General features: G+C 34.7%; 2 protein-coding genes and 1 non-coding gene across 10 annotated transcripts in view; 2 read left to right on the top strand and 1 right to left on the bottom strand.

Annotated features, from left to right (window-relative positions):
- Window positions 1–62,937, top strand: part of Smarcad1 (SWI/SNF-related, matrix-associated actin-dependent regulator of chromatin, subfamily a, containing DEAD/H box 1) — a 75,669-nt gene extending 12,732 nt beyond the window's left edge. For 3 of the 4 annotated variants that reach the window (XM_046458891.2, XM_046458890.2, XM_046458889.2), the window contains exons 3-24: window positions 2,598–2,775; window positions 11,617–11,785; window positions 15,320–15,386; window positions 20,271–20,371; window positions 25,954–26,055; window positions 27,745–27,826; window positions 29,972–30,366; window positions 37,601–37,800; window positions 43,220–43,310; window positions 46,994–47,093; window positions 47,675–47,734; window positions 47,834–47,909; window positions 49,329–49,464; window positions 50,008–50,145; window positions 51,456–51,551; window positions 51,646–51,763; window positions 51,975–52,096; window positions 53,571–53,759; window positions 54,836–54,954; window positions 56,009–56,191; window positions 57,064–57,173; window positions 61,106–62,937. In XM_046458891.2, the coding sequence (XP_046314847.1) occupies window positions 2,598–2,775; window positions 11,617–11,785; window positions 15,320–15,386; window positions 20,271–20,371; window positions 25,954–26,055; window positions 27,745–27,826; window positions 29,972–30,366; window positions 37,601–37,800; window positions 43,220–43,310; window positions 46,994–47,093; window positions 47,675–47,734; window positions 47,834–47,909; window positions 49,329–49,464; window positions 50,008–50,145; window positions 51,456–51,551; window positions 51,646–51,763; window positions 51,975–52,096; window positions 53,571–53,759; window positions 54,836–54,954; window positions 56,009–56,191; window positions 57,064–57,173; window positions 61,106–61,167 (2,894 nt within the window). In that variant the 3' untranslated portion in view covers window positions 61,168–62,937. The other variant, XM_058583849.1, reaches the window with a different exon arrangement.
- Window positions 62,938–65,572: 2,635 nt separating this feature from the next.
- Hpgds (hematopoietic prostaglandin D synthase) lies at window positions 65,573–142,295 on the bottom strand. Of its 5 annotated transcripts, none has more exons than XM_046458888.2 (7): window positions 142,157–142,281; window positions 93,650–93,781; window positions 84,179–84,320; window positions 76,789–76,881; window positions 75,606–75,715; window positions 70,292–70,390; window positions 65,573–66,958 (listed from the first exon to the last, which is right to left on the bottom strand). In XM_046458888.2, the coding sequence occupies exons 3-7, from the start codon at window positions 84,309–84,311 to the stop codon at window positions 66,794–66,796; spliced, it is 600 nt and encodes a 199-aa protein (XP_046314844.1). In that variant the 5' UTR covers window positions 84,312–84,320; window positions 93,650–93,781; window positions 142,157–142,281; the 3' UTR covers window positions 65,573–66,793. The 5 variants fall into 5 exon arrangements, with proteins under 5 accessions (XP_046314844.1, XP_058439833.1, XP_046314843.1 ...); XM_058583850.1 differs by having other exon boundaries at window positions 93,656–93,781; XM_046458887.2 differs by lacking the exon at window positions 93,650–93,781 and having other exon boundaries at window positions 142,157–142,295.
- On the top strand, window positions 83,451–83,523 carry Trnag-ccc (transfer RNA glycine (anticodon CCC)). Its single transcript has one exon. It is a non-coding gene; the product is annotated as a tRNA-Gly (tRNA).
- Window positions 142,296–144,179: the final 1,884 nt, after the last annotated feature.

Raw genomic sequence — 144,179 nt, 5'->3', positions numbered from 1 at the left:
AACTGTCTCTGTGAATTCATAATCTCCCAATGGTGATTTGTTTTTTGTTTTGAGTCTTTATCTCCCTCAAAAAATAAATCAGTAGTAGACTTGAATGCTTATTTTGTTTCATTGTGTGCTTTTGAGAATGAGTGACAAGGATTTTGGAAAAGATTGTCTTCTCAAGCATACTACTAATGGGACATTTGCATATACTAATGAAAATATCTATTTTTTTAAAACAAAATAGCCATTTTAATTATTTTTATGTGGAAGAACAGGCTGTTTTCCCTCTTTACCATTTAACATTTTGCTTATTCCTCTTTCTTGGCACAAATTATGTTTCATTGTTATTTGTATACCTGGTTTGGGTTTAGTATCAATGAATATCTACAGTAAATTTACAAAGGTTGTGAAAATACTCCTCTATTTCCTGTCAGTATAACTGCGTGAGGCATGATTTGTTTCATAAACTAAATGAAGTACTTAATGTTATTTGCAAATATGATTCAGCCTCAAATTGACTGCTACAGTTTTGTGGCGATCATGGGTTGGAGGCTGTGTTTTTAAGTGTAACAATTTAGACTTCCCAAACTTGAAATTCACATTTATTACTTTCTCCAATATGTCTTTGGGCAAGTTGCTTTTTCACTCATTGTTAGTTTTAACTGCAAAATGGGATACATTGTGGGGCTGGGATTGTGGTTCAGTAGCAGAGCGCTTACCCTGCATGTTTGAGGCACTGGGTTTGATCCTCAGCACCACATAAAAATAAATAAATAAAATAAAGGTATTGGTTCCATCTACAACTAAAAAATATATTTTTTTAAAAAATGGGATACATTGTATGTCCCTCAGTGTTATTTCAGGATTAAATGTTTGTTAAAAGTGAGGATTTGGGCTGGAGTTGGAGCTCAGTGGTAAAGCACTTGCCTCGTACATGTGAGGTACTGGGTTCAATCCTCAGTACAACATAAAAATAAATATGTAAAAAGATATTGTGTCCATTTACAATTAAAAAAAAAAAGTGAGGATTTAATGATGACCTAGAAAGTAGTCAATGGCAACTATTTAGTTTTTACCTTTGAGCTAAAGATCATCTGGCCATTATTTTTTATAATTAATTCATTGGACCAAGGCAATAGTTTTACTTTATTATGAATTCGTTTTTAAGTCTGATCTCTTTCTACTATAAGATATAGGGGAAAATAGTGGTTTCATTGGGAGAAGGGTGATTAATTTTGTAACTTTCCCCTTGGAGAGAGAACTTGGTATAATTATTTACATATCTAAGACAGTAATAACAACCACAGATAGGTAACTTAAATAACAGAAATTTATTTTCTCACAGTTCCAGAGACAAAGACTTCCAATATCAACTTTTTGGCAGGTTTGATTTCTTCTGGGGCTTTTCTCCTTCATTTGTAAGGTGGTTGCTTTCTATGCAGTTCTCACATGGCCTTTCCTTCTTTGGCATCCTTGGTGTATCTCTCTTTTTTATTATTATTATTATTAGTTGTTCAAAACATTACAAAGCTCTTGACATATCATATTTCATACATTTGATTCAAGCAGATTATGAACTCCCATTTTTACCCCGTATACACATTGCAGATTCACATCGGTTACACATCCACTTTTTTACATACTGCCATACTAGTGTCTGTTATATTCTGCTGCCCTTCCTATCCTCTACTATCCCCCCTCCCCTCCCCTCCCCTCTCCTCCCATCTTCTCTCTCTACCCCATCTACTGTAATTCATTTCTCTCTCTTGTTTTTTTTCCCCCTTTCCCCTCACTTCCTCTTATATGTAATTTTGTATAACAATGAGGGTCTCCTTCCTTTACCATGCAATTTCCCTTCTCTCTTTCCCTCCCCCCCTCTCCTTGGTGTATCTCACTAGGCACACTGGACTAAGGGCCCACCCTAACTAACTCATTTTAATCCAATCATTTCTTTGAAGGCCTGTCACCAGATACAGTGAAATGGAGTAGGGTCCACCCTCATGGCCTTATTCAACTTTATTACCTCTTTAAAGGCTTTGTTTCAAAAATAGACTTTGAAGGTACTGGTGACTGGGACTCTATGTATGCGGGGGTGGAGAGAGTGCATATTTTAACCCTTAACACCAATGTATGCATAAGAGCTAATGTTTTGGGGATGTTGGTTAGTAGCAAGACTAAACTAAATGCTTTATATACATCATTTAATATGCAAAATTTTTCTGATTGTTTGCACATGTATTTTACAGATGAGGAAACTAAGGCATAGAGAGATTAGGGATTGGAATTCAGATCTTTCCAACTCTGCTCTCCATTCTCTATCAGTTGTGAACTGAGTACTAAGAAATAAAAGCAGAAAGAAAAAAGGTTTAGAATATAAAACAAACCTGTGACTGTTTTACAGTTTGCATTAAGGTCTTTCTAGCAAACTATCTGTGAAACAAAATCATTTAGTACCAGCCTTAGTTGACTAATTTTTTTTTTAATAAATGTAGGAATTTTTGGTTTTATAAAGGAAATAATGCATAGAATTAGAGATTTCTAGCACATGATCATAGTTATCAAAAGCAAATTTGAGTTATTCAAAATGTCTTTCTCCTCTTTTTCTTTTGCAGAAGATTCTAGTGTTCCAGAAACTCCAGATAATGAAAGGAAAGCAAGTATATCGTATTTCAAGAATCAAAAAGGAATACAGTACATTGATTTGTCTTCTGATAGTGAAGATGTTGTTTCCCCAAATTGCTCCAGTACCATTCAAGAGAAAAAATTCAACAAAGACACAGTGATTATAGTGTAAGCTGCCTGATAGGTCCATTGTATGTGCATATGTAAGAGATGTAGGAGATTTTTTAAGGAAAAGATAATTAATTTGAAATATTTTGGTGGATTCTTGCCTCCCCCTCCCTTTTTTTTTGACTTTTCTCCACTATATCTTTGTTATTTTCCCCAAACTTATAGATACTGAGTGGTATAGTATATGTTTTTGTTTTCTGGGAATGATCCTTTCAGTAAAAGATTTAGCAAGACCTAACTTGATACTTTTAACTCTGGATAGGGAAATTATTTTAATGAGTACTATTGCTTTACGAATTTTTCTTTTGTTTTGTGGTGCTGGGGGTGGAACCCAGGTCCTTGCTCACTGTACCACTAAAGTACATTTCCAGCCTTATGGTTTGTTCTTCAGTCTGTGGATTGAATTTTAACATATTTATTGTGTGCATTCTATGAGCTAGGTACTATTTTGTGGTTAAGAATACAGTAATGAACAAACCAGCCCCAAATCCCTTCCCTCTTAAAGTTTATATTATACTCAGAAAGATAAATAAAACATAGTATGTCAAAAAATAAGTATGAATAACAAAAGGGAAATGTGAAGTTCATGGTTTTTAAAGAGCATGGTTGGAAGGCTTAATTGATAAGCCAGTGCTGGGATAAAGATGTGAAGGAGTTACAAAAGTAAGTTATACAGATGGGGGAAAAGAATATTCCAGGTAATTAGGGTGTTCACAGTGATCCTGAGGTGGAATTTTGCTTGATGTTTTTGAGGATAGTTGAAGGCAAATCATGTGGTGAAGGGCCTACGTCCACAAGGGATGTGGTAGAAAGGGTTTTTAATCATGTTAGGCCCATAAGTTCTTTGGGTTTTATTCTGAATGATATGGGAAGTCCACAGAGTATCAATCAAAAGGAGTAAAACATTCTGACTTAGATATTTTAAAGGTCTTTTTGGCTATATGGGGAGAAATAGTAAAAGCGAGTGTAAATATGTCTGTAGTGCCCAGTTTAAAAAAAAAAAAATTGAGACCAAGATGAGTCTCATTCCTGTGGAAGCGAAAAGAAGTGATTTGATTCTGGACATACTTTGAAGATAGAACAAAGGATTTGTTCATGAATTTCACTTGGATTTTGGGAGAAGGGAGTAGAGTATGACTAACATTTTTGGCCTGGTCTGCTACTAGTGTAGAGTTATAATTTACTGAGATAAGGAAGGTTGTGTCTCTTGTGGGTGGAGGAACATGCTGTGAATGAGAAGACTTTTAGACATCTAAGTGGAAATGTAACTGGGTAGCTGAGTTTGTGACATTTGAGATCTGGGGAGAAGTATAGGTTACAGATTGAAATTTAGGAATCCACAATATTGATTTGATTTTTAAAACTCTGTGGTTATAGAGATCATTACTGGACACTAGTAGAGGTAAGAATAGATTTCTTGGTTGAAATATTTAGGCCAGAGAAACTCTGGATTTTAGAGTCAGAGATGAGAAGAAACTTGTTGGAGATTCTAAGATGTAGCCAGCTATTGACATAGAAGTTTTATGATCTTCTAGAAACTTAAGCGAAAAAAATGTGCTGTAAGAAAGAGCAAGAGATCAGGTCTGTCTGCTGCAGACAGTAAGATGGGAACTTCCTCTTAAATTGAACTTTTTACATAAATGTATGGCAAGCATGCCTCATTCTGAAATAGAAAATAGTGAAGGTCTTGCATGGTTAATTCTGAGGAAAATGGATATATTTGCCCCTCCCCACCAACACTCTTTTTCCTTTCTATTTTGAAAAAGTTACAAATATATAGACAAATTGCAAAAATAATATCAGCTCTCACAGTCCTTTCAAGAAGAGTCATCCATTATAACATTTCTCCACATTTGCGTTATCATTCATTTACTTACATAATTTCAGTATTTCAAATTCAGAATACCAATTACATTGATATAATACCGTTTATTCTAATAATGTCTTTGTAGCATTTCTACTCAAAGTACTGGTTTGTGAATAGTAGTATGCCCTAAATTGTAAATCAAGGTTATTCTTAAGTCTTGGCAATGGAAAAAATTCAGCTGAACTAAGCAATGTTTTTAATGTAGTTGTTTTACTTTCTAGTACAGATTACTTATTTTGTCATGGACAGACAAGCAATTGGAATTGGAGGACTAGCAATTAATCCTTGGACCATATGTGTGTGTGTGTGTGTGTGTGTGTGTATAGTTGTAGATGAACACAATATCTTTATTTATTTTTATGTGGTGCTGAGGATCAAACCAAGTGCCTCACGCATTCGAGGCAAGTACTCTACCACTGAGCTACAGCCCCAGCCCGCTTGTACCATATTTTGAGGAATATCTTATAGTAATTTTTCCCCAGGATCATTTGGATTTAGTTTGTTGTATCTCTTTTATTTTGTCTAATCTCAAAATTTTCTCTGTTTTTATTTGTTTGTTTCTCATGATATTCACTGTTGAAGTAACAAGTCAGATTTTCATAGGATGACTTCATACTTGGGTTTACTTGGTGTTTTTTCATAATTAAATTTTAAGTTAGACGGAAGGAATAAACCATAAGTGATTTCATGTTCTTCTCAGTGTGTCTTATTAGGAGGCACATGATATCCGTTTGTCCTTTATTGATTAAATGAACTTTGATCACCCTGTTTTCTTTATCCTAGCTAGGTTTCTTCTATAAAGTTGCCATTTTGTAATACTTAAGTAATGTGGAGAGATACTTGGGATTGGGTAATGGTTCTATTTTCTTTTAAACTCAGTTTTGGCATCTTGAGTCTTGCTCAGTTTTGACAGAGGTAGTTGTAAAATGGTGATGTTCTGACTGTCACTCTAAAACTTACACTTTTATTATTCAGTATTCTGTAAAGAAATTTATTCATTTATTTATGTAGTACAATATTATCCATCATTATAGTCTCATAGATGCTGATTCATTAGTTTCTAATCTATCACTATGTGGTTTTTTGTTTTGTTTTGTTTTACCAGTACTGAATATTAAACCCAAGGCCTCACACATTTTTAAGCAAGACTCTCTGACTCAGCTATACATCCCTGTTCTTTTTCTTTTGAGACAGGATCTTACTAAATTACCCAGGCTGGCCTAGAACATCTGATCTTCCTGCCAAAGCCTCCAAAGTTCCTGAGATTAGAGTTGAATGCTACCACTCCTTGCTTATTCATTTTGATGCACAAAGTACTGTTTTGGCAGATGAGGGCCCCTTCAAGCAGGCCATTGTGTCTGTCTGAGAAATTCCTCTCATTTTTTTGAGCCTCCCTTTCTTGGTACAAGATGTTCCAGACTTGCACTTTCCCTGCCCCAGGACTGAAATGGGAATTGGCCATTTCTCAAGTAGCTCTGGATTGCTTTTAGTAGGGAATGGTATTTTTAAATTTGTGAACAAGAAGAGTTCTTTCTTTGTTACTGGGTGAAGTTAGAGGTTATGGCATTGCCCTTTTAATGGAATGATCTAGGGTCTCGGAGGGAAGATGGAAGAGAAAAAGAAAATGTGAAAATTTGTGTTTGTTTGTAATGATACCTTCATTCTAATTGTCACTACAAGGCTATTTCTTATCTCTGGTTCTGTATTTATTTGACAGAAATTGATCAATATCAGTATACTTACTAATTTTTGTAGGCATCAAGTATGCTTAAAATAGTTTCAGAATTGCTGTATCTGTATCATTTGACCATTAGGCTCAACAAATTGAGCTCAAGATTTATTTATAAGTTTTGTTTTGTCTTTAGAGTTAAGGTATATACTTAAATTTTTCTAAGAGTTACTCATTTGAAATATACCCAGATTCATTAACTTCTCTTTGTATTTTTTTTTAAGATATGTATGTTGTCCCTGTTTAGATTTTTTGGTGGGGTCCAAGGGTACTAGGGATTGAACTCAAGGGTACTCAACCACTGAGCCACATCCCCAACCCTATTTTCTGTTTTTTATTTAGAGACAGGTTCTCACTGAGTTGCTTAACACCTCACTTTTGTCCAGGAGGCTGGCTTTGAACTAGCAATTCTCCTGACTCAGCCTCCCGAGCCACTGGGATTACAGGTGTAATTATAGGCCACCACACCTGGCCCCTGTTTTAAAATTTGAAAACATTTAAAATATTAACAAGATCTCAGAAATCAAAACTCTATATAAAGGATATACTCAGAAGAGTCACACTCCCTTACTCCCTTTGCTTTTTCTTCTCCATTCCAACCCTGCCCCCATACCACCTCAGAAATAACCAGTTTGTTTAGTTACTTGGTTATACTGGTTTTGTTTCATCTGTTTTTGCGGGGGAGAAGGGGTACTGGGGATTAAACCCATGACATTTAACCACTGAGCAACATCTCTAGCCTCTTTTTACATTTTTTTTTTTTTTTTGAGACAGGGTCTTGCGGAGTTGCTTAAGGCCTTACTGAGTTGTTGAGGCTGACTATGAATTTGAGGTTGTCCTGCTTCAGCCTCCCAATTGCACTACCACACCCAGCTCATCTGTCATTTTTTTCTTCTTTCGTACATAAAAGATGGTATACTACATATGTATAGTAACTCCCCCTTATCTGTGGGTATACGTTTCATGGACAATAGTAGAAGCCTGAAACTGGTTAGTATTGAATGCTATATATACCATCTTGTTTCTATACATACATACCTGTAATAAAATTTAATTTATAAATTAGGCATAATGGCAAATAGCAATAACTAATAAAAATTAGAATAATTAGGGCTGGGGTTGTAGTTTAGCAGTAGAACGCTCGCCTAGCATTTGCAAGGCCTTAAGTTCAGTCCTCAGCACCACATAAAAATACTTAAAGGTATTGTGTCCAACTACAACTAAAAAATATTAAAAAATTAGAACAATTATATTCTATAATTAAAAGTTATTTAAAACATGAATAGTTAGTTTTTAGAATTTTCCATTTAATATTTTCAGGCCACTATTGAATCATTAATTTGCAATAATCTTTCATCTTTTTTCAGCTCCATAGTTGAGTGTTCTATAGTTTAATTGAGTCAGTCCCCATATATGAGCATTTTGGTTGTCAGGGTTTATCTCATTTTCAGTGCTGGTGATAGAATCCAGTGCCTTATTTATGCTAGGCTAGCACTCTATCACTGAGCTTACATTCTTAGCACAATCAGAATTTCTTAACCTTGACATCCTTGACATTTGGGTGCAGATAAATCTTTTTTGTGAGGACTCTACTTTATATTTACATTGTAGTACGATTAATTTTGCATCATCTCTGACCTTTACCCATTAAATGCCAGTAGTACATATCAAATCAAAATAATCAAAAATCTGTCTAGGGCTGGGGATGTGGCTCAAATGGTAGTGCTTTCACCTGGCATGTGCGGGCGCTGGGTTCGAGCCTCAGCACCACATAAAAATAAAATAAAGATGTTGTGTCCACCGAAAACTAAAAAATAAATATTAAAAAAATTTTCTCTCTCTCTCTTTAAAAAAAAAATCTGTCTAGACATCACTGCTGTTCTTTTGTAGCAAAATCAACGCCTCCCCTGCCCAAACCCATTGATGTAGGTATTAAAAACTTGGCAGTTGATTCAAGGAAGCACACATAGACAAGAAGGAACGGAAGACAGAATCCCAAGTAACATCAGTAATTCAAGAAAGTAAAAGGAAAAAAAGAAGAGCCAGTTTTAGAGATTAAGGACAGAGAAGTAAAGAAAAGTCAGAAGTAACCTTGGAGAACCCATGAGTGAGGGTGGGGCCAAGTTTTCAAGGATAGGCTTGTCAATTGTCATTAATAGTGCTTGTCAGTGTCAACCACCACTGAGGGAAACTTAGATAAGCAAGTTTTTATCCCTGTTACCTAAGTAGAGGACATTTTTGTCCTTAATGAGAGCAGTTTCTCTGAAGTGTTGGGACAAAATAAATAAAAACAGTAGATTTGGAACCACGCAGAAATAAGGAAGCAGGAAAAATGAGTCTAATAAAATTTGTGACCGAGAATTTATTTTTTTTATTTTTATTTCATACCTTCATTTTATTTACTTATTTTTATGTGGTGTTGGGGATCGAACCCAGGGCCTCACACGTGCTAGGTGAGCGCTCTACCACTGAGCCATAACCCCAGCACCCGAGAATTTATTTTTTAAAAAATATTTTTAGTTATAAATGGACACAATGCCTTTATTTATTTGTTTGTTTGTTTTTATGTACTGAAGATTGAACCCAGTGCCTCACACTTGCTGGGCAAGCACACAACCACTGCACTAAAATCCCAGCCCAGAATTTACTTTTTTGCTGCTGTGTCCCCAGTGCCTAAAATTTCTGGTACATTGAATTAATTGAATTATGAATGTAATCTTGAGAACAAGATTACTATCCTAATCTTGTAGGATTAGGAGGAAGAGCTTAGACAGAAAAAAGATTGAGTAGAAAGATAGATAAAGCAGAAGTCCTGTAAAAAGAACAAAGGATAGGAATCTCTGGCATTGAGAAAGGAGACCTTGCTTTCAACAGGAGATCACATATAAAGAACAAGTGGTTGTCTCATTTATTTTATAGATTTTCCTTTTTTTAAAAAAAGTATTTTTTTTAAGTTCTTGATAGTCCTTTTTTTGTATTTATATGTGGTGTTGAAAATCGAACCCAGTGCCTCATACGTGCTAGACAAACTCTACCACTGAGCCACAACCACAGCCCCTCCTTTTATTTTTTTTAAAGCATACAAGAAAATAAAATTAGGGGCTAGGGATGTGGCTCAAGCGGTAGCGTGCTCGCGTGGCATGTGTGTAGCCCGGGTTTGATCCTCAGCACCACATACAAAGATGTTGTGTCCACCGAAACTGAAAAATAAATATTAAAAAATTCTCTCTCTCTCTCTTTAAAAAAATAAAAAATAAAATTAGTACATAACGAACATCTGTAAACCTACTTCATAGATTTAATGATTATTTTCCCTATTTCCCTTTTATTTTCAGCTGAAATATTTAAAGTCAGTAACAGACATCCCAACATATCCCCCTTAGTACTTGATTATTCATCTGCCTCCCCACCAAAAAAATCAATATGATTATCAATCAATAATTCTCTGTCATCTTATATTTCCTGTTTATATTCAGCTTTCATGTATTTTATATCTGGTTTTTCAAAGTAGGATCCAAACAAAGGAACATCTACTAAATTATTATGATTCAACTCTTATAACTAAAATAGTCTACTTTGACTCCTGCTTTTTTGTGTGATACTGTGGAACCTAGGACCTAGCATATTCTAAGCAAAGTGCTTGACCATTGAGCCCTTTTTATTTTCAGAGAGGATCTGGCCAAGATACCTAGCCTGGCCTCAAACTTGGAATCTTTCTGCCTCACCTTTCCAAGTAGCTGGGATTATAGGTGTGTGCCACCATACTTGACCACCCCCCTCCTCTGTTTTAGAGACTTTAACTTATTGAAGAGATCTAGTCTTTTCCTGAAGAAAACATTTTTATTCTTACAATGTTGTTGAATTTAATTCCTCGTGTCACTTGAATTTCTTGTAAGCTGGAAGTTAAATCCAAAGCATAATAATTATTAATGCTTAGTATATCAAGAGGTTCCTGAGTTTGTCCCACTATAAGTGGTGTGAGTCTCTTCACTATGTAGAAATTACATGACAGCCTGAAGAGTAAAGATCTTTGAAAGTGGTTATATAGGGGAGAAATTGTAAAAGAATTCCAACTTGAATGATTTTTTTAGGAGACAAAAGAAGGGAAGGAAGAAAGTAATGAAGCAGAATGCAAATTCAGAGTTGAGCGTGTCAAGATTGATAAGTTCAGGTATAATAATGGAAAAAAGAGACATGTGCAATTGTCTTTCTATACTTGAAAGTATAATGATAAAGGAAGAGATTTATTTACTTTATGTGATCAGTTTCTTAGAACAAAGTTCAAGAAGTCAACCTAGAATCTTTGTAGTATACATATTCTTAGTCCTTGGGAGTTTGCTTTTAAATGTTCTCATGCATCACCAGTGCCCTGAAAGACACAAGAGAGCTATTGTAAATATGTATAGAAATATGTGTTTAGAAAGCAGTCTAAAAGTAGAATTAGCTACATAGTAAAATTGCATTCACTGACATTAGGAATATACTTTAGTATTTCCTACCTTGCTGTCTTTTCTCTGGTTTTATAATTTACCCATTTGTTACTATTTTAGTTCTGATTTCTAGAATACATATACCATATATATATATATATATATATATATCAAACCAGATTTCAAAGTGAGATTTTTTTTTTAACTGAGGATATATGAAGTGAATTAACACTGAATGTCAAACATGAAATGAAATGGAACAGGATTAAAATTAGTTGTCGAAGAATAAGCCCTCATGTTAAACAAATGCTTTTTGCTGAGGAATTGTTTTGTTCCTGGCAAAGAGACTTCTATTGAATGAGATCATTCCAATTTTAACACTTAGGTCCTGATTACTGAGCCCTGAAAATTCTTTTATTTTTGTATCAGTGTAAGTTTCCCGATTTCTTAGGAGCAGGATTTCAGTATCTGAGATGTACAGTAATGGTAAAAAATAGGAAAGAGTAGGCACGCATTTAGTAAATGTATTTAAATCTTAACAAAATAAATGCCAGGTAGTTCCCGTTGTTCTTTTCCATGCCAGCCCAGATAATTTGAGATTTTCTTCAAAGTATGCTGACTTGGTAATTAGACTTACACACCTAACAATACTGAAATGAAAAATAGTTCTTTTACTGTTTGACAAACATAGATTGCAGTTAATATTGAAAAAATGCACAAATGTTCTATATTGTGTATAAACATATAGACAATATAATGAAAAAGCATTAGCAATACATTAAAAATGTTTTTCTTCTTCTGAAAAATGTGTTTAGGTCTGAGCCATCTGAAGATGAAGAGTCCCAAGGCCTTCCTACCGTGGCACAAAGAAATGATGATATTTCAGAATTGGAAGACCTTTCAGAATTGGAAGACCTTAAAGATGCTAAACTTCAGACCTTGAAGGAACTTTTTCCACAAAGAAGTGACAATGATTTACTTAAGGTTATATCTTTTATAGTAATTAGCTATTATAGCTGTAGTAGTGATGAAATCTCTCCTGAGTCCAACGTTATAGTTAGTGGTTGGTGGTTAGTTTGCTAAAGATACTTTATCTTTGAAGAAATGATTAGTTATCATTTTATTTAATAAAGGTGAATACCAGAAATGAGTCTTAACTCGTTAATAGGTGTGATTATTCACCTATAACTATTAAGATAATGTAAACCTTTCTAGCCCAGGTAGGTTGTAAGTTGTTAGTTGTGCTTGAATAGAACCTCCCACTAGAAACACTTGTAAAGATCAGAACCCACCCCCACCCCCACCCCCATAACAATAAATGGTTGGTATTGCCATTTAGTGCCCTGAAGCCAATAATGTTAAATACCCTACAGTACTGAAGAGTCTTCTATAAGAAAGGATTATCCTGGTATTCACACCTTTGCTGAGAAATACTGATTTAACTGTAGAAACAAGTGGCTATAGTTGACTGCATAAAGTTTGATCTGTAGTAGGTATCTCTTGTTATAAGAGAAAATAAAAATTGACCAATTGATTATGTATCAGATAGGGAATAAATGTCTAAATATTAGTAAATAATTTATTAGTAAACAAGTAGCTCTGCCAATTATTAGTTGAAGGGGAGTATCATATAATTGCAAATTCTCGATTTTTTTAATCTTTTCATCTATTGCACCAATTCCCTTCTTGTAATCTGAGGCTAAAAGTTACTGTATCTGTATAGGCTAGGCAGGTATCTTTGAAATGGTAGGCATTAGCATACTGTGGAATATGTGCTTTTTCTAAAAGGGGTAATTACTTCTTATCTGTAGCAGGATATGGCCATGTGAGCTATGAGTGATAGCTATTGTTACTAGATAGTCATGTTTTTCAACTAAAGTTAAAAGGTTTGATTTTTAATTAGTGCTGTCACCATTTTAACAGTTTTATTGAGATATACTTTGTATTCTCTAAAGATCATTTTGTATAATTTGGTGTGGGTTTTTGTGTGTGTTTACCAAGTTGTGTAGTGAATCACTACAATTTTAGAACATTTTAATCATTTCAAACAGAAGCTTCCTACCCATAAGCAGTCACTCCTTCCTCTCTCCCCCAGCCCTGGGAAATCACTTTTATATGTGTGTGTGTGTGTATGTGGTGCTGGGGATTGAACCCAGGGCCTTGTATATGTTCAAACGCAGAGTCCATGCACTCAACTGCTGAACTACATCCTCAACCCTACTCCACTTTGGTTTTTTTTTTTTTTGGTCTGATGTTTATTGATTTGCCCCCTCTGGACATTTCATATAAAGTGATCATATATTATGTGATAGTTTTTACTGGCTCCTTTTACTTAGCAGATTTAGAGGTTCTCTCTCTTATGGCATGCATTTTATTCCTTTTAGTACTAACCAGTTTAAAGAAAGAAACTAAAATGCTGTTTAGTCCAAACAAAACATGTCTGTGAAAAAGCTTGGCTTGTGCCTACCAGTTTGAAGAACACTAAAGTAAATTCAATTACTACCATCTTTTCTGTCATTTTTAATATGAACCTACTGGATTCCCTTCCCCAAATCATTTTGGTACTTTATTGTTAGCTAAATGAAACTTCTGTGACATCTGTAGTCTACATTTTTCCTTGCCAAAACAGTATTACTTGCCTGCTCATGTAATTTTTTCTAAAATCAAAACTGATGTAGTTGCTAGTAGTTACAGAGGCTACTTGTAAGTGTTGGAAAGAAGTAATAAGGAAAGAGCTTCCAGCAAATAAACTTGATGGAATATTTAAAATATTGAGCATAAAAGAATAAATCTGAGTTGAAAAATATCTAGCTTGATTGTCTATCTTCAAAGAGATTTCATTCCTACAGAAATATTTTCCTCTAATTTTATAATTTTGGTGGGAAAATAACATTGGTATACATGTCTCTGACTTCATTAATCAATATCTGAAGTTGCAGAAATTTAGCATATCACTCACTGCAAAGCAGAGCACTCTCTTGAAGTAATGTGTTTCTTCAAGAAACTAATAAAGTGATCCTTATTAGTTCAAATATCATTAAAGGTGATATTTATAAACTAGTATGCAAGTTTTTAGACCCATATAAAGGAATTTAAGAAGTTGTGAAATATAAATTTAGTCCTAGGCTTGATAAGGATATGCTTTGGCTATTTTGAAAACGAAGAGCGGGGCTAGGACTATAGGTTAGTGGTAAAGCGCTTGCCTTGCATGTGTGAGGCACTGGGTTCGATCCTCAGCACCACATAAAAATAAAGATATTGTATGTCCATCTACAACTTAAAAAATATTAAAAAATAATAAGAAGAGGGACTTACAGGATATCTATGCATGTAAGATTAGGGAAAACTTGTATGGAGGGAAACATTCTTATATTTGATTAGAGACTTTCATTTAGTACAAAAATAGCTTATTTAAAGAAGTAAGATCTTTGGTAATTTATTGAAAATAAGGGAAATAATGAGAAAAAATATGGGATGGTTTATTTTTTTCTAAAATTTAATATTACTGAATGATATAAATACATTACCTTGAAATTGCTAATGTAGGGCTGGGGATGTGGCTCAAGCCGTAGCGTGCTTGCCTGGCATGCATGCGGCCTGGGTTCGATCCCCCGGCACCACATATAAAAACAAAGATGTTGTGTCCGCTGAAAACTAAAAAATAAATAAATATTTAAAAAAAAAAAGAAATTGCTAATGTAAGTAATATATACAAATGTTCTTGAAAAACTTCAAGCAATTCAGAAACAGGAAAAATCAAGAGCCCTTTCATTCATGTAAGAAGTATCCAGTTTTAGCTGGCTGCTGTAGCACATGCCTGTAATCCCAGTGACTCCGGAGATCAGCCTCAGCAATTTCATGAGACCCTGCTGCAAAATAAAAAAGGGTTAGGGATGTGGTTCACTGGTTAAGTGCTCCAGGGGTTCAATACCTGGTACCAAATAAATAAATAGAAATATCCAGGTTTTTAAAAATATTTATTTTTTAGTTATAGGTGGACACAATGTCTTGATTTTTACTTTATGTGGTGCTGAGGATAGAACCCAGTGCCTCACGCTTGCTAGGTAAGCGCTCTCTACCTCTGAGCCACAACCCCAGTCCAAGTATCCAGTTTTTAAAGGAACCAAATTGTAATTTTTACCCCCAGAAGTGAAAAAAGGAATTACATAAGTATCTCTGTTTGCCCCTCTCCTTTCTTTCTCCCCATTTCTGTCCCTCTCCCTGTATCCTACATACGCTCAGTGCCTAAATACACAGATAGGAAGTTTTCAAGGCTTTTGACAGAAACCTAGAATATGCTGTGTATATTTGATTGTTTTGATTTTTCTTTATAGTGATAATGAATAAATCAAATTTTAAGTTATGCTTAGGTAAGTTTAGACTTTTTAAATAACCTAAGTGTTGTGAAAATTGATCATACGACTTAATGAACTTAAATGATAATACCTTGTATAATATGTTTGTTTTAAATATTTCTTAAGTGTTCTTTTAAAAACATTTTTCTTTTCTCTTTGTTAGTTGATTGAATCAACAAGCACTATGGATGGGGCAATTGCTGCTGCCTTGCTGATGTTTGGTGACGCAAGTATGCTTGACTTAGTTTTAAATCATGCTGATTTATTAGTTATTTAATAATATATTCTCATTAATATTGCTCTACAATTTACCCAGCACCTTCATGAATTCTTTCAAGAATGTGTGAAGTGTTAATAGCTTCCGTTTTTTTTAGATGAAGAAACTGAAGGTTAAGAAGGTTAAGTAACTTAACTGAGGTCATATAGCTGTTTGGAAACCAGATTTCTAGGTTGATGGTTTCTTTTTTTTTCCTTTCCCCCCAAGAAAGAGGGGTCAGTTTCTCACTGGTAGATTTTCTTGTTTTTACAGATCAAATCCCATAAGAGTTAAGTTGTGGAAGGTATATTTTCTTTCTTAATTATCCTTTCTAATTGCATTGTGGTCTTATTTATGGGTCTGCAAATCTGAGTCAATAGGAACATAATGTCTTATGGAAAGTCCTTAGCTGGTAATCAGCATTCCTTCATTGAGTAAATATTTATGTTATGTTTCAGGCTTCTGATACAAAAATAAATGCATTTGAAGGAGCTTACAATATTTTAAAAAATCTCCAATTTTTTAGCAAGTGCTGTCTCAATTTTTCTTTAAATGTACATATCAAAAAAAAAATTCACCTGTAATGCTACTACTCAAAAAACATTTAAAGTAAGTAATGAAAGTAAACTTATACTTCATTAATAACTCTTAAATCTGCTTAATATCATCCTCAGCTTTTTCCTGTGTTTGTTTATACCAGTCACACACATACATTAGATTATAAAATGTAAAAAATAGTGGTTTTAATTTTTATAAAGTCATTTATCATGAATAGTTTGGTCAGTTCAATCAGATTTTTAAACAATTTTTAAAATAACTTCATGGTACTACTCACAGGATTAGTTTATTAACCAACTTCCCATTAGCAATTATGTTTCCATTGATATAAAACATTACAGTACTATAGAATTATAGTACTAAATACCATTATATATACACCTTTATGTTATTTCTGTAGGCTAAATTTCAAATTAGGTTCCTCAAATGATATGCACAATTTTAATTCTTTTTTATTTTTTTTTTTATTTTTTGGTACCAGCGATTGAACTCAGGTGCACTTGACCACTGAGTCACATCCCCAGCCCCATTTTGTATTTTATTTAGAGACAGGGTCTCACTGAGTTGCTTAGTGCCTCACTGTTGCTGAGGCTGGCTTTGAACTTGTAATCCTCCTGTCTCAACATCCCTGAGCCTCTGGGATTACAGGCGTGCACCACTATGCCGGGTCAATTTTAATTCTTTTTTGTTGTTGTTGTTTTATTTTGTTTTAGTTGTAGCTGGATGCAATACCTTTATTTTTATGTGGTGCTGAGTATCAAACCCAGCACCCCACATGTGCTAGGTGAGCGCTGTAACTGTAAGCCACAACCCCAACCCCCAATTTTAATTCTTTGTATATACTTCCATGTTATTTTTGCTAAAGATTGGCTAGTTAATGCTTGTGTGATGAATGTTCATTTCCCTAAGTGGATTTCTCTACTTTTAAAAAATTTTTGATACTTAAAATGTGTATAGAAATAGAAAATAATATGTTTACTTGGGCCCATCATCCCTCTTTAGTTATCTACCTCATTTCTTCCTGTTAAGTGGATGAGTTAAAATGGATCATAAATGTGATATGATTTCATCTGTAGGAAATATTTTAAACCTTTTGTTTCTTCCACTTTGAGCAAGGAAACAGTATTTTGTGGTTACTACCTACACGGAACGTCAAGATTCTTTTTTTGTCTTTTACTTACCAGCTGTGTGACCTTAGGTAGTGTTGTCTAATTCTTCTCTTTGTTTCCTTGGCAGTAAAATAGTATAAAAATAGTGCTGAACTCATAGGTTGTTGTAAAGAACTGATAAAAGTTAATGTTAATTTTCTTACTGTGGTGCCTGGCATATATTAAGAATGTAGTGAAAGTCAAAAATTATTTGTTATAGGCCATCTGTTATTCAAAATGGTACCGGAGACAGTTAAATGTGTCTTCCTCAATAACACCCTTAGTGCTTTTTTGTTGTTATTGTGTTCTTACTGGGGATTAAGCCCAGGGGTGCTTAACCACTGACCCACATCCCTTTTTTACTTTTTGTTTAGCAGGGGCTCCCTGAGTTGCTAAGTGCCTCTGTAAGTTTCTGAGGCTACCTTTGAACTTGTAATCCTCCTCCTGAGTCACTGGGATTATAGGCATGCACCACCGCTCCCAACTCTAGTGCTTATTTTAAAGCTAAAAAATGACAGGCTTAGATAACATTTATTGAATTGCCTGTGGCTTGGGAAACTTGTACATATTCTTTTTTGCTTTCACACTAAGGACATGTAACAAAGCAAAGTTAATATAAACCCAGCTGTTACAGAGTTTATAATCCTCATCAAATTTAAACTCTAGCTAAATTTTTCTTCTTACCCTTATACTGCATTTTCATTATATATATATATATATATATATATTAGTTGTAGTTGGACACAATACCTTTATTTCATTCATTTATTTTTATTGGTGCTGAGGATTGAACCCAGGGCCCTGCACATTCTAGGTTAGCTTTCTACCACTGAGCCACAAGCCCAGTTCCTATGCTGCATTTTCACATGTTGTTGTTTAAAGTATTAAGTGGTAAATTACAAGGAAATAAGAATTAGGTTTTGGTTTTTTAAGAAAACTTTCTTGCTGCATCTTGGAATGGACAGGATAGTCATATCAGACATCCTCAGTTTTAGTGGAGTAAACGCGGAGGTAATGTATAGGTGATCAAATTTGTCTAACCTTGGAGATAAGACAGCTTTGGGGGGTGGAGGTTTTTTGTTTGGTTGGTTTTTAGTGTATTATGGGTTGAACCAGAGTCTGTCACATAAAGGGAAGTACTCTACCACTGAGCTATATCTCCTCTTCTTTTTTTAAATTTTTTATTTTTCTATTTTTTTAGTTGTAGATGGACACAATACCTTTATTTTACTTATTAATTTTTATGTGGTCTGAAGTTTGAACCTATTGCCTCACATGTGCTAGGCAAGAGCTCTACCACTAAGCCACAATCCAGGCCCTACATCCACCATTCTTTTATTTTATTTTTGAGACAGGGCATCACTAAGTTGCCCAGATGGCCTTGAACTTACAAATCCTCTTGCCTTCTGAGTAACTGAGATTACAGGTGTATGCTGTTGCTCTGGACAAGATAATCTTTAATGTACTATGTCATAAAGACATGAAACTGTTTGGGGTATATTAGCACAATTTTCAACAAAAGGTTCCCCCTTTTATCTGATTGAACCCAGAGTCTTGCAAATAGTAGGCAACAACAGCTCTCTACTGAGCAACCCAACAAAAGGCTTTTTAACATGAGCAGTCTTGGACAGGTCCGAAATCATGACAGTAAACATTGGTTTTACCATAAATTTTAATCTTTTTATAAACAGTATCATCCTGTATATTAAACAGTAAAGGGAGCCAGATGTGATGGTACATGTCTATAATCCCAGCTGCTTGGGGGAGGGGAAGGCTGAGGCTGAGGATTACAAGTTCGAGGCCAGCCTCAGCAATTTGGCAAGACTCGGTCTCAAAATTAAAAAAAAATTAAAAGGGTAGGGGTGTGACTCAGTGGCTAAGTGCCCCTGGGTTTGGTCCTTAGCACCAAACAAACAAAAAACAATAAGGGTATTTTTATGTAGTATTTTTTGAAATATATGTACCTATAAAGTTTTTATTTCAGAAGATAAAATAAAAATTTATTTATTGGTTTCAAGGAGGAGTCTCTTTTTAGTAAATGACTAAGTACCTAGATAATTATTTTTAAAAATGGATGCCACAAATATGCAGAATGCATATTTATATTATGAAATGAATCAGTAGGAAACACTCAAATATTCATGCTTTAAAGGTTTATAACATTCAGTTTTATTTTGTAATGGCTGCTATGAGATTTTTAATCTTACAACTCAAAAGTTGTCAGGTATGTACATATATTTTATGCACAGTTAGGCTTCTGATAAAATTAATGCTAAAATGGTGAAACTTTTGTGGGCTTTTAGCAGTGTTTCAAAGGTAACAGCAATCTGTCTAAGGAATTGGCACTCTTGAGATTCCAAGTGTTTCAGAAATAGATACATGGTATAAAAAGTATGAATACGTAACACTTCTTAAGATTATGTAGCTTATTTGTTTTTGTTTCAGTCTTGGCAGAATGTGCTGATTTCCTGTTACTCATACTGTTACACTTGCTTGTTTTATGTTGAAAACATTCCTCGCTTAATTTCTGTATATATGAGTTCCTTCTCATTTGTAAAATAAAATGTTACCTACTTTGTAAGTTTATTGTGAAAAGCAAATAAAATTGTAGTTTATAAAAGGCCTTGTGCAAAATCTGGTACATGGTAGACAATTAATGGCATCTGTGATGCTTTTGATAACTTAGCCTTGATAGTTCACTTTTTTAAATAATTATTTTTTAGAAGTAGTTGGACACAATACCTTTATTTCGTTTATTTATTTTTATGTGGTGCACATGCTAGAAGAGTGCTCTACTGCTGAGCCACAATCCCAGCCCCAGTAGTTCACTTTTTTTCATTGCTGAATACTCAGTCACTGGAATCCCATTATCACTTTGTAGAATTAATTGTAAATTTGGAGAGAGTACTTTTAACATTAATAAAGTGATAGTTTACAAGTACAGTATTAAAATGATTTCTACTTTGGGTAGACAAACAAAGACCAACAAAGAGTATCTATTCACTCTTCCTTCAGTCTAGTCATATGTAGAAGAAAGAACATCAGGCCCAATTTCAAGGGAACTGACTCAAGTTTATTACACATTTTTGTTTTGAATTAAATTGATTCCTGTTATTTCTGTGCAAACTTTGAGCATGTTTCTGTTTTAAAAGGTGGTGGGCCCAGGAAAAGAAAATTATCATCTTCTTCAGAGCCATATGAGGAGGATGAATTTAACGATGATCAATCTTTAAAAAAGACAAGACTGGATCATGTAAGTTTTTTGTGAATTGCAGTGTCACAGTTAGGATATGTTGAGTCTTACAGATATCAGAACTGAAAACTCACCTGAATTAATTAAGTAGTCTTTTCTCTTTGAAAACTAAATCAGGGAACTTACATTTGGATTCAGTTTGTGGCTGGTTTTGCTTTTTTAAAAAATTTTTGCAGTATGAATTGCTAATCTCTTTGAATCATAAAATAGATTTTTTAAAAAACTGTAATGTGGTTGATTAACTTTTTGAGAGAATAAAATGCTTCTAAGTTTTATTTCATAAAGTTACATATATGTATTGTATAACACATGAAGAACAGCTCTCATCACCACTATTTGATCTTCTTCAATAGCAACTACTTAATGCTATTCTAGATGATTCTGTTAATATTTAACTACATGTTTTAGTCTGTATTGCTATAACAAAATACCATAGAATGGTTAATTTATATAGAATAGCAGTTTCTTTCTCACAATTTTTGATGCTGTGAAATCCAAGATCAAGGTGTTAATAAGTTGTGTTTGGCTCCTCTCTGTTTCCCAGATAGCATCTTGCTGTTGTATCATAGGGAGAGGAACACTAGATCCTCACTTGGCACAAGGAATGGAAGGGGCAAAAACGTGGAGCTCCCTCCTCAGACCCTTTTATAAGGGCATCTAATCCCTAATCACTTCATAAATGGCCCCACCTCCTTCTGGCCTCCTGATATCACCACAATGGGGATTAAGGGTTTTTTTTTTCAATTTTGTTACAGATGTTGATGGACTTTTAATTTATTCATTTATTTATATGCGGCACTCACAATCAAACCCAGTGCCTCACACATGCTAGGCAAGCACTCTACCACTGAGCCACAACGCAGCTTTTTTTTTTTTTTTTGGTACCAGGGATTGAACTCAAGGGTGCTTAATCACTGAGCCACATCCCCAGCCATTTTTATTATTTCATTTAGAGACAGAGTCTGGCTGAGTTGCTAAGTTGCTGAGGAAGGCTCTGAACTCAGTCTTCCTACCTCAGCCTCTGGAGCAAGTTTCAGCATTTCAGTTTTGAAAGGACACACTCAAGCTATAGCACTGTGTACCTGCAAATAAGAGAGTTTTTTCTCTTATTGGGTCACTAAAGATTTCCATTAACTTTTACTTTGCAAACAGAACCACTAAGAGATATCCCAGTGAATGCAAACATACTCCTCCCTGTCTGCATACTCAGTGACACAATTTCTTATTAGTCACCAAAATCAAAGTCAAGTTACCCCAACTAGCATGGCAACTTTTTTTCTTTTTGGTCTGTGACTTAATGGTATAAGAAGTCCTAGGTAACTAGGTGGCAAGCTCTACCATAATTTATTGACACAGTTACTGTGTCCTACATGGAATTATTCTTCCTCTGGAAACTAATATTGACAGAAGTAATTTTGTGTTTAGGTGTAAGGGGTCTGTAGGTGTATTGCAAATTTCCTTTCATATATATATATATATACACACACACACACACACCCTTTGTGGCATGTTCACATAGAACACTGTCATTCCAGCATTCTCTTCTGAGTATAACTTCTAATTTTAGAACTACAACTCCTCCCCAGACTTCCTGGTCATTGATCTTCCAGTCTTATTCTTTTTCCTCAGTCACTGTCCATGATATTTTGTTGAACTATACTTAAAGACATTTCTTTCCACACAAAATGTACTGCCCAAAGGTATGCACAGAGCTACTTTCTTAAACGGGATTGTGTTATAGTAGTTGTTCACTTTTGGCTGGCTTTAATTATTATGCAGATTCTTCATAAACCAAGTTTAAAGTTTTCTGCTTGCTTTATCTGGCATCAGCTGTAGAAGTTACTGTGAAGCTCTGAAACACCCATACATGGCAATTTATTTATTTCTCTTGAACTGTTCAAGTCCTTCACAAATATACCATTTCTATTTCATGGATTAGTGCTGCCAGCACTTATTTTTAGGCTTGGTGGGCCAGATACCCAGATTGTGTCTGATGATCACTCGATGTCCTAAGGAACAGCCATAGGATATGCTTCTATCAGAAACTATCATCAAGCGAAAAATAGATCAGTCTGATCTTTTTTTAAAATGTGAATTTGTTTCAGTGCAGTTTAGAGAACAGTTCACATGTAACGCAAAATTTGCATTTGTTAATGTGTAATTTTATCCATTAAAAAATACTAGATACACACAGAAATCTGCACCCAGTTGAACCAAGCCAGATAGTAATATAATATATAAAACACAACTCAAACATCTATTGGCCACCTTATTTTACCATGTGCATTATGTTACAAAGATAAGTTTTGCTATTTCATATTTGTGAACTTTTCCTATTCAGGGGGGGCGTAAAAAAGAACAAAAATGCTCTTTTCAACATCCCAGACATCCCATTCTGGTTAAAAAATGCCATGCAGTGAATGCAAAACAAATGTTTTCAAGTATTGATGAGAAGTTGGAAACAAGAAAATGGAAAGAAATTAGACCATCTGATAGATCTCAAGCAATAGACACAAAGGAATCTGATTTTGGACCATCAGAGTTAATGCCACAGAAATGAAAGTGTTTGGCTGGGCTGGACTCAAGTGTTCAGAAGTCAATAAGAACACAACATAGCAAGGCACGGTTGCACACACCTGTAATCCCAGGGGCTCTGGAGGCTGAGGCAAGAGGATCGTGAGTTCAAAGCAAGCCTCAGCGAAAGCGAGACTCTAAGCAACTCAGTGAGACCTTGTCTCTAAATAAAAATACAGAATAGGTGAGTAATAAATTACTACTGGGGATGTGGCTCAGTGGTTGAGTGCACTTGAGTTCAATCCCCAGTAACCCACATCCTGCTGCCCAAATAAATAAGAATACATCATAAAGAAATAGAACAAAAGGAAATATCATTGAACATTTGGATTCAAGGCTAATAAGTGAAAAAATGAGTTAACAACCTTTTCCACATAGATCTTTGTATTTATACACAATGACTGAAATGGAAATCGCTGTAACCTGCAGAAAGTGACTCCTTTTAGTGCCAGTAATGTTTGCTTTAGTGATTTCTAAACAGTGCTATAATTTTCTAAGCCTTTAGCAGTGTGACATAGTCATTTGTGCAGATGAGAAAGCTGCAGAAAAGTTTTCAATCAGTGATGTAGGATTAACCTGAAGAAGGTGGCTCTGCATTGAGTTAAATTCTTGGTTTGATAAAACAAGTTTTATCAAAGTTATGAATGCATATCTCAAAGAATCCAAATCTGAAAGACAACATGCTGTATGATTAAAGGTTCCAAAAAGTCAAGTAACTATGATGTTCAGCACCATAGCCAAAAGGAGACTGGAAACTGAAGCCAGTAGTAATTTATTACTCACCAAATTGTGAGCCTTATGAAAGGAATTGTTAAAGTCAGCCTTGGGGTTTGCTTCCGGGATACAAAAATTACTCCCTTGTTCATTAATGTTTTCACTTAATTCTTTTATGTTGTAGACAATTATTGCAACAACACAAAGTCTCCAAAACAAAAGCCTTAACCCTTAAAAATTCTTACAGTGCATGAAACTGTCTCTACAAAAGCAGAACTCAATCCTAGTGTCAGATTCTTCCTTTTGCCTTAAAAACCCACCTCTTATACAGCTCCTTGATAAAGGTGTGATGGCACCGTTTATAACTTACTCTATAAAATCAATGTGATATTAATTTCCATTAAGAAGGTGGTAAGAATCCAAACATGATGAAAAGCTTGGAAGAATTAACATCAGAATAGTCATTTCTATCAGTGTTGAAGCCTGGAGTAATAATTAGAGTGTTTATGTAATATATGGTGGCATGGTAATAAATGCCAATCACAGCTACTTGGGGACCTGAGGTGGGAATATCCTGTGTTCAAGGTCATTTGGGCTACAGTGAGACATTGCCACCTCAAGTAAACAAAGCAGCTGCATTTCCTCATTGACTTTCCTCAGTAAAATTGACACATATAGTAGAACAGCTGAAACGTGTCAGCACCTGATTATTTGATACACTGAAATAATTTTTCAAGACTCATTCAATTTTTGTATGCTTCAAGGAACTATATTATGTTGGAATGGGTCAGTAGCATCAGTCTCTTCTGTCTCCACAGGAATGTGGTCTTGCTGCTTGTTAATGAGAGTGACAATTCTAGGATCCTAGATTTGGTATTTCCTATAATAGTGGCCCATACTCTGTGACTCAGGGAGCTAAGGAGTGTTTTTTGACATTCCCAGATATGACTGTTCTGGAGCTAGAAAAATAATCACAAGATTGAATCATAACTCCAGACTCCACTAAGACAGATTTGGGTTCAAACTCCATGTATAATCTAACTTCTGTAAAGCTCTAGAGTAACTACCAGATGTGTTCCATATTCTCCCTCACCAGGGATCAGCAAAGCTGGCACAAAGGTAGATCTGAGCACAGACAGTAAATGATAAGGCACACCATCTACTGAATGCTGAATGTTTTACTTGTGCTATATTGTTTCCCAAGCTGTTTTTCAAATATTGTGTATCTTTTTTGGTGCTGTGGATCAATCCCAGAGCCTTGTAGAGCCTATGCACTCTACATACATAGCTGTATCCCTAGCCCATATCTTTTTGTTGTTGTTTGTTTGTTTTGTTTTTCTTAATTATACATGAAAATAGAATCCATTTTGGTAAAATTATACAAGCATGGATTATATCTTATTCCAATTAGGACCCCATTCTTGTGAGTGGGCATGATGGTGGAATTCACTTTAGGTATTTTCATGTGTATATAAGAAAATTATTAGATTTATTCTACTGTCTTTTCTATTTTATCCCTCCTCCCTTCCATTTGTTCCCCTTTGTCTAATCTACTGAACTTTTCCCCTTGCCCCCTTTAATTGTGGTTTAGCTTCCACATATCAACAAAATCATTCAACCTTTGGTTTTTTGGAATTGGTTTATTTCACTTAGCATGATAGTCTTCAGATCCATCCATTTACTGGCAAATGTCATTATGCCATTATGGCTGAGTAATATTCCATTGAAATATATATATATACACCACAATTTCAAGCTTCACAAGCTTCCTCTCAAAGAAGGTGCACCACAACTTGCTCACAATAAAGAGGTCCTCCTGCTTCACCACCTTCTCTTGGATCTTCTCTTGGATGGCTTCTCCCACCTCATTCTCATTCTCATTCTGATAGACATAGGCACAGTCTAAGTGGCAATATACTGCATCAATGGCCACCTTCACGACTTTTTTGACTTTTTTGGGGGGAGACTTCCAGGTGCCCAAACCCAACATGGGCATCTTGGCTTTGATGCTGAGCTCTACGAAGGTGGCCATGGTTGATGCAGAAATGGCTTTGAGAGAGCAAATAGATGTCTGGTGTCCTCTTTTAGTAATCTGAAATCAGCAATCTTTTTCATCCTTGAAGGCGTAAATTTGTCAGTGTTTACATTAACATAAGTAAACATTGTGGAGAAATAAGCATTCTTATCAAATGTGATGATTTTTTTTTAAAGTCAACAGAAATATAATTACCTTAATACTGTTTTTACTGGTGATCTCTTAAATTGATTCTTTTTTTTTTTTTTTTTTCCTACAGGGGGAAGAATCAAATGAGTCTGCAGAATCTAGCAGTAATTGGGAAAAGCAAGAAAGTATTGTATTGAAATTGCAAAAAGAATTTCCAAATTTTGATAAACAAGTGAGTAGTATAACATTGATAAGAGAGACCAGTTAATTGAACAAATACAAACTTACCCTTAATTCTTACAGGGTTCAATTTAAACAATATTTTATACTACAGTTTGGAAACTGGGCATTGAACCCAGGGATGCTCTACTACTGAGCTGTATCCCCATTTCTTTTTCCTTTTTAAATTTGTGTTGGGGACTGTTAAGTTGCAGAAGCTGACCTCAAACTTTTGATCTTCTTGACTTAGCTCCCCCAGTCACAGGGATTACAGGTGTATGCTACCACATACTCCTTTTTAACTCTTGACATTGTTTATTCACCTTGTTTACTAATTATAGTATCAGCGTTACAACCCAAACCATAAAAAAAAAAATAATAAAAACTGAGTTCATTTATACTATGTAAACCATTTAGAAAGCCATCTATACAATCGTTGCCCCCGTGAAATAATTGCTTAGTTGTTTTGATTTTTTAAATTTCTTTTTTTTTTTTTTTTTTAATGTTTTCCAATTGAAACCATTTATTTACAGACATACAAGGAAAATAAACTTTGCTCTCCTGCAGACTTCTCAGGAGGCCCCTCTCTCTGACCTGGAATAGGGCACAGTTGGTGGAGTGGCTGCCCCTACAGCCCTGGGGAAGCAGGGTGGGTGGAAGGTGTCCATGAGGACAGAGGAGAATTTTAAAGTACAGTATTGCATTTCAGTGTTTTTGTTCTCCTTTCCAGATAGTAAGAATACTTCCAGAGTCATTAACAATACAAGCTAACTAAACATTCCATTGCTGAAAGGGTCTGTTTTATCAGACGATCATGTATTGAAGCACATGTTTTCTTAGCATTTGAAATACATGTAAACTTTCATTGGTATATTCCATTATATACTCAGGTAGTACATTTGTTGAATTCTGATGAGCTGAATGAATATCTTACTGCTATACTTGTTCTTTACAAATATTAAAACTTAGGGCTGGGGTTGTGGCTCAGTGGTAGAGCACTTGCCTAGATAGCATGTATGAGGCACTGGTTTGATTCTAGCACTACATATAAATAAATGAATAAAGTAAAGGTCCATCAACATCTTAAAAATTTTTTTAAAAAATTAATGTTTTGTCTAACTGCATATTGAAGTTCTATTTATTCATTTTTTTGGGCACTGGGGATTGAACTCAGGGACACTCGACCACTGAGCCACATTCCCAGACCTATTTTATATTTTATTTAGAGACAGGGTCTCGCTGAGTTGCTTAGTGTCTCGCTTTTGCTGAGGCTGGCTTTGAACTTGCAATCCTCCTGTCTCAGCCTCGAAGTTTTATTTTTAATCGGGCAAACATTTCTTGATCCTTCAGTGTTCAAAGGGAGAACTAGAAATAAAAAAAAGTTCTTGCCTATCTGCAGGTGTGAAATCACATGGAAAACATTTATAAAGCAACATAAAAACAAGTGTGAAATAATTAGCTATGAATTCTCAATTTTAATGTGATTAATTTAGTTTTAAAAGCACATAAACGGCTGGGGTTGTGGCTCAGCAGTAGAGTGCTCGCCTAGCACATGTCTATCCTCAGCACCACATAAAAATAAATAAAATAAAGGTATTGTGTCCAACTACAACTAAAAAAATGATTTTTTTTAAAGTAAACATTTTCATTTCTACAATGGTAATTTGAAATTTTTAACAAATACAAATAACTTTATTTCTAGGAACTAAGAGAAGTACTCAAGGAACATGAATGGATGTACACAGAAGCTCTGGAATCTTTAAAAGTGTTTGCAGAAGATCAAGGTAATTATTCTATGTCATTGATTATACATACTTCCTGCTGGGTAAGTTGGCCCAAGCCTTTCATCTCCCATTGATTTGGGAGGCTGAGGCAGGAGGATTGTAAATTCAAGCCAACACGGTCAACTTAGCTAGACCCTGTCTCAAAATTTAAAATTTGAAAAAGAACTGGGGTTGGAGCTCAGTGGTAGAGTTCCTCTGAATTAAAAGAAGAAAATACATACTCTCTGTTATATTCTGTATTTTAGTTATAAGAAAATAGTGAACCAGTTAGCTATCAACTAAAGAATGGAGTTAAAAATGATGTTGAAAGTGATGATATAAAAATTTTTTAAATGACCAAGTCCTAAATATTGACCTGTTGTTTATAAACAAAACAATAAATGTCTTTCTATGTGGCAAATCTTTCTTGGTAGTAAGGGCTACTTATTTTTTAAAAAATAATTTTGATTGTGTGGACATAATAACTTTATTTATTTATTTATTTTTTATGTGATGCTAAGGATTGAACCTAGTGCCTCACAGGTGGTAGGCAACTGCTGTATCCCTGAGCTATACAACCCCAACCCAGTGAAGGCTACTTTTAAACAGCATGTCTAATGGAGTGTAAAGGAAACATTTTGTACATATTAACTGCTGTTAGTCAGGATGGATCTTGTATTTGGTGGTATCTTATAATCACTGTAATGCAGATATTTGAGCTTGAACTGGCATGACTTTGAAAAGCACTGGCATCTAAAACATGGGAATCATCAGCATTTGAAGAAAGTCTAAACCCATAGTAGAACACTTTTAACTTTAGAAAATGGTATAGGAGACTGGTGGATGGGCTCAGTTGAATTATATATGTTTAGTAACATCCCTAAGCCAGACTTCATGTAGACTTTATAATTGCAAAACCAGCTTTTAAAGCCCAGCACAGGTGGCTTTAGGTTTATTTTAAATGAGTTCTTTTAAGAAAAGCTGTACTACCAGTATTATTGCATAGTGAATGATATGTGTGGAAATTAGAAAGCCACCACTGTCACCTATTTTTGAATCTGAAAATGATTCTCAAAAGATCCAGATTATCAAAGGGAAGAAATTTGGGGAATACTGTATTCAGTTTATTTTGCTCATATTTTTTTATATGTGCAGAAAATGAGTGTATGATAATCTGTAAGTCTGAAAGCCTCTTGTGTAATTAGACAATAAACAATCTCAATAAAGTATGTTCGTCCTTCAGTATCTGTAAGGGAAGGTTCAGATACCAAAATATGTTGGTTCAAACTCCTTTTTGTAAAATGGCATATATTTACATATAATCTATGTGTATTTCCCACATACTTTAAATCATTTTAAGATTACTTATAATATCTAGTAAAATGTAAATACTATGAAAATAGTTGTTCTATTATATCAGTTAGGGAATAATGGTAAGAAAAAAGTCTATACATCTATTACAAATGCAGGGTTGTTTTTTTTTTCCTTCTCTTTGATCCATGATTGAATAAATGCATGTATTTGGAACCTGGCAGCTAGAGAACCAACTGTATTTTATAGAGTAATTGGTACATATTTTCTTACTGGTATATAAGATAACAGTATACCTCTATTCACAGGCATCCTAGAATTCAGTGAAATATGATAGAGAGTAGTAGTGGTTTTGATAATAATATATTGGAATAGTTTTTTAAATAATGATGAATTTAGAGTAGTGGACATAGTGATGGAAAGCTTATGGATAGTTGAAACAGACACTTTGTTAGTAAACTTCATGGTATGATCAGCATTGTTTTTCTGTACCCATCAGTGTTGGCATTAAGGATTTGGGCTGCTTAAGTAACATCTGGGACATTATGGATATGCAGCTACAATTTATGTTGTAAGGACCTTTGTTAGAAAATGGAAATTTATATTTAATTCTTTTGTTTTAAAGAAGTTATTACCTGCTTTTGAAAGTATTTTCACTTTATAATTTTAAATTCTGCTTCTGCATTTCTATTAAAAGGGTGTCAAGATTTAACAGTAAATTGCAGCTGAATTCTTCTGGATTCAAAAGGAATATGAATGTTTAAATATTTTTCTCATCTCATTTGAAGTCTTATATTTTTATTGAATATATATATTTCTAATTTATTTATTGTTTTTGTCTGTCTTTGTACACAGATACGTCACAATTTTCATCACAAAGTGAGGTTCCAAATGGAAAAGAAGTTTCTTCAAGAAGTCAAAATTGTCCTAAAAATGTAGCTAAAACAAAACTAAAACAGAAATTTTCAATGAAACAACAAAATGGTTTTAACAAAAAACGTAAAAAAAATGTATTTAATCCTAAGAAAGTCATTGAAGACTCTGAATATGATTCAGGTTCTGATGTCGGTAGTTCACTAGATGAGGACTACAGTAGTGGTGAAGAAATGATGGAGGATGGCTATAAAGGTAAAATTCTTCACTTCCTTCAGGATGCTTCAATTGGTGAACTTACTTTGATTCCTCAGTGTTCTCAGAAGAAAGCTCAGAAGATAACAGAACTCCGGCCCTTTAATAGTTGGGAAGCTCTGGTAAGGCTACATTCTTTTTTTCCCCTCACTGTGTGTGTGTGTTTAATTTACAGTACCGTTTATAGTCAAGTTGTCTTCAGCCCAGGGAAGCATAGAAGGGAGGCCTTATCCTGTGTAGAGTCAAACATTGCTTTCATTGTAAGCCAATAGTATTTCAAATAGTGTCATATGACCTAATTTTGAATGAATTAAGGGGTGATTTTCCTGAAAAAACCCAAGCTGATTGGCTGGGAATACTGTCACTCATTCTTTTGCATAGAAACTTGGTTCATTTCACTGCAGAAGAAGAAATTAGAGCTTACATTTAGGAAGGAGTTGTTTGCTAGCCTGCTCTGATCTGTTACTGCTGAGACACCATGCAGAAAGCAAGAATGTGGCAGAAATTTTACTACAACTGCTTGAGAGCAGTAGCAACGTCCAGGGGAGATCCATGATTGAAAATCCCAGCCTAACTGTTTTAATGCTTCACCACAAAAGAAGCAATTGTTTATTTTCTTTTTCTTCTAAAAGTGACAGCTCAACCTCTAATCATGTTTTTCTTGATTAAACAACACAGCCATTTTATGGAGTGTAGCAGGCTTCAGCGTTTTTAATTGGAAAGTTAGAAAAGTTTGTGGAAACCTAGAATTCAAGCATTAGGTGAAGGGAAAGCATGAGCACTGGTAAGTACACTTTGCATGATAATTTTGTAGAATTTAATTTCCTATAATAAGTTTTACTGAAAATACCTGCTTTTTGAGTTTTCTAAATGTCAACTATCATTGACTCTTATTTCTACAGAAAAATATAAGAACTTTTTTGAAATTTTGCTTTAACACTTTTGGGAATGTGGGCTTTTATAGCATGCATTGTGTATAGGCCCTGCAATAAAAGCAATAGGGATGATTTTTTACAGCTTTAGAAGATAAAGTGGTCTTTCCTTTATAAAGGTTTTTAAGATGTTTTATTTTCTGAGTTATAGAGCAAAGTTGCATTTGTGATTAATTCTATAACTATGTCAAATCTAAATGAGCGTAAGTGTACTTGTTTTAGTGTCTTAAAGTGGTAGGGGGGCCTACACATGGTTGTAAAAAGCATTTTTTAAAAATTGAAATATTTGAAAAATATAGAAATGTTGCTAACGCTTCATAGCTTTAAAAAAAAATAAAATAAAAACACTCGTTTTGCCTGAAGCTTTTGCTTTTCCAGAGACCATCTGTCAAAGCAGGCCCTTTCAAAACTTGTTTGGCTTTGCCTGAGTGATTTATTTCTTAAGGTATTTGCTGAAGGGCTTTCTTGTTCTTCTTTTCTTTCTTTTCTTCTTTCTTTTAATCTTTAATGGTCTCATGTTATTATGGAGTTGGGTTGCTCAGGCTTGTTGGATTCTAATTTATTTCATAAAGAATGCAATTATCTACACTGGTTTGTTTAGTCACTGTAACTACTTGCCCAGGTATCTTATAGTAAATTATACAGTTTTATCAGGGTTATATGTGCCAGATGTTTTTAAAAATATTCAGCAACTTATCATGTAGAAAGCATATTTCCCCTACTAATTAATTGGCATAGTTTAAATTAGTCTTGACATGAATTTGGAGATTATGCATTACTTACTTAAACCTCCTAACTTCTTGCCCCTTTCTCAAAGTTGAACATAAAGACTTTTATTGTTTGTTTTAGCCAGCCATCCAAATGTTGAGTGTTTTATCTAACAGTTAAAAAGTATCTTAAAAGTAAACTTTCTATTTGAGTTCAGTGAATACAGTGCTTTGCTATCCTGTGCAATGTAGTATGTAAATAAGTTTTTGCAAATTTATAGTTTGATTTAACAAATATAACTTTACATTTTAGTTTGCTTAGAACTTTGAGCTTTCAGCTTTCAATAACTTAAGAATTTTGAATGACTGGATTGTAGAGCCATTCAATATCTTAAAAATTTCAAAAGTCAGTATTTTGTACATTTTGGTAAAAAGCTATATAATTTACTCTTATTCATGAATAAGTTTGACAATGATTCTCTAAGTAACTTTGAGAGGAAACTATAGGGGCAAAAAACACAGTTTTCGTTTTAATAGCTGTTGTATTTAGAAGATCCTATAAAATCAGTTGAGGTTTTAATGATGTCACTCAGACTTTAATGAAAATTACAGGATATTGTATATTCATAATGGCCTACTAATAGCTAGTTTATTCTTTCTTAAAATTATTGTTTAATATTAAGGAATACAGGAATTCTTAACAGAATTTTACAGAACTATGAGATTCACAAATATTTCATGGAAAAAATGCATACTCGTCTCATGAATCAAGCGAACACATAAGTTTTGTGACTTTTGTTCAAAATCAAGTTTTTTTAACATTGGTTATCTTTAAATGATTAAATATCATTGGTATTTTATTGTCTTATAATAACTTGAATCTGAAAATTGTTAGCAGTATAAAACAACTTTCTTGAAAAGTTGTAGATTATTGGTTCTTTTAGTCTTCAATGCATAGTATAATTCTGATGTATATAATATGTAAAAATGTATAATATACTTGTGTCATATGAGGTACTTAGTTATCAAATCACAGAGATTTTAAATCCAGAGACCATATGTTTTCTGTATCATTATGATTTTCATGTCAGAGATTATACTTTTTCTTTTTAAGCTAAAATATTTTTAGGTAGTTTAATCACATTAATTTTACATGAGAAAAAGCTGGTTATTAAAAAAAAAAAACTAGTCCTTTAACTAAGAGGGTGTTTATATTTGTAGCTTTATTTAATTCTATTGGGTTTTTTAAATTTGCATTAAAATTTAAAGACTGTTTAATTTTTCTTCATAATTTTCCTACTCGTAGCTTTTTTACATAATAGTAGTAATTTAGGTGCTCATTCTAAGAAAATCACATCCTTAAATCATGTAGACTTTGGAAGTGTACCAAGCCAAAAGTGTTATTAAAAACTAGTTATTGTTAATTGGTGAAATTGAAGTTTTTATGGCCAGACTTCACACATTTGATTGATATCTGTTCCCCACCCATTTACTGAATTTTTGTCTAGCCTTATGCAAGGTTAGAGTGGGGGATTATTGTGTCCATGATAAGTCTTATTCCATTGTCTCCTTATGTGTTAACCAGAATACCAAAGTATTTATACTGATGAATACAATTTTTATGAATAGATCAGTTCATGAATATAGTTTAACCCCCCAAAATTCATATATATATATATATATATATATATATATATATATATATATCTACTTCGTTAACATTTAGATCAGCATAGATGCATTTTTCCCTTACTGTTAGCCAAGCAAAGTCAAATTTAGTTCATGTATGATAATTCTTTTCTGTGCTCCTTGTGTTTTTTCATCTACTTTTAACTTGTAGACAAAGATTTTTTTTTTGCTTTTTTTTCACTCAGAAATTTTTATAAAACATCTGTATAAATTTGTCACTTGAAGCGTCGTAATGCCTATTCCCTCCTTCCAGAGAGGGAAGCTTTGTTAAGTTTTGATTATAAGGTTATTATACTCTGGCTTTGTTTTAATTTGTATAAGGATAAACTTTTATTTTAAAAAAATGAATTCTGAGTACTTTGGAGGCTGCTGCCAACTTATTCATATTAATGAGTAAGATTAGAAGTCTGTCCTTAGGCTGTTATTTGTTAAGTAGGGATTAAATAATTTAACAGTTAAACGTGCTTTTAAACAATTTCTTCCATCCTGGAAAAATAAAAAAATATATATATTTGTTCAGTAACAGTGACACACTGTGGCAAGAGAGGGGTACTTCAGTTGCACACTGCTTTTGATAAAGTCCTTGAGTTTTTGTTAATCAAAGAGATAGTAATCAGGGTCAGATTGAGATCCTTTTTACATGTAATTATCCAACTAATAGCAATCACTTAGTTTTTCTTTTCTTCCCCTTGAGAAAGTAATTGTTTTGAAAATGATTTTTTTCTATGTAAAACTGGAATAGTAGTTAAGAAGAAGAAAGTAAAGTAGATCCAAAATTGTACCAGAGATACCCATCATTTAAGATATTTAGAGCATCATCTGTTTGTATTTCAGACCATATAAATAGGATCATCTTTTCTGGGCTTATCATTAATTTTTTTATTTTTTTGTACCGGGGATTGAACTCAGCTGTTCTAAAATCACTGAGCCACATCCCCAGCACTTTTCTGTATTTTATTTAGAGACAAGGTCTCGATAAGTTGCTCAGGCTGGCTTTGAACTCAGGATCCTCCTGTCTCAGCCTTTCAAGCTGTGGGGATTATAGGCATGTACCACTACACCCAGCTAAATTCATATTTATTAACATTCTGTATTTTCAGGGTACTTTGTTTTTCTTAAGTCCCCCTGCCCCCCACTTTTTTTGGTAAAGCTAAGTAACTTATCAGATTGTTAATGCTTTTTAAAGTGTTCAGAAAACAGGTGGCAACCGAATGTTCTTAATACCTTTCCTTAAATGATACCCCCTCTAATGTTAATGAAGATACTGTGTAAGAAAATAGAACTGGGTTTCTATTCTTTTGTTAACTTTGGTTTTTATTACTTATAACACACTTAGGATTAACAAGTTAAATATTTTTATAGGTTTATTCTTCCCCAAAATTTATATCCATCACTTTTCCCCAGTCTGTTTCCCACATGTTATTGCTTTTAGAGCTTTTGTCTGATTCTTACCACCTCCATATAGCTGGGTAATATAATTACATTTTTTTGTCATGTGTAAGCCTTATTGTTTACATAACCACATGGATGAACAGATTGGTGCTCCTCTTATTGTTGACTTCATTTCACATGTCATTTCCAATTCCTGAGTTTTACCAATATGCTGATAATATAGTAAGTTTGAAGATCATTTGTGGTGTTTGCATTATTTTAACTATGTAACTGCCTTCCTGGATGAGCTGTGTAAGGCAGTATATGGTTATTTTTGCTGTTTCTTGAATTATTAGTTTAGTTTTCCCTGTTGGCTTGTTTTTGTCCTTCCAGTAACTAGTGATGTGTTCTTTTATCAGAAAGCAGTAATGTCTGTTTCATTTTTGTGTTATTAGCAGTTGTTGATGCTATATGCCTAGATCTATAATTTAGTAGGGGTTGCAAAGTTAATATTTTAAGACTGTCATTACTACTTCTTTAGGAATTATATATAAAAGAACTTTCCTAAATCTACCTCTCTACATATTTGCTGTTTGTATAAATTCAAAATAAGTGTTTCTTTTGCTTTATTTCTCAGTTCTCTAGTATCTTTATTGGTCACCCCTATTGATTACTTATGTCTTGTAATTTCTGAGTGATCATAACCGATTTATGTCTTTAAAATAAAAGGAAGAAAAAAATATTTTTTCCTGGATCCTAGATTTTATTAGTTTGCTCATGATAAGTGCCCTTATAATGCTAGTTGTTTCACTTAAAATTGTTATCTGTTTTTCTTAGTAGCTATAAACCACATGAGAACAGAAACTGTTAGGTCTTTCTAACCACGTACTTTAACCAGTTAGAATGTTATTTGCTAAAATCTAAGAATTTACATAATAAATGGCAGTTGGCTACAGAAGGATGTTCATTTAATTATTTTGAACCTTTAAGGTCTTAAGATTATTTATTCAGAGAGGCATTTGTTACAGTGAGAAGAGCATAGACTTTGGCTTCTATTTATTGTCCAACTCTGTGACCTTGGAAATTAAACCTTAGTTTGTTTATCCAGAATTGGTGAACTAATCTTGGAATAGTTAGGTGGATTTAATGAGTTACTGGATAAAATGTTGTAAAAATGTTAAGTAATGCACAGATAACTTAGAATTTCAGTGCCATTTTGTGAAATGCTAAGTTTGCTTTGTGTGTGTGTTTTATTTTGTTTTAGTTAAAATCTTCCAGAACATTAATAATATGGCTTTGGAATAGATTGGATAATTTGTATTTTACCAACTTATTGTAGGATAAAAATTAAAAATGTATATTGTTGTAAGTTGCAAAGATGCATCAATATATTCTGGAAATGTTGATTTTCTATTGTGGAGGTTCTCTATGAATTTAGAAATAACTGATCACAGGGATGATTTAGAGTTGTCAGTGTAACTCTTGTTGTTACTTGGAAGAATATGCTAAAAGAAGACATGAATCAAAATCGTGTGGTTTTATCTAGCAGATGGTGTTATTTTAGTTTCTTTTATTCAGTTCTGGATTATGGGATTTTTGGTTTCACCCAACAAGCTTTCAAAAAGCTATTGGCCTTTCTCATCCCCACCTCCTTTTTTTTTGACCCAAGTTCTTACTAAGTTCCTGAGGGCTTTGTTAATTTGCTGAGGCTGGCCTCAAACTTGTGATCCTCTTGTTGCAGCCTCCAACATTGCTGGGATTACAGGTGTGTGCCACCAGGCCAGGAAAAAAGTATTTTCATAATGTTCTTCAAGATGTTTTTCAGCTATTCATATAAAAAATTCTAGTGTTGGTGTATTAAAGTAGTTTTTTCATTTCAAATATTCACCCTCATTTTTTGAAAAACAAATATAAATTTTGAAAGAAATTTTTGCAAAAGTCTTCACACCAAACCATTTATACAATGTTATATTGAAATTAATTTTTTAAGTTTTATGTAATTATTGTTGGGGGCTATAATTAGTTTTTTTGTTCAGCATTGAACCCAGGTCTGCACACAAAACATTAGGCAAGCACTCTATCCCTGAGCTGTGTCTCCAGCTCCAATAAGTAACTTTTGATTCATGTAATATCTTTTCAAGTAATAGTCTCAGTTTGAGAACAAAATATCAAGTGAGAAATAAATGGAGTTTTGAATACTATGGGTGGGTTGTACTTTGATGATGGATATGGTAAAAATATGCTTTTGTAAGATTAACAGGTCATAAGAACTGACAGAAATGAAGACTAGATCAGGTATACAGTATGTGTTGTTAATACAGAAGGGTGAATCTAAGATTTTGAAGACTTGATAGGAGATACTAGAAAACTACTTACTAATGTTTCTTCTATAAAAGAACAGCTGCCAAGGTCAAATTTAGAAATTTGAGATTATGCATTTTGAGAGAGAAAGATATATTTTATTTCAACATAGTTTCAAGTGACAGTAAGATGACAAAGTGAAACATGAATGCAACTGTGCACGTGAAGAATCAAGTTTTCTTAGCAGTTCATTAAACGTGATTAATAAAGTTTAACAAACTTTTTTCCCCTCTAAGAATTTGGCTTTTTGTTTACTACATCTAGACTATTAAAATGTTTTTCTTTCCATGCCATAGTTCACAAAGATGTCCAAAACGAATGGCTTATCAGAAGATTTAATATGGAACTGTAAAACACTGATTCAAGAAAGGGATGTAGTTATAAGACTTATGAACAAGTGTGAAGATATTTCAAACAAATTAACCAAACAAGTTACCATGCTTACTGGAAATGGAGGTGGATGGAATATAGAACAACCTTCGATTCTAAACCAAAGGTAACATTTGTTGAACATAGTCACTATTTTATCTCAGTTGTATAAAATATCTGAACTTATTTCTGCATTCTGCCTAGGGGAATTAAATGTGATATAGCAACTAGTGTTAGAGAACCCTCAGTCTTTCCTATAATGGCACATAAGTAGTATATGAATGGTTTTTTATTGACCCCTCCCCCCAAGCAGGGTATTTTATTCTATCATATCATTATAAACTAATGGGTGGAAATTATTTGGTATTATGTAACTTATGTCTTCCTTGACTGATGACAGATAATTTCTTCTATCTAATCAGAAACTGAAAAGGCATTTTATAGCTCCCTTATACATATATTTGGTGCTTGGGAAAATGTCAATTGCTTAATTATGTCAGTTTAAAGATTTGTATTAGCTCAATTTATTCTTAATTATAAATTAAATGAAATAATTAAAATGTCCCATATTTGTGGTAAAATGTTTGAAATATTTTAGAAAGCCCAGATTTTAAAATCTTTGGCAGTAAAAATACATCAGATAGGAGAAGGATTAAGTATATTATATAAATGTAATATTCCCCAAACTGCTACTTTCAGTAAAATACCTTATCAGAATTCTTGCAAAAAATAAACACGAAAAATTGTCCAGTTGTTAATACATACTAAAATTACTTTTTATAATTATGAAGTCCTATGTTTTTGCATGATATTGGGGGCTTGGGGTTGGGAAAATGTTTTGAACTTCCTTTAAAGGCTTATTTAAATAGTTGGAGACTAAGAACAGTTCAGAATACTTCTTTTTAAAAAAATACATGAAATTGTTTGCTCTGATGTTATTTATAGTGGCAAAACCATGAAAATAGTCAGAGTTCCTAAAATCAGGGAACAACTGAAATGAATTATGGCTTATCCATACTGTATAATGGTGTGCAACTTAAAAAATGAGTTACATCTGCTTGGAATATTTCTGATAGATATTTTAGTAAGATTAGCATTAGGGTCTTATTAAATGATAACCTTAGTTGATTTTAATTCTGATATTTTTTCTAAGTTAATGATCAAAGCATATTTGCTGATCATTTGTTAATAATTAAAAATTGAGATATGAAAAAGAAAAAAGCACGATATGATTACTGGCCTTCAAAATAAGCAACAATCTTTTCTGTGCCCTTCTAGGGTGCTATGGGATGGTGTAGGGAAACGTGATGCAGTTACCACAAAAGAAGCTCTTTTCTGTTGCATAGAAAGAACTATATCAGCAAATTCATCTCCTAAAAGTGTAGTTGGAGCTGCTGCTTCTTGTTCTCCAGCATTGGATATGGGGAGTTCTTCACTCTACAAGACTTACCCAGTTGAGTCTACTTTATCATAATTTGGATTTTAAAAAATCAAGTGCTTTATTGCATCACCTAAAAATTTCTCTCTAAACCCACACTCACAAAGTCTTGTTACTTGTAAATAGTATGATCAGGTAACACTATCCTTTCCATTAGACTGAGGGTGTTGTTTTTTTTTTTTTTTTTTTAATATGAGAAAAACAGTTTTGTTTTGTTTTTTTGGTAAGTGGTCATTGGATTTAATCCAAAGAACTACTTCTAAAAACCTTTATAATCAGTCTTGTTAGGGTTCATTTAAGGAAACTTTTAGGGGGTAGAACTTATTGTCTTGGTTTTTGTTCTCCAGCCAAGTAAGAGTTGCACAAGCAGTCTTTACTTGGTGTACCCTAGTCAGGCATTGTGGCTCCATAGTCTAGTAACATTTGCAGTTGTTTCTTTGCCTTGGGAAAGGTTGAATTAGCACAGAGGAAAACATAAAACTGTCCTGATGAATGGAACATACCATACTCATGTTGGTCCCTTTATTTTCTTTGTTATCTATCTATCTATCTATCTATCTATCTATCTATCTATCTATCTTTAGTTATCAGGATTGAACAGAGCCTTGTACATGCTACACAAGAGCTCTACCACTGAATTATACCCCCTAACCTACTTGGATCTTTCTCTTAGCAGATCAGATTTTTTGTAGCAAACTATACTTTGAAGCAGTATTAAGGTTAACTTTTATTTATTTGCCTTTTGGAAATACAGACATTCTTATTAAAAATAGTCTTTGTAGAGAAAAATATTTCTGATGTATACCTCAAAACCTTTGTATATTCATAAATTTTATATTTAAACCTCAAAATTAACATTGCCTGAAGTTAAAATATAAGAGGGAAAAGGAGAGAAATACTCAGAATTTCTCCTGTTTTATTCCTGTCAGAGATATAGCCATCTCTCAGGCTTTAGCAATTATGAAATTCATGAGTTTGTTTTGTACTGGGGATTGAACCCAGGGTACTTTACCACTGAGCTATATCCCCAGCCCTTTTTATTTTTTACTTTGAGACACCCGGTCTTACTAAGTTGCTGAGTCTATCCTCAAACTTGAAATTCTTTAGCTTTACTCACTTAACTACAATGATTTCTCAAATGTTCAATATACAGTATATTTAATCAGATATGTCCATTCTATTCTGGGCTAAATCTATCATGTTGTTGTTGTTTATCCTGAGCTTGACAAGATAGGTTCCCTATCAAGTTTTTTAACCGGAGCTGTAAGACCATTTGACATTGATGTGAATGCACACCAATACTGAAGATGATGGTTTGACTAACTCAAAGTACTAGGATGTAATTATTTAGTTTGAATACTCCTACTAGAACAAACTAATGTGGTAGAATTAATGTATGTCAGCTGTGTAATACATAAAATCTAAACTTATGTTCATTTAGTATCCGTAATTTATTTATATATACCACTTCAAACAAGTCTCTCTGCCTTTATGTTACTTTATTTTAAACTGAAATTTAGCACATTATGTGTATTGCCAATCTTACTATTGCAGGCCTTTCTCACATTTTAAAATAATTTAGAAATCAGTTTTCTCAGGCAGGAGATATAAACCCAGTTTAATTTTCACATTCTGAAGAAATTATTAACTCTGGAAGGATATTTTTTTTCCTCTAACAGAACAAGTAACTTTAAAATAATTTGTTGCCTCCTTTTCTTTCATGATCTCAGAAAATCTTAAAATCATTTTTTTTTCCTTAATGGAAGGTAAGAAATCCTTCGGTTTAGAGGTATTTGTCGCACTCTCTTCAGAAAAGAGCCCTAAATAATTCAGAAGATGTGAGCAAATCTCTACATTCTTATCTGTAAATTGGTGCTCATGGTTCATAAGCAGTCATAAAAATCCTTAGGAAATCTCCAGTGTTAAAGAAAAATGGGAGGGAGGTATGATTATATAGCATCTAGATAGTAGAAACTGTAGGGAAAGAATATAACTATCCTGTTTTAAAAATTGCTCGTAATAAATGGAGTTCAAAATATCTTTGGTGTGGGTGTGTGTGGGTGTGGGTGTTTGTTGTTTTTCTTTTCTTGTAGTACTCAAGTTTACAGGCAGTCAACTACCAAGGTACATACCCAGCCCTTTTTATTTATTTATTTTAAAATTTTGAGACATTCTCACTAAGTTGCTGAGGCCAGCCTCAAAGTACTTGAGATTATAGCCACACTCCAATGTGCATTCCCAAAATGTCTTTGTTAAAATTGAATTTTCATTGATCCTTTACATTCAGAATAATTTGTTGTGATACTAAGAAATACAGTTACTTGTAACTTAGATCTAGCAGAGAAGTGTGTGTGTGTAATACTTACATATATTGTGTGTAAATACTTTAGTATGATAAAGCTGTTAAATGTCCTAATTCTATGTGGTAGATGCTTTTTCCTCTTTTTAGAATTTGATGTGGAATGAGTATCAGTTGACTGTCAACATGTGTTGGTGAGGAAGTAATTTTTGTTTATTGAGAATATTTCCTGGCTATATGTGATAGGCTGTATGTTGGAATGCATGTTGGTTCTTCAGTGCATTTATAAATGATATAATTGGCCTACCTTATCATGTTTCGTTTTCATGAAATGTTAATTTTATGTGTATAAGATGAATAAATTACTGGAAAGCATTCAGAAAAACAATGGAGAATTCAATATTGATGATAAGGTGGTCAGGGCAGAGAGAACTTTTTCATTTTTAGGATATAGTGGTTAAGAGATGAGGTTTGGACTAGACCTGGGTTGAATACTAGCCTACGCTGCACACATGGATTTGGTTAGCAATATGATATTGGGCAAGTAACTTCTCTGATCCAAGCAAAATTTGCATCTGTAAGATTATTGCTTTTATAGTAGTACAGAAGTTTTATTGGCTAAGAAGGGAAAAGATGAGTTTTTAAAAATGCAACAAAGAACTGTGAATACCTTAGAAATACTGATGATTTCTTTCCTATAGGTACTTTTATTTTTTAGGTGTGAAATGTTTTATACATTGTATCTCTCACAAGTAAAATACAGATTCTAATTTAAAATGGACATCTTTCATCCCAACTTTCTCTTAAAAGACATTTTGATTTCAGAGTTTGAACCCTAAACTGTTTATTATGCCATGACCTTGTCCAATATTTGTTTATTTTGGGTATATGCTATCCTAGTGAGTGAAATAGACTTCCTGAATTAATGTCTGAACCTTAACACTTCTTATCCTTACAACCTCAGGCAGATTACTAAATTATGGTAATAACTACTTTGTAGGATCTTTAAAGTATTCGTGTTTTCTGAAAAATGCTAAATATGTGTCTGTATGTAATAAATATTCAGTAAATAACTACTCTTAATTTTTTAGCCACTTAAACATTTAGAAAAAAATTTTCATTTTGACTCTCCAAAATAAATTGATCATTCCCAGGAATTAGTCTGTTTATGTGTTTCCAAGTTTTGATTTTGACACCTGCATATTAGTTTCTATTCACTAGTGTTCATTGATGTGTAGCAAATTTTCATTTGTACATAGTACACACTTAGATATTACCCATATGCGCACACACTTCAGAATTTACATGTACCACTTGTACTAGGGGTGACTGATATACATTCAGAAAGTATTTATTAAACCAGTCTGGCAAAACAGTGTGTTTGATTTGTGGGTTTTGTCCTAACACTCTTTAAGTTCCTTAATGTGTTAAAATCAAATAAGTACAATTTTGTTTTCTAGGATGAATATTAAGTTAATAATGTTATCATAGTTAATATTCTAATCACTTTTGGAATTAATTAATTTGCTAGCATTACATTATGACCAAATATGGGACTATTATGTAATTTAATTGCCAGAAGAAATAAATCGACAAATAGAATAAATTTGAGAAGAGTAAAAGAATTATTAGATTTGTTTTCTTAAATAGGTATACATAGCTTATAACAGTTAAGTTAAAAGGTAAGGCTCTGTCTAAGGCATTTGAATTTTTGTGTTCATCGTAAACCTAAACCTCATGTCAGAAAATAGTGTAGAAAAACTAATAAAAGTATAAATCTGTAATATTTGGTTATTCTTTCTTTACCAGTTTGTCACTCAAGCCCTATCAGAAAGTTGGTTTGAATTGGCTGGCATTGGTACATAAACATGGACTTAACGGCATTTTGGCAGATGAAATGGTAAGTGTGTACTCTGTTACTTGTATTTTGTATTCCAAACATCATTAAAAAGGCATCCTTGCTTTCATTTAAAACATAGCATTTTTTCCTTGCCACTGTAGTTGTAACTGTTATCACTTTAGTATCTTACTCTTTTTCTCATCCCTACTGTTTTTTACTGTTTACTGTTCCCTGTGTTAGTTTTAGCCTTCTGACTCCTCCCCAAAATGAAAACAGATTTATTATGTTTCTTATTATCAAAATAATTAATATCTGTGTTAGAAATTGGACATTACATGAAAACATAAGGAAGAAAATCAAAGTCACCTGTAATCCTACCATTTAAAAACATAATAGTTTGATGTCTTTCTAGATTTCTTCTTTTGTATGTGTTTGTATGTATATATATATAACAGATAAGTGTATAATATAATATAATATAATATAATATAATATAATATAATATATATATGATACTGATATTTTACTATCTGTGTACTTTTTATATAGCTGCTTTTAAATTTTAATATAACTGTCCTCATCAGTAAATAAATCTACATCACATATTAGCAATATGATTTCAGCCATTTTACTTTTATCAAATGTTTCAGGGTATGCATTTTTCCCAAATCATATTTGCTTTAAAACTAAGCAAGTTTCTTATAGCCATTACTCCAGGTATGGTCATATAGAAACTTGGCCTTTTTCATTTTGAGGGCCACAGTACTGAGGATTGAACCCAGGGCTTCTCACGTGCTAGGTAAGCAGTCTATAACTGAGCTACATCCACAGTCCCTTTTTAAAATTGTTTATTTATCTACCTACCTATCTGGTTATTTATTTATTTAGAATTTTTTATTTATTTGTGTGAGTTAGGGTCTCAGTAATTTGCCCAGACTGGCCTCAAACTTGTGATCTTCCAACCTCAGTCTCCCAAGTAGCTGGCATTGCAGGCAGGCACCATCATGACCAGCTAAAAACTTGACTTTAACATTTCCTTTCTTCCTCCAGGTATAGTTATAAAAAGTATTTAAATAAAACGAGTCACGCCGTGTACAGGGCCCTGTGTTCAATCTCCAACACAAAAACTTAAGACATGTTCTGTGGATAAATATTTACTGGAGCGGGGGGAAAATAAAATAATATATATGAATATAACATACATATATATTGTACATTTGAGTTTCCAAAATAAATATTTAAACAAAGATAATACTAGTTCTCTAGTTACCTTCTAAGGAGATAACATTTAGTATTGTAAGACATATTTCTGTATTTAGTTCATACTCATTCAAACAAAGATTCTTTTTTTAAAAAAATTTTGATTTGTTATATATGACAACAGAATGTATTACAATTCATAATACACATAGAGCACAATTTTTCATATTTCTGGTTGTACACAAAGTAGAGTCACATCCTTTTTGTCTTCTTACATGTACTTAGGGTGATGATGAACATCGCATTCAGCCATCTCTCCTACCCCTATTCCCCCTCCTTTCCCCTCCCTCCCCTTTTCCCCATTGAAGATGCTATTTATCTAATAGAAAAGTGAGTAAAAGACTGTTTCTCCCTCTGAAATTGGCCCACATTCTTCCTTGAATGTATATTTCTTAGCTTTACCTCCAAAACTCTCTCTTTTCTTGAGATAGCCTACATTCTCTCTTGAAAGTATATTGGTTTTCCTAAATAAATCTGTCTTAAAAAAGAGGAAGAAGAAATGAATAATGTATACAGAATTTCAAAATACTTACAGAAATTAGATATAGAATAAAGAACATTATAGTCATATAACTGGACTTGGGGAATCTTGGGAATGTGACCTTGTCATTGGATCTAAAACTTGTCTTTTATGGGCTGTCTGATTCAGTCACTTACCAAAAGTATTTCTGTGGACTGGGGTTGTCGCTCAGTGGCAGAGTGCATTCCTTGCACATGTGAGGCACTGGTTTTGATCCTCAGCTCCACATGAAAATAAGTAAAACGAAGATACTGTGTCCACGTACAACTAAAAAAAAAAATTTAAGGTATTTCTATATCCTACGATTATACTTGGTATCAAATAAAGTATACATTACATGGAATTATTTTTATTGCATGTAAAGCACAATATTTTTAAATTGGCTTAGTTATCTAGGGTTGCCATACAAGAATAAACATAGATAGAGTACTTCAACAACAGAAATTTATTTCCCAATTTATTTTTGGAGGTTGGAGATCCAACATTAATGTCTTATTGTGTTTGGTTTCTCATGAGGCCTCTCTTCTTGGTGTGTAGAGAACCATGTTTTTGCTGTGACCTCGAAGTGTGATTTTCTCTCTGTGTGCCTATCCTTGGTGTCTCCCATCTTAAAAGGAAATCATTCATATTGGTATAGGACACCACCCTTATCACCTCTTTCAAAATTTTTCTCAATAATGGCCCTTTTCTAAATAGTTACATTGGCCATAGAGTTTCAACATGTGTATTTTCGGGCACATAATTCAATCCATAAACAGTATAATGTTTAGCTCCCCTGAGGTGTAAAACCTCATTAACCTTTTTATTAATGAATATTTTATTGGTATCTAATTTACTTGTCAAAAGATGAATTAATGTATAGGTTTAATGACTTTCCAAACATACACCATTTTGACCATCACCTAGAACAAAGATTTCCATCATCCCACAAAGTTCTTTAAGTTTTTTTTTTTTTTTCCCCTCTAACCATTAGTACTGCCACTTCTACCACCATGGGTTAATTTTTTCTGGTTACATAGCATAGTCAGTATATACTATTTTTTCTGGTTCTTTTGGTGCAATATAATGTTACTGAGATTTAATCTTTGTTCTTATGTGTACCGGTAGTTTATATATCCTTCTTATTGCCATGTGGTATGATAGTCCATGGTATAAATATGCTGCATTTGTTTAACCATTTTTTAATACAAATACAGCTTTATTTTTAATAATCAAAGCTGGGAAAATATTAACCTTTTTTATGGGTAAATGGTAAACAACTTGTGATATATCCATGCATGGAATTTTACTCAGCAGTAAAAAGAAATAATTCATAGATGAATCTCTAAAGCATCATGCTAAGTAAAACTAAATAGATGAAAAATTTTGTTATTGTATGATTCCTTTTAGATGAAATTCCATAAAAGGATATAGTTTGATGACAGAAGCTGTTTTACTCAGCCTTTTTACCGCTTTGTTTATCTATTATTTTTTGTTGTTGATGATGATAGACCTTTTTTAATTATTTATTTATTTATATGTGGTGCTGAGAATTGAACTCAGTGTCCCCCACATGCCAGGCAAGCTCTCTACCACTGAGCCCCAGCCCTAAATAACCCCTGTTTATCCATTTTTCAGAGTGGAATTCCAAGGTAATAAACCAGGTTAACTCTGGTTAGTTATTTGGCATTTTTAAGCAATAGCTAAAATTATGTTCTTTGTAGGCAATGCAAAAATTCTCCCATATTAATTTATTTCTTGTATGAACTAACAATTAAGGTCTGTCTATCTTGTTCATTAAAGTAAGTTTTAGTATCATTTCTAGATTAAAATCAGTTCCATCTGTCATTTGCAGCTAAGAACATAGTAGATATTCTGAGTTGAATTGTGTGAAATTAAAAATAGAGCATAAAATATTTTTTCATTTTGTACTTCCACATTTTTGTTTATTTTTAAATTTTACATTTTAAACTTTTAATTTTAGGGCCTAGGAAAAACGATTCAAGCCATTGCATTCCTTGCATACCTCTATCAGGAGGGTAATAAAGGTCCTCATTTGATTGTTGTTCCAGCCTCAACTATAGGTTTGTAATACTGGAGACAACTATTTTTATAAAATTCATAATGTTTTATATAGGTAAAAGTGTGTGTGTGTGTTCTTTTGTATTATGACGTACATATGTACATTTATATTGGTAATCTTTTTCAAGAAACTAACTCAAATATAAGTCAATTATTCAGATTTCAAATTAATTTATTTTTGAAAAGAAAACAGTACTTTTACAACTAGAAGTATTTATTGAATCACAAGTGTGTAATTAATACCTTCTCAAACTACCATTCCATTCTTTCACAATTGATGTAGAAATTAGGGTAAGAGAGTATTTGTGCATGTGAATATAAAATAAAAGCCTTTTCTTTAAATGGGAAGTTAGTAATCACTTGTAAATAAAATAGTTAGCCTTCTGCCTTTTACCCTTAATTTTGATGTCTCTTCAAAACCTCAAGATTTTAATCATAAAGCAGTAATATTTAAGGTTCTATTATAAAAGCAATATCATTGTGCTTATTTATATTTTATTAAGGAATAACTTGTCACTAGTTATTTGACTTCATGAACATTCCCTATTTTAGCAGATGCAAAGTAATCTCTTTTATTTTATAGATAACTGGTTAAGGGAAGTTAATTTATGGTGCCCTACTTTAAACGTGCTCTGTTACTATGGTAAGTGTATGTCATTTTGCTTTTAACTTTGGGAATCTCTCTAAAACTAAAATAAACAATAAATACAATCTAAATGTGTGTATTGTTTTTAAATTCTAGGTTCTCAAGAAGAACGTAAACAAATTAGATTTAACATTCATAGTAAATATGAGGATTACAATGTAATTGTGACTACGTAAGTATCGAGAAAGTTTGGGGAATGAAGTTTTGTGAAGGCCCCAAATTTCAAAAAATATATTTTGTATTAATAATATATAGGAAAGTTTATGCTACAAACTATGTAACAAAAGTAATGGAATGATATATGTTGAGGATGAAGGTTCCCCCCCCAATTTGGTGTTTAATGCCAACATGAGAGCTTTTTTGTTAGCACAATCAACTCAGTGACAGTGTAAGAAGATTTTATCCACCTAATTCAAAACATAGTCTTTATATAGTAGGATTTTTTCAGTTAAACTTAAAGTAAAATTAGATAATTTATATTTCTAACTTTCAAATAAAAGTTTATAATAAGTACAATGAAACATTATTCTCCCAGTGAAAAATTTGACAGAGAATAGGATTAAAAGTAATTTTGAGTGTGTTAACCATCAAGAGTAGTAACTATTTGGTGTAGGTATCTGGTGGTGAACTTACTGCTTTTATGTTACATTTATTTTATAGATATTTAATGTTTATTTTAACTGTTAATGCTGTTGTTATTTTCTCACTACTGCCATCTTCTGTAGGAGTCTATCTTTAAAAGAATTCATTTAGCCAGATGTGGTGGCTCATGCCTGTAATCAGTAAACCTGAGACAGGAGGATTATATATTTGAGGCCAGTTTGTACAGTTGAGCAAAATCCTATCTCAAAAAATAAAAAGGGCTTGGAATGTAGCTCCATGATAGAGCTCCTGGATTCAGTTTCCAGGAAAACACACACACATGTACACACACAAATTCATCATTATCCCCTACTTCCCCTTCATACTCAGGACTGAACCCAAGAGCACACACTATCCTGTAACAACATTCCAAATATTTTTTGTTATTCGAAATAGGGGCTTGCTAAGTTGCCTAGGCAGGCTTCAAACTTGCTTTCCTGTCCGCTCCTCCCAAGTAGCTGGGAATAACAGGTGTGTACCACCATGCCTGGCCAAAATTTCATCTTTTTGTAATAGAATAGTCTTCACATATAGACATACTTTGTGGACCTACTCTGCTGGTTAATGTTTTAAGCACAAACATGTTTTAACTTATGTTCTTTTTTCTCCTTCATAAAATATAACAATTTATAAAGCAAAGTATAACAGTAACAGATTACTTGTAAATTGTACTCAGATTGGCCTCTTCTCAAGTGTGTAGAAATTGTCTAATTACGTTGTAAGATTTACTTTATAATTATTTCACCTTTCATAATTTGGTTATATGTACATGGATTATTATTAGATACTAATACATCAAAATTTATTTCAATACCAACTATGTCTAGTACTGACCTTATGGGACTAGCTATTAGAAATATATAAAGATAATGTTTAAAAACTTCATCTCACTAGGCTCCAAGATTCTAAAAAGTATATCCTTTGAAATCTTTTTCTCTTTTGGTGATAGGTATAATTGTGCAATCAGCAGTTCTGATGACCGCAGTCTGTTTCGTCGGCTAAAACTTAATTACGCTATTTTTGATGAGGGTCATATGCTGAAGAATATGGGTTCTATCCGCTACCAGCACCTTATGACAATTAATGTAAGAGAGTGTTTTGTAAAATTGTCTGAGCTGTGATAAAATTTTAGATTCTATAATTTAATATATATAGTATTTTGTATCAGAAGTCGGAAAACTTTTTCTGTAAAGGGCCAGATAATAAATATTTCATATTTTAAGGACTCTATGGCCTGATATTCATTCTTTGTTTTAATGATTCTTTAAAAGTATAAAAACTGTTCTTGGCTCTTAGCTTATAAGCCTCAGTTTACCAGCCCTTGTTCTGTATGATAAACTGTAAAGATTAATTATAGTTTATCTTCTTTCATCACCTCATAAATTGAGGACATAAGTTACTTACCTTTATAATAAAATCATTAGTTTTTATATTGCAGTTTTTATATGAGAGTTGATGATAGCAGACGTCAAGTGTCTAAATTATTAGTCTTTCACCAGAGAATGTTAAATTATCAATAATGGTATAAATTTTCTTCTCTTTTTTCATTCCTATACTGCACAAGGCAGACAAGAAGGGAGTGTCTGTGGAGGGTAGAAAACTAATCTAAATGTTATCTCCATTCACAGGCAAATAACCGTTTACTGCTCACAGGCACACCTGTGCAGAATAACCTGTTAGAACTCATGTCACTGTTGAATTTTGTTATGCCACACATGTTTAGTAGTAGCACCAGTGAAATACGAAGAATGTTTTCTTCTAAGACAGTAAGCATATATGCATGTTTTCTCCAAAACTTTTTACTTTGTCTTTTACCTGGGATATTTTTCTATTTCGTCTTTCATTGTTTTCATAATGCCTATGCTCTGTGAAATAAATTTTAAGTACTTATTATTCCTATATTTGGATCATTTCAGAAATCAGCCAAAATATAATACAGAAAAAAATTGGTGATTAACAATATCTAAAATTTTTAAATTTTCGATATCCTAATTTTCTGAGGAACGACAATTTCAAATTGATGAAAAGCTCAGATATATGATATGTGAGGGAAATTTGATCATTCTGTCCTTTTTATTGGTCAAATTAGTAGCATTTCATTATAGGTGCTATAGAAATGATCAAAGCTAGAATATCTTAAAAGTGCTTACATATATATACAGGGAAATGTTACAAAATCAAAGTTCATAAATAAGAAAATGACAATTTCTAAAAACTAAAGGCATCCTTCTTAGAACAAAAATTTGTTTATCTCCATTATCATGTAGGGAAAGTACAGTATAGTTTCCAAGAACTCTGAAATTTTCCAATATAGCGATGTGTGCATAGAGTTTTTTTTTTTTTTTAGTTGTTGATAGACCTTTATTTTATTTGTTTATATACAGTGCTAAGATTCAAACCCAGTGCCTCACACATGCCAGGCAAGTGTGCTACTGTTGAGCCATAGCTCCAGACCCTTTGCATAGATTTTTGATTCTCTACCAAATCAGATATCTTTGTAGGAGTTTTCTGTGATATTTTTTGTTCAAATTAACTGCCTTTTTAAACACTTACTAATGAATTCCTTCCAACTAATTAATAATTTTTAATTAGACTGGTAGATTTTATGGACTACTCTTCTACCTGTAGTTCATAAGCTATATGGAGGACCCCTTCACATCTTAGAATAAAATTTTTCATTTTATATTCTTCAGAATCACCTGTTTTTAGTTTACCTAATTTGCACCACGCTGTACTATCTTTCTTTGGGGGACCATTTTCCACAAAGAAATAAGCATTTTTCTATCTCCCTCTATGTGCGCCCCCCCCCTTCTCTTATTCATACATATGCACACACATTTTTATTTCGTGAAAGTTATTTAGGTAATCAGTTAGCATTGAACCTCAAAGTACATATGGAGCTTCAAAAAGTAGATTACAACCCCGAATTCAAATACCAATTTCAATTTAGAATGGATTGAGTATCTGTAAAACAAAATCACTCAGATTCTAGTAAGGTAGATTTTCATGTTGTATAATATTATACTATATTGTGAAAAGTGAATAATTTCTAAAGGAATATGTTTTTATTGTTTAGAAATCAGCAGATGAGCAGAGTATATATGAAAAGGAGAGAATAGCACATGCAAAACAGATTATAAAGCCATTTATTCTCAGAAGAGTGAAAGAAGAGGTAACTCTTTTATCTTCATGTTTTTGGTTATGGTGTTTAAATTCAGTTTTCTTCTTTATTAGAAAGATCATTTTAACTTATATTTCTTTCTCAGGTTCTCAAGCAACTACCCCCTAAGAAAGATCAAATTGAATTGTGTGCAATGTCAGAGAAACAGGAGCAACTCTACTTGGGTCTTTTCAACAGAATGAAAAAATCTATCAATAACATGGGTATAACCTGACTTTCAGAGTTTTACATGAAAAATAATCTTGTGTTAGGGCTATGTTTTGTCTAATCATATGATAAAAGGGATTTGGTCATTTTTAAAATTAGTTGGAATTTGAAGAAATAATTTTAAAACTTGTTAAGATAGAGATACTTCAACAAACAGCTATCAGCTTTTTTTTTTTTTTTTCTTAATGTCTACTCTTTGGATCACAGAGAAAAATACAGAAATGTGCAATGTCATGATGCAATTGAGAAAAATGGCCAATCATCCTTTATTACATCGCCAATATTACACAGCCGAAAAACTCAAGGAAATGTCTCAGCTTATGCTAAAGGTAAGAATTTTGTTTTATGCTTAATACTGAGCATTCACTATTAAATAGTTATGAAGTTGTTAAGACTAAAAAACCCATTGAGCGTGCAAATTCTTTACCCATGTTATTTTTCAAAACTGAGCTACATCTCTAGTTTTTTTATTTTTTATTTTTTTTGAGACATGGTCTTGCTATGTTGACAAGCTGAGCTCAAACTAGAGATCCTCCTTCCTTAACCTACCAAGTAGCTGGGATTACAGGCATGAGCCACCATACCTAGCCACATTTTTTTTTAAATTTTTTTTTCTTTTACTTCCTCCTCTCTTCAGTGCTGGGCATCGAACACAGGGCCTTGTGCATGCTAGGCAAGCACTCTCCCAGTGAGCTACATACCCAACCTGAAAAACATTTTTGTTGTTGTTGATACTGGGGATTGAACCCAGAGGTGCTTGACCACTGAGCTACATTCCTAGCCCTCCTCCCCATTTTTTCTGAGACAGTCTCCTTGACTTCCTTAAAGCCTTGCAAAGTTGCTGAGGTTAGCCTTAAATTTGAGATCATTCTTGCCTCAGCCTCCCAAGTTGCTGGAATTACAGGCATGTGCCACCATGCCCAACTGGAAAACAATTTTTAAGACAAAATTAAAGACTATTTGAGAGAGAAAAGAGCCACAGAACGATACTCTAGATCGGGGTTCAGCAAACTACGGCTTTATAGGGTAGTGACCGTCTTTTAAAATAAAGTTCTATTATAACACAGTCATGTGCAGTTATTTGTGTATTCTAAGACTGCTTTCTCATTACAGGGGCAAAGTTGCAACACAATCATCTTGTCGGGGAAACCTAAAATACTTACACCTGGACTTTTACATGAAAAATATTCCTTTTCCTGACCTAGGGCTTTCCATATTGCTTCTTTCTTTTCTTTAAACAAAGTATTACTTCATATTTTACATCTTGGTTAGTGAAACAGTTTTCCTGTTTACTTTCCTCATTTTAATTTTTTTTTGTTTTAACAATTTGGTTTTGCTCTTTATTTTTGCATCATTCTTGCTAAGGTCTTATTCTTATTTCTCCTTACAGATCTTAGTGTTGAACACAACTTATTTAATTTAATTTCTTATGCTATTTTAAACTTACTATGGAAAACTTCAAACATGTAAAAGGAAAAGGAAACATGTAATGAAACCCTCTGCCTGTGTAATCTCCATCCATTTTCTAGTTAGCATTTGGTAGTGACACTACTTTTGTTTCATCTGTACTCCCTAAACCCTTCCCCAGGATTATTTTGTACTAACTTCTAGACATTCCATCTGTAACTCAAAAGATAATAATTAACTTTATTATTATTATTATTATTATTATTAAACCTGTTACATTAAGTTGTTTTATGATTGATTTTTTTCCAGATGTGAAGAATTTTAATTAAAGTATTCTGATCATATTATAAATTTCCCTCATTTTGAAGTATATTGTGTTGTGTTTTATTTTAAAAGGAACCTACACATTGTGAGGCTAACCCTGACCTGATCTTTGAAGACATGGAAGTTATGACAGACTTTGAACTACATGTACTTTGTAAACAGTATCGGCACATTAATAATTTCCAGTTAGACATGGATTTGATTTTAGATTCTGGAAAATTCCGAGTTTTAGGATGCATCTTATCTGAATTGAAGCAGAAGGTATTAAAAAAGAATAATACTCCTTTTGTACTTTCTGAGTTAATTTAACTTCCTAAAGCAGTTCTGGCATGATTTGATGCTCTTGAAGCTTTAGTCTTGTCAGTTCTACCTTCTCTTAGAACCTAGTGTTTGAATTTTCTTGACAAATTTGAGCATATCTTTTTCTGATTACATTCTTTCCTTGTGCAATCTCAGAACAATAAGATTTAGACTGTGTCTTTATTAGTATTTTTAAAGAAATAATCCTAATCATTATTATTTCATAAGTAACCATTTGTGTGATTGTTTCAAAATTAGTATTTTGAAGGTGCCACTTGTTAAACAATTATTTAGGTAATACTGTAGTTTATCTGTGAAATAGCTTAAATTTCTAAGGTTACCATCCAAATAGAATTTACAAATTTTATTAATATTTTTTTACAAGAAATAATAATTGTACTTAAAATACAGAGTCAAATTTTAGCTCTTGACATGTAGAAGTTGAGGCAATTTATTTACATATAAGTTAAAATAAAATTTTATCTCAAGTATTATTACTTAATTTTTATTAAAGAAGTAATTGGTCAACAAGGTACAATAGCACACCTACAATCCCAATAATTTAAGAGGCTGAGGCAGGAGGATCACGTTTGAGGCCAGTCTCAGCAATTTAATGAGGCCTTAAGCAACTTAGTGAGACCTTATCTCAAGGTAAAAAATACAGAGAGCTGGGGATGTAGCTCAGTGGTAAAGTGCCCTGGATTCAATTCCCAATACCAAAAGGAAAAAAAGTAGTAGTAATGGGTCATTACATATTTTGAAATCTTTGTGAAGTTGTCAACATGATATAAAAGTAATGGTAACACTCTTGATTTTTAGACATGTCAAGGCTTTCTTCTTGGTTCTTTTAAAAAAAAAATTTGGTGTGTGTGTGTGTGTGTATGTGTGTGTGTGTTGCTGGGGAATAAACCCAGGGCCTCACACATGTTAAGGAAGCGCTCTACCACTGAGCTACATGCCTGGCATCCTATAGCAAGGCTTTGAGTAGTATAGTGATTGTATTTTCCTGTTTCTAACCCATGCATATATTTTTGCAGGGTAATCGAGTTGTATTATTTAGCCAGTTTACCATGATGCTGGACATTTTAGAGGTTCTGTTAAAACATCATCAGCATAGGTACCTCAGATTAGATGGAAAGACTCAGATTTCTGAAAGGTTGGTATAATTTATTTTATTTTCAAACCTTTGCTCATTTATTATGTGTTTGTTAGAATTTTAAATGTCTAGAGTATTTGGTAGAATTTTGTTGCTTTGAGTCTTATGTTGGTTATCACAAATCATTGTCTTAAAAGCAAATATCCTTTTTTTTTGTCTTAATTGCATACAAATATATTTTGAAACAGCTACAAGAATTGTATATTTTTTAGAATTTCCCCCTTTAAAAATTATTCAAGTTTAAAATCACCTTATCTTTAGTCAACATTCTTTTTTTAAAGTCAGGCTCCTCATGATTCAAGGTTAAAGGTTTTTTTGTTGCTGTTCTAATTCTTTTTTTAAAAATATATATATAGAGAGAGAGAGAAGAGAGAGAATTTTTTAATATTTATTTTTCAGTTTTTTGATGGACACAACATCTTTATTTTATTTTTATGTGGTGCTGAGGATCAAACCCAGCACGCTGCGCATGCCAATGCGAACGCATTACCGCTTGAGCCACATCCCTAGCCCGCTGTTCTAATACTCAAGGGTTTAAAAAAAAAAACAATGAATGCTTTTTCTTGTGTATATAAATTGCAGTATACATCTTGATTTATTTGTATTTGCCGGAATGATTTTTTTTTCTCCCCTGCATTATGGTAAGGGTAAACATTATGCCAAAAGGAATGTACTGATAATAGTTTGATCTTGTGGGCCTTGGTTCATCAGATGTATTGCTGTCTACCGGTAGCAGCTGACAAACTTCTAAGAGAATTAAAGATTGCATATAAAGTATATTGAGTAGAAGTCTTCAAAGGACAAAATAGACCTTTACAAATTAATCAAATATGAATGGATGAATTAAAATAATAGTTGGGAGAGTGATAATATAGAAAAGAATTTGTTGAATTGGGAAGGTGCTTCATTGTTACAAGTTCCAGAAAAGTAATTATAATGCTAAGAGCGTCTATTTACACTTTCTGATTTCTTTTCCAGTGATGTGATGGTTTTTCAGTTTTAATTATATTATATGCCTTTTAATGAGACTTAACCTAATATATTTATCTTATAGGATTCATCTAATTGATGAGTTTAATACCGATATGGATATCTTTGTGTTTCTGTTGTCAACAAAAGCTGGTGGATTAGGAATAAATTTGACTTCAGCAAATGTTGTTATACTTCATGATATTGATTGTAATCCCTACAATGACAAACAAGCAGAAGATAGGTGCCATAGAGTTGGCCAGACTAAGTAAGTATTTTCAGTTGAAATTCATTTTTAATCAAATGCCCTTTTAATTGGTGTAGAATATGTTACATGGCTACTGATGTCTTTTTACCAGCAGTGTCGAATATGAGCTCTACTATATATATAGTAGATATATATATATATATATATCCTATTCATTTAACTGCACCCTCTCATGAAATAGTTCTACCATTCATGAAGTTATTATCAATGGTCTAGCCACTTGGCACATGCTACCAATAATAATTTGTATATATTATTGCTACCCTTGTAGGGACAGGGTCTCACTGAGTTGCTTAGGGCTTCGCTAATTTGCTGAGGCTGGCTTTGAACTTGGAATCCTCCTGCCTCAGCCCCTGAGTCACTGGGATTACAGGCTTATGTGCGTACCACTGTACCCAGCTTCAACTGTACTTTCATATGTAAACAGCATTCAATGTCTTTGTCAAGTATTTTACTATATTTACAAAAGACATTGGTATATTCATTGATAGACCAAATATTTATCAGTGTCTATTGTAGAGGCTTGTTCCTTATTATACTGCCTTACTGTACAGAATTATTTCTTGGGACCTGATAAACAAAACATGTTTATTTTTGAAAGTATAATTTCTATCTGAACACATAACTGTTGTAATATACTTTTATGTGAAAGTTTTAGAGTGCCTATATCTTTATCTTCTTTTGGATCAATAGGAGAGTATGCTTAGAAGTTTACATGCTCAGATAGTGTTATCTCAGATAGTTTGAATTTAAAAAGAAGTTTAAATTTAGAGATATTTGTCATAATTTTCAAATTATTATTATTGAACTTAGATATAGTTTACATAATATCTAATTCAGTAACCAATGAACATGTCTTGTATTTGTTTTAGAGAAGTACTAGTTATAAAATTAATAAGCCAAGGGACAATTGAAGAATCTATGCTAAAAATTAACCAACAGAAATTGAAACTAGAACAAGATATGACCACAGTAGATGAAGGTAAGATGATTGTAAGCAGAATATTCAATATTTATTAAAATATATATTATTCTTGCATTGGAATAATAAAGGTATACTGAGCTCTTGTTTAGTATGTAGTTTGGGAAGTAAAGTAGGAGAAGTAAACATATTGATCTCAAAAGTTCTATAGTAATTAAGTTCTATTTTGCTAGAATTGAAGTGTTTATGTCTTTCATCCTCATCTTATTTTTGATACTGGAATAGCTGAGAAATAAAACCAGAAATCCAAACTCAGTTTTATCTGCAATTTTATAATTTGTTCACTAGAAAGAACCTTTGATATTATGACTTCTCTTCACACTACCCTTTGAAAAGGATAATTTTAAAGTTTTATAAATTTAAGTTTTGTACTTAATGTATATATTTTTTAAAAAAATACATTCTCACAGTTTAAAATTCAAAAAGTATATATGGGTAAAAAAGAGCCTCCTTCTTGCCTCATCATCCTGCTTCCTTATAAATGTGATGAAGGTTGGTAACCCCCCCCCCCGCCCGCCCCCGCTTTTTTGAGTATGTTACAAGCTATTTGATGAATATAGAAATAAAAAAGTATACCTAGGCCTGCACTAATGAATATGATTGCTGTTCATTAATTAAAATTTTAAAAATAAAAAAGTATATTCTTTTTGCATAAGTTGGCATATACTTTTCTGTACCTTGCTTTTCTAAATGTTAAATATAATTGGAAATAAGCAGTTTTTCATTATTATAATAAGACATTCCAAATACTGATAATGGTTCATGCCAGTTCAGCAAACTTCAATTGAATATTTGTTATAACCCAGTAGTGTGTTAGTTTCTATTTACTATGTAGAGATTAGTGCATTTTAATCTTTTTTCAGAGAAATAGAATTTTGTATGATCAAATTAATACTTGTCCTACTTGCATATCATTTATTTTAGGTTGCTCTGGGAGCTTGGGGATGGGGGCATTAGAAAACATTTGAGAAAAGGAACTACTGAATTATGCCTTTAAGAGTGAGGATAATGAGTATGATTATCATTTGAACTATTAGCATCATTACTATGATTTGGATGTAGCAACTTGCTGATTTCGGGTTATCTGACAAATACAATAGCATTGACACATAAAGTAGATTCCATTAGGTCAGTGTATTTCCCTGATTATTTTTGTTAGGGCAGCTTTTTAAATTTAGTACAACAGTTAAATTCTCTCTCAGTAGTATAGCAAATACCCAGATATGTGGATTTAATTCTAGCAATAAGTTTTGAAATAGAACCATACTAAGTAATTATTTAGGAATTTAACTGTCTTTGATTATAGGTCTTTACTCGTGGACTAGTTCATTTCACCAGAGGGCTATTCTCCAGTCTCTTAGGAAGTGACAATGGTGAGGAAAGGTAGAATGAGCCAACTTAATGCATTCTCAGAGCTGAGAGGAAGGGAGAAGGGAGGGTTGTCTTCTTATTTAAACAGTTAATTTTACTCTTACGGTGCAGCTTCACTTATCTCTGTTGTCCCAAGTCCAGAGTTCCTCAGATTCAAATTCTTCTAAGAACAAACCTTCAGTTTCTACCTCATGGGTAAATGGCTGGATCTGTTGGGCAAGCTTTGGATGTCTTACCCCCTTACCCTGTTTTTAGCTTCATCTGGTTTCCCATCACCCCCATTTCATGAGTTTTGAGGGTGGAGATTTGGGGTTAGAAGAAGCTTTGCATTTCCTCCCTGCAGACCCTTCAACTTTTGCTTTGTGTAATTTGCTAGAAGCAAGTTTCTATTCTTCCCATCTGCTTTTCGTTTCCAAAATTTGTTGACAGCACTCTTTCTGTTTTCTTTTTTGTTTCATTCCACCTATCACACGCTTTTTTCCCCATGGTATTTAGGTGATATTTCAGGTGAGAGCAGAGGGAATGTTTATTTAATCACTTCCAGTTACTTGCTTTTATTATAAATTCGATGAGTCTAAAATCTGGCCTGTTTTTCTCTTCAGATGTCTGTTAGAATAGCAACTTATTTCAGCTATTTCAGGCCATTGACTTTATAAAGTTTAGGTATGAAGAAACCAACCACCCTGCACCCTTAACACTCTTTCCTTCTATAGGAGGCTTTCACCCTTTGTCTTGTTAAAGCTATTTTGTGTGTTTTTCCTAACTCATAGACTAAAGATAGAATTTCTTTCATTTACTTTATTAATTCTAATAATTTTTGTCTTCATCTGTGTATCTGGTTTCATTTTAAATTATTTTGACCCTGAATTGAGGAAAGTGCATATATACCCTTCCTTTCATCTCTTAACAGAGAGGTCCCTTTTCTCTGTAAACAAAAGGTACATTTGTAATTGTATGTGTAATCTGTATACCCTTGTGTGAAGTTGTGAAAGGTCAGATAATGACCCTGATTTCTTTCAAATATGCTTATTAGATTTTGTTTCTAGAGCTTGCCTTAGTAGTTCCCAAAGTGCATTCTTTGGATCAGCATCGGAAGCAGCATCACTTGGATTTTTTGTTTTTTTGTTTGAGTGGAGGAGTGCTAGGATTGAACTCAGGGCCTTGTGCATGCTAGGCAAACAACAAACAGAGCTGTATCCCCAGCATCACCTGGGATATTGCCAATTCATATGCATATTCCCAAGTCCCATCCTATACTTAGAAACTCTGGAAATGAAGCCCAATAGTCAATAGTGTAGGGCTGGGGTTGTGGCTCAGTGGTAGAGCACCTGCCTAGCACATGGGAGGCACTGAATTCAATCCTCAGCATCACATAAAAATAAATAAAGTAAAATAGAATAAAAGTATTGTGTCCATTTACAATTAAGAATTTTTTAAAAATAGTCAATGGTATATCAAGCCTTTCAGGTAATTCTACTGTATGCTAATTGGAGAACCACTAATTTAAAAGATTTTTTTCTTTTAAGAAAGTATTTAATTATATTCAAAATTTTTCGACCTTTTTAAATTTTTTATTATAGAAAATTTCATAAAACAATATTGAAAGCATACATGAAGATATAGTTTCTTAACAGTTTTGATATTTGTAGTTTGCTTCATCTACCTTTTCTACCTTCTGAACCATTATAAAATCAGTTATAAACACAGCAGTTTAATCTCAGGATTTCTGCAAATTCCTCTTAAGTTGTCACAATACCATTTTTCTGTGAAATACTAGTCAACAGTGATTTCCAGATTCTATCATATATTATCCACATCTGATTTTCTCCTAGTAACTTTAAAAAAAAAAAAAAACAGAATCCAAAGTTCACACTTTGTATTTTGTTACACTATGTACTTAGTATCTTTAAATTTTTAGAAGAGTCTCCTTTCTTTCTCTTCGTGGATTTCTGCTAGGATTCTATCAATTAATTTCAGATAAATATCATTTTGTTTTCATGGGCAATTTTCAAGTCTCCGGATGAACTTGGAAGAAAGGAAGCAGGAATATGGGTGAATTCTGAGTTTATATGTGAGAAGTACCATGTGCTATATAAATTAGACATGATAAAGACTGTTTTTATATTTATATATCTTTATGTATCTATATATCAAAACAGAAACATAACCTTAGGTTATTATGTTGGTAATATATAGAGAGGAGCTAGCCCATATGTATGTATCGGTTAGCTAAGGTTTTTAATGGAATGGCACTGAAGCAAACTGAGCATTGAAAGATGAATAGCAGTTTACCAAAGGAAAAAAATGATGTAAACCCTTCTACTGAGGAGGCTGAGGCTGGAGGATTGCAAGTTGGAGGCCATTGTGAGTAAATTAGCAATACCCTGTGTCAAAATTAAAAATAAAAAGAACTGGGGATGTAGCTCAATGGTAGAAAGCCTCTGGATTCAATCCACAGTTCCACAAAATAATAATAATAACAACAAATGAATGAAAGAAAAATAGAATGTATGTTATAAGATGTTTTTATAAAGCTTTCAATGCCACTTTCTGACCTGCAGGTGATGAAGGGAGCATGCCAGCAGATATAGCCACATTATTAAAAACGTCCATGGGCCTGTGAAGTAAGAATTTTGAATTCCTAATTGATGAGGAAATATCAACTTGGTGCACTCAAGGACATTTACATTATGATGACCATGGGGTTTATGAACATTTGTAACTTTTTATAATTTCCATATTGCATTTCTCATAGGTATGGACAACTTTTTTGCCACTAACTGAATTCTCCAGATACTCACCTGAATTTTCATAAAAAGCCACAAAATGTAGTCCTGAAAATATTGAATCATCATTTTACAAAGCAGTTTTCTGAATGGGGATTAGTTGGTGATTGTTTGTAACAAATATGCTAATGCTTTAGAAATGTCAGTATTTTTGTAATTATTTCTACCTCCAAATATATATATATTGTCTTTCACTGGATAATGTGTGTAGATTTTTACATGTGCCTTATTTGACAATGTTTATGTCTAGTTTTTGCCTGTCTCATTTGAAGTTCTTTTTTATTATGTTAGTTTAAAGAATACAGCTGTATAGGTTATATAGCTTTCATTTTATTGCTATTTGAAGCAGATGTTCACCAATGTCAACAAAAACTCAACCTGAATTTAAAGGTGGCATTCCATATACTAATATCCCCCAGGTCCTATCAGTACTTCTGTTAAAACATATTTGTTTGGCTAGGCACTAAGTTGTTTTCCAGTGAATAGTAACTAAAGAAGCCCTAATCTTGCTCCATGGATTAATTCCTTCTGTTCATCTCCCAACTGCACTAATTGTGCTTATTAACTCCGCTTATTCTTGTGCATGTTTTCATTGATTTCCCTTCCTGGCTTTTGCTTCTCTTGAAACTGTTGCCCAGTCACTTCTGCTCCAGTTCTCTTCCTCTTTAAATAGTTTCTTCCTGCCATATCTCCACATATCAGCAAAATGTTGGTGACATTTTCTTGCCTGGCAGAACAGATTAACCTTAAAGCTATTTTACTTTAAAGAAGACTGGATGTGACTTTATTTAAGGCAGCATTAGGTACTGCATGGAAATAGGTTATTAACTTTAAACTCTTATCAAAATATAATTTATCAGTTTCCAGAATTTCCAGCACAGGACCGTCTGAAGAGAGCCATTGTTCAATTCCAATTCAGTGTGGGTGACAAAGTGAAATTTAGAAGAAGTTGTCTATTTGATATTTAACTCTTTATTAAATCTTTCTTTAAATTTTTGCCTGTCAGTCTATATTGCTGTTTTTATTATACATCAGTTTCTTTGTATAACTTGTGAGTTTCATGTGTTTTGTTTTTATTGTGTAAATATCATTATAAATAAACTTATTTATAAATCAAAGATTTGTTAATTATTGGAGATCATACTTTTCAATATATCCTAACTTGCTAAAATGCTAGGTAAACCCTTTGGATTTAGTTGAATAAAACTCTTATAGTCATTCTTTAGATATTACGGACTCTGAAAACTTGTGATTTAGTAGACTTACTCAGTCTTGAAGGTGTATTGAATATACTGAATATATTTTAGCATTATAAGGCTAAAAGGAATCTACAAATGTTAATACTACCTCCTCTTGCATCACAGTACCCAAATCATTTAGTCCAATTGTTGAGAATATTACATTTTAAAGTCTTATAATGCATTTCTCATAATTTTTCTGTATTAATGTGTCTTCAGCAATTGACTGTTTTATTGTAGTAGTAGTAGTGGTAGTAGTTGTTGTTATTGTTGTTATATCCATATTTTTATCCCTAATGAAATGTAGTTGGGTTCTCCCTGTAATGTTTTATTATGTTTTGGGCTTAATAAAAATATTTGTGATCCTAATTTGTATTTTCACACCCTTTTTCACAGTTTCTAACCCTTTCACTTTACCTTTAAAATATATATATAATATTGAGCACAAATGAAATCATCTTATGTTCTTAGTATTATCTTGTCTGCCAATAAACTGAGATTTATTACTTAGGATGTATTCTCAATTGTCCCTTTATTGGGGTCACATAAGTTAACATCATAATGCATCATCTGAGTAAATGATATCAGAGTAGTATCTTTTTTTTTGGTACAGGAGATTGAACCCAGGGGCACTCGATCACTGAGCTACATCCCCAGCCCTATTTTGCATTTTATTTAGAGACAGGGTCCCGCTGAGTTGCTTAGTGCCTCGCCATTGCTGGGGCTGGCTTTGAACTCGAGATCCTCCTGTCTCAGCCTCCCCAGCCACTGGTATTACAGGCGTGCATCATCATGCCCCATCAGAGAAGTATCTTGACCAAATGAAACAACCATTTTTTAAATACAGGTCACACAAAATGTGCCTCAAGTGTTTTCATGATTAGTTGGGCCCCCATAGACTTACAAGTTGATGGCAATAGATGCATATATATTGATATATTACTTTTTGTACTAGTTAGTATTATTTAACAGTGAAGAGGGATATCAGATTTGGTTTTCATGTGGGCAACCCCTAAGCAGCCCATAAATAATGGAATTGATTTTTTTAACTTTTTATTCTTTTTAATTATGCATGATAGTAGAATGTGTTTTGGCATATCATACATACATGGAGTATAATTTCTCATTTTTGTGGTTGTATATGATGTGGAGTTATGTCTTGCATTCATATATAGACAAAGGAAAGTTATTCCAATTCATTCTATTGTCTTTCCCATTCCCATCTCCTCTCCCTACCCATAAACAGCCCCCCCCCCAATCCAATCTGGTGAACCTTCACTCCCCCTACCCATCTATTGTGAGTCAGCATCCACATATCAGAGAGAACATTCAATCTTTGGCTTCGGAGGATTGGCTTATTTCACTTAGTAGAAGAGTCCAGTTCCATTCATTTACTGCCTGATGCCATAATTTCATTCTTTATGGCTGAGTAATATTCCATTGTATATATGTACCACAATTTCTTTATCCATTCATCTGTTGAAGGACACCTTGTTGGTTCCATAGCTGAGCTATTGTGAATTGAGCTGCTATAAACATTGATGTGGCTGTGTTACTATATTATACTGATTATACTCCTTTGGATATATGCCGAGGAGGGGGATAACTGGGTCAAATGGTGGATTCATGAAATTGATTTCTTTTAACACTTCCCCAAGTGTATGAGTTTTTTTTTTCTGATATAATATGCAATTCAACGTTTGCTCTGATTCACACCCACATCTTCCATCTTTCTCTGTAAAAAATACTTGAGTGCGGGATGGCATAATGGACTATTATGCCTTTCAGTGCACAAAGATGATTTAAAGCTATGTTTGCATTTTTTAAAATTTATTTTTAAAGTTGTAAATGGACCCAATATCTTTATTTATTTTTGTATGTGGTGCTGAGGATCAAACCTAGTGCCTTACGCATGTGAGGTGAGCACTCAACCACTGAGCTAGAACCCCAGCCCTGTGATTGCATTTTTTACTTTGTGAATCACTTAAACGCATAAGACCGTTTGAGTTTTCGTAATTTTGCATGAGCATTGTATTTGTCACTTTTACTAAATTCTATTTCCACTAAAGCTAGTGAAAATATAATAATGTGGAGGAAAGTGGTGGCACATAAGAAAGAAGAAAAGTTACTTTATCCAATTTTTTTTTTTAAAGAGAGAGTAGGAGAGAGAGAGAGAATTTTTTAATATTTATTTTTTAGTTCTCTGCAGTCACAACATCTTTGTTTGTATGTGGTGCTGAGGATCGAACCCGCACGCATGCCAGGCGAGCGCGCTACCGCTTGAGCCACATCCCCAGCCCTATCCAAAATTTTTGTTGTTATTAAAAGTATTTTTCTTTTAGACTGCTTAAAGGGATATTTTATACAATATCAGACTTTGAAATGATATTCTTTTGTGTCTTTATTTACTTGTTATCAGCCACTAATGAAAAAATTGGATCCCACAGTATTTGCCAAATACCCTTCATTTTTGTGTGCAATACTTAATGTTTTCAAATTTCATAATACATTTTTTTGTAGGAAAGAAGCTCCTTAAATAACATCATTCCTAGCTGAGCTCTTCTATCTTCTGTACACCTTCCTCATTTTCTTGTCTATTTCTTTTTCATCTGCACTTAAAAAGTATTAGGGCATCTATATCATTAGTCTATTTGTAATGTGAGATACTAAACAATCTAAAATTTGTAATATTAACATGAATTAAAGTTTAAGGTTGCAATAGTATAATTGAAAATGAATTCCTAGGAGATAATCTAAAGGTATTCTTATTTGAAACATCCTATTTAAATAACTTGTTTATATAGGCAGTTCTTGCATTCCATGGTAGAGTGGAATTCTAAAAGTGACTACAAGTAGAAATAGTACAAAACAACCCTAATAATGATTTGGAAAAATTATAATTATTCATGACCTTTAAAATTTTTTGTCATATTAAAAACATTCTTATAATGGTAATGAGTGTCTAAGTAAGTGAAAAAATAAAATCAATACTTAATATACTATATGACATTAGAGACATTGAGAGTTTTATTTAAAAATTACTGAATAGGTTGAACAGTACCATCTCTTTGTGTAATTTACAGCAAGAATTTTTTATGTTTTAGCAAATTGTCATACTCCTAAGTTATCGGCCTCAAGCATCTTATTGTTCTTTCTAGGTAAATTACTGTTCTGTATTGTTCTTTGTTTTTACAGACTACTATAGTTTGGATCTGGAATCTCCATCAAAAACTCATGTGTTGGAGGCTTGGTTGCCAGCCTGTGGCACTCTTGGGAGTGGTGCCTAGTTAGGAAGTTAGGTCCTTGGGTCATGCACTTGATAGGGTTTTTAGGACCACTCCTCTCCCTCCCCATAACCCCTACTTCCTGGCTGCTATGAGGTAAGCCAACTTTGCTCTATCACATGCCCCCCTACACCATAATATTTTGCAGGCTAAAAAATAGGGTTTTATCCCATTCATGGAATAAAACCATTGAAAATGTGAACCAAAATAAATCTTTTTTCACTGTGACAGAAAGCTGGCTAACAGACTTTGTTTTTAAAGCAGTTTTAGGTTCACAGAAAAATTGAGCAGAAAGAATTCCCATACATTCCCCGTTCCCATACATGTACAACCTCCTCCCCTACATTTTTTATACATTGACACACAATTGCCCAAAGTCCATAGTTTGTGTTGGTGGGTTCCCTTTTGATTATCCATTTTTGTAAGATGTCAAATGGATTTATCACTGAGAAACAAGCACGCAATGCAACTATACTATGCCTTGCTGTCTGTGTGTGAATAACAGATGTACAGTAGCCAGTCATTTAAATGATTGATTATTATGTGCACCCATCATTAATGCAGTGATTTGTGGACTGAAGAGCTAGCTACAAAGTTTTTATATCATGCAACTACTCATAGTATACTATGCTAACTGAAATCCAGACTATTATTTGAGCAACTGATATTCTTTGACTGAAGCATTCATGCATGTTGGAACCAGTGCCAAGCAAAGTCTACATGTATTGTGAAAGACTTTCTCAATTAAAAATGGTATTAAGTTTTCTAAAAAAAAAAAAAAAAAAAAAAATACTAATTCTTTTTCAAGAATATGACCTGAAAGATGAAAGTCATGGCAGAGGTGGGAGGGAGTTTGTGAATTATCTGGTAGATTGATAGACCTGTCTTATCTCATGGAAAGATGGCAGTGAACATGAAAACCTCAGGATGGCACATATCAGCTAGAGTTTGGTTTGGGGCCTCCTTTGGATCCAGTCCGCAATTGCAGGAATGGCTTGGACTTTCTTCTGCAATGTCAGTAGCCTGGGATGGGCATCCAACAAGTCAGGTTTGAGGACCAAAAGTGTAGTACTGCAAATGTCCCAGTAGAAATCTGCCCAAGTTACCTAGTTAAAGGAAACAAAACTATTTTCTTTTGAACATAAAGGCACAACTTTATCAGCATTCCAAAATTAATTTCTTAACCTAAAATTTCTTTTTAATCCAAAACAACTTGTTTGTTATTATGAAAGATGAATGTAGAAACTTGAAAAATGACATAATACCGTATTCCTAACACCCAGGGGCCACTACTGTTAATACCTTAATGTGTAAGATATTTTTCCATACAGATAAATAAATTTTACTAAAGTGATACTGCAATACATGCTATTTTGTACCCTGGTCCTATTTCTACCTCTCTAACAATACATCCTCATCTGCTACCTAATTCATATTTTTTTCATCTGTTCCAAAAATGTCCTTTACAGGACAAAGCAGGATCCCTTCCAGAATATATACATTTCATCTGGTTATGATCTTTAACTCTCCTAATTCAGAACAATACCCCTTATTTCATGGCATCAAATTATTGAAGATTTTACACTCACCCTGCAGATGTCCTACCTCAGGATCGGTGTGACTATCTCATTTATCTTGTTCCTTTATATTTTAAAGCATAAAGGAACAGGGTGGAAGTTATTCCTAGAGAGTCTATAGTTTCAAGGGAAATATATATATTTGCTAAAATACATTACATTTTATCACTTCAGTAGAAATATAGATAGGTATCTATTAATGGAGTGCTAAGATTAAACACTGGAATGGGTTGATAAATATCCTAGTCCTACTCAAGTGCAGCTTGGTGGTTTTTTCCTTTGTGAGTAGAGATTAATCTACATGTTACTTTGGTTCTGTATGAAAATTAAAGTTTAAATGCAGATTGTTGTGTGTGTATATGTGATTTCTGATGTTTCATGAATTTATTTAATAAACAGCTGTCAACCAAGAGACACTATTGGCTAAAGCATTCCAAGCTCAGCCAAGAAATATTTACTGAGCATCTACTGCCGAGGTCTACTAGGTACTAGGGATTAATTGGAGAGCAAAATGTGACGCAAGCCCTTCTCTAATGCAGCTTTTGTTTTAGAAAACAAGTATGCACATTGGTACAGGTAATAAAGTGAAGGGATTCTTGCTGGGTGTGGTGGCACACGCTTGTAATTCCAGCAACTCAGGAGGCTGAGGCAGGTGGATTGCAGGTTTGAAGCCAACCTCAGTAACTTAGCAAGGCTGTAAGCAACCTAAAAGATCTGGGGATATGGCTCAGTGGTTGAGAGCCCTTGGGTCTAATCCCTGGTAAAGTGACTTTTGGGTATCAGAGAAGTTCTTTAGAGGTCATTCAAACTAAGGCTTGAATGGTAAAAAGGGATCCAAATCGACCAAGCTTTCTAAGCAGAGAGAATGGGGAATGTAAAAGCTCTCAGGGGGGAATGTAACTTGTGTCTGTAGAACAGACACAAATGTGTTTGGAGCCCTGTAAAGAAGGGAGAGAGTGCTCAGAGAAGGGGTCAGGAGACCGTTTACAAAGGAATTTCAATAGAAAATAAATGTTAAATCTTTAGAAATATTCAGTGAATACAATAGGGAGAGGACCATTTTAGGAAAGGTCATAAGGGGAGTCAATGGGAAGAGCTATGTGACACAACCGAAAGCTGAGAATAAAGATGTAGCAAGATTACTTACAATTCACCCCAAAGGGTGGAACAGGGCAGACACCAATCAGTGTCACCAGTACCACTAGTGCCGCAAGAAAGCGATCTGTCTTGTCTCCTAGAATGCTATCTCATTGAAGGGAGGGACATCTGCCTACCACAGCATCTGTCCCGGAGTTTAATGTTTGGGTAAGACTGCTTCTAAGTGGTGGTGTGTTCCGCTATTGGTAGGCTTAGAGTGTCAACTGTCACCTTTTGTGAAATCAGCATTTATTAATGGTCATTACTGAGGCCCATTAGTTCTTCAAGGGTTGGTCAGTAGTAATAATTTATTTCAATCTTTTATTTTTATTAATTGGAATATTATAGGGAAGAGAAACTTTGCCCAAATGATTTTTGTTACCTTGAGGTACAATTTGCTAGGATGGGGGGAATAACTGCTATGTTTCAAACTCCCACACTTTTTTGTTTGTTTGTTCTAACAGTTTCAGAAAAATAGTGTGGCTTCATGTCATCTTTTAAAAGTAAGCAATGAAGCTTTGTTTTTTGTTTTTTGGCTGTTGTTTGGTGTGTGTGTGTGTGTGTGTGTCCGTCTGTCCATTGTTAATATTCTTATTGAAGCTTAAATTTTCCACTTTTGGTTAGTGGGAAGTCTTCAAGTTGAATCCTGGGTCTTTTCAATGCAACTCCAATTATCTTTAGTTATTTTATTTGCTTCTAGCACAACAAGGTATTCCCAGCTCAGTTTTTATGTTTCTTGTCCCAAGTTGAGAACAAGACATTTCTCCAAGAAGCCCTGGTATTTAATAAACCAGAATCTGGATATGAGGGTGCTCAAGACTACTGGGTTTATCATAGTTGAAAAAAATGCTTTTTCTTTATCCTAAGATAACATCATGAGTTTATACTGTTATCTCTAGTTCAAATTCAGCAACAGAATATTTACTTAAACTCCCTGATTTTCCATCCCACACTGAAGATCCTGGTTCTCAGTAACATCAACATAACTTTTTATTTCTGTACCCAAAATATAGACATCATAATATCAGAAAAACAATATCAACATGCCTAGTACCACCAAAAGTTTACTGAAAATGGTGTGTGATTTTTATTTCTTGTTCTGAGAGAATGTGTCTTAATGTATAAACAAATTACTGTGTTTTACAAATGAAGGCATATCTTCACTAATAGACTACAATATATATTCTCTGTGTACTCTGTGCCTCTATTTGATACAAGTAGGTTCATTTGTTCACTTTGGTTTTAACTTTTAAGATAGCTTTCTAAAATTATTGTTATATAAGTATATAAAATATTTCATGATTCCAAAGTCAAATATATTATGAAAAGGTTAATTTTTTTTTCCTTGCAGTACTAGGGATCAAACCCAGGCCTTTGTACTTTCTAGGCAAGTGCTCTACCACTAGCCAAATGGCTAGCATTTGTCTCTGTTGTATAACCTATTTCTTCCCTTTTGGTGGGGAGGGATACTAGGAATTAGATCAAGGGGTACTTAACCACTAAGCCACATCCCCAGTCCTTTTTATTTTGTAATTTGAGACAGGGTCTTGCTAAGTTGCATAGGGCTTCACTAAATTTCTGAGGCTGGCTTTGAATTTACAATCCTTCATCAGCCTCCAAAGCCACTGGAATTATAGGTATGTGCCCTTCCTTCAATAAGGTTTTGGTTTTTCCTGTTATTTAAATATATTTGCTTATATTGTTAAAGATGTAAAACATACTTACATAGTTACCAATAAGCCACTCTTTGTCCCCTAAATATTTGTCCAAATCTTGCAAAAAATGAGGTGCATCATACGTGAGAATCTTATTAAACATCTGATCCTACAAGAGGGAAAAAATAAATTCATAAATTCATTTTATAAATAATAGGAAAAATAAATAATATGATTTTAAAAGGAGATAGTTTTTCTCATCTTTTTCTCCCACATGAATTCAGAAGGGAATAGAAGTAACTATGTTTTATTTTGTTCGTTCACGTTTATGATATCATGGTGATTCAGATCTGCCTCTATATAATTTATCAATATTCATAAGCAATGTACAGTTGCCAAACTGATGATTTACAAACTGAAGATTGGAAAGCTTGTTATTTTTTACCTGTATTTTTATTGATGTATTATAATAGTGAAATTATTATATAATCATACATGCACAGAATATAATATAATTTGGTCCATATCTTTCCCTAATATTGTTCAGAGTTTAAAAGAACAAAACAACAACAACAACAAAACAAACAAGAGTTAGTCCTTCTGTTTCCTGAACAGAATCTGTGAGGTGAGAGACAATAGGCCCCAAACCATGTGGCACTTCCCACATCTCAGCTCAGCTCAGCATCTGTGGGAAAGGTAATGGCCAACTTGGCTCTTCTAGAATGAAACAGGATGTAGCTGCTGGACAGCTTTCCAAAAACTGCTCTGTGCACACCTGGGAAATTCTGTTCTAAAGTTCATTGCCACAGTTTCAGGTACACCAATGCTGCATATATGCAGAGCCAAATAAAAATGTCATAGTATCTGCGTTAGTGACTTCCTTTAGCCTAAGTTCTCTTTACAAATTTGATGAATCATCTCAGTCTCAAAAATGTAAATTAGTAAACAATACAATAATTATTTTTTAAGATTCATTTTTAAGGGACAGTAATCAAAATATGTAAAGAAGATAAAGTATGATTATATGTCATTTTTCCCAGATGTAAACTTTTTAAAAGTGTTTCCTGATAAATCCTAATTGGCCACTCTTTTTTAAAAATTTTTAGTCATAGTTGGACACAATACCCGTATTTTATTTAATATTTTTATGTGGTGCTGAAGATTGAATCCACTGCCTTCAATGTGCTAGGAGAGTACTCTACCATTGAACTACAACTCCAGCCCCACAGCCACCTTACACACTTGTAGACTCAGAAATTTTCTGCCTCCTCTTCTAGAAAGTTGTGAAGTGGGAGGTTTCTGCAAAGTTATTGTTAGGTATTCTAACAAATGGCTTTTAGAGATATTGGAAAGCTTTGTATGTTTCTCCAAAGCATTGTTTTTAAACCCACATTACCAAAATCATTTAGTGTTGGAAGTGGACCATCAGAATTCTCTCAGTCCTGCTCATATTCATCCACACCCTGCCCTTCAGATGAGGAAACTCAAATATAGGCACACTGAATAATCAAAGTAATACAATAAATTCGAGGATTGTCATCATGATCAGTGTTCAGAGACACATTTTGCCTTCAAAGTTTTAAAATTGGAAATGTAATTTTTACAAATACTGAAACATTTATGATTATTGTATAGTTAGTGGATTTTTAAAAAGTACATATGGTAACAAGAATATTTTCACTGTCCATCTTAACAGCATCAATATTATTTTTGAAAATTTTACCTGACCAGCAGGTGGCAGCAATTGAACCCACTATAGAGAGAGGAGGAGGAAGTACAGAACTGCACTTTTCAATGTGTGTGTCAGGTCCAGTTTGTTAACTGGATAGCCTGTGGCTACTGGCAATGGTTCTGCGTCATGCTCTCCCTTCATAGAATTTACTCATGGATTTAGATTCCTGATAGACTTCCCATCAGTGGGATCTTTGGCACATGGAACCAAAAACTTTAGACATTTTCCTAAATTGACAAGTATGTATCTCTTTGCCTCTGCATTTATAAAGCTATGTAAAATATAGATTCCAGGTCTGACAAATATAAGGAAATACTCTGTTAATTATAATAGCTGATATTTATTGAATACTTTCTATCTGGCCATACATACATATGCTACCATTTAATATATTACCAATATACTTAAAGAGAGAATCTATTATATCCCCACTTTACAGACAAAAGTTTGATCTGTTAATAGGAAGTTAAGTGTCAGCTTATAGGAAGAAAATTAGGATTCAAGTCTGGCAGTCTGACTCCAGAGCACAAATGTATCTGTCAAAAAGTCCAAAGAGACTTTATGTTTCTCTCATCAAAGCCGAGTTTTTATTCAAGACTTTGTTATGGGTATGTGGGGGTGTGTGTATGTGTGTCCCCTATAAGCCTCATGTTTATATCAAGGAGTCAGTAACTGTAAATACTTTGATGTCCAAATATCTCTATTGAAATCAGAAAGTCCCATTTCAATAAATGGTATTTAGAATAACTGTGCTTAAGTAAACTAATAAGGCTGCCATTTGTGGTTCTGGGCTGTGGCTTTTGGAGGTAGACCTTAGCTTTGGCAAGTGTCTGATAAGTGTAGTGCTCTGATGGCTCTTCAAAGAGGGTTTGATGCCTACGATATATATATAAGGCACTGCGATGCGGTGGGCAGGGTGTATCACCTGAGCAAGACAGACGTGACTCCAGCCATCCTGACACCTACTGGAGGTGACAAACAAGTAAATACATTTTAAAATAGATATTCTGATGAACATCCTAAAGGAAACTATGAAAGGGCTGTCAATAAAGGATAATGAAACTCCAAAGATGATGGATTCGATATAAATATTCAATATATATGATTTTGTTTTCATCCCTAATACACAGTGAGGTATAGTTTTTAAAAGATGGAAGCTACATGGAGGTGAAAAAAGAGAACACAAGAGTAAATAAAATGTGAATTGTAAAGATGAATAAATGTCATCTGCAGAGGGAAAGCAAAGAACCAACCTACACACCATACATACACAGCCCTCAGGTGGCTCAGGAATGGGTAGATGTGTCTAGAGTTGGGGTTAAGGAGGTTGAGGAGGAAAGATGAAGCCTGGTGGAAAACTGTCAAAGAAATTTTAGCATGAGATTTTGTCTGTCATTTCATGCTGCTAGACAAGGGCCCATTTCCATCCTGTGCAGAAGACTGGAGGTAGTAAAATAAATGGTTTCTGGGACCAAGGATATCACACATATCAAAAAGATAGGATATAATGAATGTATGCACACTGAATGATAAACTGCTGATGCTTCCAGCCCTCGCTTACTACTTGTCTCTGGAACAGGGCACCAGACCTTCATCTTTGGGCAGAAGACTAAAATTTTCTTGGCTCTGTGATACTCAAAATCAACAAACCCCATCCACATGCTTAGAGCTTTGAGTAAACTGTTAAAACTCCCTACTCTTTATCATGGATTATAGAAGATGGTCTGACTAAAACAGAGTGGGATAAAAAGCAACTTTGCACAAACATACAATGGGGAGGGAGATAATGTTATGGCCATTAAATAGATTTTTTCAAAGAAAAAATACTATAATGAAAGATATTATCAAATTTAAAAATACAATGTCAGAAATTTAGAACCCAAGAGAAGATTGATGGATAAAGTTGAAGAATTCTTCAAAAGTAAGGCAAAAAAGCAAAAGATGGGAGATAGAGTAAAGATCCACCATCTGGATAACAGGAATTCTAGATAATGGGACATAATAAATGAAGGGGGAGGAAAACATCAATGAAAGAATTAAAGGAAATTTCCAGGGCACAAGTCCTAGATTAAACTGGCCCAACGAGGAAACAGCATAATGTATTAAAACAGTATGATGCCAAAGACTCATCATTGTGTAATTTTAGGAATCTAAGGGTAAGTGTTCTACAATCTTTTAGAGTGGTGAAAAAAAATAGGTCACATAAAAAAGGTCAGTAACTACATTAGATTCAGACTTCATAACAGTTAAAAGTCCATAGATAATGTTTTCCAAATACTAGTGAAAAAATTAATTTCAACATAGAATTCCATATCCAACTAAACAATGCAACATATATAAGGATTAAATTAAGACACTTGCAGACAAAGAAGGTCCCCAATTTTTATTTCTTATGATCAGTAAGCTGTTGGATGATTGTTTCACAAAAAGGAGGCCAGAAAGCAGGAGAAAAGGAGGATGAACTCAGAAAAGAACATTCAGGATGATATTTAAGATCAGGATACAACCCTGCCCAAGTGTCTAGGCAACCAAACTCTATTGATGCAGTGTGACTCACAAGACAGACATGTCCACACCTCCTGTCATCAAACCTCAATTTAGCTTTTGGAAATCTAGAGGATGTGCCCCAAATAAACAATGAAGTACACAAAGAAAGAGGGCAACATTCAGCAAACAGGACTCAAACTTCAGTGAATGGTATCAGTGGGATGGCAGGGAAGGGAAGCCCAGTATGACAGTTGTGCAGATAACCTAGAGAGGTCCACAAAGGAGAGAGCAGGTCTTCAGGTCAGATAGTTCCAAGAACATGTTAGAAATAGCAGGATATCTGATATCATTGACCTTGTGGAAAATCCAGTTAAAAGACTGTGGATAATGAGGGAAGATTCAGAAATGACAATAAAAATAAGAAGAATTAAGCAAAACACAAAAGGCAATTATTAACTTTGAAGAGGAAAAGTGAGAAATGAAATATTATTAAAGTACACTATGACGCACAGTTCTGGGTATTATTTGCATAAGCATACTAATGTAATTGTGAAACATTAATTTAAGCAAAATTTTATGTCACTCTATTGGGAGCTCAGAGAAAGGGAAACAGGATGACTATGTTAGATAAATTCTAACTACTATCAGAAGTAGTCCATAGAAATTATCTAAAATTGGTAAGTCAGCATCATATTTATATATTCTATAGAAATATGGAAATGTGAAATCCTAAAGAAAAAGCTAAAAAGATTAAAAAGAGGGTATAATATGGACAGGGGTTGATGTAAAGGGTAAGACAGAGAATTGCTATACTCTGCTTTAAAACTTTTAATATAATTTCATGTTTTAAAACTAGACCTACATATGACTTAGATTAATCCCAGCAGCTTGGGAGACAGGAGGATTGAGAGGTCAAAGCCAACCTTAGCAAGGCCCTAAGCAACTCAATGAGACCCTGTATCTGGATTATACACACACACGCACACACACACACACACACACACACACACCAAGAGCTGGGGATGTGGCTCCGTGGTTAAGCACCCCTGGGTTCCATCCCTGGTACCAAAAAAAGGAATTAAAAAAACCAACAACTTTAAAGCACCTAAGAAAATTTCTAGAAAGTGGTATGTGATTACTAGTAATAGTGAACTGATCACATTACTTTTACATCTTGGTTTTTCTCTGCCCAAGGAAAAGTTGCCATGAAATCATCCAATGTATCTGCAATAGCATCGACTTGACATTGTTCCATCTCTGTTTTTCCAGCCAAATCTATGGAATAGAGAAAGATCATGTTATACTTGTGAATATGTTCAATTTAACTTACTATGTTAAATAGGCAATACACTCATGTGGTTGAAAATTCAAAGCAATATAAATAGTATCCAGTGAAGGCAAGTTCCATTTGCTCATTTTGCTCCTTCGCCTACTTTACTTATTGGTAACCACTTGTAATCGTTTCTTACTATTCTTCTGTTGTATTTTTTTGGTGAGGTACTGGGGATTGAACCCAGGAGTGCTTTACCACTGAGCCACATTCCCAGCCCTTTTTATTTTTTATTTTGAGACAGGGTCTTGCTAAGTTGATCAGAGGGAGAGGGTTGGGGGTGGAAAGTGGTGATTCTGCAGATTGATTAGAAAGAAAGGGTCTTTAAAAGAATCCAAAATTAGATTTTTTTTTAACTCAAAAAGTATGAGAAGAGTCGGAGAGGAGGGGGAAAAGAAAATGGAACATAGGACAGAAAAGGGGGATCAAACAAAAACAAGAAGTAACGGTTTCTATTGTTTATCATTCATGCCACAGGTATAGGCACCAACAAAACAATCCAGATGACCCTCGGTGGAGGCAAGAAGACTTTCTTTCTATTTTTTTTTCTCTTTTTTTTTAAAGAGAGAGAGAGAGAGAGAGAGAATTTTTTTTCTATTTTTTAAAGCACTATTAGAATGAAGGACATCATGAGTACATGATTTTAATAGTCCAAGAAATTTTAACCTTCATGTGCCATATGTATTTTAATTTGATTTTAATTTCTTTGGTAATTTACAAATACTTAATGCTAGCAAAAGTTCGGGTTAAAATATACCTGTCCAAATTTTCAGCTAAATTCAAAAAAGGACTTGGTCACAGAGCAAGGTGTTAAGGGGTGGGGGCAATATAAAATTGTCTAGTTGTCTAGGAACTCATGGAAAGTTAAACTAATATAGATGATACATTGATACTACTCTAGCTTTTAATCTCATTTTATTTATATTATAGTGTTCAAAAATAATTATTTAATGGATATTGAATGAATATCATGTTTTTTTTCAGTTAGCAAAAGTCTTGAATACAATAAACATGTTACCTGTGTTTCTGGCAAAGTATCTTGCTATTGCCAGGCTCTGGTGAAGGGTAAGACCATCCACTTCCAAAACAGGGATTTTACCAAATGGAAGAGCTAAAAACAAAATAAGCAAATAATTGACTTTATAATAGAAGCAAGAGTTATGATAGAATTATGATACTTCTGTTTTTGTTGATAACTGTGGAAACAAACTGTGATTTTTAAAGTCATAGACTTCTTAAATCTGTATTCTTAAAAGGAACATTTGACATCTAGTGGAATCTCTACATTTTGCAAGTTTGAAAAAAGCAGTTAGAAAACTGATTGTAAAGTTCATTACAAAACTGGCTCTAAACTCCAGGTTTTTAGGGTTGCTATATCCTATACCCAACATGGTCTCATAGTTACTACGTTTTTTTTTTTTTCTTTAAAGGTAAGCTTCATTAATTTTGTGGCCTCAGAAATAGATCATGTTAATTATTATTTAAAACACAGTGTGAGTAATATAGCTAATTTACAAATGAGTTATGATTAAGAAGTTAGCCAAAACCTTATTTTGAGGAGGAACTATTTGAACTACAAACATTTTGTACAAATATAGGACAGACTTATAACAGATGCACTATTAATACTTTGTAAAACCTATTTGAGGGGGGTGGGAAATGGGGATTGAACCTAGAGGTGCTTGGCCATTGAGCCACATTCCCAGTCCTTTTTATTTTTTATTCTGAAACAGAATTCGTTGCTTAGGACCTTGCTAAGTTGCTGAGGCTGTCCTAGAACTTGTGATCCTTCTGCCTCAGCCTCTTGAGTTGGGAGGTGCGAGCTGGGATTACAGGCATGTGCCACTGCACACAGCCCTATTTTGTTTTGATATCTAAATATATTTTGTCACAAAATAATATACATTTATTGTAGAAAAATTATAAATTGAAAAAATAATTCTACCAGTTATGTCCATTTTAATGTTTCAATTGGTTTTCCACATATATTAAATATCATAATGTAGGGGCTGGGGATGTGGCTCAAGCGGTAGTGCGCTCGCCTGGTATGCGTGCGGCCTGGGTTCGATCCTCAGCACCACATACAAACAAAGATGTTGTGTCCGCCGAAAACTAAAAAAATAAATAAATAAATTCTCTCTCTCCCTCTTGGAGATGGAACCCAGGGTTGTCCTACCACTGAACTATGTCACCAACCCTTTTTTAAAAAAATTAAATAAATAAATAAATATCATAATGTATTATATTTTGCTAACTTCTTTGTTAATTTGACGGTATTTTTAAAAAAAATCTTTCTAAATTTATGAAATACCTCATTTTAATAATCATGTACTACTTTACTATGTGTATAACTACAATTTTACCAACCAGTGCCTTAGGCTTGGACATATAAATATTTTGGAAACAGGGAAAAGAATAGTGTCACTTATAATCCATGACCCTCACACAAGTAGTGGAATCAGTGTTGCATTGTACTTTCAACTCTTTCATCTACATACTAAGTACAGAATGAAGGACAGTTCACATCAGGAATAAAAATACCTCTGATTACTTACCTAAGTGTGCCAAGTACTATTCTAGGTGCCTGAGATACTACTGTGAGCAAAACAAAGTCCCAAATAAAGTTGACCTGTGTCGAGATACCTTATTTGAAGCACAGTACATAAATAAGAGGGAGTTAACATGCCTAACTTGGGGAGTTTTCTTGGTACTCCCAGGGCATACTACATACTGAACATATCCATCAGATTTTCTAGTACTTACAATTCTATGAAGCAAGAACTAGCTATCTATCAGCTTTTAAAAATGCAAAAATGTTAACAAGGTTTATGTAGATTGCCTAGCTCACACCTGATAGAAGTGGGATTCAAACTGAGGTCAGCTGGAACCCTTTCTCAGCTATTTCGATAATCCTAAGAGCCATATTTTGTGTGAGATAGTAAAAATCAGAGCAAGCTCAGAACATAGTATCCAAATTAGATAAGGGTCCAAAGACTGCCTTTTATGAGGATTGGCTGAAGAACCTTGACTTGCTTGGCCTGGAGGATCAAAACTAAATAAAATGTAATGTCCATCTTCAAATATGGCAAAGCTATCAAATGGAAGAAAACTTTGACTTATTCTGACTAGCTCTAAAATGCAGAACTAGAAACAAAAAGTAATGTAGAAAAAGATATTTTAACTCATGATGAAAAGTAAGTTTGTTGACATCAGGCTCTTGACAACCGGAAGCATTTGAGCCAACCCTGGAATAATTGTCAACAGATGAAACATTGTCTGAATTTAACAAGCAGAAATTTAAGACAAATGCAAAGTCCCTTGATGGTTCCAGAATAATTCCAAGGTTGTTGGAGGTGTCACTTAACAGGAACACCTGTCAAAAAGCTTTAAGGAATTTAGTGATAACGAACATGATCCCTGGTAGGAATATGGATGCCAAAATAACTACTGTGATCTTGGTAAAATGTCTTAGAATTTAAGTATAGACTTGTAATAGGGGCTGTGGGGGTTAACCTTGGTTGCCAATTTGATTGCATTGAGAGATCCAGAAAATTGGTAAAGCACACTTCTGGGTGTGTCTGTGAGGGTTTTCCCAGAGACAATTGGCACGTGTGCCAGTCAACCCATGGGTAAGATCCGCCATAGGACTGGTGGTCCGGATGAGACAAAAGTGGAAGAAACAGGGAAGCACGCATGTGCAGGGCAAGCTCATCTCTTTAGAGTTTGCACTTTTTTTTTTTTTTTTTTTTTTTTTTGCTGCTACTGTGGTCCAAGGATGTCAGACTCCAGATTTTCCAGCCTTTCTGTGTGGACTTGCACCATTGACTCTCCAGGGGACCTCCAGACCTTCATCCTCAGATTGGGGCTGCATCATTGGTTCTCTTGTTCTGAGGTTCCAGCTTCTTGGACTGAGAAGCAACTGGTTTCTCCTGCTCTGTCTCCTGCTCTCCCACCTATGGTCGTCCATCGTGAGTCCTGCTTCCATCGCATAAGCCAATCTAAAAAGTCTCCTCTTATAGTCATATCCATGTTCTGTGGGGTTTGTTACTCTCAAGAGCTCCAATTAATGCTGGCGAGGGTCCCATTACACCTGTGCAAGGTCGTGTCCCCACCAGCACCACATATCGCAAGACAGATGTCGAGCACAGCTTGTTCAGAGGATGTCTACTTGGGTTGGGATATAAATAGAACATTCGAGAAATAGAAGATTGAGTTGTCTGTAGAATCTGCGTGTGATTTCAGGCCTCAGATAGTCAGTGGCAAACACTGTCTAAATCAAGAAGTAGAGTCAGAAGTGGGGAGGTTGGACTGAAATTCACAGTGATGACCAGAGAAAGAAGGAAGTCTGAAAGTTATGTGGATTCATGAGCTAACTTGGCACTCGATTCTGAATTCTGCCAGAGATCTTTATCTTCACTCAGAGCATTGTGACTGAACTGACCACTCACCAGAGGCTTTTTCCCTATGATGTCTTTTTTCTTCCCTTTTTATTAGTGTATTATAAGTGTACATAACATGTTACATGTTCATACATACACAGTCCCTATGATAACTTATAGAAATTTAAGTTTCTTCAGGTACTTCCATGTAAAATGAAGAATAATTTGTTCTCCATGGATTACAATGATAAGTTTAATTAAAATGATAAGTATGAAAGCCATAGGAGACAGATTTTGATTTTTTTTTTCCAGTGCTGGGGATTGAATCCAGGGCCTTGCACATGGTAGGAAAGTATTCTACCACAAGCTACATCCCAGCCACAGAATTAAATTTTATGTAAAGGATTCTTTTAAAAATTTGTCTCCCTTCCATTTTCTGTATCCTACCTATTCCCAGAATTCCAGTTGGAAGTTGGACTTCCTGAACTGACTGATCCTTCATTTCACTTATCTTTTGTCTTTATTTTTCCATTGCCTAACTCTTTGTTATATTTTCTGGAGTATTTCCTTATTTTCATCATTTTAGTAATTTATTTATATTTTGTTTTTAATTTTTAAAAACATTTTTCCTGTGAACATCCCTTTTTATAACATCCTATTATTGGTTTATGTATAGAATATTTTCTTTTATCTCTCTGAGGATTTCATGTTTTTGAAAGTTTTTTGGTTTGGTTTGGTGTTTTTTGTTTGTTTTTCTTACTAAACCAATTTGGTTTCATCAGATTTGGCTTCTCCCCACACCCCTCCTTTGTTTAGATCTGCTTCATACTGGAAACCTTCTCAAATTTTCATTGATTTTTGTTTTGCCATTCTTGTTTTAAGGGGGCAAAGAAAGAAATGCTAACTGAATATTCAGTGTGTGGGGGAGGGGTTTGCCAACAGAGCAGTACCATTTCACTGAAAGACCCCCATCTGTTCTGTATCTTTTAGACATTTTTCTTGGGCAAGTCAGTTTCCCCAAGAGAGAATTTCTTCAGTTTTTTGCCTAAGAGATATTAGCCTGCATATAGCATTTCAATTTTAGATCAGGGGAAGGGGATCGGGGCTTCACCACTTGATTTGTAGACATCCATAGAATCCAGTCTTCATTGTAGGAGTGTGTCCTCAGAGGTGCCTGTCATTCAGAATCCTCTGGTCAGTCCTCTCCATGCTCCTCCAGAGAGGGGAGGGGATCTGGTGACCAAACTGCTACCTCACATTCTTCCGGTCAGTCCTTCCAGCTCAGGTGTTAGGGTTGTCTGTTGCTACTAATTCCGGAGGCTTTTTCAGGATCTCTGGAGTGATTCTGCTTGCACTGGCCTCCTCCAGGTAATGTTTGAGTTTTATGGTCCGACTCAGTCAACTGTGCATTCTTTGACTTGCATTCTAGCTTCTAGAAGGTTGTGCTATCGTATTGAAGCTTGATTTCTTTGTCTGTATGGGATTTTGGCTTTAATAAAAAGTACTTGAATATATTAAGGGAGAAAATGTAAACAGATACATACCATCTTCCAGGTTTAACTAGGAAGAACTTTTTAGTAGAAATACTCTAGGATGGAATGTGTTGACTGGAGATTTAGTTCTAGGTCTAACAGAAGGTATATCCTGTAGGGTTTCAAATACCTGAGAACACAGCTAAATTGGATGGGAGATGAAACCAAATAATAAAAACTGCTTTTGTAATAAAAACTGGTTGTCAGGATCTATTCTTTCCTTTCTTCTCAAAGTAATAAAAACCTAAAGTTTAAGCTAGGCAAGTAGTTATCATGATAAGGTCAACATATCCCAGCTTCCCTTGATGTGACTAAGTTCCTGCCAAAGCAATGTGAATCAGAAGTGAAATAGGCAAGCTGGGAAAACTGGGGCATGCCTATAATCCCAGCGGTTTGGGAGGCTGAGGCAGGAAGAATCTTGAGTTCAAAATCAGCCTTAGCAACTTAGTGAGGCCCTGTCTCTAAATGAAATATAAAAAAGGGCTGGGGATGTGGCTCAGTGGTAAAGTACCCTGGGTTCAATCCCCCCCCCCCATACCAGAAAAAAAAAAAAAGGAGTGGCTGGTCTTGCTGTCAAAAGAAAGGACTGTGCCCCTCTCTTTGACATTTCCCATGAGCTAGAGCGTGAAGGGAGAGTGACCTTGTGCAAATAAGACAACAAAAAATGGCAGATCAACAAGTCAGAAGGAGCCTAATCTTTGATAACTTCATGGAGCAACATTTTTGCACTAACTTTTGGGGTGTTTTGTTGTTGTTGTTTTTGATACCAGGGATTGATTTGACACATCTCCGGCCTTTTTTTATATTTTATTTTGAGATAGGGCCTCACTGAGTTACTGAGGCTGGGTTTGAACTCTTGATCCTCCTGCTTCAGCCTACCAAGCCACTGGAATTATGGTGTGCACCACTGTACATGGCCCAACCTGGGTTTTTATGTTTAAGAAATTTCTATCCGGGGCTGGGGATGTGGCTCAAGCGGTAGCGTGCTCGCCTGGCATGCGTGTGGCCCCGGTTCGATCCTCAGCACCACATACAAACAAAGATGTTGTGTCCACCGAGAACTAATAAATAAATAAATAAATATTTTTAAAAAATAAAAGAAATTTCTATCCTTTTAAATTTTTATGAAATTAAATTTTATAAAATTAAGACAATTTTATGTTGGGGTCGTGTTTGTTAAAGCACTTAAAACTATTCTTAATCGTGAATTTTAATATCTCTTTCAACTCTAAGAATCCCTGAAAATATTAAGAAAATGCAGAAACTCCATTTTGAATAACAATGAAAAGCCAAGGTATAAAAAGGAATGAAGGAAAGCCATGAGAAAAGCTAAAATTAAAAAAGCTACATTTAAAAACTAAAAGGCAGAGCTGGGGATGTGGCTCAAGTGGTAGCACGCTCACCTAGCATGCGTGAGGCACTGGCTTCGATTCTCAGCACCACACAAAAATAAAATAAAGATATTGTGTCCACCTAAAACTAAAAAATAACTATTTAAAAAAAAACTAAAAGGCAAATTTTGTTATAAGTACCATCCCTCTCCCTCGCTGTCCATCTTGACCTAGTTAATTAGTGGATAAAATGAATGTTCCCTATTTTATGTCCACCATTTTAAAAACCCATGAATAAAATTTGATATCAGAAAAACCTTGGAACATTTAGGTATCAACAGTAAAGTTTCAGGAGAAGAGGAAATAAGACACTGTACCCCTGCAGAGAAGTGATTTTTTTAAAAAGAATTCATGCTTTCAAAAGGCAGATGCTGGGCTGGGGATATAGCTCAGTTGGTAGAGTGCTTGCTTCCCATGTAGAAGGCCCTGGGTTCAATCCCCAGCATTACCACAAAAAAAAAAAAGTCAAATAAGGCAGGTGTCAATTTATTGTCGTAACTTTTTTGAAAACTTTATAGCATTTTCTAGTGCAAATAATTTGTGCCATGCTATTAAATTGATCTGGATTTTAAAGCCAACTCTCCTTGCCATGGTTGTGAAACTGGAAAAACTCTGCACTTCAATTATCCCAACTGTAACATAGCAACAATAATGTGGCCCATGTCATTCACCTCTTCTGACAAAGCTTGATCCTGGTTTATCTTTATATTATTTGTGAGGTTTGTATTTTCACCTGTAATAGAAAATTTGCTGAGTCACAGAGCATTTCTTTAGTTTACCTGAACTTGCTGCTTCTCAATATAAAGCTATTCGAGATTGGAAAATTTGGGGTACTGGGAATTGAACCTAGGGGTGCTTTAGCATTGAGCTACATCCCCAGCCCTTTTTTATTTTATTTTGAGACAGGGTCTTGATAAATCGCTTAGGACCTTGCTAAATTGATAAGGCTGGTCTCAGACTTGTAATCTTCCTGCCCCAGCCTCCAGTAGCTGGGATTACATGTATGCGCTACCTGGCTCCTTGATTTTTTCATTCCCCGAGGAAAGCTGAAGATTCTGAAAATATATTTCCCTGCTTATTCGTGAAGTCTTATTTGGGCTACTTACTTGGTTTTATTTTAGGCCAGTCAGCATGTTCTATTCTGTGATCTTCATATTTTATATCCAAATAAGCAAATATGTAACGGATAATTTCTGCTCTCCCCCTCATATTAAAATAAATCAGTTTGTAGTTTGGCATGGTGAGATTCTGGAAAGAGAAAAAAGAAGGGAGTATTATAACAGCACTCTAGAGATTCTCAATATTTTTCTTTGATGACTTTTTTGAAAACTTTATAGCATCTTTTGAGATAACCAGAGATATTAGAGAATATTTCAAAACGAAATTATAAATCACTAGCTAATAACATATGAAGAAAGTTGAGAGAATATCATCTCTCTCCTCCACCCCCCTCACTCTCTTTCTCAGTGAATATTCAAGTGAAATAACCAAATCCAAATTTTATTTGTAAAAATATTCAGATTAAGATGATATAGCCTCACTAGTAGTGCATAAGTTGTAATTAATCTTCATCTACAGCAATATTTATGTCCAAAGACTGGGAAATTTAAATCTTTTTCTGATGTTTTCATATGCTCTTTTCTCTTCATTAATTGGGTTATTGAGAATTTAAGAACCTATTCATTATCTCTACCCAAAATATTCCTTTCTGTAAATCAGTCACTGTTTGGCTTATGGTTTTTTAATGTTACACAATAATTTTTCAGTATTCCACTTACATCAGTTTAGCTCTTTTGATAAGTTATTGAATCATTATAAGACATTTTTCCAAAATTTTATTCAAATGGAGTATTTGAGCCTTATCAATTATTTTGAATAAAGTTTTGTTAAGCTAAAAAAAAGGTCATAAATACTAAAAGTATGCATAATGGTATTCTCTGAGAAAACAGAATTTTGCAATGGTCAATAACAAACTCTTTAGAAGTAATTTGGTATTTGTTCCGATTTTTTGGTTTTGTTTTGAAGTGATGGTCATAAAGTATCTAATCTATAATATGATAAAAAAAAGATGGTTATCTCAGCAAACGGAGTAGACACTTTCCTTTTAAAGACGTTTTTGTCCCTTTAGCATGTTGTTTGGTTGGCTACAGTGGTAACAGCTGGGAGGTTGTGAGGACAGTTGAATGAGGGCCGCAAGGACAATGTACACACAAAAGGAATGTGGACATGCCCCTGCCACCTGTCACCCACCCCCTTCCTTAACTGTGGTTTTCCCTCTTGGCCTCAAAGGCTTGCCCTGTGTTTTGTTCACTGCTGGTTTTGTGGGTCACATGTACCATACAAACTCACTGCATCTTTTTTTTTTTTTTTGGTACTGGGGATTGAACTTGGGGGCACTCGACCACTGAGCCATACCCCCAGCCCTATTTTATATTTTGCTTAGAGACAGGTTCTCACTGAGTTGCTTAGCGCCTTGCTGTTGCCGAGACTGGCTTTGAACTTGGGATCCTCCTGCCTCAGCCTTCTAAACCACTGGGATTACAGGCATGCACCACTGTGCCTGGCTCAAACTCACCCCATCTTGGGGTGGAACAATAGTGAGCAGATTCCTTCATTGCTCTGTATAGGAAGAAAGTAAACTGAAGTTTCAGAAAACTTTGCTAATACCAGCTATATCAATTAAATGTACATCATGATTTTCTGAGTATTCTGTGATTTATAGATTTCATTTCCAATGTTTATTAAACAGTTAATTACTTTAAGCACTTATAATAGAAACTGCCCAGTTTGTAATGATCAGGCAACAAAGAAACTTTTTCATTTAAAATTAAATTTTTCACTTAATTGATCCCTGAATTTAAAAGTCCACCTTCATACTGATATAGATTTGGAGATTAATGAGGGTAATGCATATAAAATACTTAGCAAGTAATAAACCCTTAATAGTCATTAGCATTGGTAATAATAGCTCTTGGACGATAGTCAAAGTTAAATACTGTGAATACAACCCAATACTATAATAATTATAATAATTAAGTGAGTGACAACATATCATGACAATTACTCATTTAAAATGGTGAGTTAAAACACTTTAATCTTGCCAGGCGTGGTGGCACATGCCTGTAATCCCAGCAGTTTGGGAGGCTGAGACAGGAGGATCCCAAGTTCAAAGCCAGTCTCAGCAAAAGTGAGGCTCTAAGTAACTCAGTGAGATCCTGTCTCTAAATAAAATACAAAATAGGGCTGGGGATGTGGCTCAGTGGTCGAGTGTCCTTGAGTGCAATCCCCCATACCCAAACAACAACAAAGAAAACCACTTTATTCTCTACTAAAAATGTCTTCCAAAGAATATTCATGGGAATATTAGATCAAAAGAAAAATTGGGCTCAAACCTCAAAACAAATTCTTATCTGAAATCATACCACATAAAATGTTAAATGCAAATAATGAAAGCCTGAATTTCCAAGTTTGACTTCAAGTTCATCTACTCTGGAAGCCTGCCTGTGGAGAGGATAGTCTGGAAATAAATGTCCTGTTGCCTGTTGTCCCTCTCTGCCAATGATGGCAATTCCTAGCACATCCACTTCTCGGGCCCCACATTTCCCAGGTCCAGATGTTGTGGGTTGGAGTGGGTGCTTCTTGTGAGAAATAAGTGCCACATCCAATCATTTCATGTTCTGCTAGTCCAGTCCATGCCCAAGTGACATGGGGCACAGAGCTCACATGTAGGGGAGTGTTCTCTGAAGAGACGATTGACTAAAGGTAATGAAAACTCCTAGATTTATGGCCCCAGATTCCCCTGAAGAAGAAATATACATTTTAAAGATTTCAAATTTGGAGGACTAACCAAACTGCTCATCAGAACAATGGGATTGTTGTTAAAGTTACTTAGAAATGTTGACTTTAGAAATAAATGGTGGGAAAGATATGAAAGCATGAAACTAATAAATTACAATTTATGTTAAAATAAGAGGTCATAAAGACCCTTTTGGAAACAGAAAACATCTTATGTAATCATAAAAAGGGATTATTCTTATACAGGAAATATAAAGCACAATTGTTATAATTCCTTGATCTATTCTAAGTCTCAAAAGAATAGAAAGCTCACAAAGTAGGAAAAATGTCATTCTTAGCAATTATCAGAACACAAGTAACAGTAAATGTTGGCAAGGATGTGGGGGAAAAGGTTCACTCCAATGTTGCTGGTGGGACTGCAAATTGGTGCAACCACTCTGGAAAGTTTCCTTAGAAAACTTAGAATGGAACCACTATTTGACCTAGTTATCCCATTCCTCGGCATACTTACAGTGACGCAGCCACATCAATGCTTATAGCAGCTCACTTCACAATACCCAAGCTATGGAACCAACCTAGGTGCCCTTCAACAGATGAATGGAAAAAGAAAATGTGGCTATATACACAATGGAATATTATTCGGCTACAAAGAAGAATGAAATTATGGCATTTGCCAGTAAATGGGTGGAACTGGAGAATATTATGCTAAGTGAAATAAGCCAATCCCCCCAAACCAAAGGCTGAATATTCTCTCAGATATGTGGATGCTAACCCACAACAGTGGAAAGTAAGGGAGGAGAAGAATAGAAAGTTCATTGGATTAGACAAAGGAGAATGAAGGAAAGGAAGGGGGGATGAGAATAGGAAAGACAGTAGAATGAATAGGTCATAACTTTCCTATGTTCATACATGAATACATGGCCAGTGTAACTCCACATCATGTACAGTCACAAGAATGGGATCCTTATTAGAATACGTAATACTCCAAGTATGTATAATATGTCAAAATATAGTCTACAGTCATATATATCTAAAAAGAACAAATTTTTTAGAAAGTGACGTTCTTAATTGTTCTGTCAAATATTTTATATATTAATTTTTATAGATTCTTACTGTCATAGGTGTTTCCACACACAAAGAAATAATATATTTTCCTTATCATATTTCCCCATTATATGTTTGTAAAGGTGTATATGTACATTATGAGCAGCAATAAAACTAACCATATAACTTTCTCTCATTTAGTCAGATATCAGCATCCCCCTCCTGAATTCTGCATGGATACAAAAGGGTTGTTTTTGTTGTTAATTTGCAAAGTTATGCTATTGTATTTCACTCAAGTAAAGAAGACATTCAAAAATTCTTAGCATGTGTTGGTAGCTATCTATATTTCTCTGCAAACATATCTCATATCTTTTAATCTAAGAGTTGGCAGAGGTCCAAGAACATCTGACAAACGCTTATCTTCCCCTCTAGAACACTCTTTCAACAGTTGTAACTCATTTATGAAACTGCACTTGTACATCACATTCCTGTAATTACTGTATAACTATATTTTCTACTGAGCAAAAGTATGGTTTCCTGATTACTACAACTACAGAATTCCAAACTTTAGTGACTTTTGTTTTTCAGGTTATATGTGTACATTTTATAACATGAAAAATAAGTAAAGCATAAATTCACCTAGAAACATTTACTGATTCTAAAGATCTTTTCTGTATTTTATAAGGCTTTTGCATAATAAAATAACAGAAGGAATCCCAAGTAAATGCTTCTAGGTTCAGCAAAAACCGATAAGAAATGCACAATAAATGGTAATGAAAAATGTAGAGGATACTGTCTAGAAGAATGTATTTATTCCTCTGATTGCATTTAGCAGCACACCTCTGTTCCAACAGTATCACTTTGCTAAAGCTTTTATTTATCAGGATGATGTACTAAATGGATGAAGGAAAAACATATTCCCACAAGGGTAGAGGGAGGAGCAAGCTCAGGGGCCAGAGCAAGTAGATGGGGTAGGGTTTGGGGAAGGGGCGGGTGTAGTTGCCACTAGAACTTTGGGCAAATGCCCTGGTTCTAGCTGTAAAATGGTAATGAAAATATTATTTGTAAAGTACCCATGCAGTGCCTCACACATAGTATGTATTCAAAAAAGAGAAAAAGGAAGAAACAAAAATGGAAGACAGGAGAGAGAGGAAGGATTCTTTCCCGTAGTAGAGGTTACAGTCCAGATTTAGGTGATTTTATTAGACTCAGCTGCTCAAGATCATGTTACATGATAAATCCATCCTACTACTAGTGCATAAAAAGAAAAAATTAAATATAAAAAGAAAAATAAATACAATATATGGTCAGGTTTACAAGCAAAATAAACATACCCTAGGCCCAAAGATACAGAAACAAAATAGAGTGAGCAAGACCCACAGCGCTGTGGTTGGCAGTGACCAGCAGGGGGCTCAGCCCCTTCAGAATAAAGGAGCCTAGAAGTGGTCACTATAAGACAGGGGCTGGGGGGTGGGCTGCCAGGAACTAGGACCTGACTGGCTCCTTCTGTAACATAAAGTAGGGTTAAAATTGCAAACTTCAAGCAAAACTGGTAAGAGGAAAAAAAGATGAAATCACAAATAATTAATACTACCAACAGAAGGGTCATGATAGCAGATAGAATAGATAAGATAGAAATGATAAACATAAATATATGTATATATATATTTGTATATACACATACACACATACACATGCACACAGAAACACTATACGTAAATGCACATATATATCATCTATTGTAACCCCCCAAAATTTCAAAACTACTTAGCTTTAGAAATACCAATTTATTTTTTTTTTCATTTTTAAAATTTATTTATTTATTTTAATTTTTTATTGTTGGTTGTTCAAAACATTACATAGTTCTTGACATATCATATTTCACACTTTGATTCAAGTGGGTTATGAACTCCCATTTTTACCCCGTATACAGATTGCAGAATCATATCAGTTACACATCCATTGATAGAAATACCAATTTATAATGTTTGATTATGTGTTGACCAATAAAGTTTTCAGAATTTGAAAAAATATATATATAAATTAACACAATAAAGAACTTTATGTCAATAACTCCAAACACTTAAATGGAAAAAAAATTGAAACATATATGTAAACTAACACAATCAAAATAAAAAGAAAACTGAAAGACTGTATTTAACAATAACCAGTAAAGCAAATTAACTGGCAATTGGTTACCTTCATCAATGACATCAGGACCACATGGTTTTACAGGTGAGTTTTACTAATCTTCAAGGCAAAGGTGATCCTTATCTTTTATAAATAGTTTGACAGAGTAGGAAAGTGGGAGGAAGAAAAATAAAAATTTCACTTATAAACAAACACTTTAAATAAAAGAATTTGGTAGTATATAAGAGGGAATAAAATGTTAGAAATTATCCCAAGAATGCAGGATGTTTTAATATCAAAATTTACATCTGAATAATAAACTGCATTTCTAGATTAAAAGACAAACCCACAAACCATATTGTCATCTCAGTAGATACTAAATAATTTTTTAAGGAAAAAAAAATGTTCAAATTTACCACTCAATTGTGAACAAAACTCTCAGGGAAAAAGAAAAAAGTTCTTGGCAAATCAGAAATAGAAGAAAACTTCCTTAACCCCATATAGTGTCTCTATTAAAAAATTGGAGAAAACATCATGCATAATGGTGAACCAGTAGATTTATTTTCTTTAATGTCAGGGAAGACAAGAGTCCCATTATTACCTCTTCTTTCCCACATAGTCCTGGGCAGTTAATTTTGTAAGACAAAATAACAACAAGTTATATGTAAGGAGTAGAAAGGAAGAGAAAACTATGTTTATTTGTACTCAAAATAAGTAACAACAAAATCTGATAAACCTGTTTTTAAAATTCAAATGGAGATGCTGAGGGTCAAAATGAATTAAGAGAACATTTGGAAAGGACTTGACTTACCAAACAATAAGATTTACATTTAAAGCCTTATAAATGAGGTACTGTGATATTTGTTCAAGACTCTTACACACCTCCATATGATTCATAAGAACAGACACGACACTACAGTGGGGTCATGGAAAAGCTAGACAGAATTGGTTCTGAAACAATAGAGGAAAAGTATTTGAAATTAGATCCTCATTCACAGAAATAACACCCAGCTTATAGGTGTTATTTGGCTATGATTTGACTACAAAAGATTTGAGTAGCCCAGGAGAGCTCCCAAGTCCTGCTGGTCTCTTGTTTCCTGTTAGCTTCATCCTGAACCCTTCCATTGTCATTCTGTGTTAAAATCTCATGTATGGAAAACTGAATGTATTTTTTCCTAAAATAATATAGAAACATGAAGTAGAAAAGTTGATTGTGCTTGAAGATTCCATTACACCAAAAATAATAACTGGCTTTCTTAAACTCCAAAGAAAACCATGTAAAACTCTTGATTCACCAGCTGTTTGAGAGGCACTAATACATAGTTAATGATTGAATGATCCTAGTTTGTATTTCTCTGCAAGTCACATTTTCACAAAGACGTTAAATTTGCATTGCTGCTATATGTTTTGTTTACACACATTTCTCAGAAGGGCCCTATTGTTTAAAGTAAATGTGAAGTGGGTCTTTACAGTATTTATCCGGGAGAGATAATCCTTATATAAATTGATACCTTTATATAAATTAGTAACATATACTTACATGTTTTAGAAATTTAATTCCAGCTACAATATCAGGACAGCTCAATGAAAAGATCCAATAAAAAGACTCCCTGTGCATTAGTGAGCCTGCAGATTCTCCATGACACATTTTAATGACAGGCTTGTTTTCAACTTCCAGAAAATCACACCCATAGCAGGCAATACCAACATGTTAGTCCATATATTTCCTATTTCTAAACTGTTTTTAACTTTGAAAAAATTTGTTTACATTCACTTATTACAAGCAGAAAAATGAATATATATAAATATTACTTTAAAAAATTCAATTAAGAAGACACAATGCAGCCCCTTGCCCTCCCACCAAAACAAAGGATGTGTCAAAATCAAGTACAAATGAGAGCGGGAACTACACACAATTAAGATATTGTATTTATAGACTTTTACTGAGTTTTTATTATTTTTTTAATCCTTTTGTCCTCACACTATTTTAATCCCTATTTTGGAGATTAGGAGACTCTTAGGAGATATAAGGAAATTAAAAATATTTGGAAATTCCAGACACAGTTTTTTACCTGCCTAATAATTAATTATGTAATAACCTATGAATATGAAATATAAAAACAAAAAGTACTTGTCAATTTGCTAAGGTTCTTCTTTGCTACATCTTGTCTAGTAACAAATCCATGTGAAATATAGTAACAGAGTATAATATTTGCACTCCATTTGTATATACTGGTATTTGAAGTGCAAAAACTGAATTCAGGTAGCCATCAGGTGAGATGCCATTATCCATATAGGAACTTGTATATTTTGGCATTACATAATAGCAATTTATTACCTCCCAACAGTTGATCACAAAGAAAGAAGATTTAATGTCAGGAATTAAATCAGGAGCCCGGGACATTTCTAGGTCAATGCTGGAAAAAGTTGCCAGATTGGAGTTAAGTTTAGAACAAGAGAGAAATTTTTGTTAACTGAGTAAGTCATTGATTCCAATCAAACACTGGATGTTTAATTTTGAATTGGCAAGCTAGGATCTCTATTTTCCTATCAAATACAACTAAATATTATTTTAAATTTATGTCTTACATTAAAGCCAAGGCACTAGGAATAACTGAAATATCCTCGGGGAGCTGTGAGTTCAAATTTCTGGCTTGGAGTAAATCTCTCAAACTATTTCTGGAACCAAATGACGATAGAATGTAATTCTTGGCAAAACATGGAGACACTTCAACAAAACATGCCTTAAAATAATAACACATAGTACAAATAAAATCCCTGAGCTTAAAACAAAAGAGCAAAGAACCATGAGATGAAATTCTCTGCTGATTTACACTGAGAAAGCACCTGAGAAAATTCTGGAAGAAATCACAAACTCTGCATAGGACAGATATTGACTCTTTTCCATGTTAAAATTTACTTGAAGGAATCTTTTAAAATCTCCTGGATCTGTATTTCTTTTTGAAATTACTGTTTGATTTCCGCATGGTCATCAACATAGGGAGGTTCCAGGTGAGAAAAGATTCTTAAAATGGTGAAAATAAGTCACAAGATTGTCACAGCAGGATATGAGAGTAATAAAAAGAAAACCGTAAAGAGAGAAGAACATTCCCCTTCTTACCTAGGTGGTGCTGAATAATATCACTTAATAGTGCTGTGTCTCTGTGGAGTCTGTAGTGTTGCCGGTGCTTGATGTGTGATTGCAGTGTGGGTTTATATGATGAGTAAGTGATAGTCACAGGCCAATGAGAGAAGAGTGTTCACTTCCACCTCAGTGTCTTCCTTCATGTCTTAGATGAAATATGCATATCCAACAATTCAAGCCTGCAGAGACTTCTGTTTTTTATCGGTGTTTTATAAGATGTCTGTGCGTAAATAATCCAGCATGTTTGCATGCAAGATAAATTCAGAGTCATGGTACTTACTTATGCAGATTGTATTGTCATTTATTCTTAGTCGTTCACCACAAGTTTATGGTGAATGAGAAGACATAAATCCAATCTCATCTTTTTACAGATTACACCATGGCTCTCTTCCTTACTTTTGAAAGGTCTTGGAAATTCCTTTAGTGACCACTTCTCATCAAAGCCCTCTCCCAACAATCTCACCTTTACCTGCTGTATGTTTTTTCATCACAATGTCTGATAATTCAGGGTATTTCATCTGTCTGTAGTCTCCATCTGTAGAATGAGAGCTGCAGTTGACACTTACTTGTTTTCTTTACTGTTGTCTCCTTGGTCCTAAAAGGAGTGTCAGGATGTCATAAGCAATAAAATACATATTTGATGACTGGATTATCCTAATTTGTATTTTTCCACAAGACATGTTTGCACAAAGACTTTACATTTGCATTGCTGCTGGTATGTTTTGTTTGCACTCGTTTCTCAGAGGAGCCATGTTGTTTAAAGTAAACCTGGAGTGGGTGACTCCTGTATTACTTATCCTGGAGTGATAATCCTTGTATAAATTTATATCTGTGTATAAATTAGTAGCACATGCCTGTATGCTTTAGAAATTTAATTCCAGCTATAATATCAGCTGCATGAAAAGATCCAATAAAAAAGCCTGTGTGTACATTAGTGAGCTTGCAGATTGTTCCTGAAACATTTGAAGTTCAAGGCTGGTTTTCAACTTCTAGAAAAATCACACCCACAGATGGCAATACCAACCTATCAGTCATAGACTATTTACTCTTTCTAAGGTGTTTTAACTTTAAAAAATTTGTTTATATCCATTTATCATAAGCAGAAGAAATGGAAGTAAATATAAATACTACTTCGTAAAAAGTTTAATTAAGACAAAATGTAATCCTTTGCCTACCCACCAAAAAAGTAAAAAAATAAAATAAAAAGATGTGTCAAAATCAAGTGCATATGGAATAGGAGTGGAAGCTATACAAAATTAACACACCATACTTACTATCTTTCACTGAGTTTTAATTTCTGTTTTTTTAAAAATTCTTTTGTCCTCAGCCCAATAACTTTAATCCTTATTTTGGAGATTAGGAAACTGAGAAAATAGGGAAATTATTTAGAAAATTTTTTTTTAGAGAGAGAGAGAGAATTTTTTTAATATTTATTTTTTAGTTCTGGGTGGACACAACATCTTTGTTTGTATGTGGTGCTGAGGATCGAACCCGGGCTGCACGCATGCCAGGCGAGCGCGCTACCGCTTGAGCCACATCCCCAGCCCAATTCAGAAATTTTTGGTGGAACAAGTAGAATGAAAACCTAGGCCTTCTGATGAGACATTCAATATTTTTTTCCTATCTAATGCTGCCTGTCAACAATGAGCAACTGCTCCCGTTTTTTAAAAAATTAAACTAAGATATGCATAAACAGCACTTTCCTAATTTTCTATAACAAGTCCACCCACCCAGTACTCCACACAGCCATTTCTCCTCTATGATCCCACCTCTTCCCTGGCAGCACAATGGGTCCCAGGGCCTGTGCCTTTCTAAACCACAGATTTCCCATCCTCTCATTTCTCTTATCCTAGCCCAGGCAGGTAGAGATGCTCCTAATCCACTGCCAGCTGTGGGAAAGTCAAGTAACTTAATCTCTCTGTGCCTCAGCTCCTTCATCCTTAGATGAGATTTATTCAACAGTAAATATTGATTTGTATCTCATCTTTTCCAGGTACTGTCATGGACACTAGTGATACAGCAGTAAACAAAACCAGACACAAAGAAATCTTCATGAACACTCTCACAATATTAGGAAAAACTCCCACATAGGGTTTTTAGAGGGTTACTAAGTACATAGATATGTGATTTAAGAGGTGCCTAAAGCGTAGTTAGGGAATGAGATGGTTATTGTTATTAGCCATTCATCTGAAGGGAGGATCTTAACCCTTCCAGAGTCCAGACTCGGAGAGTCTTTTCTTTTCTGTAGTTGGGCATCGGAACTAAAGGCCAGGAAAAGAAGTCATTGTCAAACAACTTTTATTTGTCACCTGTCTTCATTCTCCTCTGAGGAAGTGAGCAGAGAACCAACTATCTGCTTGAACAGGGAGAAGGAAAATGGGGAAGTGCTCTCCCATCCGGTGCAGTTCCATCTCAGGTCACATGCCCTTCGTGAGCACCCTGTGCATCCCAATTGGACGCTGACACTTTATTCAGTATGAGAGATAACTGAATAAATTGTCAGTGTGTGTGATAATGTCCACACAATAATCTGAAGGACTACTGTAACTTCATTGAATATATTTTTATTTTCTCTGATAGCTTGTAATTGGAGAACTCATTTTTTAAAGTCTTTATGGGAAGATTAAGAAAAAATCCATATCAGGAAAGAAAAGGGGAATATCATTTATAAATCTTCCAGACATTAAAAGGAGAAAAATAAAATAAAAATAAAATTATGGCCCACCTGTGCCAATAGAGTCCTTGAAGATACAATTTACTAATCTTACACAGAAGACCCTGAATATGCCTGTTACAAGCTGAATTGTATTCTCCAAATCTACATGTTTAGATTCTAATCCAAAAGGTCCCTGAATGGGACAATATTTAGAGATATAAATATAGGCCTATAAAGAGTTCATTAAGGCAAAATGACGTCACACAGTTTTTTCTCCTTACTATGGTTTAGATAGCTATGTCCTCCAAAGGCCCTGTGTTAAAGGCTTGGTCCCCAAACTGTAGCACTACTGAAAGATGGTGGAGCCTCTGAAAGGTGGGAGCAAAGCAGGTCATGCTTTCCAAAGGGATAAGCAGGACTTTGGTCTCTTCTTCCTCTCTTTTTGCTTCCCAGCCACCATAAGGGGAGCAGCTTCTGCCATCATGTACTTCCACTATGATGTTGTACCTGATCACAAGGACAAAGGCCATAGTGTCAAGTGATCACATAATGAAATCTCCAAAACTGTGAGTCAAAATAAACATTTCCTCCTTTGAAGTTGAATTATTTCAGATGTCCTGTTACAGTAACTGATCCAGCCCTTATCCAGTATGACTAATGTCTTTAGAAGAAGAGATTAGGATACAGATAACCCTCAGATAGGGGGTAAGCCAGCAGAGGACATAGCAAGAAGGCAGCCATCTGCAAGCCAAAGAGGGAGATCACAGGAGAAATCAGATCTTCCTGACTACTTGATCTTGAATTTGTCATTTTTAATTAGCAAATTTCTCACTGATGTTCAAAACATAAATCAGAGTCAATTTTATTAAATCAGAGTCCAATTTGATTCTTGTTTTCCTTAATTTCCAACCTGGGTAGGAGGTGGTGATACACGGTAGTGACTGAGAGTTTTAGCTTAGAGACATGAGCGCTTAGGTGGAATCTCATCTCCACCATCTGTGAGCTCTGCAAATTCTGGCAGACCCTGCATTCTCTTGACATTGGTTTCCTCATCTGTACAGTGATGATAAAAATCATTCCTACTCTTCAGAGCTGAAAGGATTAAATGAGTTACTGTGTGTAAATCACTCAGTACATCACTTAGAGGCAACTGCTTGATAAGTATTAGTGGTTAGTACATGTTTTTTTTTTTTTTTTACTTATTTATTTACTTTATGTGGTACTGAGGATCGAACCCAGTACTTCATGTGTGCAAGGCAAGCACTCTACCACTGAGCCACAACCCCAGCTCCAGTACATGTTTCTTTTTTAATGAAAAAATATATATATTTTTTCATTATAAAAGAATATATATATTTTTCATTATAAAAGAAACATGTACTAGAATATATATATATATATATATATATATATATATATATATATATATTTATTTATTTATTTATTTATTTATTTTTAAGCCCACATATTAGTTCCTCTTTATTTATTTGGTCAAGAGGAAGTGTTCAAACCTGTTTCTCCTTTTCTAGCTGCTGTGTTGTTGGGAAAGGAAGGAAGTCTCCAGGAGAAGCCCACAAAGCTGCCTTTACTCAGCTTATAGAGGGTTTGGGGTTGTTCTGGTATAGTTTATTTAGTTTCCTTTTCATAATCATTTATTCAGGAAACTAAAAATGTATAAAATGAGAGTATTTAGACCTGAGGTTGAGAAGGAAATAAAAAATATATGTGTCTTTCTTGGCTCACAAATTTTTTAGTGTCTGTTTTCCCAGATTTCAATAATAATACTATTTTTCTCACCTGCCTCTTCAGACACTGTGAGGAATTATATGGTAATTATCTCTAAGATTGTGTAAATATTTTATTCCCTAGCATTTTGGCTAAAAGGATTCTCGAATGTAAGCAAATAATAGTAATGTCAATTGGCTAAAATTCATGAGGTTCTTCCTGCTGGTCAGGTATAGAACAGAGTGCTTGCCTTATATTGTCTTATTTAACACACACAAACTTTACAAATGTCCTTGAATGTAGTCACATAACTAAGGAGAGCGTGTCATGAAAGCATAAATGGATATAAAATTCCTCAAACACTTGAGTCTTATTCATGAGATTTCAAATTTATTCTTCTTTCAAGGATGGGAGAAAATAAATATTAAAATACAGTAACTTATTTCACTTTTCAAGATTTTTCCAGACTCAATTACTATCACCTCTTTATCAATGCATACTGTACTATAGGAGGAAGGACTGTGCATTAAGCCCCACAACCTCTGCCTTCACCCTGTCCTGTGACCCGCAAAGAGTCACATCTCTCTCAGTCCCAGATTAGAAAATAAAAGAGTGAGCTAGTGACAATCGGAGTCACTTCTTGCTCTGTTATTCAAAGACATTCTCCCATGAAGACATTTCTCTGTCTTACATGACACTTGAATGAAAACTTAAGTCCCAAAGGGTGCAGAGTTCATGGACTGAGAAGGCAGGTACACAAGTTGTCCTTGCCTCCAAATCTGGCAACAAAGATAATATATTCAAAACAGAGGAAGACCACCCACTTTGATAATCCCAGATCATAAGATGGTTTGCTATCTACAGAGACTAATGGAATGTAGATAAAAGCTGAAAGAGTTTTTTTTTTTTTTTTTTTTTTTTTTTTGGATCCAAATGTCCTCCTAAAAGTTACCAAGGTACTCATTAAAATAACTTGTGTGTTTCAAATTTTTTTTTACATATTTTGAAAATAAACTATTCTGAAGAGGTATGTTTTCCTCATGAAAACTATAAGAAGAAACTTTTGGAGATTAAGAATGTGTCAGAAACTTTCTAGGACTCTACAGGGAGGTAGTAATAGCCAACACTGACATTATTGCTTAAGGATTTTTTAAATTTTTTAAATTTTTTAAATTTTTTTTTTAATTTGCCAAGGCCTCAAAACCAAAAAACAACAGACCCAACATAGACCAGCTAGTCTACCTTCAGAGCCTTTGGTATTAATTACTGTTAGATTGCATCAAAAAATATAGATCATTAGAATGAAGAAAATATGCTGGCACTATTACTTATGATTATCCAACTATATTTTTTCTGACTGTACATATCAAGTAAATTTCAAACAAACAAACAAAAACAAACTTCACATTATAAGAACCAGGAGACCTCTCATAGTGCCAGGACCAATATTCAATGCATATTGGCTACATGAATGTTAACCGAATGATAATCTTACATTATGTAACTTTCAGTTCTAAATTCTTTCTCCTAAATGTTTTTTTTTCCCCCCTACCATTTCTTTCTGGAAACTGATTTTGCATGCCTTCATTTCAAACAGAGGATTTCTGGAAAATACTTTGAGATTAGCTTTTGGTGCAAAGAGAGGAAACTACTTAGAACAAAGGAAATAGAGACATCTTGCTTTCTGCTGACACAGTTAACATCTGCTGCCCTGTGGCTAGTCAAAAGAGAATTCTACAGTGAAAGGAGAATTTTAAGGGAGTAAATAAAGCCACAGGGCTGGGGATGTGGCTCAAGCGGTAACGTGTTCGCCTGGCATGCGTGGGGCTCTGGGTTCGATCCTCAGCACCACATACAAATAAAATAAAGATGTTGTGTCCACCGAAATCTGAAAAATAAATATTAAAAAATTCTCTCTCTCTCTCTCTCTAAAAAAAAAATAATAAAAAAATGAAGCCACAATCCTTAGAGCACAAATTAATACAAGACTATGAACGACACACAACTTATATAAGCAAAGGAGAAACAATTCTTATTTATCATAGTAACAGAAAGATACAGAAAACAATGAACAAAGTTATGCTAAAGCATATTTTTCTGACTTTCCAAATATAATTTTACTACTTGAGGACTTTGGTTCTTCAGAGATCTGAGCCAGAGAGAGAAAAAATACCAACTTTTTCTAAAATTCTAGGATCCAGTCCATAAAGGCGCAGGGTCTGTTTTCTGGTATTATGTACATTTGGTTGGTGGAGACAGTTTAAATGTCTCATAGGAAGCTTAAGCCTCAATTACAATTGACCATCAAATTTTGGAGATGAGATCCAGAAATGTCACCAGTCCTGGGTTGTGGAAGAACACAAATAAACAAGTCCAAATCTGTCCTCTGTGAATACCAACTGATAGATAATGTGTAAGTGTTATCCCAAAGACTTGTATGCTTCCTAAATACTAGCACAGAGCCTATCACCCAGGTAAGAAATGTCATACACCATAGTGCTAGAAACACTATGCTAGAAAACAGCATCTTTGGTGTAATTAGTTGTTAGGGTGGATTTGACAGTTTGGATGCTCTCATCCCTCTTCCAAATCTATTTGTTTTCCTCTCAAAATTCTATGTCCTTTCATAGAGAGCAATCTGCCCTAATAAAATGGTGCTGTTTAATCAAGGAAAGAAAAGTCTACATATACATATGTACTTAATGTAAGATTATCTTTCAGTTAGCATTCATGCAGCCAACATGCATTGAGTACTGGTCCTGGCACTATGAGAGGTCTCCTGGTTCTTATAATGTGAAGTTTGTTTTTATTTGTTTATTTGTTTTTAGTACAGGGGATTGAACCCAGAGGCTCTTTGCCACTGAGCTACACTGAGCTCCAGCCTTTTTTTTTTTTTTTTTGAGACAAGTTCTTGCTAAGTTGCCCTAGGATCTCTCTAAGTTGCTGAGGCTGGCCTAGAACTTGCCATCTCCTACCTCAGCCTCTCCACTCACTGGGATTATGAGAGTATGCCACTGTGCCTGGCGTAATGTGAGTTTTTTGATGTTTGGAAAGAATATTGAAAATAACGAACTTTCTAATACTATTTCCAGGTTTCTGTCACTGTCTAAGGTGAAATATGTTTTGATACATAGGCGTAGTCATGGATCATTTAATGACAGGGTTACATTCTGAGAAGTGCATCATTAGGCAGATTTGTCATGTGAACATCAATGAATGTGCCTACACAAACCTAGATGGAATAGCTTAGTACATACCTATGTGGTATATAGCCTCTGGCTCCTAGGCTGCAAACCTTTATAGCATGTTACTATACTGAATACCTTATGCACTTATAACAGAATGGTAAATATTTGTATGTCTAAACATACCTAAACATAGAAAAGATACATTGAAAATATGGTACAAAAGATTAAAAATGGTAACCTGTGCCCACACATACCACAAATGGAGTTTGTAGGACTGGAAGTTGCTCTGATGAGTCAGTGAGTGAGTGAGTGGCAGGCCAAGGACACTCCTGTGCAGGACAATAGGCTTTATCAATCCTGTATACTCAGGCTACACCAAATTTATTTGTAAAACTTCTTTCTTCAGTAATCAAATTAACCTTACCCTACTGTGACTTTTCTTTTTCTTTTAACTGTTACTTTTTTACTTTATAAGCTTCTTCTAACTTTTCAACTCTTTTTGTAAACTTAGCTTCAAATACAAACACAATTTATAGCTGTACAAAGATATTCTTTCTTTATATCTTTATTCTATAATCCTTTTTCTGTTTTTAATATTTTTACATTGTAAACTTTTTTTTAATTAAAAGATAAGACACAAGCACACATGGTAGCCTAGGCCCACCCAGGGTCAGGAGTTGAGTATCACTGATTTCCACCTCTGCCCTTGTCCTACTGGATGGTCTTTAGGGGCTGTAACACTTATGGCACAGTCATCCTCAAGGACAGTAATGCCCCCTGGAATATCTCCTGAAGGGCCTGCCTGAGGATCTTCTGTCACTTGTTCTTTTCAAAAATATGTCTATGGTGGGTTGTTTCCTTTTTTTTTTTTTTTGCCATAGATTTGCTCATAAATGGATAATGTGCCATGAACATTCCCCTTCACTAATGCAAATCTTTTGATGTTTGGGTCCATGTTTTTAAACATTTTTTAAGGAGCTTATTGAACTTCCACTAAATTCTTCACTGTAGATTTCTTTGGAGTTGATCCTTTTTCTTTTTTCCCCCTTTTGATACTGGGAATAAAAACCAAGGGTTTTCTTCCATTGAATTACATCCCCAATCCTTTTCTTCTATTTTTTATTTTGAGACAGAGTTCTGCTAAGTGCCCCAGGCTGGCCTTGAATTTGCAATCCTCCTGTCTCATCCTCTCAAGTAGTTGGGATTACAGGCATGTGCCACTGGGCCCAATTTGTACTTTCCTTTTTCTCTTGCCCCTTTTTCAGCTCTATGTTCCATTTCCATTTCCAACAACTCCTCATTAACCACTTCCTCAGGAACATTCTCCAGCAGCTCCTCAATGTCATTTTTATCCACACCCAGTTTAAGTTGTATAATGGTTAATCTTACTTGTCAACTGGACTGGATGGAGAGAAGCATAGAAAATTGGTAAATCACACTTGTGGGTGTGTCGAGGGTGTTTCCAGAGATGATTGGCATTTGGGTCAGTGGACTGAGAGGAGAAGATCTGCCCTGAATGTGGGCAGCACTAGCCAACAGGCTGAGGTCTGGATGGAGCCAAAAGAGGAAGAAGGGGAAGCTCACACACACGACAAGTGTGAGTCATGTGTTTTTTTTTTTTTTTTTGTTGTTGTTGTTGTTGTTTTGTTTGTTTTTTGCTGCTGCCATTGCCTGTGAACATCAGATTCCAGAATATGAAGCCTTTGAATGAAGTCTTATGTCAGTGACTCTTCAGGGATCTTCTAACCCTTCAGTCTCAGGCTGGGCTATATCATTGGTCTTAATCATTGTGAGGCTCCAGCTTTTTGGACTGAGTAGCTACTGGTTTCACCAGCTCTCCAACCTGCACATGGCCATTGTGGGACAATCTAGCCTCTGTAATCACGTAAGCCAACCTAATAAATGGCTCCTGTAAACACACATACACACACACACACACACACACACACAAAATTGGTTCTGTTCCTGTAGAGAATCCTGACTAATACAAGTTGTTTGCCATCCCAACCAAGGCTGGTTGATTTTTGCAACCTCATCATCCTTGGCAAATCCTTTGAAGTCATAGATGAAAATCTTGATTGTCTTCTTTCAGATATCACTCATATCCTCCTTGGTGAAATCATCCTAAGCCCAAGGAAATTTCTTGATACAGTCATAGATGCTGTTATCCTTCCAGAATTTCATTCGTGCCTTTATGTCTTTCTCAGCTGAAACAATAGTTGGGCAAAGATCCTCCTCAGGATGTAGGCCTTAAACCTACTGTACAACCTTTGACCCACTGGTCAGATGAAAAGGGTATTTGGAGAGAGAAACAGCATTTTGCAATTGGAATGAAGTTCACCATAAAAGGAGGATGTGGGGTTGCCTTCTCAGCAATAAGCAAGATCCTCTCCAACCATGCTTCTTCATTTCACTGGCACAGCAGTTGACGAGGCTCCTCAGCTGGGTCATTCATGATTTCTTATTGCCCCTGCAGGACACTGTAGTGTACGCTTACTGATGACTTGAAGGCTCTGGGATTCTCACTATGCCACCTCACAAAGGATTTCAATTTGTAGTCTGCAGCTTTGTTCAAAGCAAGACTGTTCTCCTGTCTTAAAACCTGGGATTGATTTGGCCTCCTTATGGATAAAAATCCTGTCAGAAATCTGTTTCCAGGAAAGGGAGGTTTTGTCCGTACTGAAGATTTGTTCAGGCAAGTAATTTTCCGTCACCATCAGCTGATGCAGAGTTTCCAAAAATTCTTTAGCTGTCTTCACATCAGCACTCACAGACTCACCACTGGCTTTTACATTATGTAATGAATAAGGATTCTTGAGTCATTTAAGCCACCCAGAACTAGCAGTAAATTCAACATTATAGTGCAGACTTTTCTTTCAGCATCACAAATAAACATTTTGCTTTGACTGTGCTTGTCATGGAGCTGAATTTCTGTGTCTGGTCTTCAATCCAGGTCATTGGAACTTTCTCCTTGTCTGATGTAGGACTGTCTCTAATTTTCCCTAGTCTTGTTGCCTTCAATGGGGCAGATCCTTTACAGCTTCAGCCACTTTGTTCTTGTTTTTCAAGATCATAGCTATGGTGAAATGGGATGTCTCTGACCAGCAAACAGTATCATCACTGATTTGCCATCTTTATAGATCTTAATCACTTTTAATCTTGTTTCCAAGTCACTCACTCAATGTGGCCTCTTACTGGCAACATTAGCAATTGATTTTGTTTGCATATATCATTTTTAATGATTTTTTGATATAAGATCACATCAAGCATGAAAGATAACATTGCATGAGCTGTCTGAGACTGCACCAGCATAACATAGCATAGTGTTTTATAGAGACCATTTTGTTAGTAAGAGTAAACTCTGAAATAATAATAAATAGGTTAGTGAACATGTAAGCCATATAGTCATATATGAGCAAATATTATGTACTACACATAGCCGTGTGTGCTGTCCTATATGACTGGCAGCACAGTGTGCTTGTTTACACCAGTGACAACACAAACACGTAAGTCCTATGTTGCACTGTGACTATGGCAATGAAATCACAAGGTGATAGCAGTTTTTCAGTTCGATTATAAAATGACAAAGTGGATGGGAAAGAACTCTATTAAGGAAAAATATTTAATTATTGAATAATTGTCTTATTTGATAAAATTGCAGTAAATCCAAACATTAGGTATATTTATTTCATAAAAAGGGTAGTTATGGGTCTAATAATGCAGTTACTATTAGACGGGTTTTAGAGATGAGAAAATTAAAGCTTTAGAATGATTAAGTAAAATACCCAAGGCTGTGCATCATCTATGAAGTAGTGGCACCAGAGTCACTCTCCAGTGTGTTAATTATAACTGTTTCAAAATGCTTCACCAAGTTTTGGTTAACAGCAATGCTGAACTAAGAGTCTCTTGGATAAAGGAGTTGCCATGAAACATCCCTTACAAGTTTAGAGCTTCTAATTTTTTCACTGTTTAATTAGACTGAAATGTAAAGACTGGGATAAATACTTCCAAGTGTTACTATTTTCCTAAAAGTGTTAAGTACACAAAATCAAACTTAGATATATAAATAAAACTGAGCACTGTGAGTGCTCAACTGTTTCTTATCATTTCCTCTGAGACTGTTTTTATCTGTTGCCTAGAGGTTTCTGGACTCAGAAACCACAGTTTCTTTATCCATTCATCTATTGAAGGGCATCTAGGTTGCTTCCACAGTTTAGCAATTGTGAATTGTGCTGCTATAAACATTGAAGTGGCTGCATTACTATAGTATGCTATTTTTAAGTCTTTAGGGTATAGACTGAGGAGTGGGATAGCTGGGTCAAATGGTGGTTCCATTCCAAGTTTTCTGAGGAATCTCCATATTGCTTTCCAGATTGGTTGCACCAATTTTCAGTCCCACCAGCAATGTATGAGTGTGTCTTTTCTTCCACATCCTCGCCAACACTTATTGTTGCTTGTATTCTTGATAGCTGCCCTTCTTACTGGAGTGAAATGAAATCTTAGAGTAGTTTTGATTTGCATTTCTCTAATTACTAGAGATGTTGAACATTTTTTCATATATTTGATGGTCAATTGTATATCTTCTTAGAAGTGTCTGTTTAGCTCCTTCACCCATTTATTTATTGTGTTATTTGTTTTTTTGGTGTTAAGTTTTTTGAGTTCTTCATATATCCCGGAGATTGGTGTTCTGAGGTGCATGTGGTAAAGGTTTTCTACCCATTCTTTAGGCTCTCTCTTTACATTATTGATTGTTTTCTTTGCTAAGAAGATTTTTAGTTTGAATCCATCCCATTTATTGAGTCTTGATTTTATTTCTTGCGCTTTGAGAGTCTTGTTAAGGAAGTTTGGGGCCTAATCCAACATGATGAAGATTTAGGCCTACTTTTTCTGTTAGGCATAGGATCTCTAGTCAAATTCCTAGGTCCTTGATCCACCTTGAGTTGAGTTTTGTGCATGATGAGAGATAGGGGTTTAGTTTCATTTTGCTGTATATGGATTTCCAGTTTTCTCAAAACTATTTGTTAAAGAGGCTATGTATGTTTTTGAAGCCTTTGTCTAGTATGAGACAAATGTATTTATGTGGGGTTGTTTCTGTGTCTTCTATTCTGTACCATTGGTCTATAAGTCTATTTTGGTGCCAATACCATGCCATTTTAGTTCCTACAGCTTTGTAGTATAGTTCAAGTCCTGGTAGAGTGATGCCACCTGCTTCACTCTTCTTGTTAAGAATTGCTTTGGCTATTCTCTTATTTTTCAAACAATTTTCATGATTGCTTTTCCTATTTCTATAAGGAATGCCATTGGGATTTTGATTGGAATTACATTGAATCTGAATAGTGCTTTGGCTAGTATGGCCATTTTGAAAATATTGATTCTGCCTATTCAAGAGCATGGGAGATCTTTCCATCTTCTAAGGTCTTCTTCAATTTCTTACTTTAGTATTCTGTAATTTTCATTGTAGAGGACTTTCACCTCTCTTGTTAGATTGATTCCCAAGTATTTTATTTTATTTTTAAGGCTATTATGAATGAGGTAGTTTTCCTAATTTCTCTTTCAGAGGATTCATCACAGATGTATAGAAATGCATTTGACTTATGGGTATTGATTTTATATCCTGCTACTTTGCTGATTTCATTTATTAATTTTAGAGGTTTTCTGGTGGAAATTTTTGAGTCTTCTAAATATAGAATCATGTTGTCAGCAAATAGTGATAGTTTGAGTTCTTATTTTCATATTTGTATACCTTTAATTTCTTAAATTTCATCTGTCTAATTGCTCTGGCTAGAGTTTCAAGGTCTATGTTGAAAAGAAATGGTGATAGAGGGCATTTCTGTCTTGTTCCAGTTTTTAGAAGGAATGCTTTTGATTTTTCTCCATTTAGGATGATTTTGGCCTTGGAAAACCCTTCCTATTCATCTTTGGTCTGCCTGCCATGCTTTGCATTTTTAAGCAGATTAAATAAGAATGAAAAGTGTGGACAGCTGTCATTTGAATCAAATCATGGCTTTTGACACTCGTGACTGCATTTGCCCTAGGAGCTGCCTTTGCAAAAGTGTAGGTTGAGGGGCTGGGGTTGTGGCTTAGCAATAGAGTGCTCATCTAGCACAGGTGAGGCACTAGGTTCAATCCTCAGCACCACATAAAAATAGATAAATGAAGGTATTGTGTCCATCTACAACTAAAAATATATATTAAAAAAAAAGTTTAGGTCAAGATGCCCAGTTTCTATGGTGACACCAGCCAGAGTTATTAGTCTAGGCCTTGAGTTTAGTACCAACTCCCAGGAATAGAGAATTCTGAGCAAAACAAGATGACCCCAATGACTTGCCAATCCTTCATCCTTCAGATCACCTGCTTTGCTGAAACTTTCCACTATTGACATTTTGATGATGAAACCTATAAAATAAACTCACTAAGCTAGCTCTGAGTCAGTCAAGCCTCAGCCGGGCTTGGCTACCCACCTGGCCCTAGCCTTTACTCTGTGTGTTGTTTGTCTTTTCCTCATCTTCCATTGCTCCCACTTGTCCAGCTCTTAAATTAATAGCCAGGGCCTGGAGTAGAGATGAGGCCTTGACAATTTGGCACCTGGATAGGGAACTGAGGAGTTCCAAACAAGGACTGAGCAGGGTCTGGATCCAGGGGAACTTCTTCATTGGTCAGACGGGGGATGCTCCCAGAGACGTGTCAGTTCAAAGGCGAGAAGTAAATTTTTAGCCAGGTGTAAAACATGGGAAATGCTGGATCCAAAGAAAGGGATCTCTATTGCTTTCTTAGCTTCTGCTAGATCTCCATCTCTCCTAGACTTGTGTCTAAAATATAAATTGCAGAGAACTGGATTGAGACCAAGAAAAAGAAAAGGAAAAAAAGTCCCTTTTAAATTCAAGCCACTTCTGGCTGGCCATCTTGTCTTTCTCTGACACTCTGCCACTTTGTTTTCTTAACTAATTTCTCCCTAATCTGAGCCAAAAATAATTTCTGACTTGATAAATGCTGTTAAATACATTTGTCTGATATCTTCATTTTTACAGTTAAAAGTGAATAAATTAGATTTAACATAAAAGGGATCAATTTTCAAAAACATGTTTGTTAAAGGAGATACCTGATTAATTTACAAAGTTGAGGTGCTAAACATCAACTTCTAAGAAAATGTGTTTAAATATTAAATGTGTTTTCATAAATTGGTAAGTGAAAAACGTTTGAGATTGCTTTATATCTGTGTCTTCACTAAAACGAGGTTACTAGGAGCTAAGATTTTATCAGGGGCAATATATACACAAAGTCTAAGAGGTTTCAATTAAAGTACCATAAAAAAACAAAGTATTTCATCTTAATTTGAAATTCAAAAATTTTACAAAGATTGTTTTAAAATGTAAATTTAGAAGGAGGGAAAGACCTATAAGACAGTTTGTGATGGGATTAGATATAAGGCTTGTGATGGAAATTAGATAAGGTTTGTGGAATAAGGTTTGAATAAGTGATAAAAAGGTCTGAGTAACTAAATTAGTTATATAAACCAAAGTTTAATGCTCTATGTGTTAAAGTAATAAGATTTTCTTAAAACATTAATCTGCTCTTACCTATCAAGATAATTTCTTAGCTCTTACATTGCTTGGTAAAAGAAAAAAATGGCTGGTATCTGTCATCATCATATTAATTTATTTTGCATTAATCTCATTCCAGTACTCATGTTTCTCTCATAGAAGCACCCACTTCCCAGGTGACCTTACACAACACATACATCTGAGAAGGGACACCAGTCAACAGACGTTAGTGTCCCTGAGAGGGTACTATGAGGCTGGTCCTCTACATGTTGGAAAAACTGAGAACTAGAACCAAGGGCTACAACTGGAAGGAACTCCATTTATAGGGTGAAAAAAGGGTTGCTAGCAACACTGGGTAGTACTACAAGCAAACAGGAAAAAGCAATTTCCTTCTTCCTCTTCCAACCTTAAAGAGTCGCTTTAGTGACCTCCATTGGCAAGGTCCAACAGGCAGCTAGCTGGCCAAGGAGAAACAGTTGGCAGAACCCCAGTCTAGCCCCAGCAGAGAACTGAAGGGAAGGTTTGTAGCTGGGAGACATTAGCTTAATAATGGGCACAGGGGCCCTTTGCCTTGTTCTCTGAAGTGGGGTGCATATACCCAATGTGTGCAAAGGCAGTCCACCAGGAAATGGGAAGAGATCTCTATATATTCTTTAACCTAGGAGAATAAGAAAGAAAATAAACTTTATTCATGTTTTTAAATGCAGCTTGATAGTGAAAGCTCTTTGGGAACACTAAGGGGAAGGGAATGGAAATAAATAATACAGCCCAGAGAAAATGAAATCACAAGAGGGAAACTGGTCTCAGTAAAACGTGATATTTACATTTATAGAGGCAATGACACGGAAATAACAGTAACAGAGAATTTTTTGTACAAGAGGACACTGAAAAAAAATCAGTCTTTGAATTGTTTTGAATTTTCAAATCATGTGTTTTGCCAACGTTCAATTTGCTATTCCTCTCATATGGTGTAGTTCCTGGAGTAGTAGTAGCTAGGTAAAAGTTGAAGGATAACAGAGAGAAAGATGATTGGCTCCTGAGGATGGAAGAAAGTCTTTCTGAAGAATGATGCCTTTGAGTTAATATTGCACAAGGACTGAGTCCTAGAGATGACCATCAATAGATGAGCATGAAAGGCTGGTAGATTCTGTATCATATAAGGTCTTACATGGCTTGCCAGAAAGAAAAGAAGTTCAGACACACACTACATATAAACCTTCCTCCTTGAACTCTGTCAGTTGCTAGTAGCATACTCCACCACCTATATTTTGTACATGTATATCAAACTAAGCCTTAATTTTATATTTAAATACAATCATTGGAACAAGCATTAATAGTGTATTAATGGTCATCAAGAGCAACTAAGAGATCCCTTTGGATTCTACCTTTTAGAGTTTAAATTTAATCTAGTTGGATAAAGCTTTATTGAGCAAAAACTACATATTCCTTTAACTGAAACTTTAGAAGGTACAGTGAAGAAGAGAAGTATTTCAGGCAAATGGAAAGTTCCAGTAAAGACACAGAAGGAAGAGTGAAGAAGACATGTAAAATGTAAACATAAAATGGGCGTCTGGCAGGGAAGCAGGCACGGGGCTGCAGGGCCTTAACCACCAAATTGAGATACCAAGTACTTCATGCCCCTCAGCAGTGAAGAATCACTGAAGGTTGTAAGTATGGAAGCAACAGGAGGATAGTTTTTGTTTGTGTACAATCCTGATCAGTGTGGACTGGAGAAATAAGAGAACTCATTCAGAAAAAAAAAGTGATATTATATTAAGATATCATAGAAGGCTAGATGGAATCTTAGAGCCTTTCTCATAATATTATGATTTTATATAAATTCACCTGAGCCAACAGTAACGGCATAAGCAAAGTGTTTATTTTTAAGTTTTAAGCTGGCTAGTAGTTTAGGGAAGAACTTTCCTCAACAGAAACCACAGATCACACAAGCTTAAGAAAAAAGGAATTGTATTGGTCTGGGTAGTTCTGTCTAAGATCCCCTGTGGACACCATCAGCCCCATCCCCCAGCTCTAGGTCAGCACCTAGAGTTGCTTTCTCTAGGTCAGCACCATAGCAGCTCCCAGCCACTCACAAGCCCACAGGGTTTCTCCCACTAAATCCAGCAGAATATGGGGCTTCTCAACAGAAGCCCCGGAAACACCACCAAGACTCACTGGCTGCCTGAAGGACTGACATATCCATTAAGCACAGTATGGTCAAGTGCCGTGGCCCACAGTACTTTCAGACTCCATGAAAATGTTTTAGTGTCTTTTAAAATCAGATGAAGGGCTGGGGATGTGGCTCAAGCGGTAGCACACTTGCCTGGCATGCATGTGGCCTGGGTTCAATCCTCAGCACCACATACAAACAAAGATGTTTTGTCCGCCTAAAACTAAAAAATAAATATTAAAAAAAATCTCTCTCTCTAAAATCAGATGAAAAAAAATAAATTTTATTTCCAAGAAGATGTATGATAAATAATATATGTCTTTTTATCAATGAAGTTATAAAATGTTATTATTTTACACACACACACACACACACACACACACATATATATATATATATATATATAGAGAGAGAGAGAGAGAGAGAGAGAGAGAGAGAGAGAAAGGAAGAGGTTCACAAAAGCAAAACTATTCAGGGTCTGTGGAAGTCCTAATGTGGTCCAGGTGAATTGAGTTGTGTGCTTATCTATGAATCAATCACTGAGGCTAGAGTGGTAAAATATGATGATTAGGGAAAACCAAAAACAGCTCAATTTACAGCTAAAGATCAGTCATACTCCAACCATTCAGCCAGGAATAAGGGTAGTGGTTTAAAGGTTTTGTTTCCAGAAATAGGAGGATGTAGCTGGACAGCAAATAACAGGTGAAGTGAGGAAATTTACTTTTCTGATGATACAAGAATTTGTATAGATCTTTGGTACTGATTCTAAAATCTTAAAATTATGTGGGAAACTTCCCATTATACTCATTAATATATTTTATTTCCCTTTATGGTGTAGTTTTCATCTTGAAAGGCTCCCAAAGGCCCATGTGTTGAAGACTTGATCCCCAACCATGGCATTATACCTGAGGTAATGGAATCTTCAGGAGGTGAGGGCCTAGTGGAAGGAAGTTAGGCCATTGGGGGCGTGCCTGTGAAGAGGATATTGGGACCTGGCCAGTATCTTCACTTTCTGTCTTTATTTTCTGGTGGCTATGAAGTGAACAACTTCTTCTGCCATGAGCTCTTGCCATGATGTACTGCTTCACTGTAGACCCAAAAGCAACAAGGCCAATTACCATAGACTGAAACCATGAGCCAAAATAAACCTTTCCTTTATTAGTTGATTACATCATTTGTTGTAGTAATAGAAAGTAAATAGGATTTCTTATAGTAATAGAAAGCTGACTAACACACTTGGCAAATCCAAATTTTTAGTGTCAGTCTTTGAGGGGGAAAAAGATCTGAAGCATAGTTTCAGTGATTATTTGATTCCAAGCCTGTTGGAAAGAAGCATAATTTTTAGTTAATCATAAAACTAATTTTAATTAAAGAAGATGAGGGCCTGGCTATTTTTTTCATCTGTTCAGCACTATCCTTTCTGTCTTAATAGGGCTTTCCACTGAATTCTCTACCTTTCCCAACACAAATGTGTACATGTGATTTGTGCAAAGTGAATCTGAATTGCAACTTTTCCATTAATGATTATTATTCATTTAATGAAAAGAAATTGCTCTACATTATGATGGGATATCTCACCAGAAATCGAAAATAGGATTCAAAGACTGGCTATAGGTATTGGGTGGATGAGTCAAACTCTGACCCAGGATGTTGAACTATTATTTCATAAGCATGAAAGAGCCAGGCATGGTGATGCATGCCTATAATCCTAGCAGCAGCTTGGGAGGCTGAGGTAGGAGGATCACAAATTTAAAGTTAGCCTCAGCAATTTAGCAAGGCCCTAAGCAACTTAGAGAGACCCTGTCTCAAAATAAAATATATAAAGTGCTGGGGGTGTGACTCAGTGGTAAGTGCCCTTGGGTTCAGTGACCAGTACCAATTTTTTTTTAAATTTATAAGCATGAGAGAAAAATGCATTAGTCTATCAGTGAGAAGCAGAGAAAGGATGGAAAAATAAAGAAGACAGCTTGGTTTTTACTCTCCTTGCTAGGATCCAGGACTATATTTTGGGATTGCAGGGAGCAGAAAAGGTGGCTCTTCTCATTAACAGCTTTGTGAGCACTGCTTTGGATCCCTGGTGCCAAATTATAACATTGAGTTGAAATTCAGATAGCTAAAATACGCACTCTACCATTTGTCACATCAAGATCTTTCACCTACAGTAGCATCAGGGCTAGGACTCTTTATCAAGGGTAGCAATATTCCCACATCATTTCATTTAGGCAGGGATACAGGCAGCAGAAACAAAGACGTCAAGTCAGGAGAACCTTGTTCTTACACACATATGAGCCATACAGGGAATTCTGCAGAAAAACTGAAGGGGATTTGGTGAGAAGGAGCTGATAACTCTTACTCAGAAAGGTAAAGCATTGAGCCTGTTAAGCCTGGGTAATTAATGTCAATATGTTCTCAGGCTAGTGGAAACAAGGGAGGAGACATGACAGGTTGGAATATTCTTTCATTCTAGAACTACTTCTGGAGTGCCTTCTATATCCCTGGTACTATTCCAGAAATCAGTGGGGAAGGAGATGGAAAAAGTCCCTTTCCTTGGGAATTGCATACCTAAGGAGCCCCTATGAAATAAGATGGCTTGGAACTGAGTTTTCTCCATGTTCCTGAGCTCTGCAGGTGTTACACTCTGTATCATCTAAGGATTCTAAATCTCTGTGGAACCAGTCCTGGAGTAGTCAGTGTTCTCTAGAGGAACAGAATCAACAGGAAATATGATTATAAAAAGAGGATTTATTAGATCGGCTTACATGACCAGCAGCTGGAAGGTCCACAATGGCTGTCGGCAGACTGGAGAGCTGGAGGAAGCAGAGCTGCACAGTCCAAGAGGCTGAAGCCTCAGAACAAGAGGGATCAAAAATGCTAACCCAGACCAAAGGCTTCTGGATATTCCCTGGTGAATCACTGGCAAAGTCCAATTTGGAAGAGTGAAGGACTGAGGGTCTGATATCCTCAGGCAATTGCTGCAGCAATGAAGAACCTGAGAATCTAGCTTGCATGTGCTGCTGCTTACTTGTTCTTCCAATTTTTATTCCATCCAAGCCACCATCCTATTGGATGGTGCTGCCCATGCTTAGGAATTGTCTCCCCTTCCATTCGCTATCCCACATGCCAATCATTCCTAAACACACCCTCATTGACACACCCAGAAGCTCCTTAATCTTCAGCATCTCTTAATCCAATCAAGTTGAGAATTTAAATTAACCTTAAATGAGGCTGGGGTTGTGGCTCAGTGGTAATGTGCTTGCCTAGCATGTGTGAGGCACTGGGTTCAATTCTCAGCACCACATACAAATAAATAAAATAAAGGTCCATCAACAACCAAAAAACATTAAAAAAAATTTACAAACCCATAAGTGAGATTCAGAATCCAGATAATCTTGCTGGTTTAGTTAGGATATGATGCCTGTCCCAAACTAGACTCAAAGCCTAAAGTATTGCTCCCTGCTCAAGAAGTCATACATTAGCTCTATCAATTCATCTCTGTATTATATTTAGAAGCCACCTGTGGTCTTAAAATGAAAGATATGATTGGTTAGAAAGATGAAGACTGAATTCCTAACATCAAACCATTTTTTTAACTTTTTCTCAATATATTCAGATATACCTTTAAAAAATAGGACCATGATAATAGTAGGTGCAATCATTATTAAGTGGAATCCTGATCTTTCATGTGCATAAGTGCTCTTACGATTTTTATTTTCTTATGTTGCTTCACATTAAGTGGAAATATAATCCAAGGCAACCTTCCAAGTTCACCAGGACTGCCTTACAGCTCATTCTCAATAGAGCTATTTTTTTTAGTGATCCCAAGCAGATATTTAAAAACCATAAATAGCAAAGCACCTATTGGAATGAAATGAACTCATACAGTGAACTCAGATACACATTCTTTTAAGAAAATGTGAAGTAACCAAGAGTTTCTTTATAAAGACATTTTAGGGAATCAACTAGGGGGAAAAAGTCAAATCTCTATTTATTCTCAAACTTCATTTTTGAGAGATAATGGAAAATGAGGTGAACAATGGTGATGGCTTCACAACAGGGTGCGGTACCTAATGCCACTACATGTTAAAAAATAGCCAACACAGTAAACTTAATATTATGTATATTCTACCACAATAAAAATATTTGAAAAAAACCTTCCCTGAATTAAAATAAAATTTAAAATATTCTCCAAACTGAGATTGAACTTTCAACACATTTGGTTTCTGTCTTGAATGACTATCTCAGTAGTGGTTCTTACATTCCTGCCAAAACTTTCTGAAAATATTTGGCTTGGTTTTGAAGGATGACATTTATGCGATACAGAAAATATAGCTCATATCCTTACTGATTTATTAAAATAAATAAATGAATAAATAAACAAATGGTCCAAATTGAACTCAGTTTTGAATTCAAAGTCATATTGCTAGTTCTAAGAAAATGCCTATTTCCATTCTAGCATATGTGTTCAATACTTACACTTGTGATTTTGCCAATTATTCCCCCCAGAGATGCCATATGAATGGTTTTAATTTAGACATGTTGGACTGCTTTATCTGATGTTAAGAAAGACCTTATGAAACATGTTTGTATATAAAACTGGTTAATGGTACAGTGTCCATCTTCAGGCCAACATACATACATAAACGATGTTCATTTCTGGTCTGTTGGGATCATTGCTTAACAGAGTTGATGGTCCCATGATCCACAAGATTATTTTCAAGGATCTCATCTGAGGTTCTTAAGCCAAGTGACTGTATGTTCTTAAAGTAAAACTGACCTAGGTTTGTATCTATCATAGTCTCAGGATGTTGTTTTTCAAGCTTTATATTTTTAATGGTAAGAGATAAGCTATTCTATAGTGAAACTGAGTATGATTACTATTTTTTTTTATTTTCTTGTAATTTTACTTGAACAAATTTATTATGAATAATTTACTATAATTCCAGCTGGTTATAGGTGTTTTTTAATTGATTTAAATGTGTGTTTAATTCTGACCTGCATATAATATAACTACTATCCAACTAAATTCCAAAGGTTTGTTGCAAAGTAATATTTCAGTTTGTGGTAAGTAATGCTTACCTTAAGGGTTTTGTTTGTGTTACTGTTTTTCTTTTCTTTTTTCCCCCCCAAAGAAAAATCTTATCTACTGTCCAGAATCTCTCATGGCATGAATATAACGAGCAGAAGACTGGAATGCCACTATTGATAACTATTCTATTATCATTTGGACTTTTTTTTATGTGATCTCTGATGAAATAGATCAATTCTCCAGTACATCATCTTTCACTTCTTCTTTTGGGCTACAGTGCCCCATTTTATGGTTTAAGTTACAATCCTTTATTTCCACTTATCTATACCCTTAGCTGACAAATGGTACCTGGCATTGTTCTAAGCGTTTCAAATGAATTAATATATTTACTTTTCACAACAACACTATGGGGAATGTATGAGTGTATTGTTATTACTATTACTATCATTACTATTCCTGATTAGAAAGTAAGGAAACTGAGACTCAGAATATTCCCACGTTTGTACAGCTAATAATTGAAAGAGTTTGGGCTTGAACCCAGGCAGTCTACCTTTAAATGTGTTGTTTTTTGTTCGTGCACTATAATTCAGGCTCATCCTGATAAATTTCCTACCTAGATCCGGCTTCCTCTCTTGGCATTTTTCTGTTAGCAGCCTGTGCTCATATATTGTAATGACCTTGCTGGTTTTGGTTTCTTTTGTTTGGGGACCATTATAAGATTTATTTTAACTACTGAAAACTATTTGGTAGGAGACAAAAAATGTTCCTGCTTCAGTTGCTTTGCTCTGAGTCATTGGGTCTTGGTGTCTTGGTCAATTAAGACTAGCAGGTAATAAAGATTTCTAAAGCAACTTTTTGAAATGGAAATCAATGTTTGTAGAAATGCAACAGAATAATAAATATCACAAATATACTTTTAAAATATTGTCTATAAAATTACTAAGATTCCACATAAAGATGACCTAAGCAAACATTGCAATAGATAAAAAGAAAGAAAGCAAAGCAGAGGCCCTGGATCATTCATAATTTTCCTGGGGTGTGATTGAGAGTTGATTGCAACGCTGAGAGTGGAGGCCACCTCCACTGACTCCACATTAATAGTGGAGGCCACCTCCACTGACTCCACAATAATAGTATAATAGTGAGTACAAAGAGGTGAAAAAAATAGTTATAAAACTGGGAATATGGTTATTTTGTATTCCTATAAAAAACACTTGAGTCTGGTACTTTATAAAGAAAAAAAGATATATTTAGCTAACAGTTCTGGAGATTCAAGAGCATGATATTGGGATGTGTTTGGCTCTGGTAAGGGCTGGATGGCACAATTGTGGAACACGTGGGAGGGGAATTCTGGGAAGATACCAGGCTCCCTTTTAGCAACCCATTCTTGGGGAATTAATCCCTTTCGAGGGTGCTACCTTCACAGCCTAATTACCTCCAAGGCCTCACCTCTTAAAGGCTCCACCCCCTCAACACTGCCATTCTAGGGATTATACTGCCAGCACATGAATGTTGGAGGGACACGCTCAAACCAAATCCAAACCATAGTAGTAGAGGGCAGTGCAGAATGGAAAATGGAATCCAGATAGGAAGACTAGAAAATGTTGCTCATCCAAGCATGGTGGTGAAGGCCTCTAATCCCAGCAATTTAGGAGGCTGAGACAGAAATATTGCAAGTTCAAGAACAGCCTCAGAAACTTAGCAAGACCCTGCCTCAAAATCATAAATACAACAGACTGGGAGTGTTGCTCAGTGGTAAAGCACCCCTGGGTTCAATCACCAGCAAGGAAGGAAGGAAGGAAGGAAGGAAGGAAGGAAGGAAGGAAGGAAGGAAGGAAATCTTTCCCAAAGAAGATGATACCAAAGTTTATAGCTCACTAGGTAAAGGAGAGAAGAATGCTTCTTGCAATGAAAATGGCATATTTTAAAGTCTTCAATCCGTGAGAATAGATGACCTGTTGTGACAGACAACCTTATCCAGGATATTTGGGTAAATTGGAGAGTGGCTAAGAATGACAAAGATAAGAGGAAACAAAAGAGACCTACTAACAATTAGAATTTCAGCCAAATTTTTAAGGACAATACTGGTGGATTATAACAGTGTTATGATTACACTTGCATTTTAGAAAGAATATTCTAGGAGAATGTATAGGACTTTGGGGTAGGGAGATAGGTCTATAAATTAAAGGCAGAGTACAAAGAAACAAGAGAAAACACAATGGAGGGAAGAGTTAATTCTAGAAAGAGTAAGGAAACAGTGACATGGAAACACACACCATAGGTGTCTGTTGCATGACCCCAATTAAAAAATGTAGAACAAAGAGCCTGGGAAGAGGGCACTGCCAATCATCCAAGTGGGGATGTCTAGATAGCAAATGATTCTGTGTGTCTGGTGCTCAGGAGAACATATGGAAGAGAGATAGAAATGTGGTAATTACCAGAAATGTGGTAATTAACAATATACACCTAGTGATCCCTTGCAATGTTCCTATTGGAATAGGCTCTGGAAAGCCTATTGGAATAAGCTCTGGAATCAACTCAGATTCCATCCTTGTCTGTTCACAGTAAACAGAGAAGGTCAGGGACAATGAAAGGGTACAGGAAGGAGAGAAAATAAAATGTATAATTTTGACCACATGTTACCAAGAGCAGGATGGGGTAGTCACTTGTCTTTGGGAAAGGGTATATTATACAGTGCTCTGAAGTTATATTCTCACCCTTAAAAAAAAAAAACAGTTTGTGTGAATGGTAAATTGCTAACTGACTCAGGAGTTTCCTTCAGGAATAATGTGCTCATTATGGAGTTTATCTAAGCCATTGTCTCAGGAATAATAATAGTAGCTAACATTTATTGACAGTCTTCTATATGTCAGATAATTTTCTAAATATTCCAAATATATTTTCTCATTTACACCCTGACAACCCCATGAAGTTAGTATTATTATAACCTCTTTTTACACATGAGAGAATCAAAGCATAGAATAAGTAGCTTGCCCAAGGTCAGTAGCTAGGGAATGACTGACCTGGAATTCAGGCATTCACATCTACTTTAGACCCTCCATCTCCTTATAGAAAAAAACAAGAACACATGGCAATAAGAAAGATAATTTTATGTTGCTCTTCCATCATTGGCTGTGTATTAATGCTGAATTTTGTTATTTTGCTATTATTTAAAATTAGTATGGGATTACTTTATTTCAGGGATATAACATTATTTTAGGGACCTTTATTTTAAGGATCTAGGATTTATTTCAGGGATCTGTTCTAGCTGAGTGAGCATAGCAGGCTTCCTCCTTTTACACATCTGAATAGCCAGAATTTGGTATGGTCCTTATGCTTCTTGGGTCTAATGGAGCCCTTAGGTTATATTTCTAGTAAGAAAAGACCTATACAAAGATATTTAATTTCTGTAAAGAAATGGTTAGTAAAATATATCTATTAAATAATTATTTTGGCTGATAACTTTCTTTTAATCCATTAAAAAAAATCAGGCACTTATTCTTGCATATCAGGCACTTTGCTAGGCTCTAGAGAGAAAAACACAAATGAGATATGGTTTTTGCCCATATGTTAGAAGAAATAAGATTAAAACATTCATTTCAGTTTCCCAACAAAGATTATCTACCCTCAGAACACACAAAAGATATAAATCTTAGTGGGTGGAATTGTGAGAAAAAATATCATGTATTTGCGTTACCATATTTAACTAACATATTAAATACGATAATCACTTAGTGATTTCCAAAGTAAAGGCCATTATTAGACCCTTGGAAGTTTTCTTTAACTTTTGTAATTGAGTTGCTGGGTCGCTCAGGGTTTAACCTTATAGTTTCATTCTTCTTAACCTTCCATTTGGATTTCTATAATTGATTGAAAATCATTGACATTTTGTGTGTGTGTGTGTGTGTGCCAGGTAGCAAAATGCCTACTTGATTTTCTTGGTTGTGTTTGCTTTTGTTCATTTTGAACCTTCCAAAATACATAATGACTAACCATGTTAAACAGGTTTATCAACTAGACTTCTTTTACTGCCCCTTTTATCTTTTTAAAAAAATCAATTCTAGACTCATTTTCTTTTAATATCTTTATTTTCTCTTATCTCTCCAACTCTAACTTTTCCATCAGTTGTAGCTTTTATTCCAGAGAAAAGATAGAGACCTTTAACAACCTACTCAAGAGTTTCAGCACTGTTAGTGATCAAAGCAACACAACCTGACATTTCTTGATGACTTCTCTGAGGAAAAGAACATAAAATAATGTGGAAAAGTGTCCAGGATTGTAATATTGAACTTATTATTTACCTAGCCGTAATGTTGTGAGGACAAATGTGATAATCTTGTTCTGATCTTTTATTTCCTCATAACACATTAATACAAATAGTAAATTTGTGAACGAATAGGAAATACACCATAAAGAAACAACCCAAACTCAGGGATGATGGCACATGCTTGTCATCTCAGCTACTCAGGAACCTGAGGGAAGAGGATTGCAAGTCTAAGGCCAGCATGAGCAACTTAGTGAGACCCTTTTTTGAAATAAAAAAATAAAAAAGACTCTGATGTAGCTCAGTGGTAGATCACCCCTGGGTTCATTCCCTATTACCCAAAACAAACAAACAAAAGAAAAGAAAAAGAAACAAACAGAAAAATTCTACATTTTCTGCTAGGAGTTTCATGCCCTTATTCTGGACCGCAATACTCTGGCTACAATAATGATCTTCAAATGAACTTAATTTTAGTTAATTAGAATGTACTATGGTCCAGGCAAGCTGGAAAGCATTTTTTAAGCTTATGTTTGAACAGTTGATCAATTCTTTGGGGTTATAACTATGAAGTAAAGCTAATTTTTTTAAGCATAAATTGTTTTGGACCATGATTTATAAAGTATGGTTAAGGAAACCAATTCATTGGCATACCATAACTGATGATAATTCCAATTTAACTGCCAATTAGACTTTTCAGGTTTGATGGAAATTGCCATCAGGCTATATTTGAGGAAGCTGTCATGAACATTAAATGAGATCATTAGAAGCTGGTCTTCCTGCCTCCAATCGTACTGGAGACTCAGATTCATCCTGAGTTCACAATTAAATTAATCTGTCTAAATAGCAATATAACCATGTTACTCAGTATCTGAAAACCTTCACTAGCTCTTTATTGTCTACAAAAAAGCAATCCAGTTGATTACAGTAGTGGTCTTCAAACTTTTTTAAAAAAATCAGCTATGCCTAAATAGTTAAAAAAATGAAGCATGAAAATATGTATTTCCTCCATATAAAATTTTATATTACTATAATTATCTAATATCTTAAAAGTATAAATATCTCTTAGCACAGAGTTTATTGCTAATAATAATGTTTTAAATTCAAGTCTTAAATTGACCTTCTGGATTGTTTGATTTATTTTATGAGACTATCGATTCTCATGCATGATTATATTGTCATTTGCTTTTTACCACCTAACAGCAATCAAAGAAGGGCAGAAAAGAAGTTGGTATTGTAATTTCCTAGCTGTTTGTCTGCATTTGCAATTTAATACTTTCTGCATATGGTTTCTTTGCAGGGAACTGTTCATGGATTTTCCATTTATAATTGTTTAAAATAAAAATATATTGTATAATTCATCAATCACATAAACAGGCACATGAAGTACAGTATGCAAAGATTTTAAGGTCTGTTTAAAATACCAAATCTTGACCTGTTCCTGTAAATAATGTCTGTCTGATATTCAGAGAAATTCTTTCTAGTAGGATGACTGGGCTAGAGGTGTAGGGTAGTGGTAGAGCACTTGCTTAACAATCATGATTTATCTCTAGCATCACACACACACACATACACACACACACAAAATTACTGTTTAACCCTGGTGAAGGAATTAAGAAACTCTTCAGAGGCTAGGAGCAAAAAGAAAGCAGAAAGTAAACACTGGGTTTCAGTGGACCAGCCAGGTGGCAAAGAGACAAACCTAGAATCCTGACCAGAATAGAAGTTTAGAACAAAGGCACAAATGTGAAGTCAGAACACTTACAGGACATTTAATATCCTATTAGATGAAATTGAAAAGAAAAAGAACCATTCCCACATTCTAGAAAGATGGAAAGAATGAAAAATTTCTTTGAATAATTTTTATTTTAAAAAATTTGTTCTAACTAGTTATACATGACAGTAGAATGCGTTTTTACACAACATACATAAATGGAGTATACCTTCTCATTCTTGTGGTTGTACATGATATAGGAACACACCATTGTTTAGTCATATATGCACAAAAGGAAATAATGTTCAATTCATTCTACTGTCCTTCCTATCCCCACATCCCCTCCCCTCCCTTCACTCCCCTCTGCCTAGTCTAAAGTACCTCTATTCTCCCCCCCACCCCCAGCTTATTGTGAATTAGCATCTGCATATCACAGAAAACATTCAGCCTTTGGTTTTGGGGGGATTGGCTTATTTTGCTTAACCTGATAGTCTCCAGCTCCATCCGTTTACTGGTAAATTCCATAACTTCTTTCTTCCTTGAGGCTAAGTAATATTCCTTTCCATATACCACATTTTCTTGATCCATTCATCTGTTGAAGCGCACCTAAGTTGGTTCCATAGTTTAGCTATTGTGATTCGAGTTGCCATAAACATTGATGTGGCTGTGTCACTTTAGTATGCTGATTTTAAGTCTTTTGGGTATAAACCAAGGAGTGGGACAGCTGGGTCAAATGGTGGTTCCATTTCAAATTTTCTGAGGAATCTCCATACTTACTGCTTTTTATAATGGTTGTACCATTTTCCCTACATCCTCACCAACAATTATTGTTGCTTGTATTCTTGATAATTGCCATTCTGACTGGTGTGTGATAAAATCTTAGAGTAAATTTGATTTGCATTTCTCTAATTGCTAGTGATGTTGAACATTTTTTCATATACTTGTTGACTGATTTAATTCCTCTTATGTGAATTCAGTTCCTTAGCCCATTTATTGATTGGGTTATTTGGTTTTTTGGCATTAAGTTTTTTGAGTTCTTTATATATCCTAGAGATTTCATGCTCTATCTGAGGTGCCTGTGGTAAAGATTTTCTCACACATCAAAGGCTCTCTGTTCACATTATTGATTGTTTCCTTTGCTGAGAAGAAGTTTTTAGTTTGATTCCATTCAATTTATTGATTCTTGATTATACTTCTTGTGCTTTAGGAGTCTTATTGAGGAAGTCAGGTCCTAAGCTGACATGGTGAAGATTTGGGCCTACTTTTTCTTTTATTAGGTGCAGGGTCTCTGTTCTAGTGCCTAAGTCTTTGATCCACTTTGAGTTGATTTTTGTGCAGGGTGAGAAATAGGGGTTTAATTTCATTTTGTTACATATGGGTTTCCAGTTTTCCCAGCATTATTTGTTGAAGTGGCTATCTTCTCCAATGAATGTTTTTGGCACTTTTGTCTAGTATGAGATAACTGTATTTATGTGGGTTTGTCTCTGTGTCTTCTATTCTATAATAATTCCTGATCACAAGCTTGCACTCACCAGTATTTGTTGCCTGAATTCACATTATTTTTACGTCTCACAACAACAACAACAACAACATGATATATACACACGCGCTCACATATCAAAAAATTTAATTTAAATTAAGTTCATGTTGGAAGCTGGAAGAAAGTATTATAACATGAATTTAATTTAAATTAAATTAAACTCACTTACTGAAGAAGTCTCACAAAGTTACAAGGAAAATTAGTTTACAATATAAAGTTACTAAATGCACATGAAAACCAGACATCAGAGTGAAAGTCAACAGAATCAACAAACTGTATTCACAACTTAAAAACTAAAATAGAACTGATAACAAAAGAAAAATATTAAATGTTTTGGGTTTAGTATTCGTAAAGATGTAAAGTAATTCCTTTAAAGTATGATCACAAATAACTATCAAATTTGGTTGAGAAAATATGTAAAAATTACCAAAATTAATTTCAAAAAATGAAAATATAATAATTGGCATTAGCAAATTGATATTTTAGTTTAATAGCAGGTTGGAAATGGCTGAACTGAGAATCAATAAATTCTAAGGTAGATGAACTAAATAAATTATAACAAATGTAAGCTGTAGTTAAATTGATACAGAAAATATGAAAAAGATCAGGAACATGGGGGACAAAGAAAGACTTACTAATATTTTTCTTGTATTTCTCCAAGATTCCTTTGGAAATAAGCACTGTTATAAGCTTGCTAGTGTATCCAGGGAGATAGTTAGAAGACTGGTTTCAAACATATGGCAAAGTAAATGCATAAAAATATTTGGAAATGAATTTTTCCAATCATAAACATTCTTACTAATGCTTGGGAAAGCACAAAAGAAACTTTTATAGCTCTCTGGTGATGATTTGATTTAAGATGAGAAAATGCTGGTAATCATTTTTCTCCTCAGTATTTTATTTATAATCATTGTTCTCTTATAAAGGAAAACATTTTTATGAGGCTTTAGCTTAAACTGAAGAAATGCTTATTTTCACATATCATGCCATTCAAACCAAATTATAGTCTGACTTTTTAAATGTTTTCAGTGTCAGTGAAATCTTTATAATTCTCTTCAGAACTCTTGACAGATTATAGTCTAATGCACAGATGTTTAAACATTTCAAAGAATAATGCTTTTCTAAGTCTCATACTCTTTCCGAAATTAAAAGTTTAAGCTAAGAAAAGCTTTTCCACACAATTCTGAAAATGACCAAGTTTCTAAGTCTTCATGTGCTCACTATCATGTTTCAGGATATGCAGAGATGTTTTCTTTGGAATCCTCTCAGGAGTCCCAGTTTCAGAATCGTAAATATAGATGACGTACTTCAAAAGTGACCAGTGGAGAGTAGGGATTTCTTTTTTTAATATTTGTTTTTTAGTTGTAGTTGGATACAATAACCTTTATTTTATTTATTTACAAATAAACAATACATTTACAAATAAATTTTAAAAAGTCTGTGAGACACACAGAGACTTTTCCATGTGAATACAGAATGTCTTAAAGGAATAAATACAAATAAATAAAATAAAGGATCAAACCCAGGGCTTCACACATGTGAATGAGATGAACCCTCTACCACTGAGCCACAACCCTAGCCTGGGGTAGGGATTTCTTGAATCAAGATAATACAAGAAGGAGGGAAGGAACTGGATTAGAACAGTGACTTACAGTCTCTAGTTTGTGACTGTAAGGGGTTTTAAAGCTAAGTAAAGATTGTATATACACATTAGAATCCCATATACCTTCATTCAGATGAATGATTTGCAAATATATTACACACACACACACACACACACAAACAATTCTCATATTCTATAAGTGCTCTTAAGGGGGGATAGGAAGGGCAGCAGAATAGAATAGACATTATGATTGCTGTATGTATATAGGTGACTCTATGACCAGTGTGATTCTGCAATCTGTACAATCAGAAAAATGAGAAATTATACCCCAATTGATTCAAATGTATGAATTGCCAAGATCATTGTAATGTCATGTGTAGCTACAAAAAAAAAGTAATAAAATGTAAAACTGTTGCTGAACCCATGGTAGCTCTTCCCCATCAATTATTTTTTGAGTGGAAATTTACTATGGTTTAAAGGTATATGTCTTTCCAAACTTCATGGTGAAACAATCCTCATTGTGGTAGTATAAAAAGGCAAGGCCTTTTGGGAAATGGTTGAATCATAAGGGATCCACCCTCCTAAATGGGATTTATCAAAGAGGCCTCAGCGAGTTGCCTCACCTGTTCTTCTCTTCTGCCATGGAGGACATGGTGAGAAGGTACTATCTAGAAGGCAGAGGATAAGCCCTCGCCAGATAGTAAATCTGCTGATGCCTTGATCTTGCATGTTCCAGCTTCCAGAACTGTGAGATATCAATTTCTGTTATTTATAAATTACCCAGCCAAGGATGTTTTGTTGCAATACCAGGGACAAACTAAGATATGTGTTATACTCATTACCCAAGCACAATCAGAAAAGGAATTAGTCTCCTAAGAATAGAGATGTCCTAGGTGGTTAAGAAATCCTATTTTAATTGAAGCAAACAGTCTCCACTAGCAGTTCCCAATTTATACACAGGAGTTAATCCTTCCTTTCTACATATCATTGTGTCTTAGTAGTACCTACAAATGTAAATTTTTAGTTATAGGTTGTTAGGTTTGTTAACTAGAGCCACCTGCTCTACTCATGGACAGTCTTCCCTAATGGCAGTTATCTGCATTATTGAAATTATAAGTAACCTTGCTTCAGGCTCAAATTATTATATCCATGTCTCAGGCTCCACCACCTTGGTACATCCAGATGCTTTGGTTTGCACTAACGCCCTTGTTGGTATTTGCTTGAACTGTGTTTAGAGACTGTTGAACCCTTTGCTTACCAGGTTTTCCTGCAACACTAAAATCTGGGTCAACTGTTCTAGTTTGAATAGATCTCCTTGGGTCTATCCTGCTATGGTGGATGGATTTACTGCTGTCCCTAGATTTACTGTCTCAGCAGTCAAATGCTTACAATATCTTAAAGATACAGGAATGGGCACAAAATGAAAATGTTCTCTGAAGGATAATATAGTCCTTTCATTTAGAAAAGAGAATGGCCCTTTCTTTTTTATTTTTAAATTTAATATTTATTTATTTATTATACATGACAGCAGAATGCATTTCAGTTCATAGTACACAAATGGAGCACAATTTTTCATTTCTCTGGTTGTACACAAAGTAGGATCACACCATTCATGTCTTCATACAGGTACCTAACGATGTCCATCTCATTCTACCATCCTTCCTACTCCTATGCCCCCTCCTTTTCCCTCCTTCTCCTTTGCCCTATGCAAAGTCCCTCCATTCCTCCCTTGCTCTCCCTCCCCCCATTTATGGATCAGCATCCACTTATCAGAGAAAACATTCAGACTTTGGTTTTGGGGATTGGCTTACTTCACTTAGCATGATATTCTCCAACTCCATCCATTTATCTGCAAATGCCATAATTTTAAGATGGCCCTTTCTTTTTGGAGAGTTCTAAACTGCTTTTTTCTTTCATTTACTCTCTGTGTTAATTGAAGTAAACATTCATCTTGAATATTTTGAACTATAATAAGATACTCTTTTCACATAGATTGTTTTAAGTTTTCAGATATCTGTTTCAGTAGTCTGCAAACCGAAACACACACAGACTTTTCCATGTGAGTACAGACTGTCTTAAAGGAATCAATTTCCTTATTCTCAACTTTTATATGTTCTCTTCTTTGAAACTGATCTGCCTGAGAATATGACTATGTTCAAGGAGTCAAGCCAGTTTTCCTTTCCCACCTTTCGGTCACTGTATAAAAGTTAGGTGAACAGCTCAGCCATTTTGTATTTAATATGTACATTGTGCCAGGGTGTGAAAATATCTGGGAGCGCCAAACATAGGAAAAGCCCAAAAGTATTGCTGTCAGCAAAGCCTCATTAAATGGAATCATAAATCCACAGTAGGATTTTATATATTTCCCTCTCCTATATGTTTCTGTGCTTGGTGTTAGAAATAGGTGTTTTGGCTCATGCTGGAATGTTCTGAATTTAGACATATTGTAGAGTAGGAGTAGCAGTAGTAAAACTATTTTTGTCTAATGATCCTTTTTTCCTCCCTAATTATAGGCAAAACATAAGTATGTCTTCTCAGGGGAAGTACAATGAAAGCAAAGCAAAGAGGGCATCAGAAATGAACAGTAAAGGTGACAACGCCATTTTTCATCCAGCCAGTAATTCATGTTTTGAACTCCTATTCTCTAGTGATCTCATATCTCACCCTATTTCAGCCACTAACTTCCAGGATCATATACTAGAATGTGTCATTTATAATAACTGTGATATCTCCACAGTCTTCTCAATGTAAACATTCTCTGTTTTCACACTGGATAGCATACATAACTATTCTTCTATGATTGAAAACCAAGTCCTGCACTTGGGTATAGGTACCATCCTTTTTCTGCTCAAGAACTGAGAATGGCTATTCCACTCCTTTCTATAGCATCAGTTTTTCAGCCTTTACTGTTTTGTTTTGTTTTGTTTTGTTTTGTTTCCTATCAGTGTCTGTCTGTTAGTCAGCTTTCTATCACAATAACAAACAAACAAATAAATAAACAAACCTGAGATGACTAACTTATAAAGAGAAAAGCCTTATTTTGGTTCACAGTTTTTTTGGAGATTCTAGTCTATGATGAATTGATCCCATTGCTTTGGGCCTGTGGTGATGCAGCTCATTATAGCAGGTGTGTGTAGGGATTCTGACTATGGAAATGTGCAGGGAAGGGTTCCCCTGGTGAGAGGTAACAGGCACCCTGTTTCCCACCCTTAGAATGCCCTGTAATCTCTCTTAGGATCTAATAATATAGCTAATATATGTGTAATGTCTAGCTGGTATGGCAATGCCCTGAGAAGCCTCTGTTTTAGAGCCACTCTGCCACCTTCCCTGCCTCTGCACCTTGTCTCTGTGTCCCCTTTATTATTATCATTTCTTTACAACTGGCAACCATCATTGGGGCGTGAGAAGACTTTTCTCCCCACACAGCCACTTACTCTACAGAGAGTTGGGGACAACAAAAGCTGCCTTGATAGAGACCCTTTGGGACAGGTAATGGGAAAGGAATAGTTTACTTATGTCTGGAGTAGGCTTTTGATGCATCTTTCATCAGATGAGTATAATCAGTAACTATTGTCATCAGGCAGAGCTTTCTTTATTACTTTGCAAGCTGGACATACCTTATGCAACACTGACCTTGCTGCCGTGCTGACAGAAATAGATTCATCTTGTCCTTGGTAACCAGAAAGCGGTTCATTACATTCAAAAGATTGGAAGGAGGTAGGTAAGACACTTACTTCATGAGGAACCATTCGCTCCCATTTCTGTGCTACATGCTTGGTATCTTTGCCATGATTCGGTGATTAAAGCTCCTATTTTTCAACCTACCTGCTCTTCTCCTTCTGTGCCTGGCTATGGGGCCCCTTTAAATCTTCTGCTGCTCCCCTGCAGCACAGCCCTGGCAATTTCCCTCTGCCGGGAGCTGTCCTGGAGCCTAGCCTCCTACATGTTTGGCTCCTCTAAGTAATTCACTGCCATTGTGTCCCCGGCCAGCTGTGGCACTGCCCCTCCCCCAGCTAGACCCCAGTTAATTGAGTGTTTGGGACATGCTGTGGAGGAGGGGGATATCATAACTTACCAGTCTGTCCTATTAAGATAAATTCGGCTAACCAACCAAAATATGAAGGGTAACTACCCTTTGCTGTATTTAATGAGTTAAAACCTTTAAATGAAAGGGAAAATACAAAATTTGACTCTACTCTCATTGGAACATGTTCATCAGTTACTGTAAGTAGACTTAATTAACTCTTTGTTTAAATAAACAGACAATTACAGGGTTACCGTACACAAATACTCACGTCATGATAATAAATACTATTATGGTATGGCTTTATTATACATGGCCCCAAGAGGCCACCCTGGTTTGGGGCAAAGAAAACAAAATTAAACAAGTGTCCAAAACCTCCCTGCAGCTACCATGCTCTGCCCCTTCCAATCCACAACAAATCATTACTCATATTCAACCATATGTGGAAACTACAAGATTTGCAAGATTTAAAACAAAAAGAAAAAAGTACTCTCCAGAAAAACATGTAAACTACAACACCATTCTTTAAGAATTATCTTATAAAAGAAAAAATGGTTACAACAGTTTCCTTACCTTTTAACTTCTGCTGGATCTCTAACTTTCCTAGCCTTATATTCAAAATATAAATTACAAGACCTACAAGATTTGTCTAGGCTTATGAAAAACCAATTAAGACAAAAGAAAAAAAGTGTCCCTTTTAAATCCAAACTACTTCATTGACTGTCTTATCTGTGTTCAGCTGGCTTTCTTGACCAGTTCCTCCCTAATGTTACAACACAGAAAGACAAAAGTAGAAACATTCTAAATGTACAAGCTTTCTTTAAAAAAAAAAAAAAGTTTTTTCTTAAGAATTTCACAGGCTTCCAACTGGCTCTTATCTGAGCTAAAAGTACACTCTGACCTGATGAAAAAGTTAATATTAAGACAATCTAAGTTGTTAAGTATTCTCTGTAAGTTGATGTATTTTTCTGATCAGTCTTGTTTTATCTAACTATAAAGGTTTTTATATTCTGTCTTTATCCAAAGGCCAATTTCTCCAGAGTTAACTCTCAAATACAATAAAAAAATTTCTTTTAATACTTCCTAAAAAGATATAAACATGGTTATGTTGGAAATAAATTTGATAACCATCAAGGATAAATATCTGGCCATATGAAACCTTTTATTTCATTGTCCATCATGGCTGTTAGATTCTACATCTGGCATTTCCAATTGTACAGGCCTATCTTATACCTACATATTATATACTTGATATTAAGTTGACATTTAAACAAATGAGTGCTCATCAACTAAAATTTAAATTAAAAAATGGATCCAAATAACTTAATTCAAATCAAGTAATCAGATAAAAATATAGATGTCGTTAAGATTATGGCTTATGGGTTTTTCCAGGTGACCAAACATTAAAGTCTTAATTTCCAAAAATTATCTAAAATATAATAGGATATCCATTATTTCTAAAATTTTCTTCAATGAAAAGGATGATTAATGCTATTAATCATGTTCTTCTTATGTTTTTATGTTATAATTGAAATAAATTAATTAAATTTAACATAAATAAAATTAAACTTCATAAGTATAGTTTATTAAATAAAAAAATTTAAAAATTACAGCTAATGCCAAACTGATCTCTCATTTTTCCCACTATTAAAAAAACAGGATGCTACCTCCTTCTTTTATTTGACCCCTTCCTTAAAACAGTCTTTACAAAAAATTAAAAAGGATTATCAACAATAATGGACCAACTTTCAATACCTAATGTGCCATTGTAATTAATAATTTTTGTTAAAACACCTTATGCTTTTACAACAGTAGTAACTATTATAACCAAAAATTATATATATGTATGTGTATATATATATGCATATATATGTATGAATGCATGTTAAATAATTATATTGTCCTCATTTTTTGGGCTATGATATTTTGCCTTTTACTGACTTTTACTGATGGTCATACTAAAATTTTATCCTTAACAAGAATGGACATTTATGTCTTATGCCTTACTTATTTAAAAAATTTCATATCTCTAATACTTATAGTTCTTCCTCTACTATCGAGTTGTATTAACAGATATTTTAGCACCAGTTAATTTTCACATGCCTCATGATGGACAATTCTCTTTGTTATATCAGGTTCCTTAATTATATCCTTCTTCCTTAATTTCTACCATTCCTCTTATAGATGGTTTAAAGGTGTATACAGATAAAAGTAAATTTAAAAAAAAGTAATATCTGTTCTTATTAATGATAAATGGACTATTATACCCTACCTCAAATCTGTCCACAGCAAGCTGAGTTAACTAAGACTATTTTCTACTACTTTAAACATTATTGCAGTTTCTCAATATATAACTAAGCTTGTTCCTCATATTTTTAGAACTATGTTATGCCCTTGTTTGGATTCCAATTTTTAACCTTTTTTTTTAAGCCCTTCAAACACTTACAGCGTTGTACATCTCCTATCTTCCTTACTCATATATGCAGCCACACCAAGCAAGATTCCTGGACCTTTGATGAAAGGTAACGCTCATACAGATGAAGCTGTGAAATCCCTTTGTCCTTTATTTTCAGATGCTGTAAAATTCCATTTTTTTTAATCAAAATGCTCGATCACTAATATAAATGTTTTCCATCTCTTCTCGACAGACTCATGCTATAGTCAACAGCTGTTCTCACTGTGTATCCTCTCCAGGCTCCTTTGTGAAAATCTATAAATCCATGAGGCCTACATTCTAATGTACTTTGGCAAATGGATGTTACCCATTTCCCTCCTTTTCATCCTTACTCCTTTCTTCATGTTTCCATTGATACTCATTCTGGGTTCATTTGGGCTAGTGCCCATAGGTCTAATAAGATATCTGCTTACATTTCTCATTTATTGCTTTGTTTTGCCACCATGGGCAGGCCTATTTGTTTAAAAACAGATAATGCCCCTGCATATACATCTCATGCTTTTACACAATTTTATACTCAATGAAATATAATTTTGAATCATGGTATTCCTCATAATTCTACTGGACAAGCTTTGGTTAAATGAGCATTGTACTCTTTAAAACTTCCTTTTAAAACAAAAACAAAAAAGGGGACCTAGCCTCTCTCATATTAATAATGCCTTAAATGTTGTTTTATTTACAATTAATGCACTCAACATACAATACAAAGTTTTTAGTCACAATCAGTCATCTGCTTTGGATAGATATTTATTCCTAAACAGCCATTACAAAAAATTTATGTAAAATATAGGGTTCCACCAGACCCAGGATGACAAGATCCTGTGCCTCTGATCACCTGGGGAAAAGGATAGACTGCTGTGCTTACACCAACAGGTCCAGTTTGGATTCCAGCTTGGTGTGTGAGATCTATCAATTATAAAAGGACATCAGGGACTTTACAACCTGATCCCCAAGTTTCATTTGATCCTGGATGAAGAGAGTCCCACCAAACAAGAGGACAATGATCACTGTCCTTGAAAGAGAAGAAACATTAAAAGAGGATCCCAAGCTACTAGTCTTCCAGAGACTTGGGGGGATACAAAATCATTAATAGCCTAGGCTCAACAGCTGTTGGCTCAAATAGGGTTAAAATGTACTCCAGAAAACTTAGTTACTGCTATGATTGCTAAACTCACACAAAACTCTGTAAATGCTTTGGTTTTAACAATAATGTTGTTCTGTTGTTCCCCAGCTGTGGAAATTCAGTACAGTCAGAATTCTTGACTTCTAAAACCCATTTAAATATCTGGGTTCACTTGGTTAAAATTGTTATACACCTACACAAATGTCTCATGGTACCCATTGTTGTCTTAACAGGCTAACTGTGTTCTTACCATCCCCACAGGATTTAATAGGCCACCATCCTGCACAATGCATCCATAAAAGGTCTATTATCCTTGTTAAAAACTGTAATGATTCAGTGAGCCTTCTCTCTAAGACAAAATTTGATGCTTTGATACTTTCCTTAGTGGGTATCCTTGGACTACTTGTCGGGGTTTACAAAACCTGTGCTATGGTAAAAAAAATATTAATCATACCTCCATGGCAATTAATATGCTTAATGAAGAACAAAAACAACATCATCAAGCCATACTTGACAATCAGGCCCCAATTAATTATTTCCTATTATTACATCATAAAGGATGTCAGGAGCTTAATAATATGTTTTGCTTTAATTTAAATGATAACAGTAATTCTGTTTCTAAGGAGATAAAATACCTTAAAGACATCATTAAACAGGTCCAACAAGATGATGGAGGTTTAGACTTATTGGATTGGCTAACTTTGTGGCTACCCAACTTTACCTGGGTCAAGCAATTATTCACAGGCAGATGTTTATTAATATTGAGATTATTATGTTGTGCTTGCTATTGCCAATGTTTACCCTATTTTTTGTCCCTGCCAACATTTAAGAGAAAATAAATATTATTCATCAAAAAGGCCATAAAAGGGCTGGGATTGTGGCACAGAAGTAGAGCGCTGGCCCTAGCATGCATAAGGCACTGGGTTCTGTCCTCAGAATCACATGAAGTAAAATAAAGATATTGTGTCCACCTATAACTAAAAAATATTTTTTTTTTAAAAAGGTCATGGGGGCTGGGAATGTGGCTCAAGTGGTAGCGCGCTCGCCTGGTATGCATGCAGCCTGGGTTTGATCCTCAGCACCACATATAAATAAAGATGTTGTGTCCGCCGAATACTAAAGAAAAATAAATATTAAAAAATTCTCTCTCTCTCTCTCTTAAAAAAAAAGGTCATAAAAAACAAAAAAGGTGAGATGTAGGGATTCTGACTGTGGAAATATACAGGGAAGTGTTCCCCTGGTGAGCAAATTCCCGGGGGCTAACGGGCACCCTGTAATCTCTCTTAGGATCTAATAATATAGCTAATGTATGTGCAATGTCTAGCTGGTATGGCAATGCCCTGAGAAGCCTCAGTGTTAGAGCCACTCTGCCACCTTCCCTGCCTCTGCACCTTGTCTCTGTGTCCCCTTTATTATTATTATTTATTTACAGGTGTGTGTGAAGAATCAAAACCACTCATTCCGTCAGCCAGGAAGCAAAAGGGAAGAGAAAGGGGCCAGGGTCTCACAATGCCCTTCAAGAGCAAGCCCCAAGGACCACTAAGGCCCACGTCCAAATGATTCCACCACTTCTCAACTGAACAACCCTGTGGACAAAGCCTTTAACACATGGGTCTTTGGGGGACACTTATCCAAACCATAGGAGTACCCAAACATGCTTCTCTGCTTCCTATTTTAAAAATAATCTCTTTTAACCTCACTTCCTCTGAAAACTACTGTACCTTTTTTCCCCCTCTCATTTCTAACAAATTTCCTCAAAAGAATTAGCTGTGCTATGTTCACTGATTCCTTTTCTTCCATCCTCTTTAATTCATTAAATGTTACAAAATTACATTTTCACCCATCATCCCATGAAAAGTTTATTATAAAGTTCATTAATCATTTTCCCAGTTACTAAACCCAGTGGTCAATTCTGCCTTCATCTTACTGGATCTGTCAGCAGGGTTTAACATAATTGATTTATCTTTCCGTATTTCTGTTTTCCACTTGGCTACATGCTTGGTTTTCTCTCTCTCTTTCAATTTCCTTTTTATTTAATTTTATTTACTTATTTATTTTAAGTTCTCTTCACTCCAACCTGAAAATACTGACTTATATGGCTCAGTCCTTGAACCTCTTTTTTTTCCCCATAGTCATTTATTCTACAATCTCATCCAACTTCCTGGGCGTAAATTGGATATAGCATATTGGGCATATGTGCAAAAGTCCATAAGCCAATGACTCTTAAATGTTCATGTCCACTCTAGTCTACCCTCCTGAACTTGAAGCTCATTATAAATTTTCTTATATGAATCTTGATTTCAAAAGCCCAGGGTTATTCTTTCTTTCCCTAATTTTAATCAAATGCATGTAGAAATCTTGTGACCCACCATCAAAACAAAACAAAACAACAAACTCTAATTAGTCCATTTGTCCCTGCCCCTTTTTTTTTTTTTTTTTTTTTTTTTTTTTGCGGTGGGTGGGGTGGTGCAGAGCAGGATACCAGGGATTAAATTCAGGGACACTGGACCACTGAGCCACATTCCGAGCCCTATTGTGTATTTTATTAAGAGACAGGGTTTCCTGAGTTGCTTAGAGCCTTGCTTTTGCTGAGTCTGGCTTTGAACTTGCAATCCTCCTGTCTTAGTCTCCTAAGATACTGGGATTTACAGGCATGCACCAGGGCACCTGGCTGTCCCCTGCCTTTACTGAGATACCATCCTTTCTCACTTGAACTATTCAATAGCCCTCTTAGAGGTCTCCTTTCTTTCACTCCTGACGCCATACAATCTATTTTTATTAGAAGAACCAGAAAATCCTTTCAAAGTAAATGTTCAGATCATGTTATCCCTCTGTTCAAAAGCCTCGACTGCCCAAGTTGTGGGTGTAGCTCAGTAGTAGAGCACTTGTCTACCATTCACCAAGCCCTGGGTTCAATCCCCAGAACCAGAAAAACAAAAACCAGTGCCCTCTCCTTCATTTCCTGAGTAAAAACCAAAGTCTTTACAGTTGCCTGTAGAACCCCCTTTGACCTGACCTCTCATTACCTCCCTGACTTTTTTCTCCGTGCTTTATCATGCTCCAAATATATTGGTACTCTTGAACATGCAAGGCAAGGTCTCATCAGAGCCTCTGCATGGTTGTTCCCTTTATCTGGAGTACTCCTCCCCATCTTGGCCATCTTCTCCCATGCTTTAAGGATCACTCCAGTCTTAGTACTACAAAGCTCTCAGTCTTCTTCCCTCATCTTTGCATTCCTGACATTACTTTTCTTCTATTTTTTCTCTTTCCATGGTGCATATCACCTTCTAAAACATTACTGAATCTAGCTATTAGGCTTTTTTTTTTTCTGTTTCCTCTCACTAGACTGTAAGCTCCTTAAGAGTAGGTCTTGGTTTATTTTGTTTACTAATATATTTCAAGAAGATAGAATAGTACCTCTCCATAGAAGGTGCATGGAAAGTCTTTTTCAAATGATGAATGAAAAATATTTTAGAAGATAAGCTAACAATTTAGAAAATCACCAATGTGAATTATTTCTAATTTCATAAAGGAACTATGTAAGTTCAAACAAGACATATCTTAATGAAAAACTTCTACCTTCAAATCATTGTTTCAATTTTTAATTCAATAATATTCAATTTATAAACAGTTTTAAGGGGCTGGGGCTGGGGCTTAGCGGTAGAGCACTTGCCTAGCATGTGCGGGGCCCTGAGTTCCATCCTCAGCACCACATAAAAATACATAAATAAAAAATAGAAACTATTTTAAGTCATTCTCTGAAATGTTTTTCTGAATAAACACTAGAAGATGCAGGCCATTTTTTGATTCAGAGCCACAAGGAACTAATACTTAATGCATGACCAGCTTAAAACAGGACATTCTCTCTTTTGGAAGAAAATGGAAAACTACAATGGAAATTTTCATACTATGTGGTTATATATATGTTTTTAAAAAGACAATCTCAAGGGGCTGGGGATGTGGCTCAAGAATTTTCATTCTGCTTTTGGAAGAAATTGAAAACTACAAAGGAAATTTTCATACTATGTGGTTATATATATGTTTTTAAAAAGACAATCTCTAGGGGCTGGGGATGTGGCTCAAGCGGTAGCGCGCTCGCCTGGCATGCGTGCAGCCGGGGTTTGATCCTCAGCACCACATACAAACAAAGATGTTGTGTGGGCCGAAAACTAAAAAATAAATATTAAAATTCTCTCTCTCTCTCTCCCTCTCTCTCTCTCTTAAAAAAAAAAAGACAATCTCAAGAATTTATTTATTGCCTTGGCTTTTTAAATGACAATCTTATTTAGTATTTCTTCATTAACTGTAAATTCTGTCAAGAGTCAATTTTTTTTTTACAAAAGAGAAAAGCCCTTTAGAAATTGTAAAGTTAAGAGTTTAACATCTGTTCCTTTCAGACTCCTTAGAAATTGTAGACTTAAAGGTTCATCTTCTCTTCCCTCCAAGTAGCTAAATGTAATAATTTAAAAACCAGTTGGCAAACACTTTAGGAACAACAGAATAATAAGCAGCATGTCTTTGTGGAAGAAAAAAAAAAAAGTCCTGTGAGACCCATCTAAAGTTGTTGCAGACCAGAATGACAGAACGGTAAAGTAGGAAAATTTATCTTGACTGGAATATGATCACTGCTGGAATGGAAATTGAGACCCAGCACAGTACAATCTGGCATGCTGGACAGCACCTTCTTTCAGTCAGTTCCTAGTAAGAGTAAAGCAAGTCTCCTGCACGTATCACTTTCTTAGATAATGGGAAGAACTTTGTAGGAGACAGATCACAGCTACAATTTGGTGGAATACAAAAGAAGCAATGAGACAGTTCTATAAAAGTATGTTGTGGAGGGGCTGGGGCTACAACTCAGTGGTAAAGTGCTTGCCTTGCATGTATGAGGCACTGGGTTCAATCCTCAGCACCACATAAAAATAAATAAAGATATTGTGTGTCAATCTACAACTTAAAAAATATATTTTTAAAAAAGTATGTTGTGGGGGCTGGGGTTGTAACTCAGTGGTAGAGTGCTTGCCTAGCACGTAGGAGGCCCTGCATTGGCTCCTCAGCACCACATAAAGATAAATAAATAAAATAAAGGTATTGTATCCATCTACAACTACAAAAATTAAAAATAAATAAATAAAAGTATGCTATGGCTCTCCTAAGTATGCTCTCCTTTCTAATCATCCTGTGTGCTGCTTCCCCTTCTGCTTCTTCCCTCTCAATTCTGTGGATCGAGACCTCTGAAACCATTAATATTCTTCCCATCCTAGGCCAAATGATCTGTCCTTCCTTTGGCTCACTGACCACAGGAATGAAGAAATCCAGACTAGGGAGCTGATACCAGCAGATCTAAGAAACAGCTCTCTTTTAAGGCTACCATTTGTATATGAATTATGACTGCTGGTATGCATACCTGGAAATCAGCCTTTGTGTCCTCTGTTTAAAAGCTCTCGGCTACACCTGATAGAATTTCAACAACCTCTGAGACATAAGTCTATTGCCTTCTCATTTGCTAGCAAATCAATAAAACTTCTTTTTCCTTTTTCTCAAAACAACAACAACAAAATCCAACCAAACAAACAAAAAACTACTGTGGAACAAGCCAGCATACACTAACCACCAAATGGTGAAAGCTAAGAGTGAGCCATTTCTGACCTGTTTGCAGAGATAAGCAGTGAACTCAGTACAGCAATAATTTATATTAACACCCCAAAGGGAATATGTATGAATTGCCCCTAAAGTTGCCTAACTGATGCTATTATGGAAATATATTCCCAGGGGTAATGGGTCATCAAAGTAAAATTTGGAGGCCAAATATTTTGCAATGTTAACTTTAGTTCATTTTTTAAATTTTTTATTTGATGATTATATTAAAGGAATGTAGAGCATAAAATTAAAATCATAAGTAATTTCAAATAGAAGTAAGATATTTGTCACTGAACAATGGGTTTGGGGCCTAGTCAGAAAAAACAGAACTCAGTTTAACTCAATTTACAAGTGAAATCTATGTTCATAAAGTGACCCAGTACAGATGAAGAAGAAAATACACATAATTAAGATGTGTGGCTTAGCTGAGAATAAGATAGTAATCACAGAGAACATAGATAAATGATACACTAGAAATACACATAGTATTGCTTAAAGATAGATATGATACCAGTATCTTATGAACATAGATGCAGCAGAGAAAAAGATATTACTCTTAACTCTTATATGAACATTAAAGTGTCTTGTACATAATTTACGAGAAATATGAAAAACAGAACTTACAGGCATGAATTAAAATGATTAATGGCTTGAAAATAGGTGATATGAAGACAGGCTAAATGAATGTGATCATTATCCGGTAGAACAGAAGTCAGTGGGATGACTTCATCCTTCTAATTTATAAAGGAATATTATGCAGATGGCGGCCAGCTGTTCTTCATCTCCACTGAGAACTAACCAAAGGAAATGGGTCTAAATGTTGGCTTGTGGGAGTTAGGTTAAATATGCAAAAGTGTTTCCTGACAGCAAGAGTTGTAAAATACTGAGCAATTCCTGAGAGGCACTGTAGAATCTCCTTCCCTGGTTATCTCTTAAGAACATAAAGAGCTTTACCATCTGCCAGCAATGAGTACACTGCAGGTTTGCAAAGTAGCAAAGAAGAATAGACTATAACTCAAAAATCCCGGGATATTTGCACCCAAGTAGACTTCCATGTGCTTGTTTTTGTTTTTGTAACTTTTTTTGATAAATGATGGTTAGTGCTTGAGAATTTTACTTATACCACTACATTTTTCTACAGAAGGGGGAAACATTATGCTCTACTTCATTTAAGAATAAATGTGGCTCATTTTTATTAGCCCCTAAGAGCAGTTCAGCTTTATAGGACTTTTAGACATAATTAAATATGGGTTTATTCATCATTCAAGAGGATATGCTGGCAATTTGTGTCTCAATATTTTATCATCCTATAGCTGGATCACTGTTTCCAGGAAAGCTGGATCAGTACATTTTCATACGGCAAAAATCTTACAACTGCCAATAAAAATGAGGGTTGAGACTGACTCCCAGCAACGAGAAACATGTGTTTTATCTTCAGTTTGCCTGTATTTAAGTTTTTATCATTCTCTTGAAAGAAGAGAAGATAAAACCTAACCATGTCCCTGAGCATAAGAATTTATCTCTGTAGATCCATTCTTCTTGACTGAAGAGATCAAGCAAGGAAGCATGTATATGCAGGAAAAATTAATAAGCATTTAGTGTGCAATTCTAAATTTTAAGGAGACAGTTACATTATTTTATAGTTTTAGTGCTTAGTTTTATGGTTTTTACAAATAAGTTTATGAAATAATATGGGATATTTCTGCTTATGCAAAAGTATTATGCTTAACTTTGGATTGTAAGAACTTTCCATACCTATAATAGTAATGACTTTGGGGACTTAAGTTGCTATATATATATATATCTCAAGTAGATCAAGTAATCTCCCCCAGGGTTCTGTAATGGTTAATAACTAGAGAAGTCAGACAAGATCTTAGAAAATCTGTGGTCAGAAGTTCTCCTCAAACTCTGTGTTTTGGGAACACATTCTTTATCCAGATATATATTAATAATACTTCCTCTGAAGCCAATGTTAAACATGATATTTTTGCATAAGCAAAAAAGTCCCCTATTACATCACAAATTATATAAAAACTCATTTGTAAAAACAGTAAAACTATACCCAATATAATTGTCTCCTTAAAAATTTAGAATCAGATATTAAATGTTTATTAGTTTTTCCCACATGCCTGCCACACACCAACAGCAGGGGTCTGAATTTAGCAGTATCTCAAATCTCTGATGTCATTCTTCTTAAGAATGTTTATATAATGAACAATCTTGGAAGACAGCAATGAGTCTCTTCTGGGGCAAAGATTAGGCATATGTTCTTTTCAACATGAAAACTTAGGTTTCACTAAGCTTAGGGTTTCTTTCCTATAACACAATCCATTCCATGTGCAGGAACCATCTTGCCCTCTTTGAGTTGCCCTAGAAGAATTGATTCTCAAGGAACTGGCACTTCAAATGCCATTCACTGGCTATTGACACTAGCGTGAGTAATAAACTGTTTTTCGTCTCTGACCCAGGTGTCAGAGATGCATCCTTGAAACTGCATCCTGCATTCTTGAAACTGGGGCAGGGAGGGGAGCCTAATTTGTTTACTGGCAAGAGAGTAAATCTCATAATCTTTGCAGTTTGTGAGAGTTCATTCCTCTACTAGTTTCATTCATAATCTCAGACTGATACCTTGTACTATATAGACTCATTTATAAAGTTAACTACTACCCACTATGTAAAATTAGAGGGAAGGAAGAAAGAAAAAATGTAATGGGTTACATATACCTCTACCGTACATGATAAGGCAAGATGAAATATGGGTAACTAGTAAAATCTTCACTTATGCAACTGATTAAAGGCCAAATTTTGTATGTAGACTTCTTTTTCCAATATCCATTTTACAGTCCCTTTGCCTTTGGCTGCATTTCAGTTGGTGTGATTTCTTTACCTAATGTGATGATTCAAATACATAATGGTATTTATGTATTAGAATATATGTCTCAAAAGGGATGACACTCATAAATATAAAGGTAGTTGATAAAGTGCATCACAGAAGAATGCACATAGTACAGTATCATTTACAATAAAACTAAGTAATATTTTTAGGAATGGTAGTGCACATCTATAATCCCAACAACTCACGAGGTTGAGGGTAGGCGGGTCCCAAGTTTGAGCCCAGCCTCAGCAACTTAATCAGACCCTATCTAAAATAAAAAATAAAAAGGGCTAGGAATATAGCTTAGTGGTAGAGTGTCCCTGGGTTTAATCCCCAGCAGTGCAAAAAAAAAAAGAAGGAAAAAAAGAAAAAGAAAAAAGAGGCACTATATTTAGGGATCATATATCTCTCTCTATATGTACACATATATCAAAACTATATTTATAAAGATATACATAGAAATACTATAAGGACACAAAAACAAATGAAATAATTATAAACAGAAATAAGAACAATATTATCTCTGGGAATAAAGGAAAATGTTCACACAGTCTTCAAGAGTTAGATGAAGATCAGTAGAAGGTAAGTAGAGAATTAAGGGGGTTGGAGGGAAGGAAGGGAAGAGGAAGAACTGGGGAATAAAATCAGCCACATTATGCTATATGCATGTATAAATTATCATAATGAATCCCACTTTATGCAAAATTTTAATGTACTGGTGAAAAAAAAAAATATATATATATATATATATATACATATAAATAAACAGAAAAAAAGATCAAAGAGTAGAGGGAGGGGAATAGGGAAAGGGAGGAGTGAAGTACTGGGGAATGAATTGAAGCTAATTTTATGTGCATATTTGAATATTTCACTATGGATCCCGCTAATATTTATAATGTACTAATAAAACATTTTAATAAAAGAAAGATTGTGTTCTATTTGTCAGGGTGGGTGGTGTGCATAGATATTGGTTTTATTAATATTTTTATGGTGAAATAACATATATTTAGAATTAACCAACTGGACCGTGTTTAGATGATTCCAATATTGTTGGCAACATCAAAGCATCATAATCAGGAATGAGTTGACCAAATGCCTTCCCCTCCTTATCAGACCTGCTCAGAGTGTTGACCTTGGCCACATCAATGTCACAGAACTGCTTGCTTCACTTTTAGTGCCATGTTGGTCAAAAGGACTGTTTTTTAATATTTTATAATAAATGTATATATTAGACATAGAAGTGATCTTTCCACTGTAGCCATAGAAAATCATTGTAAAATAAAAGTTCTTTTCAATGTTCTTACCATTTTTTTCCATCTCTTAAATTTTTGGCTATATTAATTTAAAATAAAACAAAACAAAAACTTCTAGTTACAGATCTGAAGCTTATTTGAAATCTCCTTAAAAGAATTATTTTTAATGTTTTACTTACTTGTTCCTTTGTAGATATCCTCTTCCTCTCTGTATACTAAACAGCTTTCCTGCAGTAACGGTTAAGATATAAACACAGTAAGTAGTAGGGAATGAGACTTGGGTCCCATTTTAGACACGAGTTTCATTTTCGTTTGTCTTTTCCCTTTTTGATACAGAGCCACCTGCTGGCAGGAGAGCATTAGTTAACCTTGAAAATATTTAACAATGCAATAGGGTTGAAATTTACAGGGAAGTAATAATGATGTACCTCAAAAATGGTTTCCACTTTTTACTCAGAGTGAGACTGTTAATGACACCAAAAATGTTCATGTTAAAATGAACGAAGCAGTCAAGGGAAGGATTTTTTTTTAATTGGACTTTCTCACAGATCAATTTGAAATGTTGATCCAAAACCCTCATTAAGAACTAAGAGGATTTGTCGCTGATATACAGGAATGCCTTTGATTTATGTGTGTTGATTTTATATCCTGCCACTTTGCTGAATTCATTTATTAGCTCTAATAGTTTCTTTGTAGACCCTTTTGGGTCTGCTAGGTATAGAATCATGTCATCTGCAAATAGTGATAATTTAAGTTCTTCTTTTCCTATTTTGATGCCTTTAATTTCTTTCGTCTGTCTAATTGCTCTGGCCAGTGTTTCGAGAACTATGTTGAACAGAAGTGGTGAGAGAGGGCATCCCTGTCTTGTTCCAGATTTTAGAGGGAATGCCTTCAGTTTTTCTCCATTCAGAATGATGCTAGCCTGAGGCTTAGCATAGATTGCTTTTACAATATTGAGGTATGTTCCTGTTATCCCTAGTTTTTCTAGAGTTTTGAACATAAAGGGATGCTGTACTTTGTCAAATGCTTTTTCCGCATCTATCGAGATGATCATATGATTCTTATTTTTAAGTCTATTGATGTGGTGAATAACATTTATTGATTTCCGTATATTGAACCAGCCTTGCATCCCAGGGATGAATCCTACTTGATCATGGTGCACAATTTTTTTGATAAGTTTTTGTATCCGAGTGGCCAGAATTTTATTGAGGATTTTTGCATCTAGGTTCATTAGAGATATTGGTCTGTAGTTTTCTTTCTTTGAAGTGTCTTTGTCTGGTTTAGGTATCAGGGTGATGTTGGCCTCGTAGAATGAATTTGGAAGTTCTCCCTCTTTTTCTATTTCCCGAAGTAGCTTGAAAAGTATTGGTATTAGTTCCTCTTTAAAGGTTTTGTAAAACTCTGCTGTATACCCATCCGGTCCTGGGCTTTTCTTAGTTGGTAGTCTTTTGATGGTTTCTTCTATTTCCTCAATTGATATTGGTCTGTTTAGGTTGTCTATATCCTCCTGACTCAATCTGGGCAGATCATATGACTTAAGAAATTTATCTATGCCTTCACTATCTTCTAATTTATTGGAGTATAAGGATTCAAAATAATTTTTGATTATCTTCTGTATTTCTGAAGTGTCTGTTGTGATATTGCCTCTTTCATCCCGTATGTTAGTAATTTGAGTTCTCTCTCCTCTGAAATGGAAATGAGGACAACCACTCCATTCACAATATCTTCAAAAAAAATAAAATACTTGGGAATCAACCTAACAAAAGAGGTGAAAGACTTATACAATGAAAACTACAGAACCCTAAAGAGAGAAATAGAAGAAGATCTTAGAAGATGGAAAAATATACCCTGTTCATGGATAGGCAGAACTAACATCATCAAAATGGCAATATTACCAAAAGTTCTCTATAGGTTTAATGCAATGCCAATCAAAATCCCAACGGCATTTCTTGTAGAAATAGAGAAAGCAATCATGAAATTCATATGGAAAAACAAAAGACCCAGAATAGCAAAAACAATGCTAAGCAGGAAGTGTGAATCAGGCGGTATAGCGATACCAGACTTCAAACTATACTACAGAGCAATAGTAACAAAAACAGCATGGTACTGGTACCAAAACAGGCGGGTGGACCAATGGTACAGAATAGAGGACACAGAAACCAATCCACAAAACTACAACTACCTTATATTTGATAAAGGGGC

The sequence above is a fragment of the Marmota monax genome, unplaced genomic scaffold (genome assembly GCF_021218885.2).
Source record: "Marmota monax isolate L192 unplaced genomic scaffold, Marmota_monax_Labrador192_F-V1.1 WCK01_AAM20220418_F8-fsc00002, whole genome shotgun sequence".
Lineage (NCBI taxonomy): Eukaryota > Metazoa > Chordata > Mammalia > Rodentia > Sciuridae > Marmota > Marmota monax.
Note: the sequence above shows the minus strand (reverse complement) of the source record. Positions and strands in the feature narration are given on the sequence as shown.

Coding starts and splice junctions, on each gene's coding strand:
- Hpgds (XM_046458885.2), bottom strand. Junction 70,391..75,605: donor AGAAAAACCAAGATGTAAAA/GTAATGTGATCA, acceptor TCCCTCTTGTAG/GATCAGATGTTTAATAAGAT. Junction 66,959..70,291: donor AGTGGCTTATTGGTAACTAT/GTAAGTATGTTT, acceptor TCCTTTAACTAG/GTAACTTGGGCAGATTTCTA.